Source organism: Gobio gobio, assembly GCF_949357685.1.
Source record: "Gobio gobio genome assembly, chromosome: 25".
In the NCBI taxonomy this organism is placed as follows: domain Eukaryota; kingdom Metazoa; phylum Chordata; class Actinopteri; order Cypriniformes; family Gobionidae; genus Gobio; species Gobio gobio.
Genome location: NC_137121.1, coordinates 32,997,842 through 33,142,020, shown reverse-complemented (window position 1 = coordinate 33,142,020; position 144,179 = coordinate 32,997,842). Strand labels below are relative to the sequence as shown.

At 41.8% G+C, this 144,179-nt stretch overlaps 3 protein-coding genes across 5 annotated transcripts; 2 read left to right on the top strand and 1 right to left on the bottom strand.

Annotated features, from left to right (window-relative positions):
- The first annotated feature begins 29,201 nt into the window (after positions 1-29,201).
- svip (small VCP interacting protein) lies at positions 29,202-55,454 on the top strand. Of its 3 annotated transcripts, none has more exons than XM_079809777.1 (5): positions 29,202-29,315; positions 29,551-29,614; positions 34,350-34,400; positions 52,116-52,229; positions 55,039-55,454. In XM_079809777.1, exons 1-5 carry the CDS (start codon positions 29,293-29,295, stop codon positions 55,051-55,053), a joined length of 267 nt encoding a protein of 88 aa, XP_079665903.1. In that variant the 5' UTR covers positions 29,202-29,292; the 3' UTR covers positions 55,054-55,454. The 3 variants fall into 3 exon arrangements, with proteins under 3 accessions (XP_079665903.1, XP_079665905.1, XP_079665904.1); XM_079809779.1 differs by lacking the exon at positions 29,202-29,315 and adding an exon at positions 48,588-48,625 and having other exon boundaries at positions 29,418-29,614; XM_079809778.1 differs by lacking the exon at positions 29,202-29,315 and having other exon boundaries at positions 29,418-29,614; positions 34,353-34,400.
- A 6,564-nt stretch (positions 55,455-62,018) lies between these two features.
- On the bottom strand, positions 62,019-130,067 carry gas2a (growth arrest-specific 2a). The gene is made up of 8 exons (XM_079809770.1): positions 129,836-130,067; positions 120,155-120,303; positions 103,881-104,005; positions 90,053-90,194; positions 82,748-82,811; positions 79,252-79,456; positions 79,040-79,147; positions 62,019-63,598 (listed from the first exon to the last, which is right to left on the bottom strand). Exons 2-8 carry the CDS (start codon positions 120,300-120,302, stop codon positions 63,389-63,391), a joined length of 1,002 nt encoding a protein of 333 aa, XP_079665896.1. The 5' UTR covers position 120,303; positions 129,836-130,067; the 3' UTR covers positions 62,019-63,388.
- A 3,284-nt stretch (positions 130,068-133,351) lies between these two features.
- Positions 133,352-134,871, top strand: fancf (FA complementation group F). Its single transcript, XM_079808877.1, has one exon. The coding sequence runs from the start codon at positions 133,423-133,425 to the stop codon at positions 134,434-134,436; it is 1,014 nt and encodes a 337-aa protein (XP_079665003.1). The 5' UTR covers positions 133,352-133,422; the 3' UTR covers positions 134,437-134,871.
- Positions 134,872-144,179: the final 9,308 nt, after the last annotated feature.

Genomic DNA, 144,179 nt, shown 5'->3' with positions numbered 1-144,179 from the left:
CGAGAGGAGAGCGAGGAGGATTCAGTCTCTTCGCCCCCCTCAGGAACCTGATGATCAGGTCGTGCTGACTTACCTTTTTGTCTCCCAGGAGATCGTGGTAGGCAGATATTGCGGCCACATACACTTTAAGGGAGGAAGGAGACAGCCTTCGCTCCACCCCCTCCTGAAGAAACGATAGCACGGACCCGATCGGGCATTTCCAGGGGTCTTCTTGGCGGGAAGAACACCATGTGACGAAGAGGTTCCACTTCAACGCATAGAGACGTCGCGTAGACTCAGCTCTAGCGGAAGTGATGGTAGCGACCACCGCAGGTGGAAGACTACTCAAACCTGCCGCGTCCCGTCCAGAAGCCACACGTGGAGCTTCCAGAACGCTGGACGCGGGTGCCAAAAGGTGCCCCGTCTCTGAGTGAGGAGGTCCGGTCTCAGAGGAATAGGCCAGGGAGGGGCTGTCGCAAGGAGTAGAAGTTCTGGGAACCAGGTCTGGCCGTGCCAATACGGGGCGACCAACATGACCTGCTCCTTGTCCTCCCTGATCTTGCACAGTACCCGTGCAAGAAGGCTCACTGGGGGAAACGCATACTTGCGTAGCCCTGGCGGCCAGCTGTGCGCCAGTGCATCCGTGCCAAGGGTGCCCTTGGTCAGGGAATAATACAGGGAGCAATGGGAAGAGTCCTGGGAGGCAAACAGATCTACCTGTGCGTCGCCGAACCGTTCCCATATCAGCTGGACCGTCTGGGGGTGGAGTCTCCACTCTCCGGGGAGAGGCTGAATCCGTGAGAGCTCGTCGGCTGCACAGTTCAGGTCTCCGGGGATGTGGACAGCACGAAGGGACCTCAGGTGCTTCTGACTCCAAAAAACGAGATGGCGGGCGAGTTGAGACATACGGCGGGAACGTAGACCGCCCTGGTGGTTGATGTACGCTACTACGGCCGTGTTGTCTGTCCTGACTAGTATATGTTGACCCCTCAGCAACGCTCGGAAGCGGTGCAGGGCGAACCGTACTGCCAGTAACTCGAGGCAATTGACATGCAGAAGGCGCTGGGGTCCTATCCAGGAACCCGCGGCTGCTTGTCCATTGCACATGGCACCCCAGCCCGTGGATGATGCATCTGTTGATACAACAACATGCCTGGAAACTCGTTCTAAGGACACTCCGGTCCGTAGAAAACTGAGGTTCGACCACGGGGTGAGAGTCTGTAAGCAGGCCCGAGTCACTTGTACCCGGAGCGTGCCAGACCGTCATGCCCATCTCGGGACTCGATCGCGTAGCCAGTGCTGAAGCGGTCTCATATGAAGCAATCCGAGCGGCGTCACCGCGGCTGCAGATGCCATATGCCCCAGGAGCCTCTGAAATAGTTTCAGTGGAACCGCACTCTTGCCCTCGATTTGACGAAGGGAAGTCAGCAGGGACTGTGCGCGCTCGCTCGAAAGCTGCGCGCACATGGCGACCGAGTCGATATCCATACCGAGAAAAGAGATCCTCTGCGCGGGGCAAAGTTTGCTCTTCTCCCAGTTGACCCGACGGCCCAGACGGGCTAGGTGATGGAGCACCAAATCTCTGTGTCCGCAAACCTGCTCTCGAGAGTGACCCAGTATGAGCCAGTCGTCGAGGTAGTTCAGGATGCGAACCCCGTGCTGCCGAAGGGGCGCAAGGTCTGCCTCGGCAATCTTCGTAAAGACGCGAGGGGACAGAGATAGCCCGAATGGTAGAACTGCGTACTGATATGCCCGCCCCTCGAAAGCAAACCGTAGGAACGGTCTGTGTCGAGGTAGAATGGAGACATGGAAGTAGACGTCCTTCAGGTCGATCGCTGCAAACCAATCGTCTGGACGAACGCATTCGAAAAGGCGTTTCGCTGTCAACATCTTGAACGGAAACCGGTGAAGGTAACGGTTCAAGACGCGCAGGTCCAGGATCGGTCGTAACCCACCGGTCTTTTTGGGTACAATGAAGTACGGGCTGTAAAACCCGGAATTCATCTCGGCTGGAGGGACAGGTTCGATCGCACCCTTCGCCAGTAGGGTGGCAATCTCCGCTCGCATGACGGGGGCATTGGCCCCGATCATGGTGGAACGGACTCCCCGGAAGCAGGGAGGAACCTGCGCGAACTGAATCGCGTAGCCGCGCCTGATGGTCCGCTCGACCCAGCGGGACAGCCCTGGAAGCTGAAGCCAGACTCCCAGAAACTGTGCCAACGGGGTCATACGGAGTACAGACGTACCCGATGTGGGTTTGCAGCGATGCAGCGTCACCGGCCCGGACATGGGAGGCTGAGGGGCGTCCCGGTGCGGGGGCACGGTTGACTGCTGCGTCCTGACAGAGGAGACCAGGGAAGGACGCACGTTCCACTGGGGTCTGCTCTGCCAGGAGGCTGGCGACAGAGTGGGATGCGAGTGGCGGGACCCGTGGGTGGCGCGCACCGTCATCACCGGACTCTGTGGGCTCAGGGATGGGAGTGTTAATTCTTTCTTTGACCAAAATAGGGTGCTGCTGGCCCGGGGGGAGGGGCGGGAGCCTTAGGAGGGCGTCCTCGGCGTGGAGCAGACTGAGGCGACTGTGCCGGCGGCTGGGTGGAGGCAGCAGCTGGCCGCCGGGGCAGTTTAGCGGGGCGCGGGGCGGCCTGAGGGGACTTGGACGCCTTCCTACGGCTTCCTCCGCGACCCGGCCCGGGTGAAGGCTGCTGCTTGGACCGGGTGGGAGGGGCGGGAGCCTTAGGAGGGCGTCCTCGGCGTGGAGCAGACTGAGGCGACTGTGCCGGCGGCTGGGTGGAGGCAGCAGCTGGCCGCCGGGGCAGTACGTGTTTTATAGCCTCAGTCTGCTTCTGGGCGATTGAGAACTGTTGGGCAAAGTCCTCAACCGCCCTGCCGAAGAGGCCGGCCTGGGATATGGGGGCATCGAGGAACCGGGTCCGCTCGGTGTCCCGCATATCGGCCAGGTTCAGCCACAGGTGACGCTCCTGGACCACATTTGTGGACATCACTTGACCCAGGGAGCGTGCGGTCACCTTCGTCGCCCGGAGAGCGAGGTCGGTGGCGGCACGCAGCTCATTTAAGAGCCCCGGATCAACTCCACCCTCGTGCATGTCCTTGAGGATCCTGGCCTGGTAGACCTGAAGGATCGCCATGGCATGCAACGAAGCGGCAGCCTGCCCCGCGGCTCTGTGTGATTTCGCCACCAAGGTTGATGTGAATCGACAGGCTTTGGAGGGGTGCTTAGGATCACCGCGCCAGGTTGAAGCGCTCTGAGGACACAGTTGCATCGCAACAGAACGTTCAACTGGGGGGACCCCAGTGTACCCTTTAGCTGCCGCCCCATCGAGGACGGAGAAGGCGGAGGAAGTCGCCGAACGGTCACGGGAAGACAACGGGGACTTCCAGGACCGCGCGAGTTCCTCATGAAGCTCGGGAAAGAAAGGTATTGGGGGCGGGGACTGTTGGTTGTCAGCGCACGCTCCCAAAAACCAATCATCGAGCCTAGAGCGTTCGGGACAGGGCGGAGGGTTCCACTCTATCCCTAAGCTCGCGGCTGCCCGAGACAACATGGCTTTCAGCTCTGGGTCCGACTCGGGCAATGCTGGCGCGCCCGAAGGCGGCAGCACAGCCGAGTCATCATCCTCAGAGGACTCGAGCCCACCTTGTGATGCGGTGACCGACATCGCATCTTCCTCCGGAGCGCCAAACGAGATGCGCGAGGGGGCAGGAGCCGGCCCCGCGATCTGCGTCTGGACACTCGCGGGTTGCAGTGTGCAAGACGGGGGTGTGGCCCGAGGCATGAGCGTCGGGGCTTTGTTCCACACCGTAACCGTCAGGTCACCCTGACCACCACCCGAAGTACTGGGCCTCTGGGACTCAGTAGATCGGGGTGTGGTAGAGGGGACTCTCACTTCATTACGAAGGCCATGGAGTCTTGACCGCAACACTGCGATGGTCATGTTCCCGCAGTGGGAACATGACTCATCCACAAACGCTGTCTGAGCATGCTGAAAGCCCAAACATATCAGACAGTGTTTGTGCCCATCAGAGGGAGAAAGCAACCGGCCACACCCAGAAGTACACGGACGAGACATCCTGAAAAGGACGCGTCACGTGTAAGCTCTTTTAGGAGAGGAAGCTTCGCAGAGAACGCCGAAGCGCCCAGGGACCACACACCAGCTGTCTAGCGGACCACTGCGCAGATCAGCAGGCAGGCAGTATGATGATCACTGGAACGCGCCGTAACACCAACGCCTCTGGAAAGCTGCTCGTCTCGAAAAGCTGTCGAAGACTCAGATCAGGCTTGAAGGAGTGAAGAGATCCTCTTGGCTCCAAAGCAAAAACATAATGCGATGTTGCCAGCGTACTTCCTTATATACCCACGAGGTGGGGCGAAGTTACGCATGCAAATTCCGCATGCCCATGGCATTGGCACTGCCATTGGGCGCTGTTGAATTCTCGAAGATGATTGGCTTCTAAGCGAAACCCCCATTCGTTAGTCACTAACGTACGTCGTAGTGACTGAACGAAAGGGAACAACAGTTTCCTGTTCAATAACGGAATAAAATGTAAAAGTATGGTATTTGGGGTAAAAGACACAATAATTAACATGATAATAAACAGCCGGCTGACTTTTTTATTTGTTGACATGACATGACATAGTATGATTCAGATGGTAAACATCTTAAATCAAGTTGAGTGAATCACCATAATTATTTATAATGAAACCATCATATTTAAAAATATGATATTAATCATATATATATATGTATATAATACACTACCGGTCAAAAGTTTGGAAACATTACTATTTTCAATGTTTTTGAAAGAAGTCTCTTCTGCTCACCAAGGCTGTATTGATATGATCCAAAATACAGAAAAAACAGTATTATTGTGAAATATTTTTACAATTTAAAATAACTTTTTTTCTATTTTAATATATTTTAAAATCCAATATATTCCTGATTCAAAGCTGAATTTATCATCAGCGCTCCAGTCACACGATCCTTCAGAAATCATTCTAATATGAGGATTTACTGCTCAAGAAACATTTATTATTATCAATGTGTAAAAATGTGTACCATTTTTTTAATCAACGTTGAAAACAGTTGTGTACCATTGTTTTCAGATTATTTATTGAATAGAAAATTCAAAAGAACATCATTTATCTGAAATATACAGGTTTTGCAACATTATAAATGTCTGTATTGTCACTTGATACATTTTATGCATCCCTTCTGAATAAATGTAATAATTTCTTTAAGTTACCCCCCCTCCAAAAAAAAAAATAATAATAATAATAATAATTCTTACTGACCCACATTTTTTTAACAGCAATGTCACAAAAGCTTTCTATTTTAAATGAACATATTTTAATGCCAGTATATTTTTTGTATATAACAAAAATTAATTATTATTTTGAATTATCATCAAAATAAACCAAAAATACTACAAACTTTGCTAAAGTTATTGTTTTAAACAAGTTTTAACTTTTAATTAAGATTTTTAAACGAAACAAACCACTTTTATGATTTATTTTCACAAAATCTGTTGCTCCATCAATGTTCAATACAAGCAATTGTCTTAGGGAGTGCCTTTAGCCCCGTTGAGTTTTAGATGCATTTATCTTTCCGTTCAGTAAATGTGAATTAATCTATAGTCCTTAGGTTTCATATTTGTGCTTTGTCAGAATAATTTAAAGAGTTTTAGAAAGAAAACCTAAACATGCTATTTGTTTACCTGATATCTGTAAAATGCGTTGCAAAATCACTGAGAGCAGTAACTCATGAAGCATAAACTGAGCTGACAGGAAGGACGACACTAATAAAACAAAGGCCAAATCAGATTCATTGTTTTGTAAAGCAGTCAACACTTTTTTGGGGGCACAAATGGAACCCCATACTTTAGGTGTCTCTCAGCCTCTTTAAAATGATTATTCATGCCTCTCTGAATATGAGAGCTATTGTGAAATACATTGGAGTCAAAATGAGCTCTTACCAGACTCAAATGAGGACTTTTTTTCTCTTCCTAGACAACTGCAATACATTACAATGAATTAAACAATGAGCATCTCTTCTCATCGTGGATTATTCATCTCTCTTCCGGCCTCTCTGATGGTTATTGTTTCAGTGCCTGATGTTGGGGAGGACTGGTGAGAGGGCGCTTATAATAGAGATGGGATGCAGCGTCACAGTCATCCAAACACTTTAATGCCAGAGGCGTGATAAACCCCACGTAAACACAGATGCATTCCAGAACATCTTACATGACTGTGAGAAACTGAGCGTTTGTGAGACAGTTTCGATGTATTATTGAGGTCTTCAATCCTCATTTTCATTCCCTCTTCCTGTTTATGTGTTTTTGACTTCTGCCTCCCGTGCAAACAGCAGCAAACCTCCACTGTCCCCACAGTCTCTGTCCTGTCGGATCACATGATCTCCACAACACACCGATTACAAAAGCCTCCGTCAGATGTTTTAATCTAGGTGGCTTTTGTTGAACAGCACTGGTCTTGTTTTGATATCCTGCTCAAATGACTTTGCTGCAGTGTGCCGCATGCCATTTCCTGAGATGTGATGCTGCCCCCTACTGGAGGAATTCAAAAGTATCAACGTGCCCACTAGTGTTGTGACCGGTCTTGGTCTTGAGACAGGTCTTAAGAGCATTTTTTTAAGGTCTTGGTCTTGTCTCGGACTCGACCACATTTGTACTCGGTCTTGTCTCGGTCTCAGGCTCAGAGGACTCTGGATTTTGTTTCAAGACCAGTCAAGACCACAACTGCTCAGATATTACTAAATTGCCAGTGCATTGCCTGATTTATTTATTAATATCATTAATGTAATTGGGTAATTTCATTTGATTGATAACAGCTCTATATAGAGTCTTATTTAAAAAAAAATAAAAAATGAAAGTCATTAAAAATAAGTAATTTCTCAGGCAGTAATGTGGATCTTTATGAATTTAAGGAGTGCTGGTCTGGTCTTGGTCTCAACACACATTGGTCTTGGTCTTGACTTGGTCTCGGATTAGGTGGTCTTGACTACAACACTAGTGTCATTTGTCTTGCCAATCAAAGTGTCTGCTTATACTAGTCTGTCATATCACAGCATGGTATGTCATTTCAGATGATGTGACAGAAGCTAATTAAGCTAGTTAACCCAATTATTTTTTTTTTCAAAAAACAAGCAAACTAAAGCTGTTTCATATCATAATGTATGAGATTATTGTATATATTACTGCAGTTTTGTTTCTACTGTAGCTTCCACAAAACAAAAAAACTAAACAATTGAATACTTGAATATTTTTCAATACAGTAAAAACAGTAATATTGTGAAACATTATAACAATTTAAAATACCAATTTAAATATATGCTAAAATGTAAAGATGCCGCTTTGCAATATAGGAATTCATTACATTTTAAAATTTATTAAAATACAAAACATGTATTTTAACTTGTAATCATTCACAATATTACTGTTTTTACTGTATTTTGATCTAATAAATGCAGCTTTAGTGAGCAAAAGAGATTTCTTTGAAAAACATTAAAAACTCAATGATTCCAACCTGTAGTGTGTGTGTGTGTGTGTGTGTGTGTGTGTGTGTGTGTGTGTGTGTGTGTGTGTGTGTGTGTGTGTGTGTGTGTGTGTGTGTGTGTGTGTGTGTGTGTGAGGTCCTATCATACTCCCGGCGCTTTTTTGCTAGCTTAGCCTGACGCAGTTATCATTTTCTCGTCCAGCACCACGTTTAAATAGCAAATGGGTGTGCTGGTCTGAAAACCAGGTGTGTTCAGGAGCATTGTTGGAGCTTTGATATTTTGAGGAAGTGAAAACGACTGGTCTAAAGTCAATAGTGTAGTATTTATGTGTTATTTAAAGGGTGTGTTAGAAATATGAGTCTATAGGTGGTGCACAACAAGCGTACACTCTGATTATTACACACACAAGGACGCTCAGCAGCACAAAAGGATTCCTCTCTGGAGAAGCGTTCAGTCTCTCCGCTCGCATGTAAGTAGTGAATCCGCCATGGTGCGTTTGCAACTGGCTTTTAAATGGAATGGGAGATGAGACTCTGATTGGTTTATTGCACATTACGCCCAAAACACACCCATGACTCATTAAAAGATGAGGTACAACCCTTTTGGACTAGTGATGTTTGGTTCTTGAACGAATTGTTCTATCGTAACCGGTTCTCCGCAAGTAACCAGTCGAGCCGGTTCACTAATCGGACTGAATCGAACTTTACTTCCTGTTTGATGACGCAAGACGCAAAAGCCGAAGTAGCACGTCCAACTAAAAAAGAACCGAACGAGCCGGTTCAAACATCTGTCAAAGTTTGCAGAGGATTACGAGGACTTAAAAGGAACCGAACGAGCCGGTTCAAACATCTGTCAAAGTTTGCAGAGGATTACCGAGGACTCAAAAGGAACCGAACAAGCCGGTTCAAACATCTGTCAAAGTTTGCCGAGGATTACCAAGGACTCAAAAGGAACCGAACGAGCCGGTTCAAACATCTGTCAAAGTTTGCAGAGGATTACCGAGGACTCAAAAGGAACCGAACGAGCCGGTTCAAACATCTGTCAAAGTTTGCAGAGGATTACCAAGGACTTAAAAGGAACCGAACGAGCCGGTTCAAACATCTGTCAAAGTTTGCAGAGGATTACCGAGGACTCAAAAGGAACCGAACGAGCCGGTTCAAACATCTGTCAAAGTTTGCAGAGGATTACAGAGGACTCAAAAGGAACCGAATGAGCCGGTTCAAACATCTGTCGAAGTTTGCCGAGGATTACCGAGGACTTAAAAGGAACCGAACGAGCCGGTTCAAACATCTGTCAAAGTTTGCAGAAGATTACAGAGGACTCAAAAGGAACCGAACGAGCCGGTTCAAACATCTGTCAAAGTTTGCAGAGGATTACCGAGGACTCAAAAGGAACCGAACGAGCCGGTTCAAACATCTGTCAAAGTTTGCAGAGGATTACAGAGGACTTAAAAGGAACCGAACGAGCCGGTTCAAACATCTGTCGAAGTTTGCCGAGGATTACCGAGGACTCAAAAGGAACCGAACGAGCCGGTTCAAACATCTGTCAAAGTTTGCAGAGGATTACCGAGGACTCAAAAGGAACCGAACGAGCCGGTTCAAACATCTGTCAAAGTTTGCAGAGGATTACCGAGGACTCAAAAGGAACCGAACGAGCCGGTTCAAACATCTGTCAAAGTTTGCAGAGGATTACCGAGGATTCAAAAGGAACCGAACGAGCCGGTTCAAACATCTGTCAAAGTTTGCAGAGGATTACCGAGGACTCAAAAGGAACCGAACGAGCCGGTTCAAACATCTGTCAAAGTTTGCAGAGGATTTAACGAGGACTCAAAAGGAACCGAACGAGCCGGTTCAAACATCTGTCAAAGTTTGCAGAGGATTACCGAGGACTCAAAAGGAACCGAACGAGCCGGTTAAAACATCTGTCAAAGTTTGCAGAGGATTACCGAGGACTTAAAAGGAACCGAACGAGCCGGTTCAAACATCTGTCAAATTTGCAGAGGATTACAGAGGACTTAAAAGAAACCGAACGAGCCGGTTCAAACATCTGTCAAATTTGCAGAGGATTACCGAGGATTCAAAAGGAACCGAACGAGCCGGTTCAAACATCTGTCAAAGTTTGCAGAGGATTACCGAGGACTTAAAAGGAACCGAACGAGCCGGTTCAAACATCTGTCGAAGTTTGCCGAGGATTACCAAGGACTCAAAAGGAACCGAACGAGCCGGTTCAAACATCTGTCAAAGTTTGCAGAGGATTACCGAGGACTTAAAAGGAACCGAACGAGCCGGTTCAAACATCTGTGAAAGTTTGCAGAGGATTACCGAGGACTCAAAAGGAACCGAATGAGCCGGTTCAAACATCTGTAAAAGTTTGCAGAGGATTACCGAGGACTTAAAAGGAACCGAACGAGCTGGTTCAAACATCTGTCGAAGTTTGCAGAGGATTACCGAGGACTCAAAAGGAACCGAACGAGACGGTTCAAACATCTGTCAAAGTTTGCAGAGGATTACGAGGACTTAAAAGGAACCGAACGAGCCGGTTCAAACATCTGTCAAAGTTTGCAGAGGATTACAGAGGACTCAAAGGGAACCGAATGAGCCGGTTCAAACATCTCTCAAAGTTTGCAGAGGATTACCGAGGACTTAAAAGGAACCGAACGAGCCGGTTCAAACATCTGTCGAAGTTTGCCGAGGATTACCGAGGACTCAAAAGGAACCGAACGAGCCGGTTCAAACATCTGTCAAAGTTTGCAGAGGATTACCGAGGACTCAAAAGGAACCGAACGAGCCGGTTCAAACATCTGTCAAAGTTTGCAGAGGATTACAGAGGACTCAAAAGGAGCCAAACGAGCCGGTTCAAACATCTGTCGAAGTTTTCCGAGGATTACCGAGGACTCAAAAGGAACCGAACTAGCCGGTTCAAACATCTGTCAAAGTTTGCAGAGGATTACCGAGGACTCAAAAGGAACCGAATGAGCCGGTTCAAACATCTGTCAAAGTTTGCAGAGGATTACCGAGGACTTAAAAGGAACCGAACGAGCCGGTTCAAACATCTGTCAAATTTGCAGAGGATTACCGAGGATTTAAAAGGAACCGAACGAGCCGGTTCAAACATCTGTCGAAGTTTGCCGAGGATTACCAAGGACTCAAAAGGAACCGAACGAGCCGGTTCAAACATCTGTCAAAAGTTTGCAGAGGATTACCGAGGACTTAAAAGGAACCGAACGAGCCGGTTCAAACATCTGTCAAAGTTTGCAGAGGATTACCGAGGACTCAAAAGGAACCGAACGAGCCGGTTCAAACATCTGTCAAATTTGCAGAGGATTACCGAGGATTTAAAAGGAACCGAACGAGCCGGTTCAAACATCTGTCGAAGTTTGCCGAGGATTACCAAGGACTCAAAAGGAACCGAACGAGCCGGTTCAAACATCTGTCAAAGTTTGCAGAGGATTACCAAGGACTCAAAAGGAACCGAACGAGCCGGTTCAAACATCTGTCAAATTTGCAGAGGATTACCGAGGACTTAAAAGGAACCGAACGAGCCGGTTCAAACATCTGTCGAAGTTTGCCGAGGATTACCAAGGACTCAAAAGGAACCGAACGAGCCGGTTCAAACATCTGTCAAAAGTTTGCAGAGGATTACCGAGGACTTAAAAGGAACCGAACGAGCCGGTTCAAACATCTGTCAAAGTTTGCAGAGGATTACCGAGGACTCAAAAGGAACCGAACGAGCCGGTTCAAACATCTGTCAAATTTGCAGAGGATTACCGAGGATTTAAAAGGAACCGAACGAGCCGGTTCAAACATCTGTCGAAGTTTGCCGAGGATTACCAAGGACTCAAAAGGAACCGAACGAGCCGGTTCAAACATCTGTCAAAGTTTGCAGAGGATTACCAAGGACTCAAAAGGAACCGAACGAGCCGGTTCAAACATCTGTCAAATTTGCAGAGGATTACCGAGGACTTAAAAGGAACCGAACGAGCCGGTTCAAACATCGGTCAAAGTTTGCAGAGGATTACCGAGGACTCAAAAGGAACCGAACGAGCCGGTTCAAACATCTGTCAAAGTTTGCAGAGGATTACCGAGGACTTAAAAGGAACCGAACGAGCCGGTTCAAACATCTGTCAAAGTTTGCAGAGGATTACAGAGGACTCAAAAGGAACCGAACGAGCCGGTTCAAACATCTGTCAAAGTTTGCAGAGGATTACCGAGGATTCAAAAGGAACCGAATGAGCCGGCTCAAACATCTGTCGAAGTTTGACGAGGATTACAGAGGACTCAAAGGGAACCGAATGAGCCGGTTCAAACATCTCTCAAAGTTTGCAGAGGATTACCGAGGACTTAAAAGGAACCGAACGAGCTGGTTCAAACATCTGTCGAAGTTTGCCGAGGATTACCGAGGACTCAAAAGGAACCGAACGAGCCGGTTCAAACATCTGTCAAAGTTTGCAGAGGATTACCGAGGACTCAAAAGGAACGGAACGAGCCGGTTCAAACATCTGTCAAAGTTTGCAGAGGATTACAGAGGACTCAAAAGGAGCCAAACGAGCCGGTTCAAACATCTGTCGAAGTTTTCCGAGGATTACCGAGGACTCAAAAGGAACCGAACGAGCCGGTTCAAACATCTGTCAAAGTTTGCAGAGGATTACCGAGGACTCAAAAGGAACCGAATGAGCCGGTTCAAACATCTGTCAAAGTTTGCAGAGGATTACCGAGGACTTAAAAGGAACCGAACGAGCCGGTTCAAACATCTGTCAAATTTGCAGAGGATTACCGAGGATTTAAAAGGAACCGAACGAGCCGGTTCAAACATCTGTCGAAGTTTGCCGAGGATTACCAAGGACTCAAAAGGAACCGAACGAGCCGGTTCAAACATCTGTCAAAAGTTTGCAGAGGATTACCGAGGACTTAAAAGGAACCGAACGAGCCGGTTCAAACATCTGTCAAAATTTGCAGAGGATTACCGAGGACTCAAAAGGAACCGAACGAGCCGGTTCAAACATCTGTCAAATTTGCAGAGGATTACCGAGGATTTAAAAGGAACCGAACGAGCCGGTTCAAACATCTGTCGAAGTTTGCCGAGGATTACCAAGGACTCAAAAGGAACCGAACGAGCCGGTTCAAACATCTGTCAAAGTTTGCAGAGGATTACCGAGGACTCAAAAGGAACCGAACGAGCCGGTTCAAACATCTGTCAAAGTTTGCAGAGGATTACCAAGGACTCAAAAGGAACCGAACGAGCCAGTTCAAACATCTGTCAAAGTTTGCAGAGGATTACCGAGGACTTAAAAGGAACCGAACGAGCCGGTTCAAACATCGGTCAAAGTTTGCAGAGGATTACCGAGGACTCAAAAGGAACCGAACGAGCCGGTTCAAACATCTGTAAAAGTTTGCAGAGGATTACCGAGGACTTAAAAGGAACCGAACGAGCCGGCTCAAACATCTGTCAAAATTTGCAGAGGATTACCGAGGACTCAAAAGGAACCGAACGAGCCGGTTCAAACATCTGTCAAAGTTTGCAGAGGATTACCGAGGATTCAAAAGGAACCGAATGAGCCGGCTCAAACATCTGTCGAAGTTTGACGAGGATTACAGAGGACTCAAAAGGAACCGAACGAGCCGGTTCAAACATCTGTTGAAGTATGCTGAGGATTACCAAGGACTCAAAAGGAGCCGAACGAGCTGTTTCAAACATCTGTCGAAGTTTGTAGAGGATTACAGAGGACTCAAAAGGAGCCAAACGAGCCGGTTCAAACATCTGTTGAAGTTTTCAGAGGATTACGAGGACTCAAAAGGAGCCAAACGAGCCGGTTCAAACATCTGTCGAAGTTTGCTGAGGATTACCAAGGACTCAAAAGGAGCCGAACGAGCCGGTTCAAACATCCGTCAAAGTTTGCCGAGGATTACAGAGGATGCAAGTCTGAGGCATGTACTGGAAATATGTTTATGACTACTGTTATTAAATAACATTTTATTAAAACTTTCAAAAACCTTTCTGTCGAGAGATTTAAATACATTTTACTGTAGTTTATTGTGCATGCAGATTATATTCTAAATCAACGAGTTTATAAGGACAATAAACAAGGAGTTGATAAGACTGGTTTACTCGTTCTATAGTACTTTAGACATAAAGAGCATATCCACGGTTGTTGATCAGTGCCTGTAATGTGTGCTGTAGTTGTGCAACTTTCAGTCGATAAATTAATTAACTGTGAAAACAACACCATTAACTTAAGCAAATGAAAGGCAATAATCAGCTCACGCAAATAACTTTATTCGATTGTTTCAATATCCTCATGATGAAAAGAGTTTGTTGGTCACCTTTTGAGTTTAGAAGTATCTCTTTTCTGTATCTCTTGTCTTGTGTTTGGCTGTCAGTGTGTTAATTGGTTCTGTCATTCTCAGTTTTCCCTGCCCGTTTGTTACCATAGATACTGACTGGAGTTTCAGTTCAGGTGTGTCCCGTTAATTAGTCTCATTAGTTCCTCTGTTTGCTGTGGATTTATACCCTGTGTTTGATTCCGTTCAGTCGTCAGTTCTACGTTGCTTTATGTTAGGTTGTTTTGTTCATGGTCCTGGTCTCCTGGTGTTTTGTGAGATTTTGAGTGTTTCTAAATAAAGCTGCTGCAATTAGATCCTGCTTCATCTCTGCTGCAACCAATGGTGACAATGTGTGAGTGTGTTTGTGTACACAGACCAGGCACATCATTATGACCTACTAATGTACTAATTTTGTGTTGGTCCCACTTTTGTTGCCAAAACAGCCCTGACCCGTCGAGGCATGGACTCCACTAGACCCCTGAAGCTGTGCTGTGGTATCTGGCACCAAGATGTTAGCAGCAGATCCTTTAAGTCCTGGAAGTTGTGAGGTGGGGCCTCCATGGATCGGACTTGTTTGTTCAGCACATCCCACAGATGCTCGATTGGATTGAGATCTGGGGAATTTGGAGGCCAAGTCAACACCTCAAACTCATTGTGCTCCTCAAACCATTCCTGAACCATTTGTGCTTTGTGGCGGCGCATTATCTGCTGAAAGAGCCACAGCCACCAGGGAATACCGTTTCCATGAAAGGCTGGACATGGTCTCAGCAATGCTTAGGTAGGAGGTACAACGATCCATCCAAAGTAACATCCACATGGATGGCAGGACCCAAGGTTTCGTAGCCGTCACAATCTGGCCCTTGTCAAACTCGTTCAAATCCTTACGCTTGGCCAATTTTCCTGCTTCTAACACAACAACTTTGAGGACAAAATGTTCACTTGCTATATATATATATATATATTCGGGCTAGAGATAAAATCGCTATCACTATACATATTAAATTACTTTTTTTTTAATTGATTTTTTTTATTATTATTATTCCTTGCTTGGCAGAGGAAAGTTGCCTCTTTTATGTGTTGAAAAAGGGTGGACAAAGACATATATACGACCTGCACCAGTATAAATGTATCATTCAGCTTTTCCGTTGTCAATTTTTTCATACACATCAAATCGCAATACAAAAATCACAATATGTATCTTATCGGCACCCCAGTATCTGACAGTATCGAATCATGAGATCGAGTAGGTGTATTGTCCCAGCTCAGATAGTAAGTTAGTTTTCCTGCAGCTTCTGATTTGAGTCTTGATCTCGTGTCCTGGAATCATTGTTGTGCCAGTTCTGCACAGGACCCTTGGGATGGTACGTCCAACTCATTTCTCTTGTAATATTACATACTATTCTTCTGACACATAATATTACAGGAAAAACTTGATTAGAATAGAACAGATAGGCAGAAGTGAGCCCTGCAGTCACTGAGGAAAGTGAAAGTGGCAAATTATTTTCTAAAGCAATAAGATTCCCACAAACTTCATTTATCTTTAGCGATTTGATTAATTCAAATGAAACATGGCAGTCTCTTTCACTGATTAAATATTTATCAGAGTTTAAATCAATCTATCCATCCATCCACCCATGCATCCATCCAAGTGTCTGTCCGTCCGTTCATCCATCCATCCACCCATGCATCCATCCAAGTGTCCATCCGTCCATCGATCCATGCGTCTGTCCGTCCGTCCATCCGTCCATCCATCCATGCATCAATTCATCCATCCATGCATCCATGCATCCACCCATCCATCCATGCGTCCACCCATCCATCCGTCCATCCATGTGTCCGTCCGTCCATCCATCCATCCATGCATCCATCCATCCATCCATGCATCCGTCCGTCCATCCATCCATCCATCCATCCATGCGTCCGTCCGTCCATCCATCATCCATGCATTCATCCTCGCATCCATCCATGCATCCATCCATGCGTCTGTCCATCCGTCCATCCATCCATCCATCCATCCATCCATCCATGCATCAATGCATCAATTCATCCATCCATGCGTCCGTCCATCCATCCATCCATCCATGCGTCCGTCCGTCCATCCATCATCCATGCATTCATCCTCACATCCATCCATGCGTCTGTCCATCCGTCCATCCATCCATGCATCAATGCATCAATTCATCCATCCATGCGTCCGTCCATCCATCCGTCCATCCGTCCATCCGTCCATCCATCATCCATGCATTCATCCTCGCATCCATCCATGTGTCCGTCTGTCTGTCCATCCATACATCCATCCATGTGTCCGTCCGTCCATCCATCCATCCATTCATCCATACATCCATGCGTCCACCCATCCATCCGTCCATCCATGTGTCTGTCCGTCCATCCATCCATCCATCCATCCATGCGTCCGTCCATCCATCCATCCATCCATGCATCCGTCCATCCATCCATCCATGCGTCCGTCCGTCCATCCATCATCCATGCATTCATCCTCGCATCCATCCATGCATCCATCCATGCGTCTGTCCATCCGTCCATCCATCCATCCATCCATCCATCCATCCATGCATCAATGCATCAATTCATCCATCCATGCGTCCGTCCATCCATCCATCCATCCATGCGTCCGTCCGTCCATCCATCATCCATGCATTCATCCTCACATCCATCCATGCGTCTGTCCATCCGTCCATCCATCCATCCATCCATGCATCAATGCATCAATTCATCCATCCATGCGTCCGTCCATCCATCCGTCCATCCGTCCATCCATCCATCCATCATCCATGCATTCATCCTCGCATCCATCCATGTGTCCGTCTGTCTGTCCATCCATACATCCATCCATGCGTCCGTCCATCCATCCATGCATTCATCCTTGCATCCATCCATCCATCATCCATCCACCCATCCATGCATCCGTCCCATCATTTTTAATTAATTAATTAATTCATTCATTCATTAATTCAATCGTTTTTCATTCATTCATTCATTCATTCATTCACTCATTTTTATTAATTAATTTATTCATTCACAATTTTTGTATTCATTTATTCATTTAATTCACTCATTTATTAATTCGTTAATTTATTCATTACATTCATTAATTTTGTATTAATTAATTAATTCACTCATTCATCCATTCATTTTATTAATTCATTAATTTATTCATTCAATCAATCGTTTTTTTAAATTAATTTATTCATTCACGCAGTCATTCATTCATTCAAATTATTTGTTTCCTAATTTTGCTCAACACATTTGACCTCTATACAATCCTTATATTTAATGAAAATAATCATATTTTACTATGTCATTTGTTGCACAAATTATGTAGCTCCACCTACATTCTATATATAAAATACATTTGAACACTGCTGCTACATTAAAAAAAAAAGCAAAAAACTTAAACTGAAGTATGGCTTTATCATTCTATGCTGAAAGACTACAATTGTATCAACAAGGTTTTAATTTGTAAATTGGACGTGTTTTTATTCCCAATGTGACAACATGCCCTGATATTTGCTTAGTCAGCATAACATCTTATCAGCAGGATTTGCATGACGATGCATTTGCGAACAAAAATCTACACACACTCCATGCACAGATTAAAATAAACATTTTCATCAGCCAAGACACAACAGAACATGTTAACATGAAGATTGCATTATTTTCTTACACGCACTTGCCCCATAATAACGACGGCCTGCGGGCTGAGACGTCAAAACTAGACGGACAGTGGACATGTACAAGCCTGTCGGACAGCCTGCAAGGGCAGACCATCATTCCCAGAATTCAGTGCTCATCCATCAGTGCCCAGCGCTCTCTGACGGTCTTGTGTCACGTTTGATGAGCTTTTCATATGGATTCACTGCTGTTAGGAAAAGATCTGCTTTGTCTCTTACTGCTGCTCTTGACCCGCCAAATCAAACTGATTTCTTATATAAGTATATACAACTTTATCAGCATGCATACAGTAATACTCAGTAAAGCAATATCCAGTATCGCAAATCTCAACTTGATTGAACAGCACGAGGAAATGTCATATCCGTTTAAGAGCAGCTCACAGCATGTTGTGAGACTCTTGCATCCTCCACATTAGCATGATCGATAGTCTCTATCTCAGACTTCCTGCATATTGATTATTTAGTATAACAAATAAGCCTCTTAAATGCTATTGAGTCCGAAACTCTCTAGATAAACACAATTCCACTTCACCACTTAAAAAGTCAAGATATGTGACAGTTCTCCCTGGATGCTCTGGTTGCTCATATAGCAACGTCCAAAATACACAATTTGAAGATAAAAGGTGACATTTTCATCATTCGTATCACATTTAACCCCAAAGTCAAAAGAAAAAAAAGGAAAGAAATTCTATTTTGTGTTAGGAAAATGATTAAATTAATCCATGAAGAAATTATTTTGTAGCGATATGTAAACCTTTCAAGACAGAACTGAGCTTGTAAGTAAAAAAATCAATCAGTGGAAATAAATCGTGGCTAATTTATACAAATACTTAACTGGTTATCAAAACAGTCCTAAAATCACTATACAAAATAATGCAATAAAATAAACTATGAAATTCAAATATAGTCCAATCACAAGCACAACAGTTTAAAATGTGTTACACATATTCACCGCCTTGTTAAATTTCAGCATGAAGATGAACACAGAGAATTACCAGATTCCTGTGATGAAGAATGTCCTGGCCATTTCCCCAACTCAAAGCGCTCCGGCTCTTTGCAACAGTCCGGCGGGATTGGCTGAAATTGCATCTCTATTGCAAGCATTTTTCAAGTCCCTCACCACTGACGTTTGTTCATTGTGATGTTTTGAACTGGTGGAATATTCAGCAGAAACGCTGACGCCAGTTATGAGCCCACCGTGATGTTTATTAGTGCTGTCCCATGATCCAGCTCAGCAACCACAGATGGGGTGGAGTTGTATATACATTTGCAAAAAGTTACAGTCACTGTAATATAACAGTATTCCGGATGTGATTCTTCCAATATTTTCCCATAAATAATGTAATAGGTATTATATAGTTCTGTGTTATTGTATACTGTGCCTTAAGTGCTATCATTTTTAATGCATCTGCTGTCTGGCTTCACTTGAGTCTACAAGTGCAGTGATTATGAGTCCTACACACTAGGTTCTGCTTATACATTAATAGAATACAATATGAACAAACTTGTTTCTCATGGAACAGAAGCATTGAGGCAATGAAGGGTTCCCTCTTGTCGAGATCCAAAAGTTGGCAGATTTGCCATAGTATCACGTTATGTCTAAGGGGCCGTTTACACAACACCTTTTCTCAACTAAAAGTAGAAAACTTTTTATCCGTTTTGGCGGTTCATTTACATGACAACAGCGTTTTGGGGCCCTGAAAACGGAAACTTTGTGCAAGTTTTGGAAAACGATACTGTTAACATCTCTGTGTGTACAACAAAAACACGAATTTGTGAAAAGGATGACGTCAAGCACATACATATTATCTGTTCAGTAGGCACATAGAATTTCTTTACAAAGTAACATCGCCAACTACTTGGACCATGGACAGAAACATAAAACTCATCAAACAGTGGATAACTTGAACTAAGCTCAATGAGGGCAATATATATAAGGACTAATCACATAAAAGGACACCTGTGAACAATTGAACAATGAGCCAGTCAGGACATGGCACAAGTACTAAGGACCACATGAATTTAACGGCTGGAGGCTCTGGCGTGGGGGCCAGGACGTGAAGAGGCTCTGGCGTGGCGGCCATGACGCTGGAGGCTCTGGCGTGGGGGCCAGGACGTGAAGAGGCTCTGGCGTGGCGGCCATGACGGCTGGAGGCTCTGGCGTGGGGGCCAGGATGTGAAGAGGCTCTGGCGTGGCGGCCATGACGGCTGGAGACTCTGGCATGGCGGCCATGACGTGACAAGGATCTGGCGTGGCAGCCATGGTGGCTGGAGGCTCTGGCGTGGCGGCCGTGACGTGAAGCAGCTCTGGCGTGATGGACATGATGTGAAGCGGCTCTGGCGTGGCGGTTATGACAGCTGGAGACTCTGGTATGGCGGCCATGACGTGTCAAGATTCTGGTATGGCGGCCATGGCGGCTGGAGGCTCTGGCGTGGTGGCCATGACGTGACAAGGATCTGGCGTGGCGGCCATGGTGGCTGCAGGCTCTGGCGTGGCGGCCGTGACGTGAAGAGGCTCGGGCATGGTGGCCATGATGTGACAAGGCTCAGCCTCTGGCTTGGCACGCATTATGTGAACGGGCTCTGGCTTGGCAGGTACTGTGGGATTGCAGGACCTCACTTGCATGAATTCGTATGATTTGTCTATACTGCAGTGATGAGTAGGTTTGGGGTTTTGAGGTTAGGTCATTCACACTGCAACAAATGCTTTTCTTACTTAGTATTTTTGTCTTGTTTTCAGTCCAAATATCAAAAAATTCTTACATTAAGAAGAATTTACTAGACAAGCAAAAGTTTTTGTCTTGTTTTGGGGTAAAATAACTCAAAATTAAGGGAGTTTTTGCTTAAAATAAGCAAAATATTCTGCCAATGGGGTAAGCAAAATAATCTTAATTCAAACAGAAAACAAGATTATTTTGGGCGGGATAAACGGTTGTCTTTCAAATTCTCTCTGCACGCAATTGGATAGCGCCATGAGCGCCACAACCAACCAGAGCAAAGAAAAAGGTGAAGCCGAGCTAACGTTAGTTGATAGACTTTCGCTGTGTCCGGTAGGCAAAACTTCGAACATATCTTCTTCTCTTAAGAATGACTTCAGTGCCGTTCTTTGTTCTTTTATCAAAGAAAAGCTTAACTCCAAGTCTTCCGGAGTCGCGGCCAAAGCCGATTCAAAAGACCGCTGTTCGTCAGCTACTAATGTTTACGAGTAGCACACAGAACCTCCGCAACTCTGCCGTAAAGTGCCGTCATTATGTTAAGCCCGCCAACTGACTCTACACACACTGTGATTGGCCTGACCAGAGTTTGGTTTTTCCAGCTCTCAGGTCTACCGAGAGTTGCTAGACTACACTCGCGGCGAAAAAAAATTTCTGCCGCTAGGGTGAGTCTAGATTTCTAGGCTAGTCAGTCATGTCATTGAAACCTGATATGGGTGCAGTTAATTGAGTTGCACCAAAAAGAGACAAAAGAGAGAGTGGAGATAAAGGATACACCAGAAACAGACCTGCAGAGAGAAAAGATGAAAAAGTGGATAGGAAATGTTAAAGATGCGGAAACAAGGAAAAATCCCAAAAAAGAGTTTGGAGGAAACTGATTTCCAGTTTTTGTTGTCCAGGAAAATACAATGTCAGAGAGGTTGACTTTCCTTGTGGGTGGTGTAAAACTAACTGTTAATCGACTCGGGTGCCATAAATAATGTGATTGACATAAAAGATGCTTGACAAAAAAGGACACATGCTTTGAGTTTGGGCCACAAAGACAATCGTTCAAGGCACTAAAAGAAGAATTGGCCAGAGCAAGCACGTTAGCATATTTTGATAAAGATGCACCAACCAAAGAGATCGCCAATGCAAGCCCAGTGGGGGCTGGGAGCTGTCTTAGTTCGGACTCAAAAAGGGGAAACGGTGCCAATATCCTGTGAGTCGCTGTCTAACAGACTGTGAACACAGATATTCACAGACAGAGAAGGAGGCCCTAGCTCACCTGTGGGCATGTGAGAGACTGCATGCTTACATTTACAATTTTATAGACACGTACTTACCTGGCAGGCAGAACATTGCAGACCCACTGTCAAGAGTTCTGGGGAAAATATCAAGAACTGAGAGACATGAATACAGCAGCCAGATCACCCTGTAGCCCAAGACTGGTTTCCCACTGAAGCTAAGCAGGGCTGAGCCGGATCAGTACCTGGATGGAAGACCACCTGGGAAAACTAGGTTGCTGCTGGTAGAGGTGTTAGTGAGGCCAGCAGGGGGCGCTCACCCTGTGGTCTGTGTGGGTCCTAACACCCCAGTATAGTGATGGGGACACTATACTGTCAAAGAGCACCGTCCTTCAGATGAGACGTTAAACCGAGGTCCTGACTCTCTGTGGTCATTAAAAATCCCAGGATGTCCTTTGGAAACAGAGTAGAGGTGTAACCCCGGCATCCTGGCCAAATCTGTCCATCATGGCCTTCTAATCCTCCCCATGCACTGACTGTCTTCATCACTCGTTCTCCTCTCCACCAATCAGCTGGTGTGTGGTGGGCGTTCTGACACAATATGGCTGCCTTCGCATCATCAGGTGGTCCTGCACATTGGTGGTGGATGAGGAGATTCCCCCCTTAAAAGTACCCAGAAAAGTGCTGTATAAATGTAACAAATTATTATTATAATTAATTACAGTTCAGAGGAATATGTCAGGTTTATTGCAATGTGTGCAACACTTAATGCTTTGACCACCAGAGAGGTAGAAGAAGTCTCTGAAAGCAACCTGGAATTGAAAGAAGTGCGTTTTGCAGCTAACAGCGGACACTTTGTGAACTGTAAAGCATATGCTCCAATAGCTGTGCGAGCTGTGCTGCATTGGCCATTTGGTCCTCCGTGGAACATGCATAGTAATACCAAAAGCATTACAACCCAGGGCATTGGCTCTGGCACACAAAGGACATTTAGTAACTGTGGGCATTAAACAACACCTCCAGTCCAAAGTGTGGTGGCCGGGAATGGATAAAGCAGCAGAAAGGTACTGCAAGTCATGTCACGGGTGCCAGGTGGTGTCCAGACCAGATGCACCTAAACCACTAAGTGCCCTATCATACACCCGGCACAATGCAACGCCAGGCGCGATGCAAGTTTTTTTTTTTTTTTTTTTCAGCCCGACGCAGTTTTCATTCTCACGTTCAGCGCAGTATGCAGTATTTTTTAGTTTTATTTAAAGGGCATGTTAGTTATATGAGCTAAAAGGTGGTGCACAACACGAGTACACTCTGATTATTACACACACAGGGATGTGTAGCAGCACAAAAAAAAATTTAAATATGAAAAATAAAAGGATTCCTCTCTGGAGAAGCGTTCATTCTTTCCGCTCTAATGTAAATAGCGAATCCGCCATGGCGCGAGCACAACTGGCTTTTAAAGGGAAAGGGAGATTTGGCATCAAGATTTGGTTTATTGCACGTTACACCCAAAACACACCCATGACTCATTAAGAGACGAGGCACAACCCTTTTGCATCCTGTGCCTGGTGCGCCGACCATCGTTTTTTCCATCGTTAAACTAGCAAAAGTGGATTCAGACACGCCCTAAGTCCACCTGCGCCATGAGCTTCAGACCATGTGCTCAGATCGTTAAAATAGGGCCCTGATGATGCGTTCACACCAAACGCGAATAGAGCGTCAAAATCGCGTCTACCGCGTCTAGTTGGATGCTTCAACACTTTGAATCCATTTGCGTGTGCACGGCGAATTGGACGCGCGTATAAATTGAGCGTTTGAAGCGAAATAGACGCGCGTTCAAGTCACTCCAGGAGAAATATATCATAAAACACCACTCTGCCTCTTTTCATTTTCATTAAAAAAATAGACACACAAATGTGGTCCAGGCAACTCCTACATTATCTTCACTGCATGTATATTTAAATATCCTTAAAAAATAAAGTTATGAAACTTCTCTTTGTCCTCAGTCAAAACGATTTGGCAGACAACAAATTATAGATTCATGACGCCAAATATCGGCCGTTAGATCTACACAAGATGAACCACTACAGGACATCAGAGCCAGCGGCAGACGTCAGAAGGACTGGCCGAGGAAAGGCTGCTCTCATCAAATTTTCCACACAGGCGTGAGACGTGAATTCGCTTCAAACGCGTGAATGCACAAAAAGCACCATTCGCGCGTAATGCGCAAGACGCTCAATTTGCGTCAAATTTGCGTCAAATTTGCGTCATTCGTGCGAACTGGATACGCGAATGAGGCGGAATCGCGTCCATCGCGCCGCGGTGTGGTGTGAACGCAGCATTTGACCCACACACTTTCCAGATGGACCCTGGCAGGATGTGGCCATAGAACTGTTAGGCCCACTCCTGGCTGGTCACTCCATACTTGTTGTGGTGGATTATTATAGTCGCTGAATATGATATACTGATGTCGACAACATCAGAAAAAATCATAGACCACCTGGAGTTTATATATATAGACACAGCGTACCTGTCACATGTAGGTTCAAATCTGGTGTGTTTTACAAGAGCAATGGCATTAAATACATGAAAACTACTCCCTTTGCTCAGCAGGGAGGTGGCACACCAAATCCGAATTGCACAGGCTGAGGGACTTGATTGGAAAAAAGAGCTGAGGAAATATGTCACTGTGTACAGAAGAATTGAATATTCCATGACAGGAAAAAGCCCAGCTGAAATGCTTTTTAAAAGATTCCTATCAGAGGCATGCAAAGATCAGCAATTATGCGATAGGAATGCAGAACAAAAAGCAAAAGCAAAGAGATATGCAGATGACCGCCGAGGGGCACAGTACTCAAAAGTAAATGTGGGTGACACAGTGCTTGTGCAGCAAGAAAAGATAAATTCACAACCATTTGATACCAATCTTTCATCTGAAAGCCACGTTTCTAGCATCTGCAAAACCGCATTCTTCCACCTTAAAAATAAATCTAAATCAGTGGTTCCCAAGCTTTTTTACTTGAAGGCCCCCCTCCTCTCCAAATCAATACTGCAAGGACCCCCCAACCCCTGCCTTTTTTATTCACAAAAAAACATTTGTGATCATGTATTCTGGTGTTATTACTTTTCAACTCCATGTTATTATCTTTTAAACAAAAGAAATTCAAAGTAGATTTAAACCTTCAGAGTTCTTTTTTTGCAAACATACTTTGCAGACAAATAGGCAAAAGTCAACCTACCATACAAAACAAGACCACAGTGAGACGCCAAAGGACTGCATATAACTATTATACAGATCCATTCAGATCCAAATGAAAAATAAAATAATGCTGAATGTGTGTAAACTTAGCGATCTGAAGGTGGTTCAATGTCATCAGTGAGCAGTTCCTCTGTCAGAACAAGCAATCGTGTCTATGTTTGGAGCTGATGCCCATGTGGGGGAAAACACCCCCCCCCCCTCCCACTGTTTTTCCCAAAATAACTACTAGATAAAATCAAGATAAGTTGTTGCTATGGACTATGTTGACCAGAGTGATGTAGAAGTTTTACCAGCTTACACTGGTGACGTACCTGAGAGAAAACGGATTTCACGTTAAGTGATATCATTTTTAACAGTAAGAAAAAAAGTGCTTTAAAGCTTGTTGTTTTGCAGAACATCACAGTTATATATGAAATGACAAGAGCAAGGCCTGTAGTTAGGGGGTACTTGTTATCTAAGGAAAATATAATCATATTTTCAGAATGACATAACTTTTTTTTAAACCTAGTCTGTGGGGTAAAACACCCCCCTATCACTTCCCACTATCATAATTACTGTAGTTACCATGTTCTAAACATCACATTCTTTGTTTTTCCATCAAATATAATCTATCTAGGTGGTTGAATAAAAATATTTAAAAACCTCACATTAGCATCAGCTAGCTAGTTAGCCAGCCAGTTAGCATCAGCTAACAATATTTTTCAAAAAGGTCGATTTTCAAAATGGTTCATTAAAGGTCCCATGGCATGAAATTGTCATTTTATGAGGTTTTTCAACATTAATATGAGTTCCCCTAGCCTGAATATTGTCCCCAAGTGGCTAGACATTTTGATCGGTGTAAACCGAGTTCTGGCTGTCTTTCTCTGCCTTTGAGAAAATGACAGGCCAGACGAGCTGATCTTGAATTCTCCTGTTATGATGTCATAACAGGAACGGTTACCTCCCTTTCCTCCGCCCAGAGAATTTGGTACGCCCATGCAAGCGCCATATTTGTCCTCGAGAGATCATGGCTTGTGAATGAGTGACTGCTGGCAGTTTCTCAGTGTTTGGATGTAGAAATGAAAACAGAAGTCTTTTTTCAGTTCCTTCTGATCTGTGATCAGTGATTTCTGATGTGTAGCTAATTATTCTCTCTCTCCCGACAGAACAGTGTTTTTGAGTTTTCTATCTTGTGAGTCAGTGTTTTTGTACGTCCTCGTCGCGTCTATCTGTTCTAAAATGTGCATACAGTCGTGAGTTTCTGCTCAACATCGGCAGACTCACATCTCTTTAGAGATAAACCTCACGCACGCCGAAGCTCGGGCTGCACTGACCGGTTGGCCTTCAACATCCCCGACCCCCAGTACTGCATCTGGCCCACAGCGGAGGCGCCAAACGCGGCACGAGATTAAGCAGAAGGGGGGGTAAGCGTGAGGGTATCCGGGCTAGCCAGCTTTCCCCACAATAAACTGGATTACATTCGATTACTGCTGTTGTGTCTTTGCTTGCGCTGTGTACTCAATGCGCGTCACTGACGCTTTTCATATGATTGGAACATATCTAAAAAATAATGCTTTAATCAACACTTACTCATAACTCGTTCATCTTGACAGCTGTAGTGGTACATTACATGTGTTACAAAGTTGGTAGAATAATGATGAAGACGGACTCGGTGTGACTGGGACTCGTGTTTATTCACAACTCTCAGATACAAACACAATAAACTCGCGCTCACAGCGCTCCCTCAACTCAGTAGAACATCACTTTGTTAGCAATCGCTCCGTCTCTGGTCCGTGATGTCCGATTCACGAACGAATCGTTCTTTTGAACCGGTTCTTTTTAGTGAACCGGACGAACCAGTTCACCAAATCGGACTGAATCGTTCTAAACGGTTCACGTCTCGAGTCAGCGCTGATCCATCATTTACTAAAGTTACTAACTTTCTGACATGAGTGACAGTCCCTCCGACTAGAAATAGACTAATAACCTGAAGTATATGCTGTAACTACAACAGTTCACTGAACTGAGACATGCTGAGAGAACTGATGAGAAGTGAACTCAGGTCCATCCGTCTCTCTGCCAGCAGCTTGTGCGCCGTAGACCTCGTTAAACCACGCCCCCTCCGCTACAAGATCTGATACTCATTTCAAATGCAAAGATGTCAGCCAATCACAATAGTGGCCGTTTTTACTGAAGTCTCACAGCAGACACGCCTCTTGAAACAGGGCATTCAGCCAGAGGGCAAACATCAGTATAGAAAAAATGCCTTTTATTTCTAAATTATGACATTTTATGATGTAAAAATACTTATTGTGTAATATATTGCATACTTATTGATTATAATTATTTTATATTATTGCCTTTACTAAAGTGATCATTTTCGAATTCGGCATTCAATAAAATTATTATTAATAATAAAAATGAATCATGAATCTGTTAGTCTTGACCAGACTGGCAAGGCTACGATTTGACTTTATATTATATAAGTAAACCTCAGAATACACTATAAAATAAAATAAAAAATCCATGCCATGGGACCTTTAATAATATTCATATTTATCTACAGTTATTTTGATTTGTCTTTTTAATGTTTAGCTAAAACATGCTTGTACTCTGATTTTGCTGTAAACTTATAAAGCAAATTGCTTTGTCAGAGGGGCATTTTACCCCACTTGTGGTACAAATTAAATTTTTGTTAAAAATCTAATAACATAAAAACTCTGGACATTTTTCATACTTAGTAATTTATGTCATTATCACTGAAAACTAGGATAACTATTCTAGACACATTTAACTTTTGTTTCACATAAAAAGTGTTAAAACATAGTCTTTGTGGTGTTTTCCCCCACTTTATCCTACATAAACACCACTGATGTGCCTAATGTATGTCACTGTAATCATATTTACCTTCATTACAACCGTCATCCATCAAAACGTTTTAGCGACACTTGTTTTCTTTATCCAACTGAAATGTGTAGTTTGCGTATGCTGTGTTCATGAAGCGGTTGGGTGTGTTGAGCCGTTGTTCAGTCTGTATTTCACACAACGCGATTAGAAACACCTTGGGCAGCTCCGAATCCAAAACAATCACAGAATACGTACGAGCAACCTGTTTTAATAATTTCTTTTAACTCATTTAATTTATCTTTTATTATTTAACGTATTAATAATAAAATTAATGAATTATATTAATATATTTAAATTAATTTTAAGTTACCTCATGCCGCGGCCCACAGGTTGGGAACCACTGATCTAAATTACGGCACATGCTCTCAATGCAAAATGCGGAACAGTTAGTTCATGTGTTCATGACCTCAAGGCTAGATTATTGTAATGCTCTACTGGGTGGTTGCCCTGCTCGCTTAATAAACAAACTCCAACTGGTCCAAACGCAGCAGCTCAAGTACATACTAGAACCAGAAAGTAGGCCTATGATCAAATTAGACTTAACTCTACTACCCACATGTGTATATACCATCTCATATCAGGGATTTTCAAACTTGTATATGCCACGGGCCCCCAAAGATGAACATCCTCGTGTAAGGACCCCTGTCTTTTATAAATACCCAATTAATACTAAAAATGTATATTATGTATCTAACATTAGTTTCTATGAAGTTACTTTTATCATATATCTTTGCTCACTTTAATAATGTACCGTTAAAAGTATCATTTATTTATTTAAATCCTATTTTTATATATATTTATTTATATATAATTATATAGGCCTATATTTTTTTATCAAATTTGTATTCATTTATTTTAATCTAATATATTTTATTTTTTAAATTTTATGTTAATTCAACTTTATTTTAATCTAAATTATTTATGTACTTAATTATATATATATATATATATATATATATATATATATATATATATATATATATATATATATATATATATATATATGTATATATATATATATATATATATATATATATATATATATATATATATATATATATATATATATATATATTACCAGTCAAGAATTTATTTATTTATTTATATTAATCTAATTCGTTTATTTACTTCATTTTTTTTAATTTACTCTACACTTTGAAGCAAATTTATAAATAATAAATTAAGCAAAAGTATTTATTTGCTTCATTTTATTTTATTATTTATATTTGTACATGTTTTATATGTTAACTTAACATTTAATAATTTGTTTATGTATTTTAATCTTATTTATTTTTCATGGTTTTTCTCTAGACTTTTTCCCGGACCCCCTGTCACTCCTTTGCGGCCCGTTTGGAAACCCCTAGCCTAGCATATCATGGATCAGGATTACTGGGGTGGTTTCAAGCATCCGTGTGTCCGTGTGTTTGTTTAGGGCAGAGATGTAACACTATGGTATTCAAATGGTTTCTTAGAATTATCACGGTAATCAGTCAGTGCCATAGTATACAGTATCAAAGTGTAATGAAACTACTAGCATTAGCAACAGCACATTCACTTCCATACCGCAGCGTGGCGCTGTTGAGCTTCACTTCCCTCGACTCTCGGTGCTGCTGTAATCCTGTCATCCTGACAGCTACACCTTCAGCTAGACTAATATATCATATTTACACAACACACCAAAGCACAGATGTCGGGATCCGCGAGAAGGAGGTTTGCTGTGGGTTATATCAGTCCGTTAGTGTGTTAAACGCTGTGTATGAGTAGCGGTAGCTGGCTAAAGTAGCTCAGCACAGCTTTGTTTACAGTGCTAGTTCTGTTCAAGCAGCTTCCATAGCGGGTAGAGAAGCTTTAGAGTTCATCTTAGCGGCCTGGCATCATCATAGGTGCTCAAATTCACTGGCATTTGTCTGAAAGAGTTGTGTTTGTGCCTGTGCTACATCATCAGCATGGGTATGTGTTTGCCCTGTCTGGGAGGAGGTGGGGATGATGTGGTGGTCACGCCAGACCCGGTGAGTACTTTTAATACTTTTATTCATTATTTACATTGCATATTTCACTGTGTTCATCTGTCAAGTGTTAACAGCCTGAACACAACGCCAACTTGATAAAGGCACTGGAGGGACATTTTGTGGTCGTGAGGATACAAATGTTTGTTTACTTGCTTATTATTAGTTTGTTTGTGAAATACTCTAATTTAGTTAAACCCACTGCCATACTTTCAGCAAGTATATGGATATCCTCATTTCTTTATTTGGTTTTTGTTTTGTTATCCATAAAATTTAAGTTTTTGGGGATTACTTACTCTCTCACATTTTTTATTTTATTTTAAGCAGACTAACTTTTCCAATATTTTGAAAAATATACCCTTACGAAACAAAAATATATTGCAGTATATTGGAAAATATAATGTAATACATAAAGCGATATATTCCCAAATATGGGATTTAATATTTATATTTTCCAATATATTGCAATATATTGAAAGCGGCAATCATTTGTATATTTTGCAATATACTGCAATATATTACATATATTGTATATATGTACCATCAATATAATATATTATAATATATTTCAAGTAATAAATTGGTAAATATATTTTCCCTTTGTAAGGGAAATACAATATATATATATATATATATATATATATATATATATATATATATATATATATATATATATATATATATATATATATATATATATATATAATATTATTATTATTATTATTTTTTATTTATTTTTAACTAGCAATAAAACAAAAGTGACAGATCCCCGAAGGAATATGTGTTCTTTGATTATATTGATAAGGTTTAGTTTCCCCCTGCTTGTCAATGTTTTCCATTTTATTTATTTACTTTTAATTAATATATATATATTTAAATCAAGACAGGATAATTGTCCATCCATCCATCCATCTTCTTCCGCTTATCCGGGGCCGGGTCGCGGGGGCAGCAGTCTAAGCAGAGATGCCCAGACTTCCCTCTCCCTAGACACTTCCTCTAGCTCTTCCGGGGGGACACCGAGGCGTTCCAAGGCCAGCCGGGAGACATAGTCCCTCCAGCGTGTCCTTGGTCTTCCCCGGGGCCTCCTCCCGGTTGGACATGCCCGAAACACCTTCCCGGGAAGGCGTTCAGGAGGCATCCGGAACAGATGCCCGAGCCACCTCAGCTGTCCCCTCTCGATGTGGAGGAGCAGCGGCTCTACTCCGAGTTCCTCCCGAGTGACTGAGCTTCTCACCCTATCTCTAAGGGAGCGCCCAGCCACCCTGCGGAGAAAGCTCATTTCGGCCGCCTGTATCCGGGATCTTGTCCTTTCGGTCATGACCCAAAGCTCATGACCATAGGTGAGAGTAGGAACGTAGATTGACCGGTAAATCGAGAGCTTCGCCTTACGGCTTAGCTCTTTCTTCACCACGACAGACCGGTACATCGACCACATTACTGCAGAAGCTGCACCGATCCATCTGTCAATCTCCCGTTCCATCCTCCCCTCACTCGTGAACAAGACCCCTAGATACTTGAACTCCTCCACTTGAGGCAGGAACTCTCCACCAACCTGAAGTGGGCAAGCCACCCTTTTCCGACTGAGGACCATGGCCTTGGATTTGGAGGTGCTGATCCCCATCCCAGCCGCTTCACACTCGGCTGCAAACCGTCCCAGTGCATGCTGAAGGTCCTGGTTAGAAGGGGCCAACACGACAACGTCATCCGCAAAGAGCAGAGACGAAACCGTGTGGTCCCCAAACCTGACACCCTCCGGCCCTTGGCTGCGCCTAGAAATTCTGTCCATAAAAATTATGAACAGAACCGGCGACAAAGGGCAGCCCTGCCGGAGTCCAACATGCACCGGGAACAAGTCTGACTTACTGCCGGCAATGCGGACCAAACTCCTGCTTCGGTCATACAGGGACCGGACAGCCCTCAGTAAAGGACCCCGGACCCCATATTCCCCCAGCACCGTCCACAGGACGCCGCGAGGGACACAGTCGAATGCCTTCTCCAAATCCACAAAACAAATGTGGACTGGTTGGGCAAACTCCCATGAACCCTCCAGCACCCTGTAGAGGGTATAGAGCTGGTCCAGTGTTCCACGACCAGAACGAAAACCACACTGTTCCTCCTGAATCCGAGGTTCAACTATCGGCCGAATTCTCCTCTCCAGTACCCTGGCATAGACTTTCCCGGGGAGGCTGAGAAGTGTGATCCCCCTATAGTTGGAACACACCCTCCGGTCCCCCTTTTTAAAAAGAGGAACCACCACCCCGGTCTGCCATCCCAGAGGCACTGTCCCCGACCGCCACGCGATGCTGCAGAGGCGTGTCAGCCAAGACAGCCCCACAACATCCAGAGACTTGAGGTACTCAGGGCGGATCTCATCCACCCCCGGTGCCTTGCCACCGAGGAGTTTCTTGACCACCTCGGTGACTTCAGCTTGGGTGATGGACGAGTCCTCCTCTGAGCCCCCAGCCTCTGCTTCCTCAATGGAAGACGTGACGGCGGGATTGAGGAGATCCTCGAAGTATTCCTTCCACCGTCCGACGATATCCCCAGTTGAGGTCAACAGCCGCCCATCGCCACTGTAAACAGCGTTGGTAGGGCACTGCTTCCCCCTCCTGAGGCGCCGGACGGTTTGCCAGAATCTCTTCGAGGCCAGCCGATAGTCCTTTTCCATGGCCTCACCGAACTCCTCCCAGGCCCGAGTTTTTGCCTCCACAACCACCCGGGCTGCAGTCCGTTTAGCCTGCCGGTACCTGTCAGCTGCCTCAGGAGTCCCACAAGCCAGCCAGGCCCGATAGGACTCCTCCTTCAGCTTGACGACATCCCTTACTTCCGGTGTCCACCACCGGGTTCGGGGATTGCCGCCTCGACAGGCACCGGAGACCTTGCGTCCACAGCTCCGAGCAGCCGCTTTGACAATGGAGGTGGAGAACATGGTCCACTCTGACTCAATATCTCCAGCCTCCCTCGGGATCCGGTCGAAGCTCTGCCGGAGGCAGGAGTTGAAGATCTCTCTGACAGGAGACTCGGCCAAACGTTCCCAGCAGACCCTCACAGTACGTTTGGGTCTACCGAGTCTATCCAGCTTCCTCCCCCGCCATCGGATCCAACTCACCACCAGGTGGTGATCAGTTGACAGCTCCGCCCCTCTCTTCACCCGAGTGTCCAAGACATACGGCCGCAGGTCAGATAAAACAACCACGAAGTCGATCATTGACCTACGACCTAGGGTGTCCTGGTGCCATGTGCACTGATGGACACCCTTATGCTTGAACATGGTGTTCGTTATGGACAAACTGTAACTAGCACAGAAGTCCAATAACTGAACACCACTCGGGTTCAGATCAGGGGGGCCGTTCCTCCCAATCACGCCCCTCCAGGTTTCACTGTCATTGCCCACGTGGGCGTTGAAGTCCCCCAGTAGAACGACGGAGTCCCCAGTCGGAGCACTCTCCAGCACCCCTCCCAGGGACACCAAGAAGGTCGGGTACTCTGCACTGCTGTTTGGCCCGTAGGCACACACAACAGTGAGAGACCTATCCCCGAGCCGAAGCCGCAGGGAAACGACCCTCTCGTTCACCGGGGTAAACTCCAACACATGGCGGCAGAGCTGGGGGGCTATAAGCAAACCCACACCAGCCCGCCGCCTCTCACCATGGGCAACTCCAGAGTGGTGAAGAGTCCATCCCCTCTCGAGAAGTGTGGTTCCAGAGCCCAAGCCGTGCGTGGAGGTGATTCCGACTATCTCTAGTCGGAACCTCTCAACCTCACGCACAAGCTCAGGCTCTTTCCCCGCCAGCGAGGTGACATTCCATGTCCCAAGAGCCAGTTTCCATGTCCAGGGATCGGGTCGTCTAGGCCCCCGCCTTCGACTGCTGCCCGATTCGCTTTGCACCGGCCCCTTACGGTCCCTCCCGTGAGTGGTGGGCCCACGGGAAGGTGTCCCCACGTCGCTCCTTTGGGCTGAGCCCGGCCGGACCCCGTGGGGGAAGGCCCGGCCACCAGGCGCTCGCATACGAGCCCCAACCCCAGGCCTGGCTCCAGGGTGGGGCCCCGGCTGCGCCATACCGGGCGACGTCACGGTCCTCCTTTTTTTTGGCATCATAAGGGTTTTTGAACTGCTCTTAGTCTGACCCGTCACCTAGGACCTGTTTGCCTTGGGAGACCCTACCAGGGGCATATAGCCCCGGACAACGTAGCTCCTAGGGTCATTCGGGTACTCAAACCCCTCCACCACGTTAAGATGGCAGTTCATGGAGGACAATTGTATTTTTTTTTATTTTTATTCATGCATTTATTTGTGCAGGATAATTCCTATTTCATTGATCAGAGAGAGAGAGAGAGAGAGAGAGAGAGCATAATGATATTCTGTTATTACCAAGGTCATCAAAATATGATAATTCATAAATGGAAGTATATACTTTAATGCTTTTTTTCTTCAAGGATAATGAGCTTCAAGAATATTCCCATGCAGGATGAAAGTGTGTCAGCTGTTCTTTCAGTGCCTGCTACAATTCATTAATAATCATAATGATGATAATAATAATTTAAAGAATAATATTGTAAATAATAACATTAATAATACATTGTATTTAAATTATTTTAAATTCAATTATTGATTAATGTATTCATTTTATATGAATAAAACAGTATATTTACACATTTCTATTTGTAAAGTCTTGGGTGTCACTTTTGTTATTTTGGGAGTTTGACAGAGGGATTTTTACCACATGTATTTCCCCAGGAGACCAGGAGAAGACAGCTCGCAGACGCTGCAGAGAAGAGACAGAAAGAGGTAATGCACACTGATGATACAGCTTCACACACAGATGGGTAGTTGACAGATAAAATGAGTTTGAACTTTTTTTTCCAACATCGAGGTTCAACGTTATGTGATTGTATAGGGAAAAGTGTGTATTTGAGGTGCTGTAACCATTTTCATCAGTTTAGTGTTACTTAAATAGTCCTTCTTTCTGACTGATATATTTACAAGTCAGGGCTCGACATTAAGCCTGTTCATGCGCACAAGTTAATCTGACACTCACTTGTCCGAGTAAAAAATTTGCTTGTCCGGAATTATTATTAAAGTGTAATTTATTCTGAAGCAATATTCTCACCAGTGTTCAATCAGCTTTGACATATTTAAATCTGCATATTTGTGATATTTTTACCTTTTATAAAGGGCATTTCCCCCATAATCTTATTAAATATAGGATATGCTTCAGCTTTTATTTTATATTCTTAAATTTGATCAATACATTTAATTAAAATAAGACACTCTAGGGCTGTTACCATTCAAATTAAACAATTTACATTGAAAAATTACAAATGCATTAAATAATGTTATGAGATTGTTTTAAATATTATTTGAATATACAAATAAGAAATGTTGAATGTTTAAACATGAAACTAAACCACCAGTAGGTGGCAGCAGGTGACCGTCTAACGAGTGAGTCATTGAGTCGATTTGTTCAAACAGCTGATTCATTTAATGCTGCGTTCACACCAAACGCGAATAGAGCGCCACAATCGCGTCTACCGCGTCTAGTTGGACGCTTGAACATTTTCAATCCATTCGCAATCCATGTCCACAGCGCACGAAATAGACGCACATTCAATATGTCATAAATCACGACTCTGCCTCTTTTCATTTTCTTAAAAAAAATATATTAAACATTAATAGCCACACAAATGTGGTCCAGGCAACTCCTAGATTATCTTCACTGCATGCATATTTAAAATTCCCAAAAAAAAATAAAGTTATGAAACTTCTCTTTGCCCTCAGTCAAAACGATTTAGCAAACAACAAATGATGATTCATGACACCAAAGATCGGCCGTTAGATCCACACAAGACAAATTCTATCTGATGTTTAATCACTACAGGACATCAGAGCCAGCGGCAGACGGCAGAAGGACTGGCCGAGGAAAGGCTGCTCTCGCCGGGGTTAATGAGCGCTGAGCGCCCGGTGATCGCCTGGATCTCACAACTCCAAAAACACAAGATTATTTTTTTTAAATAGGCGCTCTCTTTATAAATAAACCACAGATTTGAGCTTTAAACAACTACATTCTCACCTGAAAATGTCTTAAAACTACATTTTGTGACACAATAACAGTAGTATTTTAAAATGAATGCAGGTTTCTCATCACGTCACTTTACCACGTGACCGCAGCGAGCAGGCTCTTGATTAACACGGCCCGAATTGACGGTAATTTTTCAACTCGGGCGTCAGATGTGAATTTGCTTCAAACGCGTGAATGCACAAAAAGCACCACTCGCGCAAGACGCTTAATTCACGTCCAATTTGTGTCATTCGTGCAAACTGGACGTGTGAATGAGGCGGAATCGCGTCCATCGCGCCGCAGGGCCTCCAGACGCGTGTCAACGCGCCTTTCCATTGACCTAACATTGAAATCATTCGCTCCAGATGCTCTATTCGCGTTTGGTGTGAACGCAGCATAATGTGGCGTTCACACCGGACGCGAATGACGCGAATAAATCGCGCTATTCGCGCGAAGTTGGACGCTTGGACATTTTGAGGTTACTCGCTTCATTCGCGCGTGACATTCACTTTACAACAGACGCAAATTTGCCTCATGGGAGGGGCTTCTGCCAGCAGGCTCGTCTCGTTGAGAAATGGCGGACATGGGCTGTGTTTACACGTCTTTTTTTTGTTAAAATCTACTGTTAATGTGTGACAAAACGTAGTTTTAAGACTTTTTCAGGCAATAATGTAATTGTTTAAAGCTCAAATCTGTGGTTTATTTATATAAAGAGCATTTTATCTGGTGTTTTCGGAGTTGTGAGCTCCAGTGGATCAACAGCGCTCATTAACCCCAGCGAGAGCAGCCTTTCCTCGGCCAGACCTTCTGCCGTCTGCCGCTGACTCTGATGTCTCTGTGGCGTCTCGAGCTATAATTCGTCTTGTGTAGATGTAACGACCGATCTTTGGTCTCATGGATCTATAATTTGTTCCCTGGCAAATCGTTTAGGCTGAGGGCAAAGTGAAGTTTCATTACTTGTTTATTTTTAGGCTATAACTTTACGTTACCGTTGTAGCCGACTAGCACTGACTTTGAATGTTTGTCTGAATTGTTTGCTTTATTTCATGTATAGCTTATTGTATTGAGCTCATGTATTAGCTCATGTATACCTTTTACTTATACTTGTGTAACCAGATATTAATATACAGATTTTCTCCTCATTGTTGCCACTACTAGAGCAAGCTCCTGATTGGTTAACGCGGCGCGAATATCCGCCAAAGTTCAGATTTTTCAACTTGAGCGATTCATCACGCGTTCAAAACGCTCTATTCGCGCCGCCTCATTCGCGCGGATTGTGCCGCAGAACACGTCTTTGCATTGACTTAACATGTAAATCACTCGCGCGAATCGCGTCATTCGCGTCCGGTGTGAACGCACCATAAGAATGAGGCAGTTGTTTTTTGTATTGTATCTTTGATTCAATCGATTCATTCAAAGCTGAATCGAAAACGGTAAAACTCAACTGTTTTACTCTAGGGGAGTTGGAAAATTAGCCTATTTTCAAAATTAATGGCGTGTTCCTTTAAGGTTAAAATAGTAAAGGTGTTTTAAATTCCAATGCAAAGAGGCAAAGCCAATGTCTGTTTGGCTCTTATATAAATATACATGTATCCACTAGTCTGGCCATGAGTATTGCAGATCATAACTGCTTACTTATTTTGAGGTTGAATAAATGTTTAGACAAACACTAGATTTTTGAAATGTAAAATTTAAGAAAGTTTATAACTTGCATCCCAATATTTTATTTGTAATGATCCTCGTACAAGCACACACAAGTGAATATTAATGAAGGCAAGCAAATACTGAATTTAACCCAAGAAAAGTTTAAAATAGTGCTAAAAATGCAAAGGGCATTCAACAATTATTTCCCCCTTATATGGACAGTAGGCTATATAAATATGAATTGATACTGAATCAAGATTGAAATTTGTGGCAGTACCCCCCAACGCCCAAACCCTGGTTTAAAAATGACAGGACTTAAAACACATGCAAATAATAAACTTTCACTCTATGATGGTTAAACTTTGCTGTTAATCCACGAATCACATGCGTTCTGAACAGGGCGGCTGCCCGTACGGATCACGAGTCAACTACGATCCCTATACACATCACACATCCTGTCATGTGACTATCGCGGATCTGCACATCGCACTATTGATGCTAAAGCGATATATATATCATGCAGCCCTAATAAAAACTGTCTTACTGTTTACAAACAACCACTCAACAATAACCAGTTCAACATTGTTCAAGCACTTTTGAAAAGAGTTTTTGTTAGATTAATGCATTCATTAAATTGAGCTGAAAATGCGCACAAGGTGGGGTTGAAATACCTTGTTTTGAAAATATTGGGCTGTCATTATTTGTGGGTCAGAACCAGCTCAGGATTTGATCAGTTACGATGAACCCCTGTCATCGTCACTGAGGCGTTATCTACCTCATCCAGCACAGCCACAATAACAATATAAGATCAAATTCATAACATTAGCCAAGTTTCCATCCACTTTTTTTGTTCACATTTTGTTATGGACGAAGTGAATATACGTAAAAAAAAAGCACAATCTGCTGTCTCAGGCCTGTTTCCGTCCAGTTGGCCTTTTACCGATGCAATGATGTGCGTAATGACGTCATCCCTAAAAAACACATCGTCGCATAAGTTTTGTTGTATCGCTAAAGAAATCTGCCCCCCGAGTCGTTTCCACACATCATTTTGCCTATATCGCAAATTATATCGTATCTTTTGCTTCCCAAATATTTGTAAAATGCATGAGACAATTTACATTCGCCACTTTACTGCTTAATATTTTCACGAATAACAGGCCTATTACTAAATGAGGAAATCAGGGGAAAATCCTGTCAGACCAGTCTTTATGTGAAGAAGCCCATGGGTTTGGACACAGGGCCGCTCATTTGTCCTGTATGCAAAATTTTAGCATCCATAAAAAAGATTGGTACAGTAACATGTTCGGTCATATAGCAACAATCTTTACTGTAAGCCTTGAACATGCAGTCAAGCCAGTCGCGGTTTGATGTGGCCGAGAATGCATGTACAGTGGGGCAAAAAAGTATTTAGTCAGCCACCAATTGTGCAAGTTCTCCCACTTAAAAAGATGAGAGAGGCCTGTAATTTTTTTACCATAGGTACACTTCAACTATGAGAGACAGAATGAGAAAAAAAACCACAGAATTTATTTGCAAATTATGGTGGAATATAAGTATTTGTTCAATAACAAAAGTTAATCTCAATACTTTGTTATATACCCTTTGTTGGCAATTACAGAGGTCAAACGTTTTCTGTAAGTCTCCACAAGGTTTTTACACTCTGTTGCTGGTAGTTTGGCCCATTCCTCCATGCAGATCTCCTCTAGAGCAGTGATGTTTTGGGGCTGTCGCTGGTCAACACGAATTTTCAACTCCCTCCAAAGATTTTCTATGGGGTTGAGATCTGGAGACTGGCTAGGCCACTCCAGGACCTTGAAATGCTTCTTACGAAGCCACTCCTTCATTTCCCGGGCGTTGTGTTTGGGATCATTGTCATGCTGAAAGACCCAGCCACGTTTCATCTTCAATGCCCTTGCTGATGGAAGGAGGTTTTTACTCAAAATCGCACGATACATGGCCCCATTCATTCTTTCCTTTACATGGATCAGTCGTCTTGGTCCCTTTGCAGAAAAACAGCCCCGAAGCATGATGTCCCCCCCCCCATGCTTCACAGTAGGTATGGTGTTCTCTGGATGCAACTCAGCATTCTTTCTCCTCCAAACACGACAAGTTGAGTTTTTATCAAAAAGTTATATTTTGGTTTCATCTGACCATATGACATTCTCCCAATCCTCGTCTTGATCATCTAAATGCTCTCTAGCAAACTTCAGACGGACCGGACATGTCCTGGCTTAAGCAGGGGGACACGTCTGGCACTGCAGGATTTGAGTCCCTGGCGGTGAAGTGTGTTACTGATGGTAGCATTTGTTACTTTGGTCCCAGCTCTCTGCAGGTCATTCACTAGGTCCCCCTGTGTGGTTCTGGGATTTTTGCTCACCGTTTTTGTGATCATTTTGACCCCACGGGTGAGATTTTGCTTGGAGCCCCAGATCGAGGGAGATTATCAGTGGTCTTGCAGGGCTCCAGAGTGCGACTAAAAGGTCGCATTTTGCGACTAAAATTTGAGAGTGTGCGACTGAATTTTACATCCAGTCGCACATGTGCGACCAGTAAATTTGCCTGCTGTCGGTACTGGAGAAATTAAGAAAATACACTTACTATTTATAATTGATAGACGTTATATCTGTCAAATTCTATCTTTCCCAGCCGTTTCTATATGAGATAATATTAAACCATTTGTCCGTGATGCATTTTTGCTATTCGCTATCCAGAAGAGAGAGAAAGCGAGCGAGCTCTCTCACGTGGAGCAGCGAACACAACACCACACTCAGCTTTAATGAGTGACGATGGCCAAGAGAACTACACAAAAGTTTAGTCTGCTTAAACTTTAGGGATGTGCTGTGATATTAATCTAATTTTATTTTGCGATTTTGGCTTCCAAGAATTATAAAAAGATGGTATGAGGTAAAACTATTCCTATAGCCGTGTTCGTCGAGCTCATCCTTCCCTTCACAGCTGCGCTGTCATTTCTCCTTAAACCTAAACTTAACGTCAGATTCAGTGATTGTTGTAAACTGCAGTCTCTACTGTTGCTAAACTGCGGGATGTGTTTGATAATAAAGAGCTTTTAAATGCACAATAATCCGCGCATGAGACGCTGTTTCCAACTTCAAGGCGGCTTATGTGTGTGTGCTGCGAAATGGACCGGCTTGCACTTAATATTTTAGGCTTCGTGTGCGCGTCTAAACCATCAAATAAACAACAAATAGCCGGTGTCAAAATGACCGGATTGGAGATAGTTACTTTAACAGTTTATATCTTAAATGGGCGTAAATAGTTTGGAGAAATAGGAGAATATGATATTATTAGTTCTACATTCGATCGGTCTTAAAGGTCCTGTTCTTCGTGATCCCATTTTTCAAACTTTAGTTAGTGTGTAATGTTGCTGTTAGAGCATAAATAATACCTGTAAAATTATAAAGCTCAAAGTTCAATGCCAAGCGAGATATTTTATTTAACAGAAGTTCCCTTTCAAAGCCTACAGCGAACGGCCGGTTTGTACTACATCCTGGTACTTCCTGCTTTAATTACGTCAGTAGAGCAGTTTGTCGACTAACCTCCGCCCACAAGAATACGCGAAAAAGGGGGCGTGGTCTTGTTGCCTCCTCGTGGAGAAGAGGAAGTGTTGCGTTCGGTTCGGTTCGGTTCGGTTCGGTTGCGCTTGTCGCCATGTCGTTCAGACGCTGTTATTTTCATCCCGGAGTCAAATCACCTTTGTTTGGCCTTCAGGGGCTGTAGTTTGAGCGCGTTCATCTCCCCGTTATGGTAAGAGGCATGAACTTCTCGGGCAACGTGTGCTAAGCTGCTGTCGAATCACAACACGGGAACCGCTGGCACAATCAGAACTCGTTACGTATTTCTGAAGGAGGGACTTCATAGAACGAGGAAATTCTCTGGCCGTTTTGAGGACAGTGAAAACAGCAGTATACAGATAAGTAAATTGTGTGAAAAATACTGTGTTTTTTTACACATAAAACATGAACACATGTTATATTGCACACTGTAAACACAATCAAAGCTTCAAAAAAACACGAAAAACGGGACCTTTAAAGGGGCAGCGTCTAATAAACCTGCTGACGATTGAGCCATTAATTTGAATCGAACAAAAGGCAAATAGAAAATATTCACATCTCTTGAATTAATAACTTTAGCTTTTATAAGCATTAATCTATCAATTTATACAGTGAAAACTATGCAGTGTTATTTTACATTTCATTACTTTATTAGATTTCTTTGTAGGTTTGTTCTTTACTGTAATATTAATGTTAGCAGACCTTCCGAATGCCTGCACACTGGTCCATTTACACATAGATGTTTTATATTTTTGTTCAAACTTTGCGGTTTCTTTTGCTATAGATATTTTACTTTTCAGATTATAAAGCCATGTTAATTATTAACAAATTAACAAGTTCTTAATTATGTTTTTTTTTTTATATAAAAAATAAAAATAAAATAAAGTATAATAAAAAAGAACCGGTAAGAATACTGTTAAAGTACCGGATCGATAAGCAGTATCGGTAAGAGTAGTAATACCATTAAAACCTTAACGATACCCATCCCTATTATAGATTGTAATACAGTGGAAATTAGTAGATTTGGTTAGCATGTTGATTTACGGTGTGCGCCCCTAAAATTTCTGGTTGTGCCCCTAAAATTTTCAGTTGGGTGCCACTGTGCTCCTAGTGAAAAAAGTTAGTCTGGAGCCCTGTCTTGTATGTCTTCCATTTTCTAGTAATTGCTCCCACAGTTGATTTCTTCACACCAAGCTGCTTACCTATTGCAGATTCAGTTTTCCCAGCCTGGTGCAGGTCTACAATTTTGTTTCTGGTGTCCTTTGACAGCTCTTTGGTCTTGGCCATAGTGGAGTTTGGAGTCTGACTGTTTGAGGTTGTGGACAGGTGTCTTTTATACTGATATCGAGTTCAAACAGGGGACATTAATACAAGTAACAAGTGGAGGACAGAGGAGCCTCTTAAAGAAGAAGTTCTTGCTTTTTTGTAGGTGAACAAATACTTATTTTCCACCATCATTTGCAAATCAAATCTTTAAAAATCAGACAATGCGCTTTTCTGGATTTTTTTTCTCATTCTGTCTCTCATAGTTGAAGTGTACCTATGATGAAGACCAAGAGTGAGGAGTGCAATTAATTAAAGAGAAATTTACTGAAGAATAGTTTGCAGTTTCATCAGCAGAAGAAGCTTCAAGTCTCACAAGGAGTGTGTAGGCCACGCTCCCTCTACCAGCCTATCGAACATACAATATCTCAACAGTTATACTGTTTTCAAGGTCTAACCACGTCATTACTGCCAGGTGGATGATTCTGATTGACAGTCATGGTACTTTCCACACATCGTCAGTTAATCAGATTCATGTGTACACTTGTTGATGCTTTCACCCGGGAATTAGGCACGTCATGACCTTCCAGATCTGGAGCAGGCGAGGCAAGGTTGGAGTTGGTTGAGCAAGAAAAAGTTTCCCAAAACATACTGATAACATGTGCTTTCTCTCAGTGAGAGGTACAGACAATACAGGCAATATTCATACAATTCTTTAGGGTTTCAGTAAAAAAAGACAAATCCATATTTCATATCTGGAAGCCGGGCTAAGTGACCAAGCACTGTTACTGCACTCCCATCGAGTTAGGTGTGTGAGATAACTCCAAAATCCAAACACACGGCACATGTTCTGAAATCAAGTGTTTAGCGACACATTACACATCCCTAGGACAGACCCTCAGTCACACCTCAGAGACCAAATACACACTTCAGAAAACATATAAAGGAAGAAACAGTCATTGATTAATCAAAATCATAACTGGAAAGAATCATTAAAAATCATTATAATAATATAGAAAGATAAATATTGATTAAGGCTTTGATTATGAATTTAATTCGGATATATACAATTATATTGAAGCGGCAGTGGATCACCTTTTAATTGTATTTATACAATTATTTTATTAACAAGTGTGACGTTTGCGATTTTCATTTGTCAAGTAGCAGATCCTGCCCATTAGGCTTGCTACGATAGTCGGTGTTGCCGGTGTTACCGGTGTCCAGACTCAACACCGGTTACATCATTTGCCCACCGTGGCACCGCCCACCGTCTTTTTGATTTTTTTATAGTAATAAAATAATTTAGTTCAGTTAGAGAACAGACAATACAAATAAAAACTGAACTTATCTGCTTAATAAAGCAGGATCCGACCGTGAGTCTCGGCAGCGGCAGGAGTCATTCATCAGATTTAAGAGTGAGGAGCTGACGGAGATGATCGCGGAAGATTTGGTTTCAAAGCGAAACGTAAAAGTGCCTATTTAAGGGAGTTTGTCATTTGTTTTGTTGTTGTGTTTTTCATTAAAAATAATAGGCTAATGAACCCACAATTCAAGCAACCCGCAGCCGAATTGGCGCTAATTCAAAACTGAAAGTAAAATGTGCACGGCCGCACAGAGCGCGCATTGTTTACTTTGGCCTGGCTCTGCATTGCGAGCCTCCGCGCTCCGCGCATTTATTTTTTGCCGCGCGCACCCTCGCGCTCGTGCGGGCGCGTCGAGTATAAACAAGGGGACGAACTGTTATTCATTCATGGCGTGCATCTCAATCATAGACTGATCAATGCTTGATCAGTGCCCTGACTACTGAACTAGGGAACTGATTGATACGCACCCATGGCCTCACAGAGCGCGCATTTACAGACGAGCTGTCATTCACGGTGTGTGCGCACTGGCGCGTTTTCAGTTCAGAGCGGTCGTGTGCATGTTACTTTAGATTTAAAAGCCTCCGCCGGTGATACCGGTATTACCGGTGTTGTCACACATCAATTAACCGGTGGCAAAATTTCCTCACCGTCACATCCCTACTGCCCATGAAATCTGATTTTATGTTAAATGTTATTAACTTTATTATTCAGACACAGAAGTAACATGTTGTGTATTTTACCTGTATTTATGTCAATTTGAGAAACTCCTACAGCCTTCCTTCGTTTGACAGACGGCGCATTATTATTTTTGACGAGCATCAGAAATTTTCCTCATCCATTTTGAAACAAAACTTTATATATTATTAAATTGTAGGTTCTATATTTTTATTAACAAGTGTCATTTTTTTTTACTTCGTCATAAAGATTATTCAGATCAATACTTGATCAAGCAATATTCAGAATATTCAGCTTTTATTATTCTGATGAATTTTTATTGGATTAAAAAAACTGACAAAATTACAAAAATAAGGATGAATGATGTTTGAGATGCAACACGTCTTATTCTTACCCGGAGTAATAAAATCATTTAATTTACAATTTAATAATATGAATATAATAGATTTAATGCATCTTTGAACTACAGTAGGCTTGATGTGATAGTCGGTGTTGATGGTGTTACCAGTGTTCAGACACAACACCGGGTACATCACTTGCCCACCGCGGCACCGCCCCCACCGTCGTTTAGATTTTTTTATAGTAATAAAATCATTTAGATCAGTTAGAGAACAGATCTTATTTATTTTTTTATAATCATTACCATACTGTCACCCAAACTGAATAATTCAAACATGTTTAAATGGTTTAATATCTTCTACAAATATTGTTTATTCTTCATGTTCTTTTCTGACATACTCCAGCTCTTGTTAAAACACTACACATGTACTTTGTGTGCATTTTGATCACTTTTTGAATGAAATCATATTTATTTTGTCCATCAAAAGCGTGCACTGCTGCTCACGCGCTGAAAAAAATATATGCGCTGAAAATGCACACAGAAAAATATATGCGCTGCTCACGCGCCACTCAGGCTTGCAGTGTGAAACGGCAGTAACTCTCATAGGAATTGAGAGCACTTGCGCTGCTCCGAGTCATTATGCATGCCCGAGCGGCCGTGTGTATTTTACTTTCGGTTTAGAATTAGCGATCTAAAAGCCCCCGCCAGTGATACCGGTACACTAAAAAAAAAATGATTGTCTAAACATAAGATTTATGTATTTGAATTACATATAAATTTTCCATGCATTTGGATTACATAATTTTAACATAAACAAATTAATAAACTTAATGTGATTCATACATGTAAGTCATACATAAATGTAGCAGGTAAGATTTATGTAATTGTATTGATAAACTGAATGTGATTCATTTATGCCAGTTTTACGTAAATTAAACAGTTAAGATTTATGTAAAAGTGCACAGAAAAACACCCATGTTAAATTAACACTTCCTAGTGTTCATGTGTGTGCTCGCTACTGGGTTAAAGTACCATTGAAGCAGTGTTAAAGTTAATTAGATAATTGAGTGATGATTGAGTATTAATGATGAACACCTTATAATAATGAGCAGAATCACAGAAGGAAAGAGAAACATAAGAACTACAACTGACTTCAGCCACAGCCTTAGATGAAATCAACTGAAGATAAAAGAAGACATTAAATCTCTGAAGATCTCAGCAGATGAGGATTAAACAACTCCACAAACAGCATTACCAGCATCACGCATTACTAACCAGACTGACTATATTTCTGTCATTTCTTTTTTAATGAAAATTATAGTTTAATTTGAAGTCACCATGCTGGAGATCAGTGTTTGCTTTAGTTGGGCTCTTGACCCTTGACTCTTTAACTTTAGTTTTTCTCTGGCTCCTTTAACTGTGTCTTTATAAAGCACATTTGTTAAGACAATGGAATCCAAGAGAATATGTTGTCAGTTGATATTGACTATTTATATATTGATGCTGACATCATGTGGCTGAATCACTGATCTCATTCAGAGCCTAATCTTCTGGTTATAGTGGTAATGTGTTACTAGTTTTGTTTTATTCACAACACGAGTTCCAGCACCGTTGTAGTAATCAAAGAATATGCAGGATTTAAATCTACAGCATTACTTAGATACACACTGACATCAAGAATCCATGTATGAATCTCAACAATGGTGACAATCAATTAAAAGCTTCATGCTGCCGTGCATGTTGGGTACCACCAATCAACCCCCCCCATGTGTCCCAGCATGCATTGCGGCACGAATAAATTATGCATCTGAATTGTGTCAAAGTTTCTTTGATACTTAATATTTGCTTTTACTTTTGTTGTTTTTGTTGTGACATTTTAGTTGCTTATTTTATGTTCAGAGTTGATCTGTTTATCTGATTTATTTTTTATTGTCACCATTGTAGAGATTCATACACTGATTCATGATGTCTGTGTGTGTCTCAGTAATGCTGTAGATTAGAACCTTTTGCACACTATTTTTAGGGGCCAAGCACCGAAGGTGCAGGCACCTATTGTAATCGTTAGATTTCTTCTTATTATTATTATTCCGCCACAAAGTCTATGGCAGCCCATAGAACCGCTTGCGGGAAAGTTGTGAAATTTGGCACACAAATAGAGGACAGTCCCAGCATTAACCACACCAATTTTGGAATCTCTAAAACAATCCCTCTAGCGCCACCACCTGTCCAAAGTTTGACTCATATTTGTGCTAATAACTTTTGAACCATAAGGGCTAGAAACAAAATTATTTTTTCCTCTAATTCCAAACTTTGCGTTTGTCATTGTCATCTCACTCTGACCACACCACATCAATTTCGTTACTGCGCCACCTATTGGTCGAAAGTGACAAACCATTAAAGGATATTATTAGTGACTGTATATGTGATTTTTCAGCCATTTTTGACTAAAATCATCTTAAAATGCCTTTAATTGCTCATTGTTGCAGTTGGTCTAACCCTCCCAGCCATGGTGGCATGTCTTTCTTTGCGCTTGGCCCCGTTAATGGCTGCTCGCAGCTATATTTTTTATTTTTATCTGCATATTCGATTACCACAACCGTCCTGGATCTTGTGCTGTAGAATCACGTCTATTATTATGAATACTACAAAATTAATAACACATTACCTCTATTCCTAGAGAATTACACTCTGAATGAGATCAGTGATTCTGGCCACTACAAATAGCCAACATCACCTGATAATTTTTTTTTCTTGGATTCCTTTGACATAACAAATGTGCTTTACAAACACACAGTTATAGGAGCCAGAGAAAAACTAAAGTTAAAGATTTAGGGCCAAGAGCCCAACTAAAGCAAACATTAATCTCCAGCATGGTGACTTCCAAAGAAACTATTATTTTCATTAAAAAAGAAATGACAAAAATATAGTCAGTCTGGTTAGTAATGCGTGATGCTGGTAATGCTGTTTGTGGAGTTGTTTAATCCTCATCTGCTGAGATCTTCAGAGATTTAATGTCTTCTTTTATCTTCAGTTGATTTCATCTAAGGCTGTGGCTGAAGTCAGTTGTAGTTCTTATGTTTCTCTTTCCTTCTGTGATTCTGCTCATTATTATCAGGTGTTCATTATTAATGCTCAATCATCACTCAATTATCTCATTAACTTTAACACTGCTTCAATGGTACTTTAACCCAATAGTGAGCACACACATGAACACTAGGAAGTGTTAATTTAACATGGGCATTTTTCTGTGTGCTATTATATAAATCTTACCTGTTTCGTTCACATATAACTGGTATATATGAATCACATTCAGTTTATCAATACAATTACATAAATCTTACCTGCTACATTTATGTATGACTTACATATATGAATCACATTAAGTTTATTCATTTGTTTATGTTAAAATTATGTAATCCAAATGCATGGAAAATTTATATGCAATTCAAATACATAAATCTTATGTTTAGGCATAGATTTTTTTTTGAGTGCCCGGTGTTGTCACACGTTGATTAACCGGTGGGAAAATTTCCTCACCGTCACATACCTAAACTACAGAGAAACGGTGCTTTAACGGGAGCAACACCACGAACACGGACGCTATAGGCTAAATCTTATGTGACATTTATTTGCGTTAAAGCCCTTTTTCTCGACAAAATGTGTTTCCAAACCAGTTTTTCGTGACATTTGAAGTGTTGTTTATACGCTAAAGTTAAACGGAAAAAGATTGTGTTGACATTTGCAAAAAATGGTCGATAATTCCGTCAGCTATATCGGTAAACATTTTGATGCCCTAAACCTTTTTCCGCAAAACAAAATCCTTGGATGGAAACCTGGCTAGTGATAACCTAAACGGACCCAGCCTCAGCAGTGACACTTTATAACAAATCTGTTTTGTTATCCTCATCCTCTCATTATACATCCTGCTCTTATCTTTCTGCTTTAATTCATTCTTCGTCAACCTCACATTTGAGATCCTTTTTAAACGTCCAGTGCTTTATGGTGTAGTGATTTTCGTTTCCTCACATGTAATTGGAGGGCCATTTTACTGTCTCTTAGAGGTTTAAGGGAAAGCATAGAACGGCTAAAGCGTCACGGTAAGTACACATCCCCGTTCGTCTGTCTCCACACTTCTGCAGCTGAAACACCACCACACACATCTTCTGTGGTGTCATCTTGATTCTTACTGCTGCTGTAATGTCATAATGCTTTTTTCTGCTAGCGTAATGGCGGTTCGTCATTTATCATTAACAAAGTCTCATTGCCTCTGTAGAATGTATTCGTATTAGAAAGTTAGACTCGTGAAACGGTTCATTTTTAGTTGGATGTGAGTCAGTGAGCGAGTTGTTAACAAAAGAACCACTTTCAGAAGGATTTGTAGATTTGAAATTCACACTGATTTTGGGGCTACTGCAAGACTACTACAACTATGATACTACCATGATATATTGAAGTATATATATTGAAGCATGATATATTGAGCCTTTCCTTGAAGTAAAAGAATTGAAAGTGGGGAGAAATCTCATTGTGAAATAAATTCTTTTCTCTAGTTCACGTTGGCCATAATTATTGTGACGTCCTTTTCCCAAGATAACAGCTCTGAGTCTTCTCCTGTAATGAGTTTGGAGATCAGAGATCATTCCTCCATACAGAATCTCTCCAGATCTTTCAGATCCCAGCTCTTCTCTTCAGTTCATCTCTCATTCTCTACAGGGTTCAGGTCAGGGACTGGGACGGCCATGGCAGAAGCTTCATGTTGTGCTCAGTGACACTTTTTTGCATTATTGTCCTGATGGAAGAATCAACCATGGCCCATTATAAGATTTCTAGCAGAGGCTGTCAGGTTTAGATTTTTTATCTGTTGGTATTTGCTAGAATTTTCTAGAATGATGCCATGAATCTGAACAAGATGTCCAGGACCTCCAGCAAAGAAAATAGGCCCTCAACATAAAAGATCCAGCGGTATATTTAACCGTGGGCATGGGGGACTTTTATCCTTTGCACCAAAGCCATCTGGTGTGTTTGCTGCCAAAAAGCTCTTTTTATAGTGTCATCTGATCTAGGGCTGGGCGATAAGGCCAAAAATAATCATATCTCTGTATTTTTTGGTTGAATGGTGATACACTGTATATATCCTGGTATTTTCTACGTTTTTCTATTTGGATAAAAAAAAAAAAAATCTATTTCTTTTAATAATAATTTTTCACATCCTGCCCAATAATGTCCTAAAAACAATGTTGATATTGAAGGCTATAAACAAATACAGTGCATGTAATGTAAGCTATGCAATATATTATGTGCAAAAAGTGGGTTAAAATCACATCACATCACATTCTAACATTGTAACATTACAATCTAAAATCAAAATTAATATTTCACTAAACTAAAAATGAAAATAAATATTAGCCTATATTTGATTACCCCATTATAAATGGTCACTTTCATAAAAATATACTTACTTGTAGGTTTAAAATTCCACATATGGCACATTTATTGTCCAACAACAAATATTTTAGAAATCTGTATAATTTAGTCAGAATTATAGCGTTCCTATTCTATTGCGCTCCGTCTGTTTGTGGCGGCGCTCGTTCACGGAAGCCTGAATTTTAGTGGAGATTCACACGCAGAAGCTTGTCCTCTCCGGACAGCAAAATGGACATATTTGACTTTCTAACATTTACAGATGGAGAATATCCCTGTGAAATGCAAGTTATCCACTGAGGAAAGCCCCACATCTCAAACGCATTAAACAGCGCAAGTATTTATCTGTCTGTCAGCACAAGAAGCCTAACGTTATCTCTCAGAGCATCTGACAGGGCGAGCCGCTTTAAACTATACGTGTTAACTATATCTTACCAGTTATTTTATAGCCCTTAATAAAAGCATGTGTCATGTTGAGGACAAGTTGCATCATGCACTTTCCCTGCATCAGCTCACTCTGCGTACTATTTTTCAGATGCGTTCGTATCAATCTACTATATATCGATGTAAACGCTATTGCCTCATTCCATATCGTTTCTAAAAAATGTATAGATATATTGTAAAAACTCGATATACCGCCCAGCCCTAATCCGACCACAGAACCAAGTCCCGTCTGAAGCTCCAGTTGTGTCTGAATCTGCTGGAGTTTGTTTCTGGATTTTTCTTGAAACCTTCCCAAACAACATGTGGTGATGTAGGAGTTGTTTGATAATTTTTTTGTCGTTCTGAGCCCAAGACCCTCAACTAATCTCTGTGATTCTCCGTCTGTGATCTTGTAGAGTCTTTGTCCACTCAAACTCTCCTCCTCTCATGTGTTAGGGCGATATAGACACACGTCGTCTTCCAGGCAGATTCAGAACATCTTTAGTTGATTGAACTTCTTCATGATGGTGGAAATGGGGATTTTCAGTGCTTTATATTTTCTTACAGTCACTTTCTATTTTGTGAAGCTCAATCTTCTGCTGCACATCAGAACTATATTCTGTGTTTTTTTCTCATTGTGAAGATGATTAAGGGAATTTGGCCTTTGTGTTCCTCATATTTATACTCCTGTGGAACAGGAAGTCATGGCTGGACAATTTCATGCTCCTAGTCACCCTGGTGTGCTAAAAAAAACGTAAATATTAATGGGAATATATTTTACTCATAAAAAATTCCAGGAGTGGCAATAATTACGGCCAACGTGTTTTTGAGAAAAGCATTTATTTCATAATTTGATTTTCCCCCCACTTTCAATTCTTTTACTTCAATGAAAGGTTCAATATTTGCACTATTGCAATATTATATTATTTTCACAGCCATCTTTGATCATATTTACCAAGGGGGGCCAATAATTCTGACCACAAATTCTGACTCGTTATGGCAATGAGAACTTCAAAAGGTAATTTATTTAGATTTTCGGGCTTTGTGAGATTGACCCCTATAGACCTTATTCACAGCAGCGCCATCTTTGATCTTTAATGGGAATAAAGGCGAGGCTGTGAGGGATAGACGTTCATCTCTTCAGCGGGTTGAACTGTTCATGTTTTTGAATTGTTCTGCTGATGAAACGCTACACAATATCTTTCCAACCCAGACAATATGAGATGTGGAAAATTATAAGTGATTTAAGAGCTTTTTACAGCGGATGCCTATGAAAACACTGCAAGTCTTTCCCTCACAGCCTCGCTTTCATACCTGTCATGGCGCCGCTCTGAATGGCCAAGTCAAGTCACAGTTATTTATACAGATTATGTTTCAAAGCAGCTTTACAGTGATAACAGGGAAATGATTCAGCGATGCAAACTGAGTTTGTTCCGGCTGTACAGCAGCTCTAGAAGAAAACCGTGTCATTGTAAAAGGTCAGGGATGTCAGTGATTGGCTGGTTAGTCAGGGCAGTTTAGTGTCCAGTGTTATCGTAGATGGGATGAGTTTAGTTTTTGCACACTCTGTTCACACATTTCCAGCTTGTCTAACGTGCACCATGATTCGGCACGCGAGCACTGAATAATATTGCACACTTCATCTAATAGTGACTGAAATATGCTATTGTTCTCACTGAACAAATCAAGTGTTTGGGGAACAAGTGTGGTGTGGTAGCTGTGTTTTGTCTGATCTTTGTGTAGATTACCTACAGAGGTGTCAAAAACCCGGAAGCCTTGGAGAGGAAAAAGAAGAAACAGGAAGAGACAGAGAAACAGACCATGAACTCTGTACCATCTGGAGGCGGGGGGCTAAGGGTAACTTTTCTTTTCTGCATTTACTAAAGAGATAGAAGTAAGGTAGACTGAGTTTTTAGCTAAACTAGCTTGAAGTAATTTTAATCAGAAGTGTGTTTCAGAGACCCCACCTCAGAAGTCTTTGACCTTAGACTTTCATTTAAAATTCAACATACAATTAATCATTATATTTTTATATTTTGACACATGAATCAATATTAATTTTTATAAAATGCATTATATCGAATTAAAAGTAATACATTTATTCAGCAAGGATGCATTATAGTGATCGAAAGTGACATTAAAGATTTCTACATCAAATAAATGCTGTTAATGTTAACAACTTTCCATCACGGTTTCCACTAAAAAATTAGGTTTTCAACATTGATGATAATAAGAAATGTCAAATCTGCATATTAGAATGATTTCTGAAGGATCATGTAATAATGAAGACTAAATAACTGTTAAAAAAAAAGTTATTTTAAATTGTAATAACATTTCAGGATCCAGGATTAAAATAAAAACATATTTATGTATTGCTAGAAAATAAATCCTCCATTATAGCAAATATGAAATAAATAAATAAAATTTTCTAAAATACAGTGAGGAAAATAAGTATTTGAACACCCTGCTATTTTGCAAGTTCTCCCACTTAGAATTCATGGAGGGGTCTGAAATTGACATCATAGGTGCATGTCCACTGTGAGAGACATAATAAAAAATAATAATAATACAGAAATCACAATGTATGATTTTTTAACTCCATTTATTATCCTTTATTAGATGCACCTGTTTGAGGTCGTTAGCTGCATAAAGACACCTGTCCACCCCATACAATCAGTAAGAATCCAACTACTAACATGGCCAAGACCAAAGAGCTGTCCAAAGACACTAGAGACAAAATTGTACACCTCCACAAGGCTGGAAAGGGCTTCGGGGAAATTGCCAAGCAGCTTGGTGAAAAAAGGTCCACTGTTGGAGCAATCATTAGAAAATGGAAGAAGCTAAACATGACTGTCAATCTCCCTCGGACTGGGGCTCCATGCAAGATCTCACCTCATGGGGTCTCAATGATCCTAAGAAAGGTGAGAAATCAGCCCAGAACTACACGGGAGGAGCTGGTCAATGACCTGAAAAGAGCTGGGACCACCGTTTCCAAGGTTACTGTTGGTAATACACTAAGACGTCATGGTTTGAAATCATGCATGGCACAGAAGGTTCCCCTGCTTAAACCAGCACATGTCCAGGCCCGTCTTAAGTTTGCCAATGACCATTTGGATGATCCAGAGGAGTCATGGGAGAAAGTCATGTGGTCAGATCAGACCAAAATAGAACTTTTTGGACATAATTCCACTAAACGTGTTTGGAGGAAGAAGAATGATGAGTACCATCCCAAGAACACCATCCCTACTGTGAAGCATGGGGGTGGTAGCATCATGCTTTAGGGGTGTTTTTCTGCACATGGGACGGGGCGACTGCGCTGTATTATTGAGAGGATGGCCGGGGCCATGTATTGCGAGATTTTGGGGAACAACCTCCTTCCCTCAGTTAGAGCATTGAAGATGGGTCGAGGCTGGGTCTTCCAACATGACAATGACCCGAAGCACAGCCAGGAGAACCAAGGAGTGGCTCTGTAAGAAGCATATCAAGGTTCTGGCGTGACCTAGCCAGACTCCAGACCTAAACCCAATAGAGAATCTTTGGAGGAGCTCAAACTCCGTGTTTCTCAGCTACAGGCCAGAAACCTGACTGATCTAGAGAAGATCTGTGTGGAGGAGTGGGCCAAAATCCCTCCTGCAGTGCAAACCTGGTGAGAAACTACAGGAAACGTTTGACCTCTGTAATTGCAAACAAAGGCTACTGTACCAAATATTAACATTGATTTTCTCAGGTGTTCAAATACTTATTTGCAGCTGTATCATACAAATAAACAGTTAAAAAATCATACATTGTGATTTCTGGATTTTAGATTATGTCTCTCACAGTGGACATGCACCTACGATGACAATTTCAGACCCCTCCATGATTTCTCAGTGGGAGAACTTGCAAAATAGCAGGGTGTTCAAATACTTATTTTCCTCACTGTAAATAGAACATTTTATGTAATATTTGGGTTGGCTTTTTCTGAAGATTAAGTACCTTCTTCGGCTGATATTTGATGTTAATAGAGCTCCGGAGGTCACGTGACCCATTCTGTTTACGACGCCATTTTGGCAGGCATACAGCCGGTGCACTTTAATTCAAAAGACCTAGACCTGGACATAGAAAAACGTAATAGATTAAACATAACAGATCCCTATAATGGGGTGCTTTTCACGTGTATGGATAAAGGAACGGAGAGCTTTCCTGTAAGGACACCTGTGGCACCAGCTCTAGCCTAGTTTGGACGCAAACGGGCACTAAGTTACAACTTTTGCACCACTAAATATTTTTGCGTTGCACCATTAAACTTCGTTGAAGCCTAAATCTACGTATAAACAAAATATTGAAGGAGGAGTAACATTAACAGATAGAATAGCAGCGGGCTGAACTGCATCAATACGCTCTTGTTTTACATGACAGACATCAATTCTTTACACGTATATGATAAAATTCATATCATAACAAAAATAAATGCCGGTATTCGGTATGAACCGGTAAACCGCCCAGCACTAGTTTAAACCGTCTGGTTTTAAATGATTGTATAGATGCCAATGCTACAGCCGCTCTAGCGCTCCCCTGATTGCCTGCCAAAATGGCGGCGTTTAGGCTGCGTGACGTCAACCTCCGGAGCTCTATAGTCACTGAATAAATGAAGATTGTTTGAGTGTTGTTTTCTCTTTCTCTGCAGTGGCAGGTTGGCTAACCCAGGCTGGGGATCGACCTTCATCTGCAGTATTTCCCGCCGACTTGAGAGATCATAAGAACTCTTTGTGCTTTCTTTCTTACTTTGAAGTGTACACTAGCCAGGGGAGTTTGCATAGAGACGGCCAAGCTCTTGCACAAAGCTCCTAATCCTTCAGGTCTTCTGATTGGCCAGAGTGCACTCAGGCCACGCCCCTTTACATGCCAAGGTGGGCTAGCTAGTGGGTTCCTGGGATAGCGCTTTTAGAAAATCACGTGTTTTGGTTTTTTCACAACTTATTCCGTTTACGTTCGCGCATCATTTTCACACACGCAGCTTTTGTACCGATGTGCTTTCTATTGTTGACATTGTTTACGAGCTCTGAATGTCATTTTAATACACATTTATACGAGTGAAAAGCATGTTTTATATTGGATTTGGAGTCATTTAATCCATATTTAGCCATTTATATTTATGCATCTGTTACCAGTGTGTTGTGCTTTGTAAGTGGGAAGTGTGCGATATTTAAGAGTGAAGTTAAACGTGTGACTGAAGGAGAGCACTTTCACTGCCTGCCGATTGTATGACTTGCTGTTCTTTTGAACCAAGTGGAATGTGCATCACTTTATCTGATCAGACACCTCAATGTCTCACTCTTTCTGAAGGGCTTTGTTTAGCTTAACTTATCACATTTCAACTCGTCGAGTGACTGTATGGGATATGGCTTGTCTGTTGTGGTTAGTGTGGGATATATTGTATCTATGAGTGAATTCTTCACATTGCCTTTGATGCATTTCTTTTTAAGAAACGGTTTTAAAGTTATGCTAATGAGTTGTTACCTCTCGCCTACAGCGATCGCAGTCGATGCCTGTGGCAGGGAAATCCATTCGTTTCTTTCAGAATGGGCTAGGACACATTTCTAAACTCTTCACACAGTGAGCACGACATCTAAACTGTGGAGCATTTATCGTTGCTTTGGCACCGAATGACATCAATTCTTTTCTCACCCAGACACAAACACCAGCTAAACTCAATGTTATATATATACAATATATACAAAACTAAACGAGACCGCAATTTGCTACATTTCTACAGTAATGCCATAATGAAATGTATAGTTACAGTGTAATTGTACAGAGTAGGGTACATCTAGCCTGGTCCTACCAGACTCTCGTCCGTTTCATTTGTTCAGAGAGTCTGGCCACTCTCCGTTGACAAGCGTTAGCTTCCTTGAAGGCGGAAACTCTGCTGAAGTTTAAAACTATTGGATCTGCCCAGAGCCGCTCTGGATCTGCCGTTACCAATCGCTAACGTTTGGTCGTGACGTTTGTCATCTCAAACTAGCGCGCGACATCAACGTCATCGTTCTGAGCCACTCCCTCTGTTCGCTGATTGAACTGGTTAAAATTTGACCGGAGAAAACCAGAGAATATAGCGCAATCCCAGACGGAGAACTGAAGGAAAATGAAAATTGAGCGGAAGTACGTAGGAGGGCGGAGCCAGGCTAGGTTACAACGGGGCTAAAGGCTTCTTTGGCCCTGTCCCAAATGACACACTTCATGTGCACTTTTGGTCTTGTGGACTTGCAATGGCTGCCGTGTGTGTGTGTCCGTTAAGTCCACAAGACCGCAGGGTGTCCCATTGGTCATTTTAGGTCTCAGAAGGGGTCTCGCGAGCACCCCCTTTGAGGTCGATATGAGCCCTCGATGCGCACTTCTGCCCATCCCGCACTGGTGTGGGTTACACAGCGGACTTCTTGCCGGCGTTATGTCATGAAAGTACGCACTCAGAGGAAGACCGCAAGGGTTTAGGGTGCCATTTGGGACAGGGCCCATGATTTGATTTTCCTCTAAACCACTAGATGGCACAAAAACTTGCCTCAGCACTTTACAAAACATCCGCTTTTCAAGATGACCGTGGATATTTGTCTGATCCTTGACGGGATCGCAAGTTGATTTGACAGTAGTTTGCTCTAATATTTCATGTTTTTTTAAATGTTGCAAATAAGAATCACTAAAATGATTGACTATATTTTGAGATAACGGCCTTGTTAATGGTTTTCAGTTGTTCAAGGTAATTAAAGCAACAGTTTGAAGAATATGTAAAGTATGGTATTTGGGGTGTAAGGCATTCTTGTTGTCGGGGGGCAAAAGAAACAACATTTAACATGATAATAAATATCTGGCTGACTTTTACATTTGTTGACATGACATGGTTAGATTCATATGGTAAATATCATATATTAAAGGTGCACTATGTACAATTTTTTCAGTAAAATATCTAAAAACCCCTAGGCCAGTGTTATATATTTTGTTCAGTTGAGTACTTACAATATTCCAAATGTTTCCAACTATTTGTAAATCGAGAGAATTTGCTATTTTACCCAAGGAACCGGGACGTGTGAGGGCGTGGCCTGTCGATGACATCATATCTGCGTTCCCCTCGGTTTCTGGTTTTATTCTGCAGAAACGCTTTACTCTCACTGCAGTGTGAACAAGTGTCATAGCAGCCGCCGAGAGAACACACAGAGTAACGTCATCACATCATCAACACACTCAGAAGTGTCTAATATGATCAACAGAGCTGCGTTACCTCACACTCATGACCGCAAAAGAGGAAGTAGTGGCGGGATCGCGAGTCCCGCTGCTCACGAGTAAACGGATAAAAGTCCCGCTGCTCACGAGGCGTGTGTTGCGTTCATCTTATTAACACTCGCTCCTGCTCTGCTTCAGACTACAGTAACGTTAATAATCACATCCATCAACATGATTTCTGCCCGAGTCCTATCCCGATTCTTTCCCACCGGCTGTGAGGTGAAGACCACATGTCCCAAGATTCTGCGCTCAAACGTGCCGTCATCAAACTACGCCTTTGTTTTGAACAGGTGACCTCCAGCGGATGGAAAAGTTACATAGTGCACCTTTAAGTTGGGTGTCCACCGTAGAGATAATCACCATATTTATAATGAAACTATATTAATTATATCATAAAATATCATATATTGTTACAACTGTAAATCTATATTAAATTATTATGGGATCTCCTACAATGCTTTCAGAATCTTTACTTTTTAAAATAATTGGTTAATATGTTTTTTAAATGTATTTTTATATTAACAAAATGTTTTTTTTATTATTTAGCAAAATAAACAGAAAATAGTTCAAGCTTTGCTAAAGTGATTGTTTTGTATGTATTTACTTAGACATGATTTAAAAACACATTATTTGAGCAGAAATATTTGCCCCGTGTGTCTGTGGGGTAACAGGCCCGCCACCTCATGCATTTACAAGATTTTTATGATTTATTTTCACACAAAATCTGTTGCTCCATAAATGTTCAATACATTACAAGCATTTTTTCCCCCTCCAATCATAAACTGTGGGAGTAATGAAACCTTTGTCTTCAGGTGTGCCTTTAGCACTGTTGTGATGTTCTTAAAGGATTGGGGATGGTTTAGGGCTGATACTCATTGCGTGGCTCGCCCAGCTTAATTTGCGGTTCGCATGCAGTAAATAATACAGAGATCATGCAGTCAATACGTATATTTCTAGGTCCATGACACACGGCGGAGTGGCCAGTTTTGTCTGTCTTTCCCGCTCTTAACTCCGAATGTGCTCTTATAGATCAACACGTTCTCATGAAATGCGTATCTATGAGACGAATTGTATTTATCGTGCGATTTATACGCCTAAAGGACTTTTCACGTGCATATGATACGCATTGTCCACTAGGATTTGTGGGTTACGTGCCAGCATCATGAGCACAGACAGCACCAGAATCCAGTTCTCTTTTTTAACAAAATAACACAGAATTATGCCTACATGTCAGTTTTGTCGAGTATCCTCATTGGAAATGAGGAAATGGGACAGATCTTAAAGCGAAAGCAGCCATGCCGTCTAATGTCAATCACTCTCTTGAGAACTTTTGTAGCTTTAATAAAGGTTAATCTATATTTAATTCATAATTTATGCAGTGCAGACTGTTTGATAACTTCAAACCTGTTTGATTTCCTACCTGTTAGACAGGAAGGGCACAGGTAAACATGACGGGTTTATGTGGGGATTGTTTTTAGTAGAAGTTTGAAGCCTAATGAATGTTAAAAAGCTTACATTAAAAAAATATATTATGCCCGCTATCTATCTACCTTTATGTATGTATATACTTGTTAGCACAGGTCATTGTTTTATGAGTGGCGAAGTGTGTTGGGTGAAACACTTTGCTAGTGTTATGGAAAACATTTGAGACATTTATGAAGTGTGGTAGGCTATAGTTTTAGTGCATCTTGAATGTGAAATGATCTGCTGGTGAAGAGAACTGTGTGAAGAGTTTTGAAAAAGTGACATAAATATTGAGAAATGTGTCCTAGCAAAAATACCAAACTAACACACGCGCACACACACACACACACACACACAAAATTCAATGCATCGAAGTATTGCATCGCTCTTGTTTACCAGTAGAGGGCAGTGGCGCACTTCCGGATCAGAAACTGTTTTGGAAGCACAACTGCTGAAATAAAGATTGTGTGTTTGATCAAACAAACTCTTTATTATTGTTTGTAACTATTTGCTGCAAAACTGAACAATCTCTTGTACTCAAAGCTCTTGCGCTGCTACTGAAGATAACTCTCAGTGCTCTGCTCACTTTATTACTTAAACCTTGATTTTAAAAAGTGCTGCAGATTTGTTTGTTGCAAGTAGGGTTGCAGAATTCCGGGAATTTTCAAGGCTGGAAACTTTCCATGGGAATAAGCTGGGAATTGCAGGTTAGCCTATAACAGGGAACTTAAATGTAGTTGGGAATAACATGCACAGTTGATCAAAAATATTGCAATTTAACATAATAGTTTTCTATTTTAATATACTTTAAAATGTGATATATTCCTGTGATTCAAAGCTGAATTTTGAGCATCATTACTCCAGTCTTCAGTGTCACATGATCCTTTAGAAAGCAACACAATATTGACAATAACTCGTATCAAATCAGCATTAGAATGATTTCTACAGGATCATGTGACACTGAAATAAATAGCACATGCATAACTATAAAAATATATTTATTTTACATATTTACTAAATTAGAAGTAATTGGAAAATATATCAATATGAAAAAAAAAACCTAGCATGTCCGCTTATGACCAAACACAATGTTTATGTTTATGATACAGTTTATATAAATTTCCCCAAATTTCCAATTAAAGGGATAGTTCACCCAAAAATGAAAATTATCCCATGATTTACTTCCCCTCAAGCCATCCTAGGTGTGTATGACATTCTTCTTTCAGACGAACACAATCTGAGTTATATTAAAAAAAGTCCTGGCTCTTCCAAACTTCATAATGGAGGTGATCCAGAAAAACGGCATCCATCCATCATATAACCGCTCCACACGGCTCCGGGGGTTAATAAAGGCCTTCTGAAGCGAATCAATGGGTTTGTGTGAGAAAAATATCCATATTTAAAACTTTATAAAGTCAAATATCTAGCTTCCGCCATACCGCCTGTATTCAACTTATGCAGAGAGTGTAACGCCTCTCGCAGTTTAAAACGTTTACGGTACGGATCCACTTTTGCGGCACGACTGAAGCGTGGTGTTGAGACGCTTCCCCTCGTGTGTGTTGATGGCCATTCCTCAAGTTTACCTCTATGGCTGTGGTTTTGAGCCAGCGGGGAATGTTGTGTTTTATACCCGCGAGAGACTTCCCCCGGTCTCCATGTGCTCTACTTCTATTGGATAGTCACGTTCAACGGATTCATTTGCATAAAGATGGGCATCGGGCAGCTTTTTTGTCCACTCACTTTGCTCCGCACCGCTCCGTTATGAATGCCCGAGCCGAGCGGCCGTGCGCATTTACACTCTGAGAGTGAGATCCCACCGCTGTGCGCCGCTGCACTCATGGGACGGCTCAAAGTTCCTTGATCATTACGCAGGAATGAGAGAATAGTCCCTAGCCATATCAGTCTAGAAAATCACAACTTTTCATTTTCCGTCGGTCTTAGTACATGATGTAACCACACATCACAACATGTAAATAGGAAAATGTTGGCGTCATTTTGTCACTTATTGAGCAGTAGGCTAGCTGGAGCCATTTACCTCCAGTCTTTGTGCTAAGCTAGGCTAGTGGTGGGTGCGAGTTATGGCACGGAGATGAGACTCATCTAACTCTGGGATACGGTGAATAAGTTAAAGTTTCTTCAGTTAAAATAAACACACAGCTCACAATGTCCATTTTCGCAGTTGAAATCAAGTTATCATCTTCCGTACACCAGCGGAGGAGGTACTTTTCCCCACTTTTCTCAAATACTATTGGTCCAAAAGACATCAATCAAAGTGTGGACTGTCCAATGGGAATTCACCCAGGGAATGATCACACAAACATGCTTGTCTGGCTCTACAACGGAGGAGTGGTCGAATGGCGAAATGTGTACGGAACATGGTTAGTCTACGTTACTTATCCATTTCCTTGCGAGTGCCGTCGAGATTAATCTCTGGTGCCGTACACTTGCCGCGAGAGCTGTGGTTTGTTTTTGATCGATTTGTGTGTCGCATCACGTCTGGTGTGGACACTTTCTTCATTAGTTGAACACAGAAGGCGGTCTGATGGAAACAGTGTTGGGGAAAGTTACTTTGAGAAGTAATGCATTACAATAATGCGTTACTCCCTTAAAAAGTAACTAATTGAGTTACTTAGTTACTTTTTAAGAAAAGTAATGCGTTGCGTTACTTTTGCGTTACTTTTTCTCACCTGGGCAGGGCTTGTTTTTGTTTATAACAAAAAAGTAATATTTTTGTGCAACGGTAAAGACTTCTTCATACCAAAATTGAAATAATAAGCCCTAGGCTGAGGTAAAAATGCAAATTCACGCATTCTGGATAATGGTAGGATAGGAAAAAAAGTTTTACCAATAAAAAAAAAAAATCTAGTAATTTTCATCATCAAAGGTCAGCAGCAAGACATTGGTAAATTAAATATAAAGGTAGATTATGCATAAAAATAGTTGTTTTATTTAACATTTAATTATTGGAGGTTTGCATAGTACTCTGATTTAGCATTTGACTGATTTTATTCATTTTGAGGAGTACAGAATCTTTATTGTGCAAGTGAAATGAATAAATGCTCACATTTAGTCTAAAACTACAATAATCATGTTTACACACAACGTCTCCACACTTATTTTTCTCAACATGGGGGCAGGAGAGCTGTCGGTCAAATGAATGTGAAAAAGTAACGTGCGTTACTTTTTTGAAAATTTGAAAAGTAATGCGTTACTTTACTAGTTACTTGGAAAAAGTAACATTATTACGTAACTCAAGTTACTTGTAATGCGTTACCCCCAACGCTGGGTGGAAGCTAGATATTTGACTTTATAACATGTTAAACTTGGTTATTTTTCTTACTCAAACTTCGCTTCAGAAGGCCTTTATTAACCCCCAGAGCCGTGTGGAGCAGTTATATGATGGATGGATGCACTTTTTCTGGATCACTGCCATTATAAAGCCAGGATATTTTTTTTATATAACTCTGATTGTGTTCGTCTGAAAGAAGAATGTCATACACACCTAGGATGACTTGAGAGAGAGTAAATCATGGGATAATTTTCATTTTTGGATGAACCATCCCTTCCTTTTCCTGTCCGAAAATGTCCTGGAAAATGTCTGCCCCTTTGCAACCCTAATTGCAAGCTCACGCTATGAATCTGCCGTTCCACCTCATGTCAAAGAGACTGTACTGGATTACACTGAACTCATGTTTGAGTTTCCTCTTCTTCGAGGTTTAATGTGACGTGTGTTCCTCGGCCTTGCACTGCTGTGACGTGTCCAGTCTCCTCGTACAGAGCTGTCGCTCACTGGACGTCCAGAGAGAAAACACCACTTCAAAGTCTTGGTCATCTCCATCACATTTCGGCAAGAACAACAGCTGAACATTTTATGGCTTTATATTTAGCCACGTGATTGGCTGATTAGATTCTCCAAAAGAGCAAAGCCATCAAATACAAGAAATGCCAGAACATATATATCATGACATTGAAAGATGATAATAATACCCCAATAAAAAGAATCATTAATAGTGTTAGCAAACGAAGCTCTAAAAGGCATAGCCACCAGTGTAGAAGAGAATATTTGAATTCATCCAGCGATTTCATGTCAAGGTTATCACACAAAAGAAAAGAGAATGGTATACCAATAAAACAACCTTGCTTCTGTATTCCCGTTCCCTCAGTTACATTAGTTGTTCTCCTTTAAACACACGTTGGTTTTAGAAGCCCGTGGACGTTCTGGTGTCCTTGTGGCGTCTGCGACGGCTAGCCAGTGAGCTGTGCTTCAAAGTTACTGTAGAAGTCATTGTTTCATTTCTTTACTTCTTGCTTTTGTAGTGGGCCGCCACGACCAGGTAGCTGTCGGGCGCGAGGTCTTTGATGTTTGGGGATTTGCCAGAGATGGGCGAGATCTTGCCTTCCACGCGAGAGATCTGGAGCATGCGGCACGGGTCATGCTTTAGCAGGTAGCTCTCGAACGTCTCCCAGCCTCCGCCAACACGCACCATCACGTGCTTATTATGCAGCATCTGTGAAAACAGAGAAACAGATTTTAGAGATCCTAGGTTGGTTGGTTGACTTCACATCCAGGCAAATACGGCACTCTTTGCAAGTACGTGAAAGTAGACACATCCAAAATCAAGTAATATGCGCTGCGTAATATGCATGTAGACGCAACTCGTCCAAGTGTAAAAGCATCATCCCAAATGGAACCAAGCAGTTTGGAAGCCCTGTACTGTACAATCAACAATCATGGATATTTAAAGGAACACGCAGACTTTTTGGGACTTTATCTTATTCACCGTGTTCCCCTGAGTTAGATGAGTCCATACACACCATTCTTATCTCCGTGCCATAACTCTGTCTGACACACCCACTGCTAGCCTAGCTTAGCACAAAGACTGGAGGTAAATGGCTCCAGCTAGCCTACTGCTCAATAAGTGACTAAATAACGCCAACATTTTCCTATTTACATGTTGTGATGTGTATAGTTACATCGTGTACTAAGACCGACGGAAAATGAAAACGTGATTTTCTAGACCGATATGGCTAGGAACTATTCTCTCATTCCTGCGTAATGATCAAGGAGCTTTGAGCCGTCCCATGAGTGCAGCGGCGCAATGATATTACGCCTGAAAATTACGCTAGTCCCCAGCACTCTCTGTGTGAGCAGGTTGTCACGTTGGTTATGTTGACGGAAGTCAGCCTATTTTCAGGTCTTAGTACACGATGTAACTATACACATCACAATATGTAAATAGGAAAATGTTGGCGTTATTTTGTCACTTATTGAGCAGTAGGCTAGCTGGAGCCATTTACCTCCAGTCTTTATGCTAAGCTAGGCTAGCGGTGGGTGCGTCAGACAGAGTTATGGCACGTACGGAGATGAGAATGGTGTGTATGGACTCATCTAACTCTGTGGGATACGGTGAATAAGATAAAGTCACAAAAAGTCGGCGTGTTCCTTTAAGACAAGTCATTTCACTCGGCGGCCATCTTTGAAACGCCTCTCGGACATGCAAGTGCAGCTCCTATCTCTTTGAATGGGGAAACATGAAATTCTCCTAAAAACTGTTCGCCAAGCTTACGATTAAATTTCATATTTGAAATCACCAATGAAATCTGACAACAACTGTCTCATAAATGTAGTTTCTAAACGCTCAAATCATGATAAAACCCTGCATTTTTTAGCTAATGTGCAGTCCTAAGCGCGCGTCTCATAACACTGCCTGTTTCTATAGCAACCGGAGCTTCTAACGACAGCTGCAGGGCACCGTCTTCCTATATATAAAGTCTTCGGGATTACAAAGTAAGTTACCTGGTTGCCTTAAAATTTGGAGTTCATTGAAATAAAAATTTGAGTTGATACAATGAAGGAAATTGGTTTAATAAAAAGAAACTCAAAATATTATTGTATCTGAACCACATAAATAAATACAAATGATGTGATAAATCATGAAAATAGCACAATTTGGCATGTTTCACTGCATTATTACAAATAAAACACACAATTACGCTATATGGTTACAAAATCTTTTAATAATATTTGAATAAAGGGGGATATCAATTATCAAAAATGTTCGAAACTTGGTGACTTTATTGGTACTTGGTATATAACACCCAAAAAAATTGGGGACAGGATTGTAAAAGTCTAAGTGGTTGTAAAAAAGAAAAGTCACACTCAGGACCTTCGGGTCAAAAATGACCCCCATTAGAAATGAATGGGAAATTCGTTTTTTTGTGCATACAATCTACAAATCAGCCAGGATGCAGAAAAAAAGGTCTCAACAGTGAAGGGGTGAATCTCTAAAACATCAAGAGTGCAAAACAGACTGTAATAACAATCAATCTGAGCCTGATTCTCTCCAAATCTCTCCAAGCTCTAGACAGGGCCGCATATAAAGCCCAAACCCCCATCCCATAATAACAGTGAGTCACAGTCCCAATAAAAAGCCAATTCTGCTGTGATTCATCCCTCTATCACAGCCTCGTCCCAGCGGCCTTGAACACACACAGCCAAAGGAGCTTTCATAAAGGGCGAGAAACGACAAAACGCCACTCTATAATGCACTGTAACCCTCCCCTGTGGGACAAAGAGCCCAACGAGACACAGGCAAATGATTTGAACACTAAACAACAACAGCGAAATCTCACCGCGTGAGCCGCAGCTCATATGAACGCTGCAGGGAAATCATATTAAAGATTCATAAGGCTCTTAGCAGGCTGATGGAGGGACGCTCACAGGTCAGCCCCTCCAGATGGGCACTCGTGCGGCCCTCGGGCGCTGGAGCCACAAATATATTACCAATCACACTCTACAAGTCACCACATGACCTCCACACACACACACACACACACACACACACACACACACACACACACACACACACACACACACACACACACACACACACACACACACACACACACACACACTTATACTGCAGTTGAGGTCTGTGATGTTGAAGGTTACCTCAAAAACATCCCTCAATAGGGAACATACACAATCGATTTCTCTCAAGAGCACCACAGTTCAAGAGGCTAAAGGAAAAACACACACTGGAGTATTTAAATGTCTAATAACACACCGCTAAACCGTCTGAGGAGTGTTTCAACGGGAAAGGTCTTTCTGAGAGACCAACACAAAAGGAACGTGTCCTTGAGACGCATTCACAGGATTCGCTCATCTCACTGGGAAACCAACACGCAGAAGATTTGGGTTTTGGGTTTTTTGGGCCTTGGTTGCTGGGCAACACATTTCAAGGCAGTTTCTTTAGAAAATACTCAGAAAAGGATTTTAATATCTGTAATACAAGAAATGAGATGGATGTGTGTTTTTATTTTATTTTATAAACATTCAGTTACATTTATCTCCAGGAAACGGGGAAATTCTTTAGAGTTAAAGGGATAGTTCACCCAAAAATGAAAATTAGCCCATGATTTACTCCCCCTCAAATCATCCTATAGGTGTGTACTTTCTTCTTTCAGACGAACACAATCTGAGTTATATTAAAAAATGTCCTCGCTAATCTAAGCTTTATAATCTTTCCATCAATCCATCATAAAAGTGCATCCGTCCATCATAAAAGTGCATCTATCCATCATAAAAGAGCATCCATCCATCATAAAAGTGCATCCATCCATCATAAAAGTGCATCCATCCATCATAAAAGTGCATCTATCCATCATAAAAGTGCATCCTAAAAGTGCATCCATCCATCATCATCTATCCATCATAAAAGTGCATCTATCATCATAAAAGTGCATCTATCCATCATAAAAGAGCATCCATCCATCATAAAAGAGCATCTATCATCATAAAAGTGCATCCATCCATCATAAAAGTGCATCTATCCATCATAAAAGTGCATCCATCCATCATAAAAGTGCATCCATCCATCATAAAAGTGCATCCATCCATCATAAAAGAGCATCTATCCATCATAAAAGTGCATCTATCCATCATAAAAGTGCATCTATCCATCATAAAAGTGCATCCATCCATCATAAAAGAGCATCCATCCATCATAAAAGTGCATCTATCCATCATAAAAGTGCATCCATCCATCTTAAAAGTGCATCTATCCATCATAAAAGTGCATCTATCCATCATAAAAGAGCATCCATCCATCATAAAAGTGCATCTATCCATCATAAAAGTGCATCCATCCATCATAAAAGAGCATCCATCCATCATAAAAGAGCATCTATCCATCATAAAAGTGCATCCATCCATCATAAAAGTGCATCCATCCATCATAAAAGAGCATCCATCCATCATAAAAGAGTATCCCTCCATCATAAAAGAGCATCTATCCATCATAAAAGTGCATCTATCCATCATAAAAGTGCATCCATCCATCATAAAAGTGCATCCATCCATCATAAAAGAGCATCCATCCATCATAAAAGTGCATCCCTCCATCATAAAAGTGCATCCCTCCATCCATCATAAAAGAGCATCCATCCATCATAAAAGTGCATCCCTCCATCATAAAAGTGCATCCATCCATCCATCATAAAAGAGCATCTATCCATCATAAAAGTGCATCCCTCCATCATAAAAGTGCATCCCTCCATCATAAAAGTGCATCTATCCATCATAAAAGTGCATCCATCCATCATAAAAGAGCATCCATCCATCATAAAAGTGCATCTATCCATCATAAAAGTGCATCCATCCATCATAAAAGTGCATCCATCATAAAAGAGCATCCATCCATCATAAAAGTGAATCCATCCATCATAAACGTGCATCCATCATAAAAGAGCATCCATCCATCATAAAAGTGCATCTATCCATCATAAAAGTGAGTCCCTCCATCATAAAAGTGCATCCCTCCATCATAAAAGTGCATCTATCCATCATAAAAGTGCATCCATCCATCATAAAAGAGCATCCATCCATCATAAAAGTGCATCCATCCATCATAAAAGTGCAACTATCCATCATAAAAGTGCATCCATCCATCATAAAAGTGCATCCATCATAAAAGAGCATCCATCCATCATAAAAGTGCATCCATCCATCATAAAAGTGCATCGGTCCATCATAAAAGTGCATCCATCATAAAAGTGCATCCATCCATCATAAAAGTGCAACTATCCATCATAAAAGTGCATCCATCCATCATAAAAGTGCATCCATCATAAAAGAGCATCCATCCATCATAAAAGTGCATCCATTCATCATAAAAGTGCATCGGTCCATCATAAAGTGCATCCATCCATCATAAAAGTGCATCTATCCATCATAAAAGTGCATCCATCCATCATAAAAGAGCATCCATCCATCATAAAAGTGTATCTATCCATCATAAAAGTGCATCCATCCATCATAAAAGAGCATCCATCCATCATAAAAGTGCATCCATCCATCATAAAAGTGCATCTATCCATCATAAAAGAGCATCCATCCATCATAAAAGTGCATCCATCCATCATAAAAGTAAATCTATCCATCATAAAAGTGCATCCATCCATCATAAGTGCATCTATCAATCATAAAAGAGCATCCATCCATCATAAAAGTGCATCCATCCATCATAAAAGTGCATCCATCCATCATAAAAGTGCATCCATCCATCATAAAAGTGCATCTATCCATCATAAAAGTGCATCCATCATAAAAGAGCATCCATCCATCATAAAAGTGCATCTATCCATCATAAAAGTGCATCCATCCATCATAAAAGTGCATCCATCCATCATAACAGAGCATGTATCCATCATAAAAGTGCATCCATCCATCATAAAAGTGCATCCCTCCATCATAAAAGTGCATCTATCCATCATAAAAGTGCATCCATCCATCATAAAAGTGCATCCATCCATCCATCATAAAAGAGCATCTATCCATCATAAAAGTGCATCTATCCATCATAAAAGAGCATCCATCCATCATAAAAGTGCATCCATCCATCATAAAAGTGCATCTATCCATCATAAAAGTGCATCTATCCATCATAAAAGTGCATCCTAAAAGTGCATCCATCCATCATCATCTATCCATCATAAAAGTGCATCTATCCATCATAAAAGTGCATCCATCCATCATAAAAGTGCATCCTAAAAGTGCATCCATCCATCATCATCTATCCATCATAAAAGTGCATCTATCATCATAAAAGTGCATCTATCCATCATAAAAGTGCATCCATCCATCATAAACGTGCATCCATCATAAAAGAGCATCCATCCATCATAAAAGAGCATCCATCCATCATAAAAGTGCATCTATCCATCATAAAAGAGCATCCATCCATCATAAAAGAGCATCCATCCATCATAAAAGAGCATCTATCATCATAAAAGTGCATCCATCCATCATAAAAGTGCATCTATCCATCATAAAAGTGCATCCATCCATCATAAAAGTGCATCCATCCATCATAAAAGTGCATCCATCCATCATAAAAGAGCATCTATCCATCATAAAAGTGCATCTATCCATCATAAAAGTGCATCCATCCATCATAAAAGAGCATCCATCCATCATAAAAGTGCATCTATCCATCATAAAAGTGCATCCATCCATCTTAAAAGTGCATCTATCCATCATAAAAGTGCATCTATCCATCATAAAAGAGCATCCATCCATCATAAAAGTGCATCTATCCATCATAAAAGTGCATCCATCCATCATAAAAGAGCATCCATCCATCATAAAAGAGCATCTATCCATCATAAAAGTGCATCCATCCATCATAAAAGTGCATCCATCCATCATAAAAGAGCATCCATCCATCATAAAAGAGCATCCCTCCATCATAAAAGAGCATCTATCCATCATAAAAGTGCATCTATCCATCATAAAAGTGCATCCATCCATCATAAAAGTGCATCCATCCATCATAAAAGAGCATCCATCCATCATAAAAGTGCATCCCTCCATCATAAAAGTGCATCCCTCCATCCATCATAAAAGAGCATCCATCCATCATAAAAGTGCATCCCTCCATCATAAAAGTGCATCCATCCATCCATCATAAAAGAGCATCTATCCATCATAAAAGTGCATCCCTCCATCATAAAAGTGCATCCCTCCATCATAAAAGTGCATCTATCCATCATAAAAGTGCATCCATCCATCATAAAAGAGCATCCATCCATCATAAAAGTGCATCTATCCATCATAAAAGTGCATCCATCCATCATAAAAGTGCATCCATCATAAAAGAGCATCCATCCATCATAAAAGTGAATCCATCCATCATAAACGTGCATCCATCATAAAAGAGCATCCATCCATCATAAAAGTGCATCTATCCATCATAAAAGTGAGTCCCTCCATCATAAAAGTGCATCCCTCCATCATAAAAGTGCATCTATCCATCATAAAAGTGCATCCATCCATCATAAAAGAGCATCCATCCATCATAAAAGTGCATCCATCCATCATAAAAGTGCAACTATCCATCATAAAAGTGCATCCATCCATCATAAAAGTGCATCCATCATAAAAGTGCATCCATCCATCATAAAAGTGCATCCATCCATCATAAAAGTGCATCCATCCATCATAAACGTGCATCCATCATAAAAGTGCATCCATCCATCATAAAAGTGCATCCATCCATCATAAACGTGCATCCATCATAAAAGAGCATCCATTCATCATAAAAGTGCATCGGTCCATCATAAAGTGCATCCATCCATCATAAAAGTGCATCTATCCATCATAAAAGTGCATCCATCCATCATAAAAGAGCATCCATCCATCATAAAAGTGTATCTATCCATCATAAAAGTGCATCCATCCATCATAAAAGAGCATCCATCCATCATAAAAGTGCATCCATCCATCATAAAAGTGCATCTATCCATCATAAAAGAGCATCCATCCATCATAAAAGAGCATCCATCCATCATAAAAGTGCATCCATCCATCATAAAAGTGCATCTATCCATCATAAAAGTGCATCCATCCATCATAAAAGTAAATCTATCCATCATAAAAGTGCATCCATCCATCATAAGTGCATCTATCCATCATAAAAGAGCATCCATCCATCATAAAAGTGCATCCATCCATCATAAAAGTGCATCCATCCATCATAAAAGTGCATCCATCCATCATAAAAGTGCATCTATCCATCATAAAAGTGCATCCATCATAAAAGAGCATCCATCCATCATAAAAGTGCATCTATCCATCATAAAAGTGCATCCATCCATCATAAAAGTGCATCCATCCATCATAAAAGAGCATGTATCCATCATAAAAGTGCATCCATCCATCATAAAAGTGCATCCCTCCATCATAAAAGTGCATCTATCCATCATAAAAGTGCATCCATCCATCATAAAAGTGCATCCATCCATCCATCATAAAAGAGCATCTATCCATCATAAAAGTGCATCTATCCATCATAAAAGTGCATCTATCCATCCATCATAAAAGAGCATCCATCCATCATAAAAGTGCATCTATCCATCATAAAAGTGCATCTATCCATCATAAAAGTGCATCCATCCATCATAAAAGTGCATCTATCCATCATAAAAGTGCATCCATCCATCATAAAAGTGCATCCATCCATCATAAAAGTGCATCTATCCATCATAAAAGTGCATCCATCCATCATAAAAGTGCATCTATCCATCATAAAAGTGCATCTATCCATCATAAAAGTGCATCTATCCATCATAAAAGTGCATCCATCCATCATAAAAGTGCATCTATCCATCATAAAAGTGCATCCATCCATCATAAAAGAGCATCCATCCATCATAAAAGTGCATCTATCCATCATAAAAGTGCATCCATCCATCATAAAAGAGCATCCATCCATCATAAAAGTGCATCTATCCATCATAAAAGTGCATCCATCCATCATAAAAGAGCATCCATCCATCATAAAAGTGCATCTATCCATCATAAAAGTGCATCTATCCATCATAAAAGTGCATCCATCCATCATAAAAGTGCATCTATCCATCATAAAAGTGCATCTATCCATCATAAAAGTGCATCCATCCATCATAAAAGTGCATCTATCCATCATAAAAGTGCATCTATCCATCATAAAAGTGCATCTATCCATCATAAAAGTGCATCCATCCATCATAAAAGAGCATCTATCCATCATAAAAGTGCATCCATCCATCCATCATAAAAGTGCATCTATCCATCATAAAAGTGCATCTATCCATCCATCATAAAAGAGCATCCATCCATCATAAAAGAGCATCTATCCATCATAAAAGTGCATCTATCCATCATAAAAGTGCATCTATCCATCCATCATAAAAGAGCATCCATCCATCATAAAAGAGCATCTATCCATCATAAAAGTGCATCTATCCATCATAAAAGTGCATCCATCCATCATAAAAGTGCATCCATCCATCCATCATAAAAGAGCATCCATCCATCATAAAAGTGCATCTATCCATCATAAAAGTGCATCCATCCATCATAAAAGAGCATCCATCCATCATAAAAGTGCATCCATCCATCATAAAAGAGCATCCATCCATCATAAAAGTGCATCTATACATCATAAAAGTGCATCTATCCATCATAAAAGAGCATCCATCCATCATAAAAGTGCATCTATCCATCATAAAAGAGCATCTATCCATCATAAAAGTGCATCCATACATCATAAAAGAGCATCTATCCATCATAAAAGTGCATCCATCCATCATAAAAGTGCATCTATCCATCATAAAAGTGCATCTATCCATCATAAAAGTGCATCCATCCATCATAAAAGAGCATCTATCCATCATAAAAGAGCATCTATCCATCATAAAAGTGCATCCATCCATCATAAAAGTGCATCTATCCATCATAAAAGTGCATCTATCCATCATAAAAGTGCATCTATCCATCATAACAGTGCATCCATACATCATAAAAGAGCATCTATCCATCATAAAAGTGCATCCATCCATCATAAAAGTGCATCTATCCATCATAAAAGTGCATCCATACATCATAAAAGAGCATCTATCCATCATAAAAGTGCATCCATCCATCATAAAAGTGCATCCATCCATCATAAAAGAGAATCTATCCATCATAAAAGTGCATCCCTCCATCATAAAAGTGCATCCCTCCATCATAAAAGTGCATCTATCCATCATAAAAGTGCATCCATCCATCATAAAAGAGCATCTATCCATCATAAAAGTGCATCCATCCATCATAAAAGTGCATCTATCCATCATAAAAATGCATCTATCCATCATAAAAGTGCATCCATACATCATAAAAGAGCATCTATCCATCATAAAAGTGCATCCATCCATCATGAAAGTGCATCTATCCATCATAAAAGTGCATCTATCCATCATAAAAGTGCATCTATCCATCATAAAAGTGCATCCATACATCATAAAAGAGCATCTATCCATCATAAAAGTGCATCCATCCATCATAAAAGTGCATCTATCCATCATAAAAGTGCATCTATCCATCATAAAAGTGCATCCATACATCATAAAAGAGCATCTATCCATCATAAAAGTGCATCCATCCATCATAAAAGTGCATCTATCCATCATAAAAGTGCATCTATCCATCTATCCATCATAAAAGTGCATCTATCCATCATAAAAGTGCATCCATCCATCATAAAAGTGCATCCATCCATCATAAAAGAGCATCTATCCATCATAAAAGTGCATCCCTCCATCATAAAAGTGCATCCCTCCATCATAAAAGTGCATCTATCCATCATAAAAGTGCATCCCTCCATCATAAAAGTGCATCCCTCCATCATAAAAGTGCATCCATCCATCATAAAAGAGCATCTATCCATCATAAAAGTGCATCTATCCATCATAAAAGAGCATCCATCCATCATAAAAGAGCATCCATCCATCCATCATAAAAGTGCATCTATCCATCATAAAAGTGCATCCATCCATCATAAAAGTGCATCTATCCATCATAAAAGTGCATCTATCCATCATAAAAGTGCATCCATCCATCATAAAAGAGCATCCATCCATAATAAAAGTGCATCCATCCATCATAAAAGAGCATCTATCCATCATAAAAGTGCATCCATCCATCATAAAAGAGCATCCATCCATCATAAAAGTGCATCCATCCATCATAAAAGAGCATCCATCCATAATAAAAGTGCATCCATCCATCATAAAAGAGCATCTATCCATCATAAAAGTGCATCCATCCATCATAAAAGAGCATCTATCCATCATAAAAGTGCATCCATCCATCATAAAAGAGCATCCATCCATCCATCATAAAAGTGCATCTATCCATCATAAAAGTGCATCCATCCATCATAAAAGTGCATCTATCCATCATAAAAGAGCATCTATCCATCATAAAAGTGCATCCATCCATCATAAAAGTGCATCTATCCATCATAAAAGTGCATCCATCCATCATAAAAGTGCATCCATCCATCATAAAAGAGCATCCATCCATCATAAAAGTGCATCCATCCATCATAAAAGTGCATCTATCCATCATAAAAGAGCATCTATCCATCATAAAAGTGCATCTATCCATCATAAAAGTGCATCCCTCCATCATAAAAGTGCATCCCTCCATCATAAAAGTGCATCCATCCATCATAAAAGTGCATCCATCCATCATAAAAGAGCATCCATCCATCATAAAAGTGCATCCATCCATCATAAAAGAGCATCTATCCATCATAAAAGAGCATCCATCCATCATAAAAGTGCATCCATCCATCATAAAAGTGCATCCATCCATCATAAAAGTGCATCCATCCATCATAAAAGTGCATCCATACATCATAAAAGAGCATCTATCCATCATAAAAGTGCATCCATCCATCATAAAAGTGCATCCATCCATCATAAAAGAGAATCTATCCATCATAAAAGTGCATCCCTCCATCATAAAAGTGCATCCCTCCATCATAAAAGTGCATCTATCCATCATAAAAGTGCATCCATCCATCATAAAAGAGCATCTATCCATCATAAAAGTGCATCCATCCATCATAAAAGTGCATCTATCCATCATAAAAATGCATCTATCCATCATAAAAGTGCATCCATACATCATAAAAGAGCATCTATCCATCATAAAAGTGCATCCATCCATCATGAAAGTGCATCTATCCATCATAAAAGTGCATCTATCCATCATAAAAGTGCATCTATCCATCATAAAAGTGCATCCATACATCATAAAAGAGCATCTATCCATCATAAAAGTGCATCCATCCATCATAAAAGTGCATCTATCCATCATAAAAGTGCATCTATCCATCATAAAAGTGCATCCATACATCATAAAAGAGCATCTATCCATCATAAAAGTGCATCCATCCATCATAAAAGTGCATCTATCCATCATAAAAGTGCATCTATCCATCTATCCATCATAAAAGTGCATCTATCCATCATAAAAGTGCATCCATCCATCATAAAAGTGCATCCATCCATCATAAAAGAGCATCTATCCATCATAAAAGTGCATCCCTCCATCATAAAAGTGCATCCCTCCATCATAAAAGTGCATCTATCCATCATAAAAGTGCATCCCTCCATCATAAAAGTGCATCCATCCATCATAAAAGAGCATCTAGCCATCATAAAAGTGCATCTATCCATCATAAAAGAGCATCCATCCATCATAAAAGAGCATCCATCCATCCATCATAAAAGTGCATCTATCCATCATAAAAGTGCATCCATCCATCATAAAAGTGCATCTATCCATCATAAAAGTGCATCTATCCATCATAAAAGTGCATCCATCCATCATAAAAGAGCATCCATCCATAATAAAAGTGCATCCATCCATCATAAAAGAGCATCTATCCATCATAAAAGTGCATCCATCCATCATAAAAGAGCATCCATCCATCATAAAAGTGCATCCATCCATCATAAAAGAGCATCCATCCATCATAAAAGAGCATCCATCCATCCATCATAAAAGTGCATCTATCCATCATAAAAGTGCATCCATCCATCATAAAAGTGCATCTATCCATCATAAAAGAGCATCTATCCATCATAAAAGTGCATCCATCCATCATAAAAGAGCATCCATCCATCATAAAAGAGCATCCATCCATCCATCATAAAAGTGCATCTATCCATCATAAAAGTGCATCCATCCATCATAAAAGTGCATCTATCCATCATAAAAGAGCATCTATCCATCATAAAAGTGCATCCATCCATCATAAAAGTGCATCTATCCATCATAAAAGTGCATCCATCCATCATAAAAGTGCATCCATCCATCATAAAAGAGCATCCATCCATCATAAAAGTGCATCCATCCATCATAAAAGTGCATCTATCCATCATAAAAGAGCATCTATCCATCATAAAAGTGCATCTATCCATCATAAAAGTGCATCCATCCATCATAAAAGTGCATCCATCCATCATAAAAGAGCATCCATCCATCATAAAAGTGCATCCATCCATCATAAAAGTGCATCCATCCATCATAAAAGTGCATCCATCCATCATAAAAGAGCATCTATCCATCATAAAAGTGCATCCATCCATCATAAAAGAGCATCTATCCATCATAAAAGAGCATCTATCCATCATAAAAGAGCATCTATCCATCATAAAAGAGCATCTATCCATCATAAAAGTGCATCCATCCATCATAAAAGAGCATCCATCCATCATAAAAGAGCATCCATCCATCATAAAAGAGCATCTATCCATCATATAACTGCTCCACATGGCTCCAGGGGATAAAGACCTTCTGAATCGATGGGTTTGTGTAAGAAAATATCTCAAATTAAAACTTTTCAAACTTATCTCTAGCTTCCACCTGTCGTCCGCGCGTTCACAAGAGACTGGCGTTCCAGCGGATGACGTGAACTATCCCAGTAATCAAACATTATTTATTCATATTACCAGGAACTGCATAAGCGGCAGCCGTTTGAGTGTTTGGTGTGTTGAACATCAGCGTCTCAGCCAGTAATTCTCAAAACACACTGCGGTCGGCACAAACTGTGTTCAGTGCGGTGTGGTGTTTTTAACCTTGTGTAGTTTTGTTCATGGTTTTCAAGGATGAGGCCGTCGTGTAACTCGCCCATGTCGACATCTGCCTAATTCGATTTGAAAAGTCTGTTTAATTTTCTCTCCAGACTGTAATAAAATGCAGGGTGTTTTTAGTGGGCCAGCACGCAGAGAGGATGAAATCACAGGTGCAGTTGTTAGTGTGTGTCTGTAGGGGGCGGCAGTGATGCAGTTTCAGTTCTCAGGCTCTGACTGATGGGATTCTCCACAGGAAACTCAATTCATATCATCTGCAGTGGTTTAGCTTGATGAATCGCTGCCGTCGGTGTTTTAAATGAAAGCCAAGCACTCGCATCTAATCCTGAAAAGAGGGAATCATATTAATGGTGTAATTATGAGATCTAGACAGCTAGAGGAAAGTTAATCCAATCAAATCACTGAGTTCACGGAGAGAGAGAGAGAGAGAGAGAGAGAGAGAGAGAGAGAGAGAGAGAGAGAGAGAGAGAGAGAGAGAGAGAGAGAGAGAGAGAGAGAGAGAGAGAGAGAGAGAGAGCAATTGACTGTTCGCAAAGACCCGCCCCCTTTAGTTACTGTTGTTATGTCCAACAGGCCACACCACACACCATGGCTGCGTCCGTAAACCTAGGCAATGACTCGTTGCCTCGCTGCATTATCAGACACTGCTGCGTTCACACCAAACGCGAATAGAGCGTCAAAATCGCGTCAACCGTGTCTTGACACGTGAACATTTTGAATTGTGAATTGGACACGCATATAAATCGAGCGTTTGAAGCGAAATAGACGCGCGTTCAAGGCGCTCCAGGAGAAATATGTCATAAAACAGCACTCTGCCTCTTTTCATTTTCATTACAAATATATATTAAGCATTAAGCCACACAAATGTGGTCCAGGCAACTCCTACATTATCTTCACTGCATGCATATTTAAATATCCTTAAATATTTAAACAGACAAAAAAAAAAAACTGTCACACACACACACAAAAACACAAAGCTTTTGGAATGGTACGCGTTCATTTGTGTGTGCGTGTGTTTTTGTGTGTATAAGTGTGTGTGTGTGTGTGTGTGTTTGTCTGTTTTGCACTCTTGATGTTTTAGAGATTCACCCCTTCACTGTTGAGTCCTTTTTTTCTGCATCCTGGCTGATTTGTAGATTGTATGCACAAAAAAATAAATTTCCCATTCATTTCCTATGGGGGTCATTTTTGACCCGAAGGTCCTGAGTGTGACTATTTTTTTTTTTTTTACTACTACTTAGACTTTTCAAATCCTGTCCCCAATTGTTTGGGGTGTTCATATACCAAGTACCAATAAAGTTTCGTTTTGTTCCATTCCGATGAAGCTACGATTTTTTTGTATTTTTTTTATAAAATGCAAGATCCACTAAAGTGGTAAAAATGTGCTATTGCGTGATAAAAATGCTCAATGTGTCCACCGGATGGCACCGATCTCATTTAAAAAATTGCTTTCATGAGGCCTAGGCTTGACTCTAAAATGAAATAGAGCTTTAATAAAAAATAAAATAAAATAAAATATATATATATATATATATATATATATATATATATATATATATATATATATATATATATATATATATATATATATATATATATATATATGCATTTTTTATTATATTCAATGGGAAAAAATGGGTAATAATTATTGCAGAAATATTAATTATAAATCATAAAATGATCTCAAAACACCAAAAAAGAAAAGCAAAAATATATTTCATTGATTTTTCATTGACTCAAATCTTTTTTTATCTTAATCCCGCCCTCCGGGTAATTTTTGACCCGAAGGTCCTGAGTATGACCCATAAATGAAGAACCCCAGAGGGTTAATTAACCCACATATGTAATTTATAAAAATGATATCGCTTATAGCGCCTCTTGAACGTGTAACTGGAAAAGTGCGACGTATTTCAGGCTTCGCAGAAATGTTGTAAATGTGGCATCTACCCTGACTGAGGTCTGTTGCGGTTTTTACTTACTCTGATGAAAAGCATTTTCTCTCCGACGCGGTAACGGCCCTGTGATTGTCGCTCTATGCAGAACTTATTTGGGCACTTACAAGGTGGATCTTCAGAAATGTGCTTCACCTGGAACACACATCACATGCGGAATGACAGAACACTTCACATTCTCACTCTAGAGGAAAAAGAAACTGAAGTTAAAGTGAAATGTCACATGAAATGTTACTCACGGCATCATCCAGGAGCTTGCCGGTACTTTTTTTGCTGGAGTTGGTCTTGTTGAATGGAGAGATAGATAAAGAGACGGACGGAGAACCGGATGGAGATTGGGAATTGGAAGCGGGAGGTACAGGCGAGAGTGGAGGTTCAGGTGTCTTCTCTAACTGTTCGATCTCTTTCTCCAGCTTTATAAGTCCAGGTGGCTCTACCTTATACCTGTCACAAGAGTGAACATTCACACTTTATAGTTTGATTACATGTAGAACAAGAGTGCATTACACTTTATTATTAGGCTGCGTGTCCACCAAAGCGTCTTTAGCCGGCTGAAAACGTCTCTCTGTGAGCGATTGAGAGCGTTTCTGGCAGCTCAGCGTGTTTTTCAGTTGAGACTCTTTGCTTGTTATGATACTGAATATCCACGGACGTGTTACTAGTATCTCATTTCACAGTGTAGTAATGTTTGTTCATGTGGGAAGAAGGAGGCGGGAACCGGCGGACGTTAAAGGGATAGTTCACCCAAAAATGAAAATTAGCCCATGATTAACTCACCCTCAAGTCATGCGAGGTGTATATGACATTCTTCTTTCAGACGAGTAATCTGAGTTATATTACAAAAGTGCAGGCTAATCCAAGCATTATAATGGCAGTCATAGTTGCTCTGTTTTTGAAGTCCATAAAAAATGCATCTGTCCATCATATAACTGCCCCACGCAGCTCTGGGGTGTTAATAAAGACCTTCTGAAGCGAATCGATGCGTTTGTGTAAGAAAAATATCCATATTTAAAAATAGATTTTTTGCATGTCAAGATGTAGGTGTAGGCATCAGTCGTCCCCGCGCCATCACTTCCGGTGAATAAGGTCAAAATACATGCAAAATACCAGCGTGATCATAGATAAATACATAGATTCCTCATTAGTGCTTGTGCGGATCGGTCGAATGAGGCATCTACGTATATATATCTTTGATTGCACCAGTATTTTGACCCTATTCACTGGAAGTTATGGCGCTGGGAATACTAGATGACATTCGTCTGATAAGAGGTAAAAAAATAACATCAGGGTATTTGTAACTACTCTTATGTCAACAACCAGTCAAGAAACCAAGATGTTAACAAGTAAAACGTGACAGACATATCCTCTTCTTCCATTTCTACTCTGTTAAAGAAAAGTTACTGTAATGTTAGCGTTTAGACACATCAAAGCTGCATGGGGGAATTTACTTAGGCCAGACTTTGCTTCTGATGAGTTACTATAAGCAATGACTTAAATGCTATCTGTCTGCTCATGTAAATGTATGATAAAGTAATAGCATACTATTTCTAATTCCTCTCTATGTAAGATAAGTTTTTTGAGCTCAAATACAAATATACAGCTAAACCTAAATTGAGCTAAACCTATACAAATACCACAGCTGTACAATTTTCTCACCCTATACTAAATTAACCCTATACAATAGCCTAATGACATTATTTAATATTTGAATCGCAGCTTATATAGTGTTTTGACATCGACAACCCAAGTGCATTTTACCTCAAACTTGCGACTAGTTAAGCAGCAATCGCCTCTCGGGTCGACATTAACACACTGACAAAATTATATTCTGAATTAATAATATTTTTAAACCACTTTTTAATGTGTGATTGTGTAAAGGTGTTCACGAGATGCCAACCTTTCGCCAACTTGCTTTCAACGTCGAACACTCGTTCTCATGGAGACGGCGGTGTGCACACGGGGTAGGGGCTGTGTGTGTGTGTGTGTATGTGAGAGAGAGCGTGAGTGAGAGACGCAGGGAAAGGAAATGCAGCTGAACGTTATTTGCTCTTTGAAAGACATTGATAAAGACTAAGGACATTTATTCTATAATTTTATTTTAGTTCGTTTTGCCAAACACACATTACAGATTTGGTTAGTTATCGTTTTTTGGTAATGCCTCGTTTTTATTTTTATTTCAGTTAACGACAACCCACCTAGTTTTCGTTTTTTCGTTCATTTTCGTTAACGATTATAACCGTGGTAACGACGAGACGAGATGAATCCTCCAGTTATTTGCAGTAGCGCTCCGGTCTGCAACGCTCTGAAAGCTGCCACAGTTCACACCAACGCAACGAGACGCGGTGCATCATCTTGATCGCACAACGACTCTTTGTACTTCTGTCCAACTTCCGACTTTTCGGCAATTTTTTTGTAGCTGGATCTATTTGTTGCGTCTAAATATGAATGAGGATACGGTTGATAAATCAAATTATTGTTGTTCTTATTATCATTTAGGGGGGCTTAGGAACATTTTGAGGTAGCTTCAGCCCCCCTAAAATAGGCCTAACGACGTCCCTGGTCCCGCCCCTTCTTCACTGTGATTGGACGGCTGGGTGAAAAGTGACAGTGCTGAGCGCTGCGTTTTACTCACCGTTGGCATTCTTCAACTCTCGGCGACCGGTAAAAAACGCTGAGCGCTCAGTGCCTCGTTGCGCTCCTGGAATTCTAAAGACGCGGAGCTCCCATTGAAAACAATTGGGAAAATACGCCAGCCGCATGAAAAAATGCTTTGGTGGACACACGGCCTAAGGTGTCATTGTTACAGTGTAATTATATCTTTAAAGGAACACGCCACTATTTTTGAAAATCATCACTCATTTTCCAACTCCCCTAGAGTTACACAGTTGAGTTTTACTGTTTTTGAATCCATTCAGCCGATCTCAGGTCTGGCGGGAGCACTTTTAGCTTAGCTTAGCATAGATCGTTGAATCTGATTAGACCGTTAGCATCTCGCCTAAAAATGACCAAAGAGTTTTGACATTTTTCCTATTTAAAACTTGACTCTTCTGTAGTTGTATCGTGTACTAAGACTGATTTTCTAGACCGATATGCCTAGGAACTATTCTCTCATTCCTGCGTAATAATCAAGGAACTTTGTTACAAGGAACGCTTTGTAAGGGTTTTGAACTGCGAGAGGCGTTACACTTTCTGCGTAAGCCGAATACAGAAGGCGGTCTGGCGGAAGCTATAGATATATTACTTTATAACGTGTTAAATATGGATATTTTTCTTACACAAACCCATAACTTCGCTTCAGAAGGCCTTTATTTACCCCCGGAGCCGTGTGGAGCAGTTATGTGATGGATGGATGCACTTTTTTGGTCTTCAGGTTTTGGGCTGCCATTATAAAGCTTGGAAGAGCCAGGACATTTTTAGTATAACTTTGATTGTGTTTGTCTGAAAGAAGAATGTCATACGCACCTAGGATGGCTTGAGGGTGAGTAAATCATGGGCTAGTTTACATTTTTGGGTGAACTATCCCTTTAACAACTACATTATACTAACTATTAATATGCAGTAATAAATATAAAGGAGTTTATTCCGGCAAACTTCGCGAATATGTGTTCCATACTACAGTGTTAGCAAGATATCGAAAAACATAGTGTTTTATGTTTCACCAAATAACCAAAGTGAAGCCATTTGGAGCGACATGAGGGTGTGTGAGTGATGACAGAAAGGTATTTTGCGGACTACCTGGATGCTATCCTCCCCAGCTCCAGCAGGCACAGGCAAACCTCTCTTGGCTCTTTGTGTAAAACTAGAGGAACATAAACACAAAAACATGAGACATAAAACAGCCACTGAGTCTTAACAATCAAAGATCTACTGAAAATATCAATGTGGTTGAATGATGAAACCAAGAGACCACAGAATGACACGGTGAGGATGAGTTAGCCATTCATTACACTATCACGCTCACCACAGCTAATGTTCTCTCAGCGTGAGTGTGTTTTCAGCATAAAGTGATCGGACAACACGCCATGCTTTTCAGAAGGAGCCATGGAGCATTCAAACTACATTTCCCATGATTCAGTGGGGTTGAGTGATGGCAACACAACACAACATGCATTGAAATCTCCACATCAAACCTCTGAACATCCCACCTGAACATAACGCATCCATTGCCATTCCCCATTTCTGAGGGGGGAAGGAAGAAAAAATGAATTAAGTATTTTTTTTTTCTCTTTTAAATGTGTTTTTTTTTCTTTTTCATGATTTAGCACATCATACACAACACTTGCTAATATGCTAATTTGATGATTAGCCAGTTTGGGGTATATAGATCAGATTTACCGAAACACACACTAACAAATCTGGTTTGCATTTCAAATTCTAAGGTACTGCATTGTTCTGAATATTCGATTGAATGTGAGGTTAGGACAGCCTTTCTGACTTGAGTTTGTCACAAATACGACTAAATTCTCCGTTTGATGTACATACAACACAATTACACGTACATTCACATGCAGCTTCTCTTGTGTGTATCTCCGGTGGGAAGAGAAGCCATTCTTCCTGCATTCAGAAAACTCAGCCCTTCTGTCTTTCTCTCTCTCGTTCTTTTTGTCGTTTCAGCAGAGTTGCTATTCTCTCCAGCTGCCTCAGACGTGTTGAAAGCAATGCGTAAAGAAGCTATTCTAACACTCGACCTGAAGGCTTCGGTGGATCTGACACATGACAGAGATGTCTAGGCACATCTCAAGGCTGTTTACAGCCACAGCAAAAGAAGAGGACACACTTTCTTCCTTCACACACATTTTCCACCATCACAGTTTGTGCCTAGAATACCACCATTTTGAGAAATGCAGTGAGAGGAGAAAGAAAACGTATTTGTCCCATGACCAGCCAGAGACACACTCATCTTCGGTATCTGTAACCTCTCAAGTTTGATTATATTTCCGCATACGGCAGTTTTAATGTTTTGTGTAGAGCAAAACAACCTAATCCTCACCCAGAAACATTAGTAGTGTTTTAGGAAACTTTAAAATAGTATAATAAGGGCACTTTAAGGTAAGGCATTACATTTGGACACACCCTCTAAGCGGAAGACCAATCACAACAGACTGGGGCCGGCTGACCAATCAGAGCAAACGGCACTTTTCGGAAGGCGGGTTTTAAAGAAACCGAAACTAAAGCAAGAGCATTCAGGCCTAGTCCACATGTACACGGGTATTTTTATTAACAAGTTTTTCCCTCTGTTTAAAAAAAAAAACTTGCGTCCACATGAAAATGCAAAACACGCTATGAAGCGTTGCCAACAGGTGGCAATATAACCTGAAAGGTTGGATTCTGAAATCCACTGCCGCTTCAATATACATACACTGACCTAAAGGATTATTAGGAACACCATACTAATACTGTGTTTGACCCCCTTTCACCTTCAGAACTGCCTTAATTCTACGTGGCATTGATTCAACAAGGTGCTGAAAGCATTCTTTAGAAATATTGGCCCATATTGATAGGATAGCATCTTGCAGTTGATGGAGATTTGTGGGATGCACATCCAGGGCACGAAGCTCCCGTTCCACCACATCCCAAAGATGCTCTATTGGGTTGAGATCTGGTGACTGTGGGGGCCATTTTAGTTCAGTGAACTCATTGTCATGTTCAAGAAACCAATTTGAAATGATCTGAGCCTTGTGACGGTGCATTATCCTGCTGGAAGTAGCCATCAGAGGACGGGGACATGGTGGTCATAAAGGGATGGACATGGTCAGAAACAATGCTCAGGTAGGCCGTGGCATTTAAACCATGCCCAATTGGCGCCACTAAGGGGCCTAAAGTGTGCCAAGAAAACATCCCCCACACCATTACACCACCACCACCAGCCTGCACAGTGGTAACAAGGCATGATGGATCCATGTTCTCATTCTGTTTACGCCAAATTCTGACTCTACCATCTGAATGTCTCAACAGAAATCGAGACTCATCAGACCAGGCAACATTTTTCCAGTCTTCAACTGTCCAATTTTGGTGAGCTTGTGCAAATTGTAGCCTCTTTTTCCTATTTGTAGTGGAGATGAGTGGTACCCGGTGGGGTCTTCTGCTGTTGTAGCCCATCCGCCTCAAGGTTGTGCGTGTTGTGGCTTCACAAATGCTTTGCTGCATACCTCGGTTGTAACGAGTGGTTATTTCAGTCAAAGTTGCTCTTCTATCAGCTCATTCTCCTCTGACCTCTAGCATCAACAAGGCATTTTTGCCCACAGGACTGCCGTATACTGGATGTTTTTCCCTTTTCACACCATTCTTTGTAAGCCCTAGAAATGGTTGTGCGTGAAAATCCCAGTAGCTGAGCAGATTGTGAAATACTCAGACTGGCCCGTTTGGCACCAACAACCATGCCACGCTCAAAATTGCTTAAAGGGTAACTAAACCCTAAACCAACTTTTTTTAGTTGATGATCTGTAATACTGGGGCTTTATTAATGCTGTTCATTGATTCGAGTAAATGTTTTGACATTTGAGTATAAAGTGTTTTAATTCTATAAAATATGGTGTAAAACCGCCAAAGTGCTGCCCCCTTAAGGTTGAAACAAATGTGACGAAATGTCCAGTTGATGTCATTAGCCATTCAATCAACATGAACCTTTGCCAGGTATCGCATTTCTCACGAGATTACAGCTGTAGTTGTGTTTGCTCACTGTAGGCCACAGACAACGATAACACCTTTTGAGTTAAAACTCGTAGATTTTTTTCTAAACCTTGTGTCCGCAACTATGGATAGTGAATGTGTTTCCATCAGTACGTCTGTGGCTCTTAAATGTTTACATTATGACTCAACTGGAAACACAGCAGCTCCAGATCGATTGGTTCGTGAAGTGTATCTCGTCAGATGAGGTGCTACTGTCTCTGGAGGAGCTCCTCAGATTGTCCCACGGACATTTGAAAGTAAGTGCGCAACCGGCCATGATAAAGTTTTAACTCCTGTACAAGATAAGCATACTCCCCTTCAGACTCTCTGTTCTTTAAAGGGTTAGTTCACCCAAAAATGAAAATTCTGTCATTAATTCCTCACCCTCATGTCGTTCGACACCCGTCAGACCTCCGTTCATATTCGGAACACAAATGAAGATATTTTAGTGTAAAGCTGATGCTGAGAAAGGCTTCAGATAGGCCTCCATTGGCATTCAGTACATTCACACTCCCAAGACCCATAAAAGGCACTTAAAACGTCGTTACAAAGTCCATCTCACCACAGTGGCTCTACAATAATTTTACGATGCGACGACAATAGTTTTTGTGCGCAAAAAAAAACAAAAAAAACACCTTTATCCAACTTGTTCTTGTCTTTCGTGTGTGCCTCCACGACGCATGCGCGAGAATATGACGTAGCGCCGGCGTTCGGGAATCCATGAAATGCACACTTTAATCCCATTTTGAGAACTACGCCGAGACCTAAAGCACGATCAATGTAGAATTCAACAGCTTAGACACGCGCGTCTTCCTCTGCTTGTAAACTTCTGGGTCATGTGTCCGAACACCGGCGCTACGTCATATTCTCGCGCATGCGTCGTGGAGGCACACACGGAAGACAAGAACAAGCTGGATAAAGGTGTTATTTTTTATTTTTTTTGCGCACAAAAACTATTGTCGTCGCATCGTAAAATTATTGTAGAGTCACTGTGGTGAGATGGACTTTGTAACAACGTTTTAAGTGCCTTTTATGGGTCTTGGGAGTGTGAATGTACTGAATGCCAATGGAGGCCTATCTGAAGCCTTTCTCAGCCATCAGCTTTCAACAAAAATATCTTCGTTTGTGTTCCGAAGATGAACGGAGGACTTACGGGTGTCGAACGACATGAGGGTGAGGAATTAATGACAGAATTTTCATTTTTGGGTGAACTAACCCTTTAAGACTGGGTGGACCCAAAACCTTCTTTTCGGTCTTTTAACCCTCTGGTGCTCTTCGTTTAGGGGTTTATTTTTCTTCAATAATATTTTTTCTTTTTAATTTTGTATTTTGAGATGATTTGATGGTATTTTTTTATATTTATGCAATAATTATGGTCTATTTTTGCCATTGAAAATTATACAAATTTTAGTTTTTTGTAATTAAAAAAAAAATATTATTATTATTGCAGTATTTCAGGTTAAAATAGAGACTAGTGCTGCGTCCCAATTCGCATACTATCCGTACTAAATAGTATTCGAAAAAATAATTAGTATGTCCCAAATCTTAGTATGTTGAAAAAAGTATTCCAAAGATTCCCGGATGGTTTACTATTTCCGGTCAGAATCCGAAGAGCAGATCGATGCGCACTCGTTAACGGCTGATATTGCCCACAACCCATTGCGAGATGGACGAGGATTCGATTAGAACTACAACAAGGATAAAAAGTGTTAAAAAACTACAAACATGACGGTTATGCGAGTCTGACGGTTAAGTGGAGAGGATTAGATAAAGTGGTTTGAGTGAGCAATTATCAGTATTTAACCTGACGAAAAGATATTTATTCAATATTATCCACATTATATTTCTCCTTCAGCAGCACTGAGAACTTTTGTAATGATACGTTTGGCCATTAACTTTGCAAACACATGAGAGGAGCCTCTGCATTAAAGACCCACGAAAGGCAGATCAACATGCGACTGCATTTCTCTCCGATATGGTAGGAAATTAAATTGAAAGTGGGGGATTTGAACTGTGACGATGATTGACAGGGCAGTTTAAACGGTGACGGGACGCACAGAGTCCGTTAAAGATGACGAAGTAGTTTGTCCCAAAGCTTGCATACTCTTCTGCTACACACTCAAAAGTATGTACTTTTTCTTCACAAAAAGAGTACATACTTTTAGGACGTAGTATAAGTAGGCGAATTGGGACGCAGCCTAGGCCTTCAAATTTTTTTTTTTTTTTTTTGAAGGCAGATTAGCGCCCTCTTTTGGAATTATTTAAGAAATCATGCAACCATGTGTGTAATCACTGGATGTCTCTATGGAGAGGCTTGAGAATTCCCTAGTTCTGTTTTGAACACATTTAATGATTTTTTTTTTTATTTGATGGATTTGAATATATTTAAAAAATCTCAAAGACTATTTATTATAAAGTTTTAGATATTTTTTTTATTTTTTTTTGTTAGAAATATAGATTTTTTTCTGTGAATTTGTGTTTTTGCAGATTTCCCATTCATTTCCTATGGGGGTCATGTTTGACCGAAGAGCACAAGTGGGAGTATTTTTTTACGACCAATTAGCATGCTCAAATCATGCCCTCAATTTTTTGTGTGTCTACATACCTAATGCTAGAAAAGTCACCAATTTTCATATCATTCTGATGAAGCTGTAATTTTTAAAAATTCAAAATGTGGTTCATAGGCTCAGTTTTTCATAAGTGTGTGTGTGTGTGTGTGTGTGTGTGTGTGTGTGTGTGTGTGTGTGTGTGAGTGGATGTGTCAATATCACACTCTTGATGATTTAGAGTGTCTCCCCTTGACTGCTGTGTACTTTTTTTCAGCATTGTGGCCGATTTGTAGATTGTACACGCAAATATTCTGTGAATTTTTGTGTTTTTGCCGATTTCCCATTCTTTTCATATGGTCGGTTATTTATGACCGAAGACAATGAATGCTACTTCTTTTTTTACGACCAATTAGCATGCTCGAATCATGACCCCAATTGTTTTGTGTGTTAACATACCTAATGCTAGAAAAGTCACCAAGTTTCATATCATTCCGATGGAGCTGTGATTTTTAACATTTCAAAACAGAACATTTTCCGGTCAGAAATGACCGAAGAGCACCAGAGGGTTAAATAAAATGAAAAGCTCGTCTTCACTGGAGGATGAAGTGTGCGTGTTTTCTCAGCTGTCGCCGTGAATGTTTTGTAATGTTGGAGCTCTGAAACGTCACAGACTTCGCAAATCCGTGTCGCGGCAGATGTGAATGGTTTTGATACAAACTATTCGCTTTTCCGTTGTGCGTCCGGAGTGAAAGGGCCTTTAATCATTATTTATCCTCCTATATTATTCTAATGATTTTGAATGATTCTTTCCAGTTATGATATTGCATGAATATGATATAGAACCGCTGATTGTGTGCTTCTTAATATATGTTTTCTGAAGTGTGTATTTGGTCTCTGAGGTGTGACTGAGGGTCTGTCCTAGGGATGTGTGATGTGTCGCTAAACACTTGATAGTAGAACATGTGCCGTGTGTGGAAATTGACCATGACTGTTAATTTTCTCTGAGCCAATCAGAATCATCCAATGACGTGGCTAGACCTTGAAAACAGTATAACTGTTGAGATATTGTATGTTCGATAGGCTGGTAGAGGGAGCGTGGCCTACACACTCCTTGTGAGACTTGAAGCTGCTTCTGCTGATGAAACTGCAAACTATTCTTCAGTAAATTTCTCTTTAATTAATTGCACTCCTGACTTTTGGTCTTCATTTTTCGCAACTGGTCTTGGGTCCTAAACTGTTACCCTAACAAACCCTAACCGTAAAGCCATGTTGGCCAATCAGAAACCTGGAAAAAAGATTATTGCCGGGTCCTGTTCTGACGCAACAAGCCAAAATCTCCGGTATCACTGTCCACATGACGCCACTATAAACAGAGTTTCTAAACATGTTCACCCTGGCAGGAGTTTTCTAAAAAAGTTTCAGTGTCCGAATACTGCGTTTGCGTGTGGATGAACAGCCAAACCACAAAGAAAAAGCTGTGGTTTTGAAAATACCCGTGTTCGTGCGGACAGGGGCTCAGACAGGTTGAAAACAATCTAGTAGACCCCCTGAACACAATTATCAACCTGTAAATGACCATAATAGGGGCTGTTTAACAATTCGATTTGAATATGTAGTTTTACACATAAAAAATAAAATCTGTTGTGTTTTTTTGTCTGATGACTGGAGCAGGTCCATTGCTCTCTCGCTGCATTTACTCTAGACGTACAGAGATGCAGTTGTTGTAATAAATCATAGACACAGAGAAAGGGCGGATTTCAAAAAGACAGAGATTATTCACTCATAAATCTGTGTCAGAGATGGATTTGTGTAAAAGACTCACCAAGCCCATCTGACTCAAACAGACAGGTGTCACCTACGCCCACCTCTCGACACCAGGACAGGAAGTTGGCTGTGTTGTCCCTGGCGAAAAACGAACCAGACGCGGCGTTGGCTCGGCAAGGAATCCTGCGACTGGGGATTGACTGAAAGAGAGAATTTGCTCTATTTGTTACTCGATGCCGTTGTAGACTAACATTTGCATTCAAAATGTCTCACATTCAAGAGGAATGTCCTTGAAGAGAAGGCCGGCCAAAATCGAAACACCCCAAACATACTGAGGCCAGAAACATAACCAAAATGAACGTTGATCCAAACCCGTACGATTTGCGTTCATCTTCAGAACACAAATGAAGCATCAATGTGTGTTGATCAATGTTTATATGTGTATAAAAGCCTAAATGAAATCTCTTCATCATGTAAAGCGATCAAGTCTCTTCAGAAGACTTGGATTAAACCGCTCGATTCATATGGATTCCTGTTTGAAGCATAGAAGTTTTGCTTGCATGGACTTTCAATTAGCAAAAATAATGAGCAAACATTAAACATATCTTAATTGTGTATCGAGGCACAGAAGCAAAACCAAAGTCTTCTGGGGTTGGAATGAAATAAGGCTGAGTAAATGATGACACAATTCATTTTTGGGTGAACTAGCTAATGTAAGTATGCAAATGCAGCTTGTCCAGCGTATGTCGGCCAACCGCTCACGGCTGTGTTTGCATACTTGTGTAAAGAACTCATGTAAATATTCAAACACATAGTTAGCTGCCTTGCAATCTGGAGTCAACAGCCTTCTCAGCCATTATAATTCAGATGGATCTTCTTAAGTGAGAGATTTGAAAACCTCATGGATAACACACTTCTTGTGAAGCACGAAATTCAGCTCACAGTTGTTCCCAATAGAGTTAGCATGTTGTTAAGCTAACAACTCACTACTTTAAAAAAAATGTCGCTAACAATGGACAGTTTGCTATTACTGGCAAGCAGTTATGGCAAAACTAGCCACAACTGAGAATCCATAACAGTTGGTAAGAATTCAGTTATTATGTACTCATCATAATGTGTTTTGGGCGAAATCTCTCCATCCATCCACCCATCTTTCAAACTGCTTGTCCTATGTAGGGTCTTTTGGTGAAACTATTTCAAAATATTAAGAAGGCAGCTCACTAGGTCTCGAAGCAGAGCTCCAGTTTTAGTATTAAAGTACGTATCCATCCACCCACCTATCTATTCCTCCATCTATCCAACCATCCATTCCTCCACCCATCTATCCATCCATCCATCTTCCAAACATCTTGTCCTACACTCATCACTCATCTTGTCCAAGACCCTACATACACTCTAAAAAATGCTGGGTTCAAAATAACCCAAGTTGGGTTGAAAATGGACTAACCAAGCAATTGGGTTGTTTTAAGCAAACATTTAACCCAACCACTGGGTTAAAACAACCCAATTGCTGGGTTAGTCCATTTTCAACCCAACTTGGGTTATTTTTAACCCAGCATTTTTTAGAGTGTATGTAGGGTCTTTTGGTCAAAGTATTTCTTCAAAATGCTAATAAGGAAGCTCACTAGGTCTTGAAGCAGAGCTCCAGTTTTTAGTTTTAAAGTACCCATCCATCCAAACTTAACCCTAACCCTAGTATTTAAGTACCCACCCATCCATCCATCCATCCATCCATTCCCTACATCCATCCATCCAAACTTAACCCTAACCCTAGTATTTAAGTACCCACCCATCCATCCATCCATTCCCTACTTTAACCCTAACCCTAACCCTAACCCTAGTATTAAAGTACCCACCCATCCATCCATCCATCCATCCATCCATCTGTCTTCCAAACTGCTTGTCCTATGTAGGGTCTTTTGGTCAAAGTATTTCTTCAAAATATTAAGAAGGCAGCATGCATCCATCCATCCATCCACCCACCTATCTATTCTTCCATCTATCCACCCATCCATCCATTCCTCCACCCATCTATCCATCCATCTTCCAAACTGCTTATGTAGGGTCTTTTGGTCAAAGTATTTCTTTCAAATGCTAATAAGGAAGCACACTAGGTCTCGAAGCAGAGCTCCAGTTTTTAGTTTTAAAGTATGCATCCATCCATCCATCCACCCACCTATCTATTCCTCCATCTATCCACCCATCCATCCATTCCTCCACCCATCTATCCATCCATCTTCCAAACTGCTTATGTAGGGTCTTTTGGTCAAAGTATTTCTTTCAAATGCTAATAAGGAAGCACACTAGGTCTCGAAGCAGAGCTCCAGTTTTTAGTTTTAAAGTACCCATACACCCACCCACCCACCCACACATCCATCCATCCATCCATCCATCCATCCATTGACCCATCCATCCATCCATCCAAACTTAACCCTTACCCGAGTATTAAAAGGGTTAGTTCACCCAAAAATGAAAATTCTGTCATTAATTACTCACCCTCACGTCGTTCGAGACCCGTAAGACCTCCGTTCATGTTCGGAACACAAATGAAGATATTTTTGTTGGAAGCTGATGGCTGAGAAAAGCTTCAGATAGGCCTCCATTGGCATTCAGTACACTTATACTCCCAAGACGGATAAAAGGCACTCAAAACATCGTTACAAAGTCCATCTCACCACAGTGACTCTACAATAATCTTACGATGCGACGACAATAGTTTTTGTGCGCAAAAAAAATCAAAATAACACCTTTATCCAACTTGTTACTGCCTTCCGTGTGTGCCTCCATGACGCATGTGCGAGAATATGACGCAGATCCGGCGTTCGGACACATGACCCAGAAGTGATTTGTTTACAATCAGAGGAAGACGCGCGTATCTCAGCTGTTGGATTCTACATTGATCGTGCTTTAGGTCTCGGCGTAGTGCTCAAAATGGGGTTAGAGTGGCATTTCATGGATTCCCGAACCCCGGCGCTACGTCATATTCTCGCGCATGCGTCGTGGAGGCACACGCGGAAGGCAATAACAAGCTGGATAAAGGTGTTATTTTGATTTTTTTTTGCGCACAAAAACTATTGTCGTCGCATCGTAAGATTATTGTAGAGTCACTGTGGTGAGATGGACTTTGTAACGACATTTTAAGTGCCTTTTATCGGTCTTGGGAGTATAAGTGTACTGAATGCCAATGGAGGCCTATCTGAAGCCTTTCTCAGCCATCAGCTTTCAACAAAAATATCTTCATTTGTGTTCCGAATATGAACGGAGGTCTTACGGGTGTCCAACGACATGAGGGTGAGTAATTAATGACAGAATTTTCATTTTTGGGTGAACTAACCCTTTAAGTACCCACCCATCCAATGTCACATGTCTAGTCTGTTTTGCTTGTGTTCTGAGTTGTCACATGTTCCTTTGTTCAGTTTTCCTGCCATTGTCCTTATGAGTTCATTCCATCACCTGTGTCCTTTTAATTAAGAATGTCTATCACCTGTGTCTTGCCCATTATCTTGTTTGCCCCTGTGTATTTAGTTCTCAGTTCTCCTTCTGTGTTTGTCGGTTCTCATTTCATGTTGGACGTGTTTGTGTGTTTGTTCCTGAGTTTTTATTAAAGTTTCCTGTTCTCCCTGTATCCTCGTTTCCGTGAGCTCATTGCCTGCCTGCCTGCACGTCTGTTCGTAACATCCATCCATTCCCTACTCTAACCCTAACCCTAGTATTAAAGTACCCACCCATCCACCCATCCACCCATCCATCCATCTGTCTTCCAAACTGCTTGTCCTATGTAGGGTCTTTTGGTCAAAGTATTTCTTCAAAATATTAAGAAGGCAGATCACTAGGTCTCAAAGCAGAGCTCCAGTCTTTAGTATTAAATCCATCCATTCCTCCACCCAAAAAGGGGATTTCTTGTTTAAAGCTGATAATGTTACTGGCTATGGATTTAGAGAAGTTTTAGAAGCCCCCTTTCCCATCTCACCCCCTGCATTTCCTTTCTCACCAATTCCCTACAGTTGTCCTTTTCTGCCAGTCTCTCTTCATGCTTTCGCTGGCAGACGTCACCCACTAACCATGAACAGTTTATGATCTCTCTTGTTTTTGTCTGTGTCTCTTTTACTATCTGGCTCACTCTCCCCCCTGCAGGGGTCCAGACTGCAGGCTTCTATTATCACATATGCTTTCACAAACACAATCCCCCCTTCTCTAATCAATAATCAATACGGGTGAAAGCGACAGTGATAGATACATGCATGCATAAGGAGATGGTGGAGGTCGAATAACACATGAATCTCAACGGGAGATTTACCCAGTGTACGGTTTCATACAGCGCACTGAGAAAGGTTAGGTGAGGTCATGCTGGAAGAATGTAGTAGTTGCTGGAATGGATTGTTTTCTCTCGCTTTTCCAGAACATTCTCAAGCTTCCCCAATGACTTGTTATTAAAGTATTAGTTCCTCATGTATAGTAATCATTGATCACTGGAATGACAAGAAGAACTACGAAAACAAAACCAGCTATTATAATCTATAGCACCTTTCTAGAAATGCTAGAACGACTTCAGATATATTTAAGTCGACATTTATGTGATTAAAGTCGAGTCGACTAGTCGCTGATGATTTCATCAATGAACAAATAAGCCTGAACCTCGAACTGAGACTCGAAAAGATGATTTTCTAAAAATCATTGTGTTCATCTGAAGAAAGTAAGTCATATACATCGTGGATGGGATGAGGGTGAGCAAATGAGTGAATTTTAATTTTTTGCAGGAGTCTCTCTCTCTCTCTCTCTCTCTCTCTCTCTCTCTCTCTCAGAGGGTAGATGTGTTTGATCTGGTGTCTCTGTAGCCTCTGGACTGTGTAATAAATGAACTGCTGTAACTCTCTCACTCTTTCTATCCCTGAGGAGTCACAGCCTCAAATATTCCTCACATCTGTGCTGTTTTCACACATACACATATAGCGATCTACCAACCCAGCGTGCAGCAGGGCTCTGACACCTTTACACACATTTAAAAACAGTGTAGTGGCACCTTTTATAATCACACTCATATTCATCTTAACCTAAACGTATCATATTAACTTAAAATAGCCTAATTTACATAACTAAAATTGTAATAACAGTAATATATAACCTGCTATTTATGTCCAACACCTTATGATTCAATGTTGCCATTCTGAACGGATCTGTACTGGAACTGATTGAAAATTATTGACTGAAATGAAACTTGAAATTCAATCTCGTTCTTATGAGACAAGCTGATTAGATTTCCCAGAAGCAAACTCTGTGACAGGAACCTGAAACATGAATATGAAACAAAACAACCTCCTTAGCGGAGTATGTCAGCCAACATATGTAGCCATTTTACAGCAGACATGCTTACCGACACAGTCTGAAATAATATACTTAAAATATATATATATATATATATATATCATGGTCTAATACATTGGGAAATCATCGAACCTGCCATGGCTATTTAAACACTTCTTTTGTGTTGGCAATATTCAGTGCATTCAGTACTGTGTAGGTATATATCATGATTGCTTTGATATGCCAAAGGAGAAAACTCTAGTCCATGAGTTCTACTGTGTAGTTCTTGCACTGTTATCCTTCGGGACTCTATTAGTAGAACTGGAGCGAGTCATAACTAACAGAAAGCCCCACTCTGAGTATCTGTAAGAGGTGGTTTTTGGCCAAGACAAGCAGAAATATTTTCTTAATTTACCATCGAAAAAATCTCCTGATCTTAATGGTTTTCCCATCTGGAGGAGTTTTTGAACACTTAACAAGTCACTGCTTTCATTAGACTGCTCTGTTAAAATGAGAAAGCTCAGTGATTTTCCAAAGTTCATCGTCCCACAATGCCGAGGTTTGGCAGAAAATGGCAAGCAGCCCTGACTCCAGACAAAAGTCTTTGTATGAGAAAGAAACTGCAAAAATGCATTCAATACAAGCACCTGGAACTGATAAATGGCAGTATTGTATAAGCTTAGTTTGAAAACATGCTGAATTAAGGACATACATGCAACATTGCTAGAGGAAATTCAGAAAACTATGAAATAATTAATTCAGAGTGCTATGTGTCCCTGGTCCCTGGATCGTGATTCAATCTACCTCTGCTCTGTCAAGCTTCAACCTTCATAACACCTTTTGAAGAAGGGCATTATTAACAGCAACTCATACCCAGGGTAGCAAGTAACCCTACTGTAACACTCAGTGATGATTGGGGAGGGCCAAACTATATACCCTTAGCCTCATTGAATAATTGTTGCTTATTCCCACAGCTCTAGCGAGGAGCAACGAGAGTGAGCTGCCACATCACGATGCCACCTTTACCTTTTATCTTCATACTCCTTACAAATCTCATGTTATATACACTCACCTAAAGGATTATTAGGAACACCACACTAATACTGTATTTGTCCCCCTTTTGCCTTCAGAACTGCCTTAATTCTACGTGGTTCAACAAGGTGCTGAAAGCATTCTTTAGAAATGTTGGTCCATATTGATAGTATAGCATCTTGCAGTTGATGGAGATTTGTGGGATGCACATCCAGGGCACGAAGCTCCCGTTCCACCACATCCCAAAGATGCTCTATTGGATTGAGATCTGGAGACTGTGGGGCCATTTTAGTACAGTGAACTTATTGTCATGTTCAAGAAACCAATTTGAAATGATTCGAGCTTTGTGACATGGAGCATTATCCTGCTGGAAGTAGCCATCAGAGGATGGGGACATGGTGGTCATAAAGGGATGGACATGGTCAGAAACAATGCTCAGGTAGGCCGTGGCATTTAAACCATGCCCAATTGGCACTAAAGGGCCTAAAATGTGCCAAGAAAACATCCCCCACACCATTACACCACCACCACCAGCCTGCACAGTGGTAACAAGGCATGATGGATCCATGTTCTCATTTTGTTTACGCCAAATTCTGACTCTACCATCTGAATGTTTCAACAGAAATCAAGACTCATCAGACCAGGCAACATTTTTCCAGTCTTCAACTATCCAATTTTGGTGAGCTCATGCAAATTGTAGCCTCCTTTTCCTATTTGTAGTGGAGATGAGTGGTACCCGGTGGGGTCTTCTGCTGTTGTAGCTCATCCGCCTCAAGGTTGTGCATGTTGTGGCTTCACAAATGCTTTGCTGCATACCTCGGTTGTAACGAGTGGTTATTTCAGTCAAAGTTGCTCTTCTATCAGCTTGAATCAGTCGGCCCATTCTCCTCTGACCTCTAGCATCAACAAGGCATTTTCGCCCACAGGACTGCCGCATACTGGATGTTTTTCCCTTTTCACACCATTCTTTGTAAGCCCTAGAAATGGTTGTGCGTGAAAATCCCAGTAACTGAGCAGATTGTGAAATACTCAGACTGGCCCGTTTGGCACCAACAACCATGCCACGCTCAAAATTGCTTAAATCACCTTTCTTTCCCATTCTGACATTCAGTTTGGAGTTCAGGAGATTGTCTTGACCAGGACCACACCCCTAAATGCATTGAAGCAACTGCCATGTGATTGGTTGATTAGATAATTGCATTAATGAGAAATTGAACAGGTGTTCCTAATAATCCTTTAGGTGAGTGTAGTTCCTCTATGACCACACTATCACCTCCAAATCCAAACTGGAGGGGCGACAGATGAGGAGTGGGAATATTTGCCCAGTCTTCCTAATCTGTATAAGGCTATAAATGCTTTCTAACATAAATTATTCTCTCATTGTCACCTCCAGGTCCAAACTTGAGGGGCGACAGATGAGGAGTGGGACCCCAGTGACGGTGTTGCCCAGTCTACCTAACCTGTACCAGCCCTAAAGACAGCTTACCAAGGAGGCTCACAGAGAGCCATACAACTCAATATCACTGTCTCTGGGGAGTGGAGGCCTTAGCATTACAGCCCTCTAGAGCGAAAGGAGGCCCATTTATGCTCTACCCCAAAGCCACACTGGAGGGGGGACAGCTAAAGTGGGACGCGAGAAGTGGAATAGCCCATCTTTTTTTCTGATATGTCTTGCAACCCTCCCTATGTGAATGTAAAAGGATCATACACTTATACCTGTGAGAAAGTGGAAAGCAGAATTGCCCATCTTTCCTCATCAATGGCCTCCAGTGCACAACTATAAATATGGAAAGAGTATATTGCCACTTCCGAAGTCGCCACACTGGGAGAGCGAGAGGCGGAACAACCCATCTTCTTTCAGCTACGTCTGGCAACTTGTCCTATGTGAATATGAAAGGAGCGTACATTTCTATCTCCGTATTTATAAAGGAGAAAAGTGTGATGCGAGAAGCGGAATAGCCCATATTTCTTCACCGATGCCAGCCAGTGCACAACTATAAACACGGGAAGAGCATGTTAATACTATCGAATTCGCAACACTGGGGAGACAATAGTTGATTTCTATAATTGATAGTTGATAGTCTTCTTTCAGCTGTCTAACCAACCCTTCATATGCAAATATGAAAGGGGCAGAAAGCAGCATATAAGTGTTAAGTAAGGTTCTCCTAGAAAAGCCAGCGAACATAACATGTATTTTCTCTAATCTCCAAGTACGAGAGATTGAAAAGGGCAACAGAGCTGAGAACAGCTCTATCTGCTCCTAAACTTCTACATAGGAAAAAACTCTGCAGGTCCATGAAAGCTGACCCCAACATCAGCATAGGCTGGAGGGGGAGGAGCCTAAAGCGAGAGAGAAATATACGTTTCCTCCATATCTGCTACATATAAATCCTTCAACCATCACAGACCCCAATTCTCCTCGCCACCAACGCCGCTCTGTATCCACAATAGACGTTTTACACTGAATGGCCGCAAGCTACGTGGCATGGAGGGCTAGCCCGTGCCCTCCATGCAAAAGAGCTCAGTAGGAGAGCCAACACCAACAGTGTTGTCGGAGGCTGCGTATGTACCCCTTTCCCTCCATTGCTCTGCTCTCTGTAGTCCTTGCGAGGGTTCGTCAGGACTAACCGTCTGGCCGCCCAGAGTATGGTTTGCAGACTTGGTGTCTCTCCTAGAAGGCTCTCTGTGGGAGATTCCGACTGGGAGGGACCTTCTGTCCCAGATTTGGGGGACAATCTTTTACCCCTGACGGAGATTTGGAAACTGTGGGTCTGACACTTGAGGGGTACCAGCTCATAGATACCATTTTTAACGCAATAGGCTCCATTCACTAGGAGACTGTATGCTCTTAAAGGTCCCATGGCATGGCATTTTTCTATTATTTTATAGTGTTTCCTGAGGTGTACTTATATTGTTAGTATGATTTTTACATCATAAAATGTCATAATTTAGAAATAAAAGGCCTTTTTTCTATACTGCTGTTTGCCCTGTGGCTGACTGCCCTGTTTCAAGAGGCGTGTCTGCTGTGAGACTTCAGTAAAAACGCCCACTGTTGTGATTGGCTGACATCTTTGCATTTCAAATGAGCGGAGGGGGCGTGGTTTAACGAGGTCTACGACGCACGAGCTGCTGCCAGAGAGACGGATGGACCTGAGTTCACTTCTCATCAGTTCTCTCAGCATGTCTCAGTTCAGGGTGAACTGTTGTAGTTACTAGAATATACTTCAGGTTATTAGTTTATTTCTAGTCGGAGGGGCTGTCACTCATGTCAGAAAGTTAGTAACTTTAGTAAATTATGGATCAGCGCTGACTCGAGACGCGAACCGTTTAGAACGATTCAGTCCGATTTGGTGAACTGGTTCGGTTCACTAAAAAGAACCGATTCAAAAGAATGATTCGTTCGCGAACCGGACATCACGGAGACGGAGCGATTGCTAACAAAGTTATTTATAGTAACTACTGAGTTATGAGAGCGCTGTCTGTCAGCGCGAGTTTATTGTGTTTGTATCTGAGAGTTCTGAATAAAAACGAGTCCCAGTCACGCCGAGTCCGTCTTCATCATTATTCTACCAACTTTGTAACACATGCAATGTACCATTACAGCGAGATGAACGAGTTAGTAAGTTTGATTAAAGCATTATTTCTAGATATGTTCCAATCATATGAAAAGCGTCAGTGACGCGCATTGAGTAACTTACACAGCGCAAACAAAGACACAACAGCAGTAATCGAATGTAATCCAGTTTATTGTGGGGAAAGCTGGCTAGCCTAGCCAGATACCCTCACGCTTACCCCCCGTCTGCTTAATCTCACGCCGCGTTTGGTGCCTCCGCTGTGGGCCAGATGCAGTACTGGGGGTCGGGGATGTTGAAGGCCGAGCTTTGGCGTGTGTGAGTTTTATCTCTAAAGATGTGGCTCTGCCGATGTTAAGCAGAAACTCCCGACTGTATGCACATTTAAGAACAGATAGACGCGACGAGGACGTACAAAAACACTGACTCACAAGATAGAAAACACGAAAACACCGTTCTGTCGGGAGAGAGAGAAGCCGCAGTGTGTGCACGAATAATAAATAATAAGCTACACAGAAGAAATCACTGATCACAGATCAGAAGGAACTGAAAAAACACTTCTGTTTTCATTTGTACATCCAAACACTGAGAAACTGGCAGCGTTCACTCGTTCACAACCCATGATCTCTCGAGCGTTTGCATGGGCGTGCCAGATTCTCTGGGTGGAGGTTCCTGCTTGGACGTCAAACCAGGAGACTTCAGGATTGGCTCGTCTGGCCTGTCATTTTCTCAAAGGCAGAGAAAGACAGCCAGAACTCGGTTTTACACCGATCAACATTTCTATCCACTTGGGGACAATATTCAGGCTAGGGGAACTCATATTAATGTTGAAATACCTCATAAAATGAAAATTTCATGCCATGGGACCTTTAAGTGACGTCTCTTTGCATCACAACCGAGGTTCCGCCGCTACCAAACATTGGGTTTCGGATGCGATCAAAGGCACACAATATCGTTTCTCCTCTTGGCATCAGAGCCCATTATACTCAGGGTGTGGCTGCTTCAACGGCATTGTCAAGAGGTGCGCCTTTGCAGGATGTTTGTGCTGGGGCAGGCTGGTGCTGGGGCACACATTCATATGGTTTTATAGTGTGGATGTAACCCCAGGATCACAAGTACTTTTGGGCTGATTCAATCCTGTAACTGCAGGTTTGTGCTTGTGTATACTTTTCACAGACTGTGGTTCAGTCACATTTTTGTGTGCAGAAGGAGTCTGACAATAGCTGGTATACTCCACACGGAGATCTGATCTCACCATCATCGAGTCCTCCTGGGATTACATGAAGAAACTGAGACAGACTAAATCTAGAAGAACTGCGGCAACGTCTTCAAGACACTTGAAGAAACCTTCCTGCAAAGCTACCTGAAAAACTATGAGCAAGTGTACCTGGACCAAGGCTGCTTTAAATGCAAAGGGTGGTGACGGATGCCGGATACCATGGTTCGAGTCCCACTCAGTTAGGACCTGTAACAGTTGGTGCCGTGACCCGGATGGGAGTAAGGTTTAGGGGACGAGTGTAATAGACGTAGTCCAGTAAGAGCTATGCGTGTAAACCTCATTCAACTGATCTCAAGAGCTCTAGCGACTGATGCTAGAGTCTGCTGTGTTTTTAGCCTTCTTGTTAGAATGCCCGCCTCCCACGCCGGAGACCATGGTTCAATTCCCGCACACTTACTTTACAACATTTTTGCACAAGTAAAACTTTGAGCCTCAAACTTTTCACAGTACTTCTTGGAGTGAGGTTTCTTTAAGCGTCTTGGAGACGTGGCCGCAGTTCTTCTGGATTTAGTTTGTCTCCATTTGTTCTGTTTCTTCATTTAATCTCAGGCAGACTCAATGATGGTGAGATCCGATCTCTGTGTGGAGCGTACGGGCTGCTGTCAGACTCCCTGCGCATACAAAGCCATATCACCCTGTAGCCCAAGTCTGGTTTCCCACTAAGCAAGGCTGAGCCTGGTCAGTACCTGGATGGGAGACCTCATGGGAAAACCAGGATGCTGCTAGGGGTGTTAGTGAGGCCAGCAGGGGGCGCTCACCCTGTGGTCTGTGTGGGTCCTAATACCCCAGTATAGGGATGGGGACTCTATACTGTAACAAGCACCGTCCTTCGGATGAGGTGTTAAACCGAGGTCCTGACTCTCTGTGGTCATTAAAAATCCCAGGATGTCCTTCGGAAAAAGAGTAGGGGTGTAACCCCGGCATCCTGGCCAAATTTGTCCATTGGCCTCTGTCCATCATGGCCTCCTAATCATCCCCATACACTGACTGTCTTCATCACTCGGTCTCCTCTCCACCAATCAGCTGGTGTGTGGTGGGCGTTCTGACACAATATGGCTGCCGTCGCATCATCAGGTGGTGCTGCACATTGGCCTGTCGTGATAGTCAATAATAGTCAGCATCCGTTTTTATATAAATTTTTGCCGAGCGTTACATTATATGATCACGTTCTTATACATGTAAATGCTTCTAAGCGCGACAAGACACAAGAGAACGCGCTGTATGTCAATGTCCTGTGTGTATGGATGCGTCTCATGTCAGCTAATCGAGGGACACTCTGACACACAAACATTCGACGCACAGACAGACTCGCGTCAGTCTCCTGCGCGCATCGAGTTCTCTTTTGCTCTTGAACAAACAATAACAATAACACAGAGAACTTTGAGTATTCTCATATTAGGAGTCTTAAATTAGTTAAATAACGTCTTAAATTAACTTAAATAGTTGTGAGGAAATTGAGATGCGCGGGACTGAGCGTGAGAAATCCGCGTCATGTTCGTCAGCGGCCGCTCTTAAAGTGACTAACAGGGAAGGCACAGGTAAAAATAACCTTTATTATAATGGGTTTATGTAACGATTGTTTTTAAGTTCACTTAAATTAAAAGTTGAAAGTTGAAAGTAAAAGTTTTTTTAAAGCCTAATAAATGTTGAAATTGGCAGCTTTCAGTTATACTGTAATGTAACGTCATTAATGTTTCATAGAGACATCAGTGATACTTTCATAAAAACATAATACAACACATATTTAAAATATGCTGTCAATAAATTGTTTCTACATTAATTTGGAGAGTAACTGAAATTATTACAATATCAAAACATTAAAAACATATTAATCGTGATTAATTACAGAAAAAAAATAGATTAATTAGTTACTTTTTTACCTAAAACTCAATCATCCGTTGCAGTTTTCCAGCTGTTTATTCAAGTGCAGGTGTACCTGCATTATTATGCCATTATCATTATTTTAGATGAAAACGGTCTCAGAACGACAATATTATCGTTTATCGCAATAATTTCTTGGCCAATTTATCGTCCAGCAAAATTTGTTATCGTGACAGGCCTAGATGCACATTGGTGGTGGTTGAGGAGATTCCCCCCTTCTATATGTAAAGAGCTTTGAGTACCCAGAAAAGCGCTACATAAATGTAACACATTATTATTATTATTATTAAAGATCTCACTGGATTATTACAATAAAAGGAATGTTTGTAAATTGGAAAAAGGTGCAACACTCACTCTTGAAGAAATCCAACTTTATTGATTAAAAAACGTGACGGTTCTGCAAAGGCCTTCATCAGGAATGTTTAGAAAAGTAAACATATGTAAACACACTACAGCAAAATATATAACAACATTTTTTGGTGAAAATACTAACGTGACTAAGACTTTTGCACAGTAATGTATGTAACCCAGTTCCCTGAGATGGGAAGGAGACAATGCGTCGCGTTGCCATACTTTAAGTACGCCTGTGCCACTTCTTCAGACAATTGAATCTGTTGGCGTCATTTGCAGGTGCCACTTTATGTACGTAGTCAAGTACTATGTAACGTCACCTGACTTTGTACATGGCCAATAGTATTGCCGTGTTTTCATGTGATTCAGACACTGAAGATGTACCCATAGTGTCAACGCAATGACGCAGCGTCTCGTTCCTAAACACAATGTTACTTAATTTTATAAGATAAATAATAATAAATGAGTACCTTTCCTGGCGAACTCACTTCTGAGTCATTTTGCCTGAACTTCTCCTGCAGAGTCTCAGCCAGCTGACACAACAGGAAACCGTTATCTAACCGATCCATGAAGCTCTCGGCGGTGATTTCCACACCTGATGCAAAATATGACAGAAAGAGATTAATGTCTCACAAAAACAAAACTTTTCTGCATTGTACTTGGGTTATCCTAACTCTGATTGGTAGATTACTGAAGTACTGCATAATGGTCAGAAATGAGCTTTACAGCATATGGGAATTAATCTGTATTCTCAAATCAGGCTAAGGCATTAATTCATAACATTCATTCAATATCATTACTCATGACATAACTATAAATTGAGTAAAACTTAATGAGTGAAATACTTGAGTAAATTTAAACGTTCAAAGAAATAAAATTAAGATGAAAGCCTGTATGTATAATGCATTATAAAAGTATTTTTTGATGCAGTAATTATGCCTTATAATGCATTGTATGGTCTCATGAATAATTGTAACCACAGTTATAATACATTATAATACATATCTATTCATCGAACACACCTTTAGAAAGTATAATGGATTAAAACACATGACAAACAACCAATTTCAAAATCTGCAAATATTATAATGCATTTTAACATTGGTTACAATTATTTATGAAAATATATAATGTATTATAATGTACATTATAAATATCTTTATAATGCATTATGCATAAGGGCTTTAAGTAAAGGGTTACCCTAATCTATAAGTAACATTTCAAACATTATTAATATCATCTTGGATTGTTAATATCATTATCATTACTCGTTATATCATACTCATAATATATAACATTATTACTGTTATGAGTATGATGACGTGTATGTATTCATATTGAAAAATGAATTGTGTTATATATGACAGAATATGTACATTTCTTTGTATTTAATTTAATTCTCTTGCTTAAACTGAAATTTAAACTAAAAATCTGCACCAAACTAAATTCAGATTCAGGGATTTTAAAGGCATTCTCGATTCATACTCTTCATGACGCGCAACAGTCTCAACTCCAGACATTTGTTGCAGCTATGATTCACAAATAAACACATTTAAGTCCCCAAAACAGACAAGTGTTTTGGAAGGAAACAGCTGATTTATTTTGCAATAGTAATCCAGATGAAACACAGAGACAGACTCAATTCTACAGAGATCAACATGTGGCGGTTGCATTTTACTGACTTCCAGACTATCATTCTTTCTACATGATGTCACTGTGAAACAGGAGGTGGTGGCAGGGGGTTGGGGTATCTGTGGAAAGAGCATATTTTCTCATCTACTCCATGTTTTTTTTTTTCTTTTCATAAAGAGGGGGCGTCAGTGGTCGAGGGGGTTTAGATGTTTTAATGAGTTCCAAATGTGGTAATTGAGCCCAGTGGAGAGGAGACGGAGGGCTTGTGAAACTCTTTCTGAACGTACCTCCCTTATTCCATCTCAAACAATATCTTACACTCGCTCCATCTCCAAAGAACCACAATATATACACCCCCTATCCCCATATTTTGAACTCAAAATCCAAATGATAGGCGGGAACTGATTGAACAGATTACTCAGTGTCATGGCAATATTGACAATATTGAAATTGCCAAAAGTATTGGGACACCCCTCCACATCACTGAATTCAGGTGTTCAATCAATTAATGGCCACAGGTGTATAAATCAAGCACTAGGCCTGCAGACGCTTCTACACACATTAGTGAAAGAATGGGCCGCTCTCAGGAGCTCAGAGAACTCAAGCGTGGGGCCGTGATCGGTTGACACCTGTGCAATAAGTCCATTCGGGACATTTCCTCACTACTAATATTCCACGCTAAACTGTTAGTGGTGTTATAACAAAGTGGAAGCAACTGGGAACAACAGCAACTCAGCCACAAAGTGGTAGGCGTAAAATCACAGAGCGGGGTCAGCGCATGCTGAGGGTCACAGTGCGCAGAAGTCGCCAACTTTCTGCAGAGTCAGTCGCTCCAGACCTCCAAACTTCATGTGACCTTCAGATGAGCTCAAGAACAGTGTGTAGAGCTTCAGGGAATGGGTTTCCATGGCCGAGCAGCTCATCCAAGCCTTACATCACCAAGTGCAATGCAAAGCGTGGGATGCAGTGGGGTAAAGCGCGCCGCCACTGGACTCTAGAGCAGCGGAGACGTGTTCTCTGGAGTGACCAATCACACTTCTCTGTCTGGCGATCCCATGGACGAGTCTGGGTTTGGCGGTTGCCAGGAGAACAGGACTTGCCTGACTGCATTGTGCCAAGTGTAAAGTTTGGTGGAGGGGGGATTATGGTGTGGGGTTGTTTTTCAGGGGTCGGGCTTGGCCCCTTAGTTCCAGTGAAAGGAACTCTTAATGCTTCAGCATACCAAGACATTTTGGACAATTTCATGCTCCCAACTTTGTGGGAACAGTTTGGGGACGTCTCCTTTCTGTTCCAACATGACTGAACCAGTGCACAAAGCGTCGGTCCATAAAGACATGGATGAGCGAGTTTGGTGTGAAGGAACTTGACTGTCCTGCACAGAGTCCTGACCTCAACCCGATAGAACAGCTTTGGGATGAATTAGAGTGGAGACTGAGAGCCAGGCCTTCTCGTCCAACATCAGTGCCTGACCTCACAAATGCGCTTCTAGAAGAATGGTTAAAAATCCCCATAAACACACTAACCCTTGTGGAAAGCCTTCCCAGAAGAGTTGAAGCTGTTAGAGCTGCAGAGGGTGGGCCAACTCCATATTAAACCCTACGGACTAAGAATGGGATGACGTTAAAGTGGCAGGCGTCCCAAAACTTTTGGCAATATAGTGTATGTTCATTGAGGATAACTTTTAAATGTTAATAATGATGTTATGAATGTAATGGGAAAAAAATATTTTGTCTGAAATATTTCCATTCATCAACCACTGTTTGATTGTACATATAATCCTCTGGTGCAATCCGGGACGGCATTACAAATAAACCATTCATTTGTCCCTGATGCTGAGGACCATCTGAAGGCTGTACAATTAATCAATTAGTTTAAGAAAGCAACTCTGCAGAAACAGTGATGTTATCGTCCAGTTCAGTTCTCATCAAACAGTGTCAGAGCGTTCAGACCAATAAATGAAATGGCCATCTGTATACTATATGCAGTATAGACAGTGATTATAATGGGTATTTGCTTTTAACGTGACAACACTCATGTCTGGTGTAGGGTCATGTCCATGGCCAGGGCCTGTGGGGCAATAATGTAGAAGCCTTCGTTGACGTCTTGCTCTTGTCACAATCATACTGGACTATGTCTAACTCCTCGCTGCACACTTAGAGGCCATTTACACAACACTAAAGAATTGGTAAAAACCATGACATTACATGTTTGTTTAGTCTAAAGTCATGTTCGTTTGGTGGCCTGGCATGCATAAAGCCACAGTCATACTAGATATTGAGCATGCACAATTTATTTGGACACTGCAACGGTCGTGACATGACATCATGCACTGCGGTGTCTTTTTTATAAACATGAATTCAACATATATATATATATATATATATTAGTGGCTCCTGGCAAGACCAGTAAAAGGTCAAATTGTGTTCCTGTAGCACAGATCAGTTTCAGAGATCTGAGCAGTTATTTGTCTAAAAAAATAACACAGAGACAGGCGTAAGCCTCTAAAGAGTGTGGTAGATGTGGATGGGGATCTAGTGGTTGGTGTGTGGTTGTATATGAAGCCCCTGTGCGGCCCACTGCGGCTCCTGGCTTCCTTTTGCTCCAGGCAGACCAAAGACAAAGCCCTGGTTTCAGCTGGCTGTTCACGGCCTGAGAGCAGCCAGAAATTCCACAGACATCCCCCTCCACACACACACACACACACACACACACACACACACACACACACACACACACACACAGAACAGACGCCAGGACAGTGACACACTACCATTATTTTCGGTTCAGAATCTGTCTCCTGGTTGAAATGGTGAGTGGTATTCAGGATCTTATTAATGCGGGGAAATGTTGGAAAAGAAGACACATGCCATCATGCCTGTACATGCACATAAATAGTAAATAGAAATATCTGGAACTATGTGAGTCTGCCTACATTTCTGCAAAACTGTAATAACGTACGTATGCATGCATTTTACTGCAGTTTCCAGCTGAAATGAACACTAGAGGCATTCAAATGGCAACATCATTTTCACACAAATTGGGATTACAGGGGCAAATTATTGATTAAGTCAAGCCATTCGTGACATTTCCTCACAACTAAATATTCCACGCTCAACTGTTAGTGGGATTATAACAAAGTGGAAGCAATTGGGAACAACAGCAACTCATCCACGAAGTGGTAGGCCACGTAAAATCACAGAGCGGGGTCAGCGCATGCTGAGGGTCAGAGTGCGCAGAAGTCGCCAACTTTCTGCAGAGTCAATAGCTCCAGACCTCCAAACTTCTGTGGCCTTCAGATGAGCTCAAGAACAGTGTGTAGAGCTTCAGGGAATGGGTTTCCATGGCCGAGCAGCTCATCCAAGCCTTACATCACCAAGTGCAATGCAAAGCGTGGGATACAGTGGGGTAAAGCGCGCCGCCACTGGACTCTAGAGCAGTGAGACATGTTCTCTGGAGTGACCAATCACACTTCTCTGTCTGGCAATCCGATGGATGAGTCTGGGTTTGGCGGTTGGCAGGAGAACGGGACTTGCCTGACTGCATTGTGCCAAGTGTAAAGTTTGGTGGAGGGGGGATTATGGTGTGTGGTTGTTTTTCAGGGGTTGGGCTTGGCCCCTTAGTTCCAGTGAAAGGAACTCTTAATGCTTCAGCATCCCAAGACATTTTGGACAATTTCATGCTCCCATCTTTGTGGGAACAGTTTGGGGACGGCCCCTTCTTGTCCCAACATGACTGAACCAGTGCACAAAGCGTCGCTCCATAAAGACATGGATGAGCGAGTTTGGTGTGGAGGAACTTGACTGGCCTGCACAGAGTCCAGACCTCAACCCGATAGAACACCTTTGGGATGAATTAGAGCGGAGACTGAGAGCCAGGCCTTCTCGTCCAACATCAGTGCCTGACCTCACAAATGCGCTTCTAGAAGAATGGTCAAAAATCCCCATAAACACACTCCTAAACCTTGTGGAAAGCCTTCCCAGAAGAGTTGAAGCTGTTAGAGCTGCAAAGGGTGGGCCGACTCCATATTAAACCCTACGGATTAAGAATGGAATGGCATTAAAGTAAAGGCAGGCGTCCCAAAACTTTGGGCAATATAGTGTATGATATAATATAAAGACTTTGGGAGTACTTTAAAGTACTTTGCATAATGACCTCAAAACACTTTTGACCTTTGCATCACATAACCAGCTTCATATGTGTGGCCGTATTTTAGACATTGTAAACTCGCTCAGTCGCTGCCCTGATACAGCATGGCACATGCAATCCGGAGCACTTGGGCATGAGTCCCATAAAACACAAGTCAAAAGCAGCGGCAGCACTAGGGCAGGGCTAGTCCGAGATTTGTAAAGCCACTGGCACAGCATGATTTGTTTTCGATGTAAACATCATGACGTCTATGACCATTGCATTGTCTGGCGTCACGACCAGGTTTCTAAAACGCTGTGTCATGTTAAAAGATGTTTAAACGCTCTTGTTCATTTTGTTCATGTTTTTAAAAGCACAAACATGTTCTGTGTTCACAGCTCATTCCTTTAGCTCACAGCAGTTGTTATTTAGCTACTGTTGAACAGGACCTGTCCGGCCAGTAGGTGAATCTGTCAGTCAGCAGGCTTCAATAAACCATTATTGATTCAAAGAGCTGATAAAGGCAATAACAAAGAGGTGTTCAGCTAAATGTATTGCATATGTATAACTTATTTTTTCATCCAACCCAAGCAACACCCCGGCTGTGACGTGTCTTTTTAGAAACTGAGCTGAACAATGCTAGATAACTGAAACTTCACATTGTTTAGAGACCTGCGGTTTAGGCGTTCTTGACCTACACAAATTATTGTATTAGCTCCCAGTCTCTACTAAAGCCCCACTTTAGCACACCCAACAAAGAAATCCTGGAGACGCCAAGGGGTCAAGACACTCCACAGAAGAGCTGAAAGCCTCATATGGGGCCGGACCGAATTGACTGTATAACACAGAATTTCACAGAATTTGTAAACACTTAAAGGGTTAGTTCACCCAAAAATGAAAATTCTGTCATTAATTCCTCACCCTCATGTCGTTCGACACCCGTAAGACCTCCGTTCATCTTCAGAACACAAATGAAGATATTTTAGTTGAAAGCTGATGGCTTAGAAAGGCTTCAGATAGGCCTCCATTGGCATTCAGTACATTTACACTCCCAAGACCCATAAAAGGCACTAAAAACGTCGTTACAAAGTCCATCTCACCACAGTGACTCTACAATAATCTTACGATGCGACGACAATAGTTTTTGTGCGCAAAAAAAAAAATCAAAATAACGCTTTTATCCAACTTGTTCTTGTCTTCCGTGTGTGCCTCCACGACGCATGCGCGAGAATATGACGTAGCGCCAGCATTCGGGAATCCATGAAATGCACACTTAAGCCCCATTTTGAGAACTACGCCGAGACCTAAAGCACGATCAATGTAGAATTCAACAGCTTAGACACAAGCGTCTTCCTCTGCTTGTAAACAAATCGCTTCTGGGTCATGTGTCCGAACGCCGGATCGGCGTCATATTCTCGCGCATGCGTCGTGGAGGCACACACGGAAGACAAGAACAAGTTGGATAAAGGTGTTATTTTTATTTTTTTTTGCGCACAAAAACTATTGTCGTCGCATCGTAAAATTATTGTAGAGTCACTGTGGTGAGATGGACTTTGTAACGACATTTTTAGTGCCTTTTATGGGTCTTGTGAGTGTAAATGTACTGAATGCCAATGGAGGCCTATCTGAAGCCTTTCTCAGCATCAGCTTTCAACTAAAATATCTTCATTTGTGTTCCGAAGATGAACAGAGGACTTACGGGTGTCGAACGACATGAAGGTGAGTAATTAATGACAGAATTTTCATTTTTGGGTGAACTAACCCTTTAAATCAAATCACGATATCTGTGAATATTAAGCCGCAAAAAGACGCATATTATCTCTGTGTGAACTAATGGTTTCATTCACCACACACACACACACACACACACACACACAGAAGAACGCTTGTGGTGTTTTCAGCCTCAGGTGTTTTCAGACATGAACACATGAACTTCATCTCCAGAGCCGCTCTGAGAGTCCCTTCAGAAGCATTTTACTTTCATTTGAGAAAAGCTATCGTCATATCATAAACACACAGAAACTCAAACGTCTTAACGCCAACCCGTCAAAATAAAAGTCTGGTTTAACTTGAAATTGTGGCAGAAATATATTACTGTTGTACAGAATTGAGCTAGGTAATATTACTAACACTAATAATAATAATAATAATAATAATACATTATTAAAACTTATTTTTTTATTTCATATGATTAAAATATAATTTAATTTAAAGTTGTACGCCTTCATTTGATTACCAGAAATAATAAAATACACATCACAGAATTTCTGGGGGGAAAAAAAGAAAATTGAAGGAATTGAAATGTTATTTTTAAATGAATAAATTGATGTTTTTATGAATTCAATTCATTAGACATGCTTAAATTAAATTAAACCATTAAAGTGGAATCTAGAAAACTTAGAATTTGGTTACAATTAAATGTATTTCATAGAGCCCTAACATGATTTTTGTTAAACTTTTAAAGGGGTCATAGAATGACATTTTTGTACAAGTTAATATGATTCTTTAGTGTCTAAATGAAAATTTTGTAATATACTTTAATTAAAAATTCTCATTAGTATTGTAAGAAAACGTCTCGGTTACGTATGGTAACCCTCGTTCCCTGAAGGAGGGAACGGAGACGTACGTCGGACGTACCGACGAATTGGGATCACTTCTTTTTCAAGATTCAAGATTCAAGAGTTTTATTTGTCACATACACAGTTATATACACAATATACAACTGGCAGTGAAATGTAAACAGGTCCGCTCCATGGACAGTGCAAATAACAGTTACAAGAAATTAAAATAGAAATAGAATAAAATTAGAATAAAAAGTATTAACATAAGTAGAATTATAAATAAATCAAGTAAAAGATAAAAATAGGAAATAAGATAAAAATAAAAATATAAAAATTAAAATATAAAAATATAAAAAAATAAGTGGATATGATAAGTGAGATAAACTGTAGACTTAGAAATAAGTGGTTAACATAAATATATATATATGTATATATAAAGAAGTATAATGTGCAAGGTTTATTACAGGTTGTTACGCAGTAACAATAGGAAAGTAAAGTGCAGTGCAATGGGAGCCCCTATCAGCTTCAAGCTATCTAGAACCGGCCAATGAACAATTGGCGTGCGAGATTTGCATCTCGCGCTCCGCCCCGCGCCGCGGGTATAAACAGGAAGCGAGAGCGAATGCACGCTGTTTTTCACTGAGGAGCCACACGTAGTGGCTCGACCTGCAGTGATGGTACAGCAACTGTGGCGACGGGACATACGTCTCCGTTCCCTCCTTCAGGGAACGAGGGTTACCATACGTAACCGAGACGTTCCCATTCAGTCGGTCACGTTCGACGTACGTCGGACGTACCGACGAATTGGGATCCCCTATGGAAAACGCCATAGTTACTACCACTTCCAGCGCCCAGCGATGAGCCCCACAGACCCCGATCTGATGCGGGCGGGAAGGTTCACGCAGGGAGAGTCAAGCTGCTGTTCCGCAAGACCCACTCAGCTGACTGTATTGGATAACGCTGGGAAAGCGTGCCTGTGAAGGCAGCTGCGGAAGCCACATCATGCCCAGAGGGAGTAACATGTGGAGAATACACGTATGGGCTGGCCGTGGGCAGCACAACATACGGAAGTCTCAGGGGTGGCTCCGGCCAATAGGAGGGAGACAACACGTACCTGAGACGGCAGAGGAGCTCTGCCAAGGGAAAGACACGGGCTCGCCGTAGGGAGCCGTACCGTGGAAGAATACACATATGGGACCGCCGTGGGGGTCACTACATACGGAACCCAGCCTAACACAAGTTCCACCAATGCATACGAGTGTTAGACCTGGCGTCGAACGCTCCGCCACGTCCGACTGCCGCGGGTTGCGGAGGACTCAACAGGGTTCGCCGTTCCGGGGAACTCGACTGGAGCAGAATAAGCGCACGCATCCGTCTACCATAGGGGAGGGAATGGCGCAGCAAGCCGACACTAGAACGGGTACTTCGGTGTTACTGACTATGGGAAGTGAGCACACAGGAAGACACCGGCTCTACACGGAGGCTATAGAATCTAGTGAACGTGTTAGGTGTCGCCCAGCCCGCAGCTCTACAGATATCTGTCAGCGAGGCGCCACGAGCCAGCGCCCAGGAAGAGGCAACACCCCTAGTGGAGTGGGCTCTTAACCCGAGCGGGCAGGGCACGTCTTGGGACTGATAAGCCAAGACGATGGCATCCACTATCCAGTGGGCCATCCTCTGCTTGGAGACAGCCTTTCCCTTCTGCTGTCCTCCGTAACAGACGAAGAGCTGCTCTGAGGTCCTGAAGCTTTGCGTTCTGTCCACGTAAGTCCGGAGAGCACGGACGGGACAGAGAAAAGCTAGGGCTGGGTCTGCCTCCTCCGAAGGCAGCGCTTGCAGGCTCACCACTTGATCCCGGAAAGGAGTAGTGGGAACCTTGGGCACATATCCAGGCCGGGGTCTCATGATCACATGAGAGTTACCGGGCCCGAATTCCAGGCACGATTCGTCGACCGAAAATGCCTGCAGGTCCCCTACCCTCTTGATGGAGGCCAACGCAATCAGGAGTATAGTCTTTAACGACAGTATTTTCAACTCAGCTGACTGCAGAGGCTCAAAGGGTTCTCTCTGTAGTGCAGTTAGCACCAGAGCTAAGTCCCAAGAGGGTATAGAGGGAGGACGAGGAGGATTTAATCTCCTTGCTCCCCTAAGGAACCTGACGATCAGATCGTGCTTACCTAGAGATTTTCCATCTACGAGCTCATGATTAGCGGCGATAGCGGCGACATAGACCTTGAGGGTGGAGGGAGACAGCCTTCGCTCCAACCCATCCTGTAGAAAGGTAAGCACAGAAGCGATCGAACATCTTCGGGGGTCTTCTCGGCGAGAAGAGCACCAGTCGACGAACAGGTTCCACTTCAACGCATAGAGGCGCCTCGTAGAGGGGGCTCTAGCGGAAGTGATGGTGTCAACTACCGCTTGCGGTAGGTCACCTAGAACCTCCGCGTCCCGTCCAGGGACCAAACATGGAGTTTCCAGAGGTCCGGACGCGGGTGCCATAGGGTGCCCCGTCTCTGAGTCAGGAGGTCCTGTCTCAGAGGAATGGGCCAGGGAGGTGCTGTCGCGAGGAGCACTAGTTCCGGGAACCAAGTCCGGTTGGGCCAATACGGAGCGACCAACAGGACCTGCTCCTCGTCCTCCCTGACTTTGCACAGTGTCTAGGCAAGAAGGCTCACTGGGGGAAACGCATACTTGCGTTCTTCCCGGGGCCAGCTGTGGGCCAGGGCATCCGACCCGAGGGTCCCCTCGGTCAAGGAATAAAACCACTGACAGTGGGTCGTCTCTGGGGAGGCAAACAGGTCTACCTGTGCGGCCCCGAAACGACTCCAGATTAGCTGGACCGCCTGGGGATGGAGTCGCCATTCTCCCGGAAGTACCTGCTGACGTGACAGCTCGTCGGCCGCACGATTGAGCAGGCCCGGAATATGAACGGCACGAAGCGACCTCAGATGCTTCTGACTCCATAAGAGGAGATGGCGGGCGAGTTGCGACATGCGACGGGAGCGTAGACCACCCTGTTTGTTGATGTACGCTACGCCCGCAGTGTTGTCCGTCCGGACCAGAACGTGCTTGCCTCTGAGCGGCACTTTGAAGCGGCTGAGTGCAAGACGAACTGCTAACAACTCGAGGCAATTGATATGCCATTGCAGTTGAGGCCCCGTCCACAGACCCGAAACTGCAAGCCCGTTGTACGTGGCACCCCAACCCGTGGATGAGGCATCCGTGGAGACAACGGAGTGCCTGGACACTTGTTCTAGGGGAACTCCCGCCCGGAGAAACAGAGGGTCCGACCACGGGCCGAAGGTTTGGCGGCACCTCGGAGTCACTTGGACGCGGAGGGAACCGCTGTGCCACGCCCATCTCGGGACTCGATCGTGTAGCCAGCGTTGAAGCGGTCTCATATGAAGCAATCCGAGCGGCGTTACTGCGGCTGCGGATGCCATATGCCCCAGGAGCCTCTGAAAATGTTTCAGTGGAACCGCTGTCCTGCCTCTGAACGAATTCAGGCAGTTCAACACCGACTGGACGCGCTCCTCGGTGAGGCGCGCAGTCATGGCGACCGAGTCTATCTCCATACCGAGAAAAGAGATCCTCTGCGTGGGGCAGAGTTTGCTCTTCTCCCAGTTGACCCGAAGTCCCAACTGGCTGAGGTGACTGAGCACCTTGTCCCTGTGTTCGCACAACTGCTCTCGTGACTGGGCAAGAATCAGCCAGTCGTCGAGGTAGTTGAGGATGCGAACGCCATGCTCTCTCATGGGAGCAATGGCCGCCTCCGCAACCTTCGTAAAGACGCGGGGCGACAGGGACAGGCCGAAGGGTAAGACGCGGTACTGATATGCCCGTCCCTCGAACGCGAAGCGCAGAAAGGGCCGGTGTCAAGGGAGAATCGAGACATGAAAGTACGCGTCCTTCAGGTCGATCGCTGCAAACCAATCTCGGGGACGGATGCACCTGAAGATGCGCTTCTGCGTTAACATCGTGAACGGCAGCCTGTGAAGGGACCGGTTCAGGAATCGCAGGTCCAAGATCGGTCGTAACCCGCCGCCTTTCTTGGGTACAATGAAGTACGGGCTGTAGAACCCGGACCTCATATCGGCTTGAGGGACCGGCTCTATCGCGTCCTTCGCCAGTAGGACAGCGATTTCCGCCCTGAGCACGGGGGCGTTCGCCTCCACTACAGTCGTGAAGTGAACGCCCCTGAACTTGGGGGGACGCCGGGCGAACTGAATCGCATAGCCGAGTCTGATGGTACGGATGAGCCACCGAGACGGGCTGGGAAGCGCTAGCCAGGCTCCCAGACTCCGAGCAAGGGGGACCATCGGCACCACAGACGTACCCGCAGCGGGGCAGCGAGGCGGAACGCAGGGATCCGGCTCGGACGGCATGGGAGCGGCCCGCAGCGGGATCTGAGTGTGCTGTGCAACACTTACCTGCATCCGCGGAGGGGACGTGCGAGTGTGGGGAGGCCGCTTGTGTGCGTCCCGACAGCCGGCGTCCCCTGCTGGCGAAGGGAGAGGTACTTGAGGGTGGCGAGGCATGGGAGCGTCGACCACCGCCAAGCGCGCTCTCTTGGCACCCAGAGATATTGGAAACTGCTCTTTTATTGATGTTTTGGGTGCCGCTGACACTGGGGCCAGCGGCGGAACAGAAAAACAAAAGATTTTCCCCCGGCCCTCCTCCGGGGGAAGGAGTGGTGCTGCAGCCATCTCCCTAGAGCAGTCTCCTCCATCTCTGGGCGGCCCGTCTCAGGGTCGCTTGCGACGACGCTTGCCACCTGGCTTGGCAGCGGCCTGAGCGGGCTGGACATCCTTCCCACGGCCGGCCCCACGCCGTCGGCTGGTGGAAGGCTGCTGCGGTGCCTTGGCGGGGGCGGAGGCGGCGGCGGGTGGACGTCCTCGGCGACGAGTAGTCGGAGGCGCTGCCGCCGGCGGCGGGGTGGAGGCAGCAGCGGGCCGCCGGGGCAGGATGTGCTTGATCGCCTCCGTCTGCTTCTGGGCGGCCGAGAACTGTCGGGCGAAGCTCTCGACCGCGTCGCCGAATAACCCAGCTGACGAGATGGGGGAGTCCAGGAACCGATATTTATCGGTCTCCCTCATGTCAGCCAGGTTAAGCCAGAGATGACGCTCCTGGACCACAAGCGTGGACATCGCCTGACCGATGGAACGGGCGGTGACTTTCGTCGCCCGGAGGGCGAGGTCCGTCGCCGTCCGGAGCTCCCGGAGGAGCTCTGGGTCAGGCCTACCCTCGTGCATGTCAAGGAGCGCTTGGGCCTGGTGGACCTGAAGCAGCGCCATGCCATGCAAGGCGGACGCAGCCTGCCCGCAGGCCTTGTAAGCCTTCCCAGTCAGACTGGAAGAGAACTTACAGGCCCGGGACGGGAGACGTGGGTCACCGCGCCAGTTAGAGGCGGTCGCCGGACACAGTTGCATCGCGACGGCGCGCTCCACTGGCGGGATCCCCACGTAACCCTTGGCTGGCCCGCCGTCGAGAGTAGTGTGGGGGGAGGAGTCACTCGGCCGGTTTCTGGCAGAAAAAGGTGCCGTCCACGACCTCGTGAGCTCCTCATGCACCTCCGGGAAGAAAGGTGTCGGGGCGGGACGCTGAGAACCAGCGCGACCCACCCCGAGGAACCAATCGTCCAACCTAGAGGGTTCGGGACACGGTGGAGGGTTCCACTCGAGCCCAACCCTTTCGGCGGCCCGGGCAAGCATAGCAGCCATCTCAGGGTCCGGGGCAGCCGTTGCCACTCTCCCAGAGGGAGGCAGTACAGCTGACCCTTCATCCTCCGAGGACTGAAACTCCCCCTCCGATGCAGCGATCGACATCTGTTCGTCCGCTGGAGCTCCAAAAGTCACCACTGGTCTCCCGTGGGAGGGTCCAGCGGGTTCCTTTGGAGGCTCTACCGGCTGCGGAGCAGAGGGAATAGGGGCCTGCGGAGATTGACTCGGCGGGTTTGCCCTAAACGTGATCCTCAGATCACCCTGGCCATCCAAAGAAGCAGGTCCGCCCGGGTTAGGGGCAGCCCTGGTTCGTGGGATGGGTAAGGGGACTCCCCCAGCCCGGAGGTAGGAGAGTCTCGATCTTAGCTCCGCGATAGTCATGTTCCCGCAGTGGGAACATGAACTATCCACAAACGCCGCCTCAGCGTGCTGTGTGCCCAAACACGTGAGACAGCGATTGTGACCGTCAGCAGGGGACAGGGAACGACCGCATCCAGAAACGCACGGGTGGTAAGACATCCTGAAAAGGACGGCACGTCACCCGTGAACTCTTTTTGTGAGGAAACGCTCTTGTGCTGAAGCACTCAGGGGGAAACGCGACAGCGCACGGGATTGTGTGCAGCCCGTGCCTGTACTCAACAGGAAAAACGCCCAACCAGACCAACAGATTTTGCTGTTGCTGTTAAAACAGCAGTTTTTCTCTGCTTGCAGAGGCAGCGATGAGTCAGCGCGGATCCCTGCTGAAATGTGCCGTATCTCCAACACCCGTTTCCTCTGGATTCTCCGGTTCAGGAACAGTCTTGCTGATAGCAGCGATAAACTCAAGAGAGTCGTCTTCATCTGCCGTGTGGCTCCGAAGTGAATGACAGCGTGCATTCGCTCTCGCTTCCTGTTTATACCCGCGGCGCGGGGCGGAGCGCGAGATGCAAATCTCGCACGCCAATTGATCATTGGCCGGTTCTAGATAGCTCGAAGCTGATAGGGGCTCCCAGAAGTGATCCCAATTCGTCGGTACGTCCGACGTACGTCGAACGTGACCGACTGAATGGGAACACTCATTTTACCTGGTCAAAACCAACTCAGTTTTCAGCAAGTCATTTCAGTGTATGTGACTTTAAATGATAATGAGCTCTGCTCACCCCGCCCCCTCTGCTCTGTGGGGCGTTCGGTTCGACCCGACACAACACCACAACACACGTGGAGTGTTGCCTTGACAACATTTGAGGGTATATTTTCGAGAAATAATGGCAACGGGAGTCTCTGAGGACACATCTGAGCAACATTATCATTTTGAACCGGAGTCGGACCAGGAACAGATGACGAACCCATCGAAGTTCGAACAGGACGTTTCTGAATGGTTGGTTAACGTCATGTCACTTTGATCTATCTTTGTACTGGCAGAGTAGTGTAGTTGCTATGTGTTTACTGATGTGTTAGTTCATTGACAGATTGATGTTATGTTATAAGATTTTTTTTTTACATTACTTCTTAATCAGTAACAGACACCGTTATAAACCATGTACAAAAGTAAGCTTAGTGTAGTGTTACCACGTTAACTTTATCACCCGAGTACACAGTTTGTAATAACAAACATAACGCGTTGTTCATTATAAACGTGGGATTATGAATTATATTGAGAACGTCATACACAGAAAGCATGCCGTAATGTAACTTACCCTGTAAACTTTAGCCTCATTCATCGTGAAGCGTGCAAGCGATTTGCAAAGATTAATATAAAGGTTAATAAAACACAACACCACAATCGCTTAGACGCCATTCTGCTCCAGCGTATCAACAATGGCGGACTGATGACAGCTCGCTCAGGGCGGGTCTGTGTTGAAACGCTGCTGTCAATCAACAATCTTAGGAGGGGCGTACACCGTGTAACGTCACACGATCAGACGGCTCGATTTGAGACAGGGGAAAATATATAAGGATATTAAAAAAAAACACTGGATGTATTTTTATCATTATAGGATGGTTGTGTACAGGCACTGCCAACACACATTTCCGTATAATCAACTTGTAAAAGTGCATGTACCATTCTATGACCCCTTTAATACATTGTTGTTAAATTGTAATATTCATAATTTCAATTAATTAGACATGCTTTTTGATTACTAAAATTTAATTGAACCATTAAAATGAAGTCCGAAAAATAAAAGTAAAATATAATAATTAATTAAATCCAGAAAAAAATTTAAAACTTGAAAAAAGGAATTTGGGGAAAAAATAAAACGGATTTCTCCTTCATAAGTTGAATACAGAAGGCGGTCTGGCGGAAGCTAGATCATTTACTTTATGAAGTTTTAAATAATGATATTTTTCTTACACAAACCCATGGATTCAGAAGGCCTTTACTAACCCCCGTGTGGAGCTAGCCTGGATGCTGGCCGAACTTAGCCCCGCCCACAACATTTGAGGTCCTGGCTTTATACGATGATGGACAGATGTGTGACGTAATAAGATGTTGCCACATTCACATTAAACTGTTTTGGAGAAAATTGAACATGCTATTTAGCGCCAGTAAGATTTCATGTTTTTTGTGAAACGTACTACATATGCAAAACATATACCCAGAGCAATACATTTCAGGATTTTCACGGCTAAATACAATGTTATTTTTGTTTGTGACTCAATGGAGACTCACTGATTTGAAAGATATGGAAAGCATTAGGCCATTGGAAGAGTTTATAAATGACTTACCCAGCATCCCGGAGAGCCAGAGCGCCAGGTCTTCCTTCATGGGCAGTAAACTGGCCTCGTGTCTGCTGGCCAGCCACTGGCTGTAGCGCTGCAGATCTGTGAGACCCGGGCCGGCCGGCGTCTGCTTCCCGCTCAGAGGACTACACATGCTGCAGAAAACACACACCACACACACATCAGGACAGCTCAAGAACACTCATTCAGTCATTTGGTTCTGATAAAATCCCTCAAATGAATGATTTCCCTTTCCCACAGAGCACAAGCGTCGTCTTTCTCTTCTAAAGTGCCTCTGATCATTCAAGCCCTTTCTGTCGTTTCTCAGCACTCTTATCCTCCATGCGGATCCTCTCATCACAGTCCAGCTCCAGGCTCTCTTTTCTCTGCCCTGTGATATCATGTGCACTGGCTTTTTTTAAAGACAGAACAGTCACACACTGTGTGGCTTCTCTCCAGTCCCGCCCCAGAGATTCTGGTTACACAAATAAACGTGCTTTTCCTGATGAAACCTCAGAATACACTGCCAATTCACATTCAGATGATCTAACGAGATCAAATGTGTCAGATGTGAGTGAGATCTGTCCATGTAAAGCTCGTCGCCCAGCCCTGGAGACGCCCTGACAACTATGACAGTATCCACTGCTAAGGTTCCTGATACCACAAGAACCAAGAACCTTAGGTAAGGTAAGGTGCTTGGTTAAACAACCCAATAGCTAGGTTAAACAACCCAATTGCTGGGTTAAACAACCCAATAGCTAGGTTAAACAACCCAATTGCTTGGTTAAACAACCCAATAGCTAGGTTAAACAACCCAATAGCTAGGTTAAACAACCCAATTGCTGGGTTAAACAACCCAATTGCTTTGGTCAACCCAATTGCTGGGTTAAACAACCCAATTGCTGGGTTAAAATAACCCAATTGCTTTGGTCAACCCAATTGCTGGGTTAAACAACCCAATTGCTGGGTTAAAAACCCCAATTGCTTGATTAAACAACCCAATTGCTGGGTTACAATCCAATTGCTTGGTTAAACAACCCAATTGCTTGGTTAAACAACCCAATTGCTGGGTTACAATCCAATTGCTTGGTTAAACAACCCAATTGCTGGGTTAAACTACCAAATAGCTTGGTTAAAAAACCCAATTGCTTGATTAAACAACCCAATTGCTGGGTTAAACAACCCAATTGCTTGGTTAAATAACCCAATTGCTGGGTTAAACTACCAAATTGCTGGGTTAAACAACCCAATTGCTGGGTTAAACAACCCAATTGCTGGGTTAAACAACCCAATTGCTTGGTTAAACAACCCAATTGCTTGGTTAAACAACCCAATTGCTGGGTTAAACAACCCAATTGCTTGGTTAAACAACCCAATTGCTGGGTTACAACCCAATTGCTTGGTTAAACAACCCAATTGCTTGGTTAAACAACCCAATTGCTGGGTTACAATCCAATTGCTTGGTTAAACAACCCAATTGCTAGGTTAAAATAACCCAATTGCTTTGGTCAACCCAATTGCTGGGTTAAAACAACCCAATTGCTTGGTTAAACAACCCAATTGCTGGGTTAAACAACCCAATTGCTTGGTTAAACAACCCAATTGCTGGGTTAAACTACAAAATTGCTTGGTTAAACAACCCAATTGCTGGGTTAAACAACCCAATTGCTTGGTTAAACAACCCAATTGTTTGGTTAAACAACCCAATTGCTGGGTTACAACCCAATTGCTTGGTTAAACAACCCAATTGCTGGGTTACAATCCAATTGCTTGGTTAAACAACCCAATTGCTGGGTTATACAACCCAATTGCTGGGTTACAAACCAATTGCTTGTTTAAACAACCCAATTGCTGGGTTAAACAACCACAACCCAATTGCTGGGTTAAACAACCCAATTGCTTGGTTAAACAACCCAATTGCTTGGTTAAACAACCCAATTGCTGGGTTACAATCCAATTGCTTGGTTAAACAACCCAATTGCTAGGTTAAAATAACCCAATTGCTTTGGTCAACCCAATTGCTGGGTTAAAACAACCCAATTGCTTGGTTAAACAACCCAATTGCTGGGTTAAACTACAAAATTGCTTGGTTAAACAACCCAATTGCTTGGTTAAACAACCCAATTGCTGGGTTACAATCCAATTGCTTGGTTAAACAACCCAATTGCTAGGTTAAAATAACCCAATTGCTTTGGTCAACCCAATTGCTGGGTTAAAACAACCCAATTGCTTGGTTAAACAACCCAATTGCTTGGTTAAACAACCCAATTGCTTGGTTAAACAACCAAATTGCTGGGTTAAACAACCTGTGGAGTCACGAGAGCGTGTCTTCATTTGGGACAGAGCTATAGTGTATATCGCTTTACGTGAGTATGCTGTATGTATCTGTAAAGCTGGATATAAATGTACTTATAGTTGTACAATTCATTATTAATTATTAGGTAATTAATTTGGGTTATTTATTCATTGTGTGGTGATGTTGTGGACTACGAATCATGTGAGGTTTTGTTCAATTTATAACAATTTAGTGATAACAGATGCATCTCTTGTCCAGCTCTTTTGTTAACAGGGGCATTTCCCTGTTTGTCTAAGGCGGCTGTAACACCTGCGGCTGTTTGCAGAAGAACGTGTAACAATCCAGTTTAATATCTGTCTGTGATCTACACAAACACGGATGAAGGGAGAGCATTCTTTCTTAATTCTAGTGAATCCTGCCAAACAGACGAGTTCATCTTGATCTCTCAGCAAAGCTTGTAACTTCATGTCGTTGTTGTTTGAAGTTGTTTCGTGGTTGAATGCATTAAATGGCCTGGCCTGGTTTGTTACGAACACAGAAATGTGCCGGTGATGTGTGATGCCACCCAGCATTGCGAGGGATTTCCCCTGACCCATAATTCAATGCAACACATGTGGATCCCAGAGGCTCAAGAGAAACGTTCTGAGTTCTGAGAAGTGTAAAATCTTCAGTGATGCTGAATGGGACCTCTTCCTGAGCTTTGCTCCCACTGAGCAACCTGGGAATGAGGACTCGGGTCCAACAATCGGCACAGTGTGGTGGTGGTGGGCTCTGAATGGCTGCAGTCGAGTGCGAACTGAAAGTCAATCTGTATATTTTTCTTGTTTCACAAAATAGTACGCCAGAATTCACTTGACCTGCTCTATCAGATAAAGCCAAGTCTCCTCTTTCCTTTCCTTCTGAATGAGCTCCTGTGCTGGAAAAGGTTGAGAGAAAACGAAACCAGAGGGAAAAAAGAGGTGTACTGGCACTCCAAGGGATAAAAAGAGGACACACTGTCCCATACGGACAAAAGCAAGATCCCTTCTGAGACACGGACAGTAGTTCTCTATAATAACAGAGCTGTCCGTCTGGATTTAGTGTCTGATTCAGCACACCCATGGGTGAACAGATGCGCGAGTGCATTTGATATTTAAACATCAAGGAGCTGGACGTGAGAATGCAGGGCTCGACATTAACTCTTGTCCGCTTGTCCGGGGCAAGTGGATTTTTTGAAGGGACAAGTGATCGAAATCGAAACAAATGAAACTCAGTTAACACACTGCCGTAAAAATGTAGAAATGTGGAGTTTATTTATATTTATAACATGGTACAGTTGCAACGTCGCAAGAGTGCTGTTTTCCTGAATACCATCACGACTGAAAGTGACACTGATTTCATATGACAGTTTCATAAACAATTATTAACATTAAGTCACTAACATTTTAGATGCAACATTGTTTTTGATCTATTTCAGCAGCGAAAATAGTTCCAAACAAAGATAATAATAATTTATAATTCATTAATTATAATAATAATTAATAATTAATTTGTTACATTTATATAGCGCTTTTCTAGGCACTCAAAGCGCTTTACATATAGAAGGGGGGATCTCCTCAACCACCACCAATGTGCAGCACCACCTGATGATGCGACGGCAGCCATATTGTGTCAGAACACCCACCACACACCAGCTGATTGGTGGAGAGGAGACAGAGTGATGAAGCCAATCTGTATATGGGGATGATTAGGAGGCCATGATGGACAGAGGCCAATGGGCAATTTTTGGCCAGGATGCCGGGGTTACACCCCTACTCTTTATCGAAGGACATCCTGGGATTTTTAATGACCACAGAGAGTCAGGACCTCGGTTTAACGTCTCATCCGAAGGACGGTGCTTGTTACAGTATAGTGTCCCAATCACTATCCTGGGGTGTCAGGACCCACACAGACCACAGGGTGAGCGCCCCCTGCTGGCCTCACTAACACCCCTACCAGCAGCAACCTGGTTTTCCCAGTTGGTCTCCCATCCAGGTACTAACCAGGCTCAGCCCTGCTTAGCTTCAGTGGGAAACCAGTCTTGGGCGTCAGGGTGATATGGCTGCTGGTTACAGCAGCAGAACGCAGCAGAACGCGTGTCACCGCAACAGCTGTTAGTGAATGATTCAGCGTTTGAATGAATCGGTTGAATCAAAGATTCAATGGCCTATTCGTAAACGCCTGCCTCATTCTTGAATGAATCAGCCGTTTGAACGAATCGACTCAATGACTCGCTCATTCAGACGGTCACCTGCCGCCACCTACTGCCGTTTTAGTTTCATGTTTAAACATTCTTTCCAACTTTTCTTATTTGTAAATTCAAAACATATTTAAAACAATCTCATAACATTATTTAATGCAGTTGTAATTTTTCAGTGTAAATTATTTAATTTGATTGGTTTATTGATCAAATTTAAGAATATAGGAAAGCTGAAGCATAGCTAAAAATGCTGGGTTAAAATAACCCAAGTTGGGTTGAAAATGGACTAACCCAGCAATTTAGATTGTTCTAACCCAGCGGTTGGGTTAAATGTTTGCTTAAAACAACCCAATTGCTGGGTTAAAACAACCCAATCACTGTGTTAAAACAACCCAATAGCTGTGTTAAAACAACCCAATAGCTGTGTTAAAACAAACCAATAGCTGTGTTAAAACAAACCAATCGCTGTGTTAAAACAAACCAATCGCTGTGTTAAAACAACCCAATCGCTGTGTTAAAACAACCCAATCGCTGTGTTAAAACAACCCAATAGCTGTGTTAAAACAAACCAATCGCTGTGTTAAAACAACCCAATAGCTGTGTTAAAACAAACCAATCGCTGTGTTAAAACAACCCAATAGCTGTGTTAAAACAAACCAATAGCTGTGTTAAAACAAACCAATCGCTGTGTTAAAACAAACCAATCGCTGTGTTAAAACAAACCAATCGCTGTGTTAAAACAACCCAATCGCTGGGTCCATTTTCAATCCAACTTTGGTTATTTTTAACCCAGCATTTTTTAGAGTGTAGCCTATATTTAATAAGATTAGGGGGAAAATGCCCTTTATAAAAGATAAAAATATGCAGATTTAAATATGTCAAAGCTGATTGAACACTGGTGAGAATATTGCTTCAGAATAAATGTTGTTTACAAATTTTATTATGATTTTTTTCCGGACAAGCACATTTTTTACTCGGACAAGTGAATGACAGATTTGCCTTTTCGTTGACAAATAATTTTCGTCATAGTTTTCGTCAACGACCCTTTTTCACTGACAAAAACTATGACGAAAATCTACTGTCATTTCCGTCAACTAAAATATAAACGAGACGAAAATGTTAGGGAGAGATTAGGGAAGAGATCCAGTCAGAACTGATGTCCTGTGTAAAAGATGCGCACATTTGAATTGTAACGCGCTGTTCGGCCCCTGTACGACCAGAGCAGGAGCTTGGTCCGCATTGCCGGCAGTAAGTCAGACTTGTTCCCGGTGCATGTTGGACTCCGGCAGGGCTGCCCTTTGTCACCGGTTCTGTTCATCATTTTTATGGACAGAATTTCTAGGCACAGCCAAGGGCCGGAGAGTGTCCGGATTGGGGACCGTGCGATTTCGTCGCTGCTTTTTGCGGATGATGTTGTCGTGTTGGCCTCCTCAGACCAGGACCTCCAGCGTACACTGGGACGGTTTACAGCCGAGTGTGAAGCGGCTGGGATGAGAATCAGCACCTCCAAGTCTCAGTCGGAAAAGGCTGGCTTGCCCACTTCAGGTTGGTGGAGAGTTCCTGCCTCAGGTGGAGGAGTTCAGGTGTCTCGGGGTCTTGTTCACGAGTGGGGGAAGGATGGAACGGGAGATTGACAGACGGATCGGTGCAGCTTCTGCAGTAATGCGGTCGATGTACCGGTCTGTCGTGGTGAAGAAGGAGCTGAGCTGTAAGTCGATCTACGTTCCTACTCTCACCTATGGTCATGAGCTGTGGGTCATGACCGAAAGGACAAGATCCCGGATACAGGCGGCCGAAATTTCTCCGTAGGGTGGCTGGGCGCTCCCTTAGAGATAGGGTGAGGAGCTCGGTCACTCGGGAGGAGCTCAGAGTAGAGCCGTTGCTCCTCCACATCGAGAGGAGCCAGCTGAGGTGGCTCGGGCATCTATTTCGGATGCCTCCTGGACGCCTTCCCAGGGAGGTGTTCCAGGCACGTCCCACCGGGAGGATGCCCCGGGGAAGACCTAGGACACGCTGGAGGGCTTATGTCTCCCAGGCCTAGGAACGCCTCGGGGTTCCCCCGGAAGAGCTGGAGGAAGTGGCTAGAGAGAGTCTGGGTATCTCTGCTTACACTGTTGCCCCCGCGACCCGGCCCCGAATAAGCGGAAGATGATGGATGGATGGACGTGCGGATCTAACCGCGGGAAAATGCGGCACTGTTGCACATTCAACAGGCTCACGTGACAGCGCTTCAGAACGGCTCAATCAATGAATAACGCACATTTATGACAGGTCCTGTTTTATGAACTAATGCTGAGGAATAATGACAATGTTTACTTTACCATGTTTACACGGTTGTACAATGCATATTTGATCTCCCTCATCTGAACTGGAGCGAGTGATTTGCATGTTAAGTCAATGTAAAGACACGTTGACGCGCGTCTGGAGGTCCTGCGGCGTGATAGACGCGTTTGGCACGGTGCGATGGACGCGATTTCGCCTCATTTGCGCGTCTAGTTCGCGAATTGAGCATCTTGTGCGAGTGATTTTATTTAGTGCTTTTTGTGGATTCACGCGTTTGAAGCGATTTCGCATCTGATGCCCGAGTTTAAAAATCTGAACTTTGGCGTCTATTGGCGCTGCGTTAACCAATCAGGAGCCTGCTAAACGGGGTAAGTGCCGTGATAAACGGGGACAGGCCCGCCCGGAGTCACTCATTCAAAACAGGGGCTGAGTTTAAGGACTTGGCACTTAATCTGGACTGAAAGACTGAAGGACCTTGGCGTATTATTGCATTACTATGGCATGACAATGATGAAAATTGTTGTTACTGTTCTTTTATGCATTTAATAAAAAATAAATAAATAAAAAGCCACTCATTTAACATTGACTGATATTGTCAGTGAGCAGTCATACGGAGCTGTATGGGCGCGGGACAGGCGGAAGTATCGCTGAAAGCAGCCATCATCCAGGCGCAGCTCCTGGAGCGCCTCGAACACGCGTCTATTTCGCTTCAAACGCTCAATTTATACGTAAATATAAAAAGTCTATCGCGTCTAGATGGACGCTTGAACATTCTGAATCCACTATCCACGCGATAGACGCAAATTTGACAATAAACTGTATGTCATTTCATGTCAAAGCGAATTGGACGTGCGAGTGGATTCAAAATGTTCAGGCGTCCCACTAGACGCGAATTTGACGCTCTATTCGCGTTCAGCGTGAATGCAGCATAATGCACAGACATTTCAAAATAAGAGTCCCGGTGTACTCCGAGCTTGTTTATAATTAAAAGTCACGCATTATATACATTTTTGGTTACACACATTCCCATTTAATTCATAGTCAGGAGGAAAGACTAAGAACAGTATTTGACACTTAAATGTTATTTAATAAAGTGTCAGGGCTATAATAGTTAACTAAAACCATAAAAACATATTCATTACTTGATATTAAATAAATGTGAAAACTTAAATAAATAAATAAATAAACTAAAACTTATTTGAAGCTTTAGCTTAACCTGATATACAGTACTAACTAAAACAGAAATACAAAATTATAAAAAAAACTATATAGATGTTTTTTAAAAACAAACAAAAAATGTGATTTGAGCTCTTTCGTGTATTTTTGCGTTTGAACGGTCAAAAACACAATTATGCCAAAATGTTAGTTTTGACATGTGTTCAAGAACAAGCAGTTATGTAATGGAAAGATGGAAAAGATGCGTGTGTATTTAAAATGGGTCATTTATGTAGCAGAAATGTAACATTATTTTAGAAGTTGGTGCGTTCTAGACTGAGAAAAGGTCATTCGAATATACAACTGAGTTTCTACTGATACAAAGCTTAATTGAACTAAATTCATTAGACTTTAAAAACAATTCAGACTTTAGTCGACTCAAACTAAATGGCATTTTAGTCAAAAGACTATGACTCAAACTAAATCAAATTAGCTGTTAAGAGTAACACTGGTGTGTATAGCATTATGGCATCAGGTTTTGTGTGAACTACAGACCAGCATTCACTAAAATCTCTCTCTTTTCTCAAAGACGGCTCATCATTTGCTGACATTAGACGTTTGCACAACTGCATGATCTCCACCTTGAAACAGATGCCCGGCGAACACAAGCTCCCACCGTTCACAGATGGACATGTACAGTACATTCACCACCACACACACATAAACACACACATATTGAGCCCATATGGTGGAAACCAAAGGTCAGTGTACAGTGTGACAGACAAACCTTTATATTAAAACAACATGATATTCTCTCAGTCAATATTTCTCGAGCAAACAGATTGAAGTTGACAGTGGAGGGACGTAAAGGCAATATATGTCATATATGTCGTGTGAATTTCCCACCCATAAACCATACACTGACCTCGACTAATGCAGAAATATCAGTGAGCTCGCATATCTGATTCTGTTGCAGTTATTTGAGCTTCAACGCTGCACAAAACACACATTGTATTCTGTCCTTAAAGGACTGTGAAGGGTAAATCTCTCTCACACACACTCACATTTTCTAAATTCAAACTGAATTTTTGCCTTTCGCATGTAAGTTCAGTTTAAAGTTGATTTCCTTTCCCAGTTTGGTTAGTGTATCAGACTGGCTTTAATTATGTTTACGGGCTTTCACACACTTGAACTGTTAGTTTGAAATGCACAATAACCCGTTTAACTGAGGCAGCTCGTGTTATGAGAGAAAAACTCATGCCTTCTGCAGTCTCATAGCAAACACTGAAGAGAAAAACTGTTCTTTTCTGTTTTCGAGTCTGCATGCTTGGCATTTTATGACTGCAGTAATATTTCAAAGCTGCTGGAGCTTTCATGAGCTATTTTTAACACTTAAAGAGAAACCACAAAAACAGATCTAAACTCTAGATGCAGTCATCCTAAAAGCGTAATGCATGTTGAAGGAACTTTTCCCATTATTACGTTTTTTTAAAATAAAGAATTCAATATTTTACAGTAGCCTATGTAATTCTATCTATCTATCTATCTATCTATCTATCTATCTATCTATCTATCTATCTATCTATCTATCTATCTATCTATCTATCTATCTATCTATCTATCTATCTATCTATCTATCTATCTATCTATCTATCTATCTATCTATCTATCTATCTATCTATCTATCTATCTATCTATCTATCTATCTCTCTCATGTGTGTCTCTTTCCACTCACCCTGCAGATGCACTGGCTGCAGTCGGTCGGTTCTTCAACAGTAGACGCTCGTTCGCGATGAATTCATGCTTTCCTCGAGCTCAGGATCCACCTCGGAGTGTTTACCGTGACACTGAGCCTCAGACCGACTGTCACTGCGAGTCTCAGTTCAAAGTGCGCTCGCTCATCTCACCGCCTCCCAGAGAGACGCGACGCGACGCGTCTTTATAAGCGCGACGCGACTGTGAACCACGAGCTGCACGAGAGCATAAAACGAGCCACACAGATGAGGACAAACGAGAACTCGCCGGAAACAAATATAATACAAAACCTATATATTTATATACGTTTTTAGCTTTCTTTAAAAAAAACCTAAGCTATAGCTTCCCTAATATAGGCTATAGGCTATTATATATATGTATAAGAAAAAAAACGTATATGTTTACCGTAGCATTTAATTAGTTAGCCTACTCTAAACTGTGCTTATACTAATAAATGATGTCCTGTGTGCTTAGTCCCGGTCAGATATGTTTTGGATGATTATGGTTCATCATATGTTTTGTATTTTATCCTGTGTGTTCCATTTGACGTTTTTTAATCTCCCATGTTTGATGTAGCCTACATGTGTTTTATTGAACATTATGTAAAGCACTTTGAACTGTATTTTATGCCTGAAAAGTGCTATAAATAAAGTGCTATATATATTGTATTTTTTAGGTCAGTTAACATAGGCTATAGGCTATATTTAATTTATTTATACAGGCTATATTTAAACGTATATAATTACAATAGTAATGTAATTTTTTACAAAATGTAATTTTTTTGTTCTTTTAGTTTAGGTTTTGTATTGTATTTGTATTTTTTCCGGTCAGTAACGTTTATATATTTATAATATTTATATATATAGGTGCTGGGCAATCGATTAATCGCATCCAAAAAAAAAGGTTTGTATTTACATAATATGTGTGTGTGTACTGTGTATAATTATTATGTATATATAAATATACACACATGCATGTATATATTCAATAAATATTTGCATGTATATACTGTTTATATATTTATATAATTTATCTTATATATAAATATTTTATATGTAAAAATAACATTTTTCTTAAATATATAGGCCTACATGCATGTGTGTGTATTTATTATACATAATAATTATGCACAGTACACACACACATATTATATATTATGTAAACAAACTAAAAACGAAAATCAAGTCTTTTATTTTATTTTAAATGTTGCACTGTAAAAAAAAAGAATATATATATATATATACACATTACTATAATATATAATATATTCATTTTAAATGTTTTGTTGTATTACTATAATATATACAATTTTATTTTAAATGTTGTATTAATATAATATATAATATTTTTATTTTAAATGTTGCACTGTAAAAAAATAATAATTATATATATATATATATATATATATATATATATATATATATATATATATATATATATATATATATATATATATATATATATATATATATATTACTATAATATATAATTTTTTAAAAATGTTGTATTACTATAATATATACTATTTTTTAAATGTTTTGTTGTATTACTATAATACATAATATTTGTATTTTAAATGTTTTGTTGTATTACTATAATATATAATATTTTTATTTTAAATGTTGTATTACTATAATATATCATATTTTATTTTAAATGTTGTATTACCATAATATATAATATTTTTTATTTCAAACGTTGCACTGTAAAAAAAAATTATATATATATATATATATATATATATATATTACTATATTACTATAATATATAATTTTTTTTAAATGTTGTATTACTATAATATATAATATTTTTATTTTAAATGTTGCATTTCTATAATATATAATATTTTTGTTTTAAATGTTGTAGTACTATAATATATAATATTTTTATTTTAAATGTTGTATTACTATAATATATAATATTTTCATTTTAAATATTGTATTACTATAATATATATTTTTATTTTAAATATTGTATTACTATAATATATATTTTTTATTTTAAATGTTGCATTTCTATAATATATAATATTTTTATTTTAAATGTTGTATTACTATAATATATCATTTTTATTTTAAATGTTGTATTACTATAATATATCATATTTTTATTTTAAATGTTGTATTACTATAATATATAATATTTTTATTTTAAATGTTGTATTACTATAATATATCATATTTTTATTTTAAATGTTGTATTACTATAATATATAATTTTTTTTAAATGTTGTATTACTATAATATATAATATTTTTTTAAATGTTTTGTTGTATTACTATAATATATAATATTTTTATTTTAAATGTTGCATTTCTATAATATATAATATTTTTATTTTAAATGTTGTATTACTATAATATATAATATTTTCATTTTAAATATTGTATTACTATAATATATATTTTTATTTTAAATATTGTATTACTATAATATATATTTTTTATTTTAAATGTTGCATTTCTATAATATATAATATTTTTATTTTAAATGTTGTATTACTATAATATATAATTTTTTTTAAATGTTGTATTACTATAATATATACTATTTTTTTAAATGTTTTGTTGTATTACTATAATATATAATATTTTTATTTTAAATGTTGTATTACTATAATATATAATATTTTTATTTTAAATGTTGTATTACTATAATATATCATTTTTATTTTAAATGTTGTATTACTATAATATATAATATTTTTATTTTAAATGTTGTATTACTATAATATATCATTTTTATTTTAAATGTTGAATAAATATAATATATCATATTTTTATTTTAAATGTTGTATTACTATAATATATCATATTTTTATTTTAAACGTTGTATTTCTATAATATATCATATTTTTATTTTAAATGTTGTATTACTATAATATATCATATTTTTATTTTAAACGTTGTATTACTATAATATATCATATTTTTATTTTAAATGTTGTATTACTATAATATATAATATTTTTATTTTAAATGTTGTATTTCTATAATATATAATATATTTATTTTAAATGTTGTATTTCTATAATATATAATATTTTTATTTTAAATGTTGAATAAATATAATATATATAATATTTGTATTTAAATGTTGTATTTCTATAATATATAATCTTTTTATTTTAAATGTTGTATTAATATATATAATATTTTTATTTTAAATGTTGTATTACTATAATATATAATATTTTTATTTTAAATGTTGTATTACTATAATATATAATATTTTTATTTTAAATGTTGTATTACTATAATATATCATATTTTCATTTGTAAAATGGATATCTATTTATGCGTTTCAACATGAGTTGGGACAAGCAGTTTTGATCAAAGTTCTGCTATAGATCGTTTCGCGTAAAAAATTAAAAATAAAAATAAAAATCCCACTCTTTTATTTTGAAAAACTGTCACGGAAGTTCAGTCCCGCGGAAAAAAGTGACGTCGTGCGCGTATTCAACCAATAGCAAGTGAAGAACGACGCACGCTGACTGAAAGCCACTGATTCCGTGCGCGTGTTGTCCGGTGTGTGTGTGTGTGGACGCTTGAGAAGTGAAGGGGGTTTGATGGAGGCTGTGCAGACTCAACTGAGGAACGTCCTGGAGCTGCTGACCTTTTCGCAGACGGAGCGCGTGCGTGAATGGGACCGGCTCACCGTCCAGCGCGCGTTCCAGTGGGCCGAGTACTGCGAGCAGCTCCACTCCCGCTTCCAGTCGAACCCCGCGGTCCGAGCCGCGCTGGAGGCCGGCCTGAGCGACACCAACCGGCGGCTGCGGGACACTCTCCCGGCGCACTCTCCGGTCGCGTTCTCGGACCTGGCTCAGTGTCAGCACGCGCTGCTCGTGCACTTGCTCAGAAACCCTTACGCGCCGAGCTCCCTCATGCAAGTGCTTTTCCCAGATCCCAAAATCCCACAGGAATTCCGGTTTGATCTGAGCAGCCTCATCACGTGCAGATCTGCGTTTGATCTGCTGTGCCGCGCGCGGGACCGGACCGCGCGCCCCGGGCTGCGGGTCGAGGCGGAGGTGAGAGGGAAACTCCTGAACGCTGCCCTAACTCGCGCTGGCACCGACGAGCGCGCGCGCTCAGTGCTGGACTCCGTCCTCCGGGACAGCGCGGGAGAAATGGAACGCCTTTATGACATCATAGCGGCCGCGCTCCTGTCCGGTGATGACGAATCGAACGCCGTCACCGCGCGCGTCATCCTCGCCTGGCTTCAGCATCGCGACGGGGCTCTGAGTGACCTGTGCCGAGCGCTGTGTCCCGGGCTGTGCGCGCTCCTCTCCCGGCGGTCCCCGGAGTTTAACCGGGCGTACCGGGGGGTTTTGAAACAGTGGGCGTCCTGCCTGGAGTATGACGTCTTGGAGAGTGTTTGGGTGCCCACGTCAGAAGGGCCAGTGACGTTTAATGCACTGACTGATCGATTCAGAGATTTAATAAATGCCGGAGCCGCGTTAAAAGAGGACACCGAGCGCGAGCTCCGCGCGCTCACACTGGCGGACGGAGACTTTGACGAGCAGGGCATCAGTGTGTGGACGGACCTGACCACCCGACTCAACACCGGACGCTTTAATGTGTGATGCTAATTAAACTAAAAGTAATGTGTTCTGTTTTAGGGTACAACTGTGCATTTGCCCCTCATACGTTTTATAATTATTAATAGCCTATAATTGGCATGTTTTTAGATTTTGACTTTTATTTTTTATTTGGTTATAAAGAGCCAGCTATTATTATTTTTTATATCCACACTTTTCATGTTTTGTTATTTTCTTCTTCTTCTTCTTAGTAGGCTTTTAGGAACAAGAAATGTTTTCCCTTATAATTTCTGATATTTTGTAATAATTTCAGTTATTATTATAATATTATTGTTATTTTATAAGAGCCATCATAATATATATATTTTTTGTTTTTCCATATATTTAGTCGCTTTTCATAATTGAAATTTCTAAACTTGATGTTGTCCTCAAATATCCAGAGAATATATATTTATTCAGTTTTCCAATAAAAAGAAAGTCTCTTTACCTGGTGTTGTCCTCGTGAAGCCTCACTCCCGGCCGACAGGGGGCGACCGCGCTCTTTACACATCCCCGTGTGCTTTATGTTCTTAGGGCTGTTTTATTTACAGCTCAATAAATAACAAAGCTCTTGAAGGGCTGTCATATTTGACGTTTATGAATTATTAAGGAATAATTATTTGTAGTAGATCAGTGATGTTGTGCCTCATTAAATTCTTAAGATGGATACAGAAGCACAAAGTTCCTCACGGGTTTAAGGTGAGCTGATTTTTGAAATGGAAACTGAGGATATTTTCTATTTGAGTAGTCAAAATATCACTGACAGCATCTGTGTTATTTATCAATAAAAAAAAATGGGGACAATAAATGTTTGACCCCCCCCCCCCTATTTGTTGTGGGTTCCCTATATTATTATTATTAACATTATTAAATATTGTGATTTTGTTTGATTATTAGGGTTTTTGGTCTTAATACAATTCACCACACCCACAATAAATAAATAAATACATTTACACAATGTAAACAGTAGCCAAGTCATCTTAATGGCAAAAAGTGTCCCAATCACCCTGAAATCACCCTATGTAGAGCTCAAATTCAGTAAAGAGCGCTTTTTACAACTTACCAGATTGTCCGACCTCCTCACTCACTTTCTTCCAAGCAAGATCCTTTTTATTCCTGTTTCTATAAAGTACGTACAGCTCCGGGTATCCACATATGATTTTGTCCTCATTGTTGTCACTACTAGAGCAAGCTCCTGATTGCTTAACGCGGCGCGAGTATCCGCCAAAGTTCAGATTTTTCAACTCACGGCATTCGCTCAAAACGCTCAATTCGCGCAAATTCCATCATTTTCAATGCGCTGTGTCATTCGCGCCGTGTCATTCACGTGAATCGTTTCATTTGCGCCGTGTCATTCGTGCCGTGTCATTTGCGCGAATCGCGTCATTTGCGGCGTGTCATTCACGAGAATCGCGTCATTTGCGCCGTGTCATTCACGAGAATCGCGTCATTTGAGCCTTGTCATTCGCACGAATCGCGTCATTTGCGGGTATCACATCATTTGCGGCGTGTCATTTGCGCGAATCACGTCATTTGCGGCGTGTCATTCGCGAGAATCACGTCATTTGCGTCATTTGCGCCGTGTCATTCACGAGAATCGCGTCATTTGAGCCGTGTCATTCGCACGAATCGCGTCATTTGCGGCGTGTCATTCGCGGGTATCACGTCATTTGCGCCGTGTCATTTACGCGAATCACGTAATTTGCGCCATGTCATTCACGAGAATCGCGTCATTTGCGTCATTTGCGCCGTGTCATTCACGAGAATCGCGTCATTTGCGGCGTCATTCGGGGGTATCGCGTCATTTGCGGCGTGTCATTTGCCCGAATCGCGTCATTTGCGGCGTGTCATTCGCGCGAATCGCATCATTTGCGCCGTGTCATTTGCGCGAATCGCGTCATTTGCGCCGTGTCATTCACGAGAATCGCGTCATTTGCGTCATTTGCGCCGTGTCATTCGCACGAATCGTGTCATTTGAGCCGTGTCATTCGCACGAATCGCGTCATTTGCGGCGTGTCATTTGCGCGAATCACGTCATTTGCGCCATGTCATTCACGAGAATCGCGTCATTTGTGCCGTGTCATTCACGAGAAACGCCTCATTTGCGCCGTGTCATTCGCACGAATCGCATCATTTGCGCCGTGTCATTTGCGCGAATTGCGTCATTTGCGCCGTGTCATTCACGCGAATCGCGTCATTTGCGCCATTTGCGCCGTGTCATTCGCACGAATCGTGTCATTTGAGCCGTGTCATTCGCACGAATCGCGTCATTTGCTGCGTGTCATTCGCGGGTATCACGTCATTTGCGCCGTGTCATTTGCGCGAATCACGTCATTTGCGCCATGTCATTCACGAGAATCGCGTCATTTGTGCCGTGTCATTCACGAGAATCGCGTAATTTGTGCCGTGTCATTCACGAGAATCGCCTCATTTGCGCTGTCATTCGCGCGAATCGCATCATTTGCGCCGTGTCATTTGCGCGAATCGCGTCATTTGCGGCGTGTCATTCACGAGAATCGCGTCATTTGCGCCATTTGCGCCGTGTCATTCGCACGAATCGTGTCGTTTGAGCCGTGTCATTCGCAAGAATCGCGTCATTTGCGGCGTGTCATTCGCGGGTATCACGTCATTTGCGCCGTGTCATTTGCGCGAATCACGTCATTTGCGCCATGTCATTCACGAGAATCGCGTCATTTGTGCCGTGTCATTCACGAGAATCGCCTCATTTGAGCCGTGTCATTCGCACGAATCGCGTCATTTGCGGCGTGTCATTCGCGGGTATCACGTCATTTGCGCCGTCATTTGCGCGAATCACGTCATTTGCGGCATGTCATTCACGAGAATCGCGTCATTTGCGTCATTCGCGCCGTGTCATTCACGAGAATCGCGTCATTTGCGTCATTTGCGCCGTGGCATTTGCGCGAATCGCGTCATTTGCGCCGTGTCATTCACGAGAATCGCGTCATTTGCGCCGTGTCATTCGCACGAATCGTGTCATTTGCGCCGTGTCATTTGCGCCGTGTCATTTGCAGCATGTCATTCGCGCGAATCATGTAATTTTTCCCCGAATTTGCGCCATTTGCGCCATGTCATCCGCACGAATCGTGTCATTTGCGGCGTCTCATTTGCGCAAATTGCGTCATTTGAGCCGTGTCATTCACGAGAATCGCGTCATTTGGGCCGTGTCATTCGTGCCGTGTCATTTGCACGAATCGCGCCATTTGTGCCGTGTCATTCGCGTGAATTGCGTCATTTGCGCCGTGTCATTCACGAGAATCGCGTCATTTGGGCCGTGTCATTCATGCCGTCTCATTTGCACGAATCTCGCCATTTGCGCCGTGTCATTCGCGTGAATTGCGTAATTTGCGCCGTGTCATTCGCGGCGTGTCATTTGCGCAAATCGTGTCATTTGCGGCGTGTCATTCGTGCTAAACGTGTCATTTGCGCCATGTCATTTGCGCGAATTGCGTCATTTGCGCCGTGTCATTTGCGCGAATCGCGTCATTTTATGCCATGTCATTCACGAGAATCGCGTCATTTGCGCCGTGTCTTTCGGGCGAAACGCGTCATTTGCGCCGTGTCATTCGTGTGAATCGTGTCATTTGCGCCGTGTCATTCGGGCGACACGCGTCATTTGCGCCGTGTCATTTGCACGAATCGCGTCATTTGCGCTGTGTCATTCGCGCCGTGTCATTCGCGCTGTGTCATTTGCGTGAATCACGCCACAGAATGTCTATTCGCGTCTTTGCATTGACTTAACATGTAAATCACTTGCGCGAAATGCTTCATTCGCGTCTGGTGTGAACGCACCATAAGATGTGTGGAAATTACAGCGTTGTGAGTGACCATAGACCGTAAAGAAATATGGACGACATGTCTTCACTACCTTCCGCTGAAGAAAAGTGAAGCCGCCGGAGGTCCGAATATGGCGCTGACAGTAGAGCCGCAATATCAAAAGCCCGTCCACACTCTCGCAGATGCAGAACAATTCATGATGTCTGTGTGAAGTAAACAGTTATGGAAAAGCTAAAGCTAGAGTCAGTCGCTAAAGCATCTCTTGAGATCAGAGGAGTGAGGTTTACTGGCACAGCGACGACTAGCTGGCCTCCATTACACACGCTTGTTTGTGACTGTGGAACTTTTTGGGACGTTTAAAAATTTTCAAAACAATCCCGCACCTGTTGAGGCCCTATTATAAAGCACATACACACAACATACACACAGTATTACTTTAATTTAACATGAATAGTTCATTTGGTACTACCTTGAAAGTAATAACGATGTTTGTTTTGATATTTGACGATAATGGAGATATGATAATATGTTGTTCATGAAGTAGCGGTGCGCGCACAACAAAGTCAGCGTAGCTCACAGCGCCATCTGCTGGTGAGAATAACCACTACACGACTGTACCAGCAGCTGCTGAATGTTGCTCAGGCTTTTCTGCAATGCATTTGCGGGTTGTTTTGAGCTGTAAAACGGGGACGTTTGGTCACCTCATCATAGGAACCCTAGACAAAAGCCTATTGTAAGAAAAATATAAAAATCATTGAAGTTCAAAAATGGTGAAAACCCAGAGAAACAATACAAAACAGCAGTGAGAGTATACGTCTAAACTGTGGTTCTGTTTTTCATCATTGAATAATTAATAAATACACATCACCCCTTCATTAAAGGGAAAGGGTGCTGGGCTGCGCTGAATAGGCGGTGTGACAGATGGTGGCATCGCTGTCACCTTGGCAACCGTTGGCATTAAGCACAGGATTCCTTTCGAAATAGAAGAAGAGGCCAGGCAGCGAACGCGTGCGCTTTTTAAATTGGTCCCCGGGGACGCGCAGACGCGTGCTTCATGGGCTGGGTTTCATATGTCTGTCACATTAGGGAGGAGGAGAGAAAGAGATCTGGAATCTGCATCGACCAGGGTCACGCGTTCAATGATTTATGAGGTCACTGGAGATTGTTGAAACCCACAATCAGACCTCATGACTTCATCGGAGATCTCAACAGCCTCATGTTTGTTAATGCTTTAAAACAGAAAAGTGGCAGCTTCGTTTCCTGTTCAAAGGTCCCTGTACTCGTGATAAATATAGAGTTAGTCAATCTAATCTCTAAATTGATTTTGCATTCAGTGACAAGCAGGCTCATTATGAATCAGTTATCTCTAGTTTGAAGATACGGGTTTTAGGGTTGTTTTGGGCCTTGTTTGGTTGTGATATGCATGAATAAATAAGTGTATTGTGTCTATATTGTTTGAGGATGTGTTGTATTTTTGACTAGTATTTACTCTTAAAATACACATGGCAGATTATATATAATGACGTTTATATAAAGGGCTATAGATTATAATGTTCATGCATTAATCGCTTTTGTATTACCAATGTGTGAACAGACGTTTAAAAAATGAGTTGAAGCCTGTAGACTGATTTTTATGTCATGAACGTGTGAAGGTTGTGAAGTTTACACTGTAAAAAAGAAATCCGTAAGAAAACGGATAATGTACGGCAGAAGATTACCAGGACATTATCCAGTCATTTTACGTAGATTTCCGTTAACCCTAAAACACGACGCAATGAATTTTGAAAATTCAAAATACAGGTAAAACGCCTGTACTGTATTCATCAAATTAACCCCTTAACTGTCACCCCCCTTTTTGAGAATACACATGAAAATGCACTATCCAAACTTAAAGGGCTGTAATTCAAGAATGCTTTGAAATATAGACCTAAATAGACACTCGGCAGATTATTGCTGAAGTGAAAGCAATTCAAAATATGAAAGTATGAAAAAGTTATGGAAGTTTAAATCTACTGTAAATGAAAAATACTGTACTAAATGTTTTTTATTTCATATAAAATATATATTTTACAATTTTTTTTTTACTATAACATCAAAGCCATATGTCTAACCAAGTTGTGTTCCAAATTTGAAGTTGATATCACAAAAATTGAAGTCCCCATGAGATTTTGTTTAGGCGCTGTACCAAAAATAGCCACCGGCTGTCATCCAAATTCCATTGATTGTTTTTTTGATGCATTTTCCTGTAAATTTCTGTCCAAATGTCACTTCCATCACAAAACAGTCACCAAATATGGACCCTTGAGACTCAGACCTTTCCGACAATATGTATTTTGACAAATTTGGAAAAATTTTTAATTATAAAGTAGTTCAAATAATTGTTGTAATATGAAACATGACGGCGGCCACTAGGGGAGGAGACGCTAGAAGAATTTAGAGTACCGTTTCCATGGTAACCCAACGTCCGATTTCAAAACGGTTTTCACAGGATGAATTTTGAGTTTGTAAGCTTTCAAATGATACCTAATTTATGATAATTACTTAAATATATGATACGAAAAAAGGCGATAAAAAAAGTGCACCAGGCGTCCCACCAGTGACAGGTGACAGTTAAGGGGTTAATACATTGTGCCCTATTTTTTTACGGATATTTTGTCAGTGTCATGCAAAGAAAAGGGATTTATCCAAACTATAGTCTCACAGAGCCTATATAGGCCCTGTCCCAAATGGCACACTTCATGTGCACTTTCGGTCTTGTGGACTTACAATGGCTGCCGCGTGCCGATAATTTGTCATCCCATTTGTCATTTTAGGTCTCAGAAGGGTGCTCGCGAGCGCCCCCTTTGCGGTCGAGATGCGCCCTCGATGCACACTTCTGCCGAGCCCGCACTGGTGTGTGTTACACAGCGGACTTCTTCCCGGCAGTCAAAGCGGCGTTACGACGGGAAAGTGCGGACTCAGAGGAAGAGGATTTAGGGTGCCATTTGGGACAGGGCCATAGTAGCATGAGCCGCACAAGTCCTGAAAAGTGAAGCCAAAGCGCTGTGATGGCCCCCTGGTGGCTGGCTGCAGTATAGCTCATAAACCCCGCCCTCTCCATGTTATCTAATGAGTAATAAATAAATCAAATTGAACTGCATTCAACCAGGATAGAAATTGCAGACGCACTAGTTTCTCTCTTTTCTGACTCTGGAAGAGCTCATGCTCTGGAGGTGCTGTGGTTTCTTTGACAGCAGACAAATAGTTCTTCATTTTTTTTCCTCATCCCTGTCTCCTTGGAAACAAAGAAAATGTGTTTTCTCAGCTCAAATATGCACCGAGAAAGCAGCAGGGCAATGCTGAGAGAACACAAGCGTTTCCTCTGTGAATAATCAGAGGCGAGATTTCCTCCCTAGCGCAGCGATTCATTACGGGCAAACAAACCTTGCTGTAATTATTCAGCTTTAATGCAGATATTTTCCTGTCTCTCACTTCTGGAGGGACATTATGCAGGAATGCCGGAATGTCTTTGAAGTGATGTGAATGCGTTACGCGCACACACAGGGTTAGCTCATTCCTTCCCGTAATCGTGCTCATGCACATCTTAATCATTTTAATTCTGCATGGACATAATCATTTGCTTTTGATTTAAAGAACCTGATCATTTTTGTTGAGCTACTGTATTGAACCTTTGGATGGGCAACTAGTTTTGTCACTTGTTATTCGGTTGTGTTAAGGGGAAGGACATTTGGATATTGAGGTCTCACCCTTCTGAGACCTCAATATTGGTTAAAATACATATTTGGCGTACACTACAGGACTTTTCTAAGCATGAACTTTATCATTTTGATTTCATGAGATCTTTAAAGTCCATTGTATCAGTGGACTCTGAGAGTTGATTGGCTGATCTAAGGTCATGTCTTTGGTGGATTTACAGTAGTTTTGAATGCCAAATGGATGCGATGGTATTGATTCAAGCACTACAATATAACACAATCTGCACACTCAAAGGCAATCAATGGCTTCTAAATCAAAGTATTACCAAGGAAATGACTTATTTACTAGAACACACACAATAAAGAAAAACACATGTTTTCCATGTATGAACACACACCTTTATTACCCGTCATCCCTGTAGACTTGGCGAGCTGGTGTGAGTGTGTGTTGGGGGCGGGGTGGTGACAGCACCAACGAGGACATGGTTTGTTAAACATGTGATGAAAAGCACAGCTCGGAGAGATTGCAGACAGATGAAGGATACTTCTGGAGAAAGAAGCAGATGAATATACTGAAGGACAAACAGGTTCTAATTGTTAACCTTTAAATGAGTATGATGAGATGACTTATATTACTATAAAAACATAAGTCCATCCCCCTGCAATTTCTACCTAAGGCTCAAATGAATTCTTATTCTACCATGCAGTCTAATCTAGCAAACCGTACTAAAACATCTTCCTATCCTCTTTCACAGGGAAAATACACAAACTGTAGATTAAAAATGTTCCTTCATCTGACTAACAGATGTCGTTGTAGTGAAAACGTGTGTAGCATTTGTTGTGCGAGTAATGACAGAATTACTCAAAGGTTTCAGACAAACTGTCTTTGGTTTAATTAGCACTTGCTCGGTTTGTAATATCTGCGGATCACTTGTTCACACCTCCATCACTCGTGTGCTCTCAGTTCTGCACAAGACCACAGAGAAGAAGTGACAAATGACTGAAAGTTCTGAGAGAAGAAAGAAAGCAAGCAAAGAAAGAAAGAAAGAAAGAAAGAAAGAAAGAAAGAAAGAAAGAAAGAAAGAAAGAAAGAAAGAAAGAAAGAAAGCAAAGAGTAAAGGAAACAAAAGATGGTGAAACAATGAGAAAAGGAAGGGGAACAAAATGGGAAAGTGAATGGGAAGAAGCAGCAGAATGGTGAAAGAGAAGTAGAAGAGGAAAGGGAACAAGAAAGAGAAAGGTAAGATAAGGAGAAAACAACATGGAAAGTTGAACAAGAATGGGAATGGGATGAAGAAGCAGAACGCTGAAAGAGAAAGGGAAGAGGATAGAGAAGGTGAAATGAAGGGGAAGCAAAATGGGAAAGTGATGGGCGGGAATGGGAAGAAAGAGAATGGTAAGATAAGGAGAAAACAACATGGAAAGTCGAACAAGAATGGGAATGGGATGAAGAAGCAGAATGGTGAAAGAGAAGGAGAACTAGAAAGGAAATGGAAAGCAAAGAGAAGGTGAAAGGAAGGAGAAGCAAAATGGGAAAGTGAATGGGAAGAAGCAACAGAATGGTGAAAGAGAAAGGGAAGAGGATAGAGAAGGTGAAATGAAGGGGAAGCAAAATGGGAAAGGGATGGGGCGAGAATGGGAAGGTAACAACAAGAAAACAGAGTAGAAAGAAGAACAAGAGTAGCAATGGGAAAAAGCAGCAGAATGGTGAAAGAGAAGGGGAAGAGGGAAGGGAACAAGAAAGAGAAAGGTAAGATAAGGAGAAAACAACATGGAAAGTCGAACAAGAATGGGAATGGGATGAAGAAGCAGAATGGTGAAAGAGAAGGGGAACTAGAAAAGAAAAGGAAAGCAAAGAGAAGGTGAAAGGAAGGAGAAGCAAAATGGTAGAGTGAATGGGAAGAAGCAACAGAATGGTGAAAGAGAAGGGGAAGAGGAAAGATGAGGTGAAATGAAGGGGAAGCAAAATGGGAAAGGGATGGGGCGGGAATGGGAAGGTAACAACAAGAAAAGAGGAGAAAGAAGAACAAGGGTAGGAATGGGAAAAAGCAGCAGAAAGAAGGGGAAGAGGAAAGGGAAGGTGAAATGAAAGGGAAGTTAAATATAAAAGGAAATTGGAACAAGAAAGGGAAATGGGAGGTAAAGAGAAAATGGAATAGAAAGGCAAACAAGAATGGGATTGGAAATAAGTGGAATGAAAAAGAAGGGGAACCAGAAATGGAGTGGAAAGGGAACCATATAGGAACGGGAACCAGAAAG

Excerpts from the sequence above, each read along its gene's own strand:
- svip (XM_079809777.1), top strand. The coding sequence starts at position 29,293 with ATGTCGGGATCCGCGAGAAGGAG. Across the intron at positions 29,615-34,349 it reads TGGTGGTCACGCCAGACCCG|GAGACCAGGAGAAGACAGCT; the intron begins GTGAGTACTTTT and ends GTATTTCCCCAG. Across the intron at positions 34,401-52,115 it reads CAGAGAAGAGACAGAAAGAG|ATTACCTACAGAGGTGTCAA; the intron begins GTAATGCACACT and ends ATCTTTGTGTAG.
- gas2a (XM_079809770.1), bottom strand. The coding sequence starts at position 120,302 with ATGTGTAGTCCTCTGAGCGGGAAGCAGACGCCGGCCGGCCCGGGTCTC. Across the intron at positions 79,148-79,251 it reads GCAAGCTCCTGGATGATGCC|GTGAAGCACATTTCTGAAGA; the intron begins GTGAGTAACATT and ends TGTGTGTTCCAG. Across the intron at positions 63,599-79,039 it reads AGAAAATGCTTTTCATCAGA|ATGCTGCATAATAAGCACGT; the intron begins GTAAGTAAAAAC and ends CTGTTTTCACAG.
- fancf (XM_079808877.1), top strand. The coding sequence starts at position 133,423 with ATGGAGGCTGTGCAGACTCAACTGAGGAACGTCCTGGAGCTGCTGACC.